A 113,612-nucleotide genomic window follows, 5' to 3' on the forward strand; every position below is an offset into this window, starting at 1 on the left:
ATTTCTCATCTTGAAAAGGGCTCCTCTCAACAGAGGCCCAATAACTTTAAAAATTCTCATTTTGAAAAGCTCCTCTAAGCAGAGGCTCAACAACTTTAAAAATCTCATATGAAAAAGCTCCTCTAAACAGAGGCTTAACAACTTTAAAAATGCTAATATTGAAAAAGCTTCTATCAGCAGAGACTCAACAACTTTTAAAATTAATCTTGAAAAAACTCCTCTCAGCAGAGGCTCAACAACTTTAAAATTTTATCTTGAAAAAAAAACTCCTCTAAGCAGAGGCTCAACAACTTTAAAGAAATTCAATATGTTATCCAAGCCAAGTTCTCATCTTTGAACAAGTAAATTTTTCTCTTTTGAAATCTTCTATTTGATTATTATCTTCATTCGAATATCAAAATCTTATTTTTCATTAGGAAATAAAAAGCCTTTACATGTACTGAGTGCTTTAAATGCAATGCATGTAATGCAATCAAAATTATTCATTGTAGTAAAAAGGTTCTCAAAATCTTTCATTTTTTGGCTTCTTTTATTATAATCCTCTACAATTGTCATGTAACCAATCTGTTCTTAACATTTGACCATTATATTCTTCCTTAACAATATTTCTCTTCTTCAACAGTCTGCAACACCAATGTCTTATCATGCTTTTCTCATCCTTTTTTATCTGTTTTTGTCAATTTTTAAAAAAGTAATGTTGAGATCTTTTGTGTTTGTGTTTCTTTTCATAATTTTAATTTCAAGACAAACAAAATGCAATCACACATTTCTTTTATTTGTAAGGTGAAGAAATATCAAATGAGAATAAATGAATGGATATGCGTTATTCCAAAAGAAAGATAGCATATTTCATTAGATGGTGAAGTGTTTGAGTCAAAACAAAGGTGCCCGAATAATAATCATAAGATAATCATGAATAAAATATTCCCAGATTCTTTTTCTAAAACTAAATCAGATGACTTTTTTGATCCTTTAGAATTTGTCAAACTACACTTGCGCCTGTGTTATGAGATGATGTTTCTCCTTCGCATCCAAGTCATCTTTTTTAGGTTTTCAGCTTAGATACATCATTCTTTTTCATTTTTTTTTTGTTTTTTTTGTTTTATTTTTATTTTTTTAAGAAAAATATTTCTTTAAAGCATTTGAATTTATTAGAGTAGGTAAATCACATCCATCCATCTCTGTTAAAATCAATGCCCCACCAGAAAATGCCTTTTTCACCATATACGAGCCTTCTCAATTTCGTGTCCATTTTTCTCGATTGTCATGTTGATTTGGAAAGATCATTTTCAGCACTGAGTCTCATTTCTTAAAGCGACGAGGACAGATTCTCTTATCATATGCTTTCATTATCCTCTTTTGATATAATTAACCATGACAAACTACTGTAAGTCTTTTTTCTTCAATGAGGTTCAATTGCTCGTAGCGATTTCGAACCCACTCTGCTTCCTCTAACTCTACCTCTATCAAGACTCTCAGCAAGGAAATTTTTACTTTGACTGGTAGCATAACTTTTATTCCATGTACTAAAAAAAATGAGGTAACCCCAGTAGATGTTCGGACTGATATTCTATAAGCATCAAAGCAAATGATAACTTTTTATGTCAATCTTTGTAAGTATCAGTTATTTTTTTAAAGATTCTTTTGATATTTTTGTTTGCAGCCTCCATTGTCCCATTCATCTTTGGATGATATGGTGTCGAATTACGATAATTCATTTTGAATTGAGTGTACACTTCATTCATTATTTTGCTATTCAAATTTTTGGTATTATCAAAAATAATTATCTCTAAAAGCCCATATCTGTATATTATTTTCTTTTTTTTGAACTTGCATATCATAGATCGGGTCTCACTAGCATATGATGCAGCTTCTATCCACTTTATGAAGTAATCAATCATCATAAATATGAATCTATGCCCATTTGAAGCTTTTGGAGTGATGAGACCGATGACATCCATGCCCCACATTGAGAATGGCCACGGAAGAGCCAAAACATGTAATGTTGTTGGAGGAACGTGGATCTTGTCAGCATAGATCTGACACTTATAGCATCTTCTAGCATAATTAATACAGTTACTCTCCATTGTCAATCAATAGTAACAGGCCCTTATAATTTTCTTTGTCATCATATGACCATTGGTATGTGCCTCACAAACTTCATCATGCACTTCTTCAATAATTCTCTTCGTTTTAGTTACATTCACACATCTTAAGAGCACTTGATCTCGACCTTTTTTATAGAAGACATCTTCATCTAAGAAAAAACTCATAGCCAATCTTCTGATAGTCTTTTTATCATTTTTTATTGCATGTTCTGGGTATTCTAGTTTTTGATATATTGCATAATATCATGATATCATGACCTCTCATCAACTTCTTCTTTGACATTTGAACAATATGTTGGTTTATCCTTCACATTCAGCTTGATGGGTTGAATTTCAGTATTTGCATCTATTTTAGTCATTGCAGCTAGAGTAGCTAATGCATCAGCAATTTGGTTTTCCTCTCTAAGCAAATGTTCAAACTGAACTTCTTCAAATTGTTTGATTAACTCAGAGATGTATTTGTGGTATCGGATCAACTTGAAATCTATTATTTCCCATTCTCTTCGTAACTGATAGATTATTAGAGCTGAATCTTCAAACACATCCAATATTTTGATCTTTTTTTCAATCATGTTTATAGACCCATAACACAAGCCTCGTATTCAGCTACATTATTTGTGCAATTGAAATTCAACCTGGCTATGATTAGATAATAATGGTCATCGAGAAATATTAAAATTACCCCAATACCATGGCCTAAAGCATTAATAGCTCCATCAAAATACATCATCCAAGATTTCCTAACATGTTCATTTTCTTCAATGGCCATCACATCTTCATTAGAAAAATCTAATTTCATTAGCTCGTAATCTTCAATTGCACGATCAGCAAGAAACTCAACTATCACACTTCTTTTAATAGCTTTTTGAGTCACATAAATAATATAATATTCTGACAGCATAACTTATCACTGCGTTATTTCTCCCATCAATAAAGGCTTCTTAAAGATATATTTAATAGGATCCAACTTTATTATAAGCTAAGTGATATGATAAAGTATGTATTATCGGAGCCTTTAAGCTGTCTAGACCAATGCACAACACAGCTTCTCTAATAGAGAATACTTGGACTCGTAATCAGTAAATTTCTTGCTCAAGTAGTAAATTTGCTCGTTCTTTCTTGTCAATTTCATCTCTTTGCCCCAGCACACATCCCATTGAATTTTCATGCACTGTTAAGTACAAAATCAAAGGTTTCCTCGAGATTGATGACACCAACACAGGTGGATTTGACAAGTATTTTTTTATCTTATCAAAAGCTTCTTGACATTCATCATTCTATTTTTTTGGATCATGTTTTCTAAGAAGCTTGAAAATAAGATTGCACTTTGTAGGTGAGTTACGAGATAAAACGAGTAATATAGTTTAATCTTCCTAGAAAACTTCGCATTTTTTTTGGGCTACGAGGAGGAAATAAGTTCTGGATGGCTTGTATCTTATCCGGTCTACTTTGATTCTTTTTTTGCTAATCACAAAACCCAATAATTTTTTTGATTTAGCATCGAATGTACATTTGGCAAGATTCAACTTCAGCTAAAATTTTCTCAACCTATCAAATAGCTTTTTGAGATTGATTACATGATCTTCTCCTTCACGATATTTTACGATCATATCATCCATATATACTTCTATTTATTTATGCATTATGTCATGAAAGAGAGTCATTATTGCTCTTTGGTAAGTGACATCAGCATTTTTCAACCTAAAAGGCATGACTTCGTAACAGAATGTCCCTCACATGGTTACAAATATGGTTTTTTCCATATCATCTCGGGCTATCTTGATCGATTGTAGCCTGATAAGCCATCTATAAAGGAAAATACAAAATGCCTAGTAGTATTATCCACTAGAGTATCGATGTGAGGTAAAGAAAAATTATCCTTAAGACTTGCCTTATTTAGATCTCGATAATCGACACACATTCTCATGTTTTCATCCTTCTTAGGAATTGGCATTATGTTGGCTACTCATTCAGGATATTTTGCCACCTCCAAAAATCCACCATCATATTGCTTCTTCACTTTTTTTTTAATTTTCAGCAGCATCTCTGGCTTCATACGCCTTAGCTTTTACTACATCGACTTGCATTCTGGTTTCAAAGGTAACTTGTGTTTTACAATATCAGTGCTGAGTCTTGGTATATCCTAGTAAGATCATGTAAACACATCTACATATTCTCAAAGTAGCTCTTCTAGCTTTTACTTTTTAGCTGGTAAAAGAGATGTACCAACTTTGATCTCTCTTTTATTTTCACCATCTCTCAAATTCACTAATTCGATAATTTTTTGATAAGGTTCAATTGGCTTATCTTCATGTTTTATTAATTTTAACAAATCAAGAGGCAGTATGTAATTATCTGAATCTTCCTCATTATTAAGTTTATCAACATAAATTAAGTTTTCAAAATCAAATTCGAGATTATTGCTATGATTATCTTCGTGTTCATTATTTAAGACCTTGCAAAGAGTAAGATAAAAAGAATATTGACACACAAAAATAGAATGGCAAGAAAATGAAAAGCAAAATGAAGATAAAAATAATAGAAGAAATATGGATGCATTTTCTAAGTCTTTTATTAAAATGACAAACATACAAACACCACAAAAGATCACCCAATGCTCATAAAAGCAATTAGGGATTTAAAGTTCCATAATACATTACTTTTTAGATGTTTTAAAAACAACAGGTAGCTCTATGACTTTTCAATTATCTAGCTCAAAATCTAGAAGATAAGGGTGCACGAACAGCTCTTTATCTTGACTCTTTTTTTCTTCGTCATCTACTATTTAAATGATCAGCTCTAAAAATTTTTTCACGAATCTTACATTTAAGGCTCCAGGCAAATCTAGGTAAATATATCCTCCCGAACGAAAAAAATCATAAAAGTATGGAATGACCATAAACTTTGACTCTGGCTCATATCCCCCAAGATTAGCCATTCTCTTATCTTTTTTCTCATTCACCATTTTCATTCTGTCCCCTTTTGTTGACTTATATCCTAAGTCAAATCTATCTTTCTCATCATATACTGTTAGTGACTTTATGATTCCTTGCAGGTTCTTTCCTAGTCCAATTTCAGGTCGTTATCCCATTTTAGTAAGTTGTTTGACAATCATTTTAGTTATCGTAAATAAGTGTGACGAATACAATTTAGATCTTTCAACCATACAAGTTACATTAGCAATATCAAAAGATCTATAAAAATATTCTAATGCTTCATCTGTTGATTTTACATAAAGAGTATTTACCGGTTGGGTGACCAGTAAATCTTCTTTTCTTACTACACATGTTAGCTTTCTTTCAACAATGAATTTTACTCTTTGATACAATGAAAATGGAACAGCACCTGCTATATGAATCCACGGCCTGTCTAATAAGCAACTGTACGATGGAAAGATATCCATAACTTGAAATTTCATATTGAAAGTGCATGAACCAATCTGTAATGATATTTTTATATCTCTCAGCACCTCTCTTCAGGTCTTATCGAAGGCTCGAACTATTATATGACTAGGCTTCATATAAGATCCATCAACAAAGAGTTTTACCAAAGTAGTCATAGGCATAACATTGATCGTTGAGCCATTATTGATCAAAACTTTAGCCATTATATAACTCTTACACTTTACAGTAATGTAAAGAGCTTTGGTACTTTCTCGACCTTTAAGAAAAATCTTTTCATCACTGAAAAAGATATAATTTAAAATTGTCAGATTATCAACAAGCTGTTATACGTATTCAACAGATACATTATGAGATACATATGCTTGATTGAGCATTTTCAGTAGAGTATTACGGTATGACTTTGAGCTTAGCAATAATGATAATAATGAAATTCTAACTGGTATCTTGTTAAGCTGTTCTATCACGCTATACTCGTTATGTTTTATTAACTTTAAAAATTTATAAGCTTCATTCTCAGAGATCGACTCTTGATATTCTTTTTTTAATACTACAATAGGATTATTCTTACTTTCCTCTTCTTCTCTCACCTTTGCTTTCTCTATTTTGACTTTCTTTAAAGCTTCTGAAAGATAACATCTTTCACTTTGAGTTATACCTCCTACGCCCATTATGTTCACAATATCTAGTTGATTATGACATCATAATCATACTTTCATGATATTACTTTTTCATTCTGGTATGAAAAAGGGCTAGGAACTTTAATTGTCACTATTGGTCGAGAGATAGGTTTTTTGGCCTCGGTGTTGACTTCTCATCATAATAAATTATTATTAGTCTATGCATAAACTTATTCTTTAAATCAATGGTAGACACTTTAGCTTTCATCGACTTTTCTCTTTCTTCATAAAACTCTATTTGACCCATATCTATCAATTTCTGCACCTCTTGACGAAATTGGTGACAACTCTCGATAGAATGTCTTAAAGCACCTTTGTGATAATTACAGCTCTCAGTGGGATTAATCACTTTAAAGTAATACTGAGGTTTTATTGATTTCAACATATCAGCCTTAACCAAGGCTTCAAACACACCTTAGCCATTAGAGTTTTAACTTTTCTATCCTTTTTTTCACATAGCTTGCTTGTCCATTAATTAAAGCATTTATTGATGGTCTGATATGGTTCGATAGAGGTTTTCATTAACATTTGGAGTTCCTCGTTGGTTGGTTTCAAAATTTAACTCCCAATTATTGATTAATCCTTGGACTTTACGCTTTAGGTCAGTACAATTCTTTGTAATGACCTGAGTTTTCATAATGATAATCATAATGTGCATTAAAGTCATACCATTTGGGAGATGGAGGTTTCAAAGGCTCAACAATAACAAGGGCTAGTAAATATTTCTCAACAAATTAAGGGTATAGATCTATGTACATCATGGGTATGGGATCGAAAGTCATTTTTTCTTGGGTAATTCTCGAGGCTCTTAGACCATTATTAGGTTTTCATTCTGGTCTGATAGATGTAGCAAGACGGTTGTAGAAATAGGTGGGTGTCCAAAAAGATGGCTAAAATTGATATGGATAAGTTGGTTATGGTAATGGCTGGTATGGCTGATATGAATAAGGAGTGGATGTACTATTATTTATGAAAGAGTAATGGGCTTAATAGACTGGTGCAAGGTAGAGCGTGAAACCTCTAAACTGTTACCCTACGTAGTTCACCGTTGGAGCTTCATTCTTTTTTTTTTTTGGAAACTCTACCTTTTTTTACTCCACTCGTCTCTCATGTATCGAGCTTGTCATTTTTTATGGCATTTTCAATGATCTCATCATATCTATAAAGTTTGCCTATTAGTTTTTCATAGTATGGTGCTTTCAAGGTGTTCACAAATAAAATGATTATTTCTTTCTCAGTGAATGGAGGTTGTACTTGTACGATCATATCTCTCCATCTTTATGCATATTCTTTGAAGCTCTCAGTTGTTTTCTTTTTCATACCTTGTAGATATACGATCTAGAGCTAGATCTCTGACATGTTGATATTGTGTAAGAAATGCCATTGTGAACTCTTACCAGAAATGAATACGAGTCATGTCTAGTTAAACATACCATCTGACTGCAGATCTTATAAGGTTATCTTGAAATACGTGTATCAACTTCTTGTCACGAGCATGTGCTGTCATCTTATGATAATACATGGTGATATAAGTCATTGGTTATTTCATGTCATCATATTTTTTAAATTTAAATACCTTAAATTTTGGTGGAATAACCATATCTAGGATTAAATAAAGGTCAGCTGCATCTGTGGATCATAAAAATTCATTCTCTTTACAGCCCTAAGCCTTTTTTCCAATAACTTTATCTTTTCTCGAGCATTGGTATCTTTCACTTTTTCAGGTGTCTTTATCCCTAGCTTTTTTCTCTCCTTGGGATCATCCAAATCAGGAACTAAGATTGGCTCACGTAGTTTTTCTATCATAACAGGATTAACAAAATTTTAAAATTATCTTGGAGCAGGTGTGGATGTCATTCCTGGATAAAGATTGAGATATCCACCAGGAGTAAGAATTGATACTCTAGTTTTTTGAGAAGGTTGGGTCGATCGTGGCTCAAATCCTAAAGAGTAAATAGGATCTATCATATCTGACAATTACTCTTGAAAGCTCAAATTTTCTTCTATTACTTTTCCCTTGTCAAGTTTCTCGAGCATATCCATTATTGTACTGAGATCCCTTCTTCGTTCTTCTTGAACTTTCTTGATTTTTTCAAATCAACTAGCCTGTTTTTACTCTATGATTCTTGTTTGAGTCATAGTATTATATGAATGATGAGTAGGTTGGGTTAAAATTTTTTATGGGTGAGCTATTCTTGAACCATTATTACTACAAAAAAAAATTTTAAAAGAAAAAAATTAGAATGTTATGTGTTAAAAATTTTATTTTTGAAAATGATGCACATGATTCATGAATACAAGTGGGAGATATTTGCTCTTGAATGAATTTCAACACTAGAAATTTTTATTGATTCCATACAACTTTTATTACATGAGATTTATCATCCTAAAATTATATCTATAGAAGTGTTTGACTTGTTCATAATGGTTATTTGTCTCATCTAAAAAGTTCACTAGACGCTGTCCATATTCTCTTATGGGATTGACTTCTCTTCTTAAAGCTTCTACATTTTCAACCATCTCCCATGCTTTCTTCACTACCTTGCAAACTTGATTAGTCAGGTGCTTTATGTAATATTGCCTTCCTAAGCTTTCTGTTTTCCACCTCATGTAAGCATCCCTTTCTGAATCGTATGTGAAGATCCAATCTTTATTTCTTTTATGTCACTCATCTATTATTGTTGAAATATGACTCTTGTGGTCTTGCAGTTGCATGTTTAACCCATGGATCACTTGGTGAAGTGATTCTTTTTCATTCAATACTTCAAAGTGTTTTCTTCTCTCTTTTACAAGCATGACTTTCAACGTTTCTTTTTCTTTTTGGCATTCCACCAATCTTGCTGAGCTTGTAGAGTATAACCCCTTCTAATTCTAATATTCTTGAGAAATTATGGTAGTCTCCTCTTATTTTTCTTAAGCTTTGCTCTTCCATTGGTTCATTTTCTCTCGAAGCTCATACATTTCACGTTGTCGAGAAAGGTAAGATTTGGTGACTTTTTTAATTTTGAATTGGACTCGTAACTTCTTGTTTTCTTGGTGTAAATCTTTCAAATTACTATTGGCCACATCCTATTCTTTTATGAGCTTTTTTAATCTGCTCTCTTGTATCTCTTCTTCATATTTCAATTGTCATACCTTCTTGCAAAGTTTCAAATTTTCTCTTCTTATTTCTTTTTTTTCAACTTCTAATTCTTTCTTGTAAGTTCCACTTCTGATAATTGCACCTTTTTCGAAAGATTAATCGATTGATATGAGTTATCATCAAGAAGAAGAATTACGTCTCTAAATCGCTTTACCTTTCAAATTTAATAATCAGAGGTGATTTTGTCGATAAGAGGCCTAACCTCATTCTTTATGTTTTCTTCCATGCTTGGATCAACTGTTTCGATGTTCTTAATAGATTCAATTCCTCATAAATGAATTCTACTTGGATCAAGCCATGAGTGGTAGGAACAAACTGTTTTGCACCAAATTACCTAAACACCATTAATGGAGCATAACTTACAATGCCCTATAGCCTTAACAACGATATCCACGGCTCATTTCTTTCACAATACAATAAGGGCACTCGAGGCATCTAATGCTCCATCCATTCAATTTCATCCCCAGTAAGCCTCGCAAGAATAAAACTCACTCTTCTTTGGTCTTCAATGTTGGCCATTGACTTTTGCATAACTCTTCGATTGGTGTCTTATTTCGAAGATATGACTTTGAAAATGCACTCTTCTCGCACTTGAAATGACTTCTAACTCACACATATAATAGTGATGCATATCCTATGAACCGTCATTTTTCACTTCGTTAGCAAAAATTCAATGATCTGATGGTTTCAACTAGGACTGCTGGAGCGAGATTAATTGTTTGGGTTTTAATTTACTAAAAAAAGTCACCATAGTTATCTTAATATAACCCAAAGTCTTCGAAAAGATTATCACGCCATACAATGCTAGAGCAAACACAACCATACCTTGATCAGCATTTAAATGCCACTGAATGAAGCTTTAAAAAAAGTCCCAACGGACATTGAGATATTCACCTTTAGGTTTCGTAAAGGAATCAATGGTTTCTACTTTAACTCTCATAAGCTTGTCCAACTTTTTGTGATAACCTGATTTTGACTTTCGGGTAAATATTTTATCTGGACACTGTAATTTTATTCCAAGCAAAATCGAATATTTTTTAATAGTTGACACCAAATCTTTCTGATTAAAAGTGAAGCATCTATAGGATGGATCCCAAAACTGTATAGTTGCCCTAACCAGTTGTTCATCGATCACTACTGAAATAAGAGATGTAGTCTGCCCGTATTTTTTACAAAAGCTTTCTTTTCTTTTTTCACTTAATTGACCCCAGATAGCAGTTAAGTCTTTTAAATTATTCTATGTGAGATCAAAATGTACCTTCTCGGGCAACTCAGATACATGACCAGTAGGCGAACAATCTTCACTCTTTTGTTGGGCTTTTTTTTACCAAACATGTATTTTATTATATGACTCACATGAGACATTGACTGAAAATATGTAAATATGTAATTTTATGGTATCCATAAAAACTTCTTGGGAGAAATATGTCCTAGAGCAAATATCTCGATGTAAAATTGTATGATATAATTAATGCAAAAAGAAAAAAAAAACGAAACAAAATTGAGTTAGTATGAGGATGCGATTTGAAAACAACATTTTTTTTGTTTTGTTTTGTTTTGTATTACACAACTTTTATTCTTAGGTATTTCCTACAAGAAAGTGAACGAGGCTGTACTTAAGGCTGGTTTCCTAGGCTTATTACATGCTGGGTTTAGATTGACACGTGTCTAAAATTTTTCAAATTATTCCTCACTGTCGTCCACGCTGGACTAGCGAGGGATCCCGATCTTCACCCATTACAGGCTACGAACAAAAATGATTCAATTTGAGTGAAAGTATTTCGTTTGTCATTACGAAAGTTATCATTTTACGATGGCATAAGTACTTTACTTCCTCTTATAAAAGACGAAGCCCAAGTATAGAGCACATGCATGAGATGTATCATGTCATTGTGTGTGTATATATTTTTTAATTTATCAAAATATATACAAGAAAAATAAAGCATAAGAAACATAGTAAAAGAAACGTGTGTGAATTTTTTTTTATGAAAAGTGAAAAATAAAAATCTAAGGAACCGATTAAGAATGTTTAAATCAAAATTTAAAGATAACACGTAGTTAATTTTGACCCGACTCTCGAAAACAAATGGCTTCTTCAGTGAAGTCGTCAAGCTGTCGTAACGATTTTGGAGCCACTCGACGAATTTGGAAACAAAAATAAAAGAACGAAAAATGGAGTTACCACCAATCTTTTTTGACTATGTGCAATTGACCACCTATTAAAACATATCATTTTAATGAAATCTTAAAATTAATTAAAATTTATTAAAAAGATAATTTTAGAGTCTGCGTAACAGTTTGGGTTCAGGAGTCGGTTACGCGTGGGGAAGGATTAGCACCCCCACAGCATCTGTTTAAAACGATACCAATTAACTACGTGTTATCCTTTGATTTTGATAAAAAATAGTCTCATTTTCAGTGTTTGAAAAATAATTTTCTTAATTTTTTTATTTATTAAAAATTATTATTTTTTATTTATTGTTTCATTTTTATTCAAGAAAAATAAATTAGAACATTTTTATTGAAATAATTATTAAAATGTTCAAGTACGTTGATAACATTAGAAGAACTTTTTTTCACTTAGAGATTTCTTAGGCATCATTTCTCGAAATACCTTAAAATCCCGTCCTTGAAAGCTCAAATTTATTTTTTGTAAAAAAATTATGTCATGCATGTAATGCAGAATATTACCATGTTGATGCACACATTTTATTCTCTTTTTTAGATATTTTATTAACTGTTTTATTAATTTTTTTATTCTTAATTTAAATTTTTGAAGAAAATTTTTTTTTATTATATTGAAAATTTATTATAAATATTTCAATACACTAATAATATTTTAAAAAAATCTTTTCACCCAAGAATTTCGTAAAGCATCACTACTCAAAATACTTTTAAAATCTCATCATTAGATAAAATTTTCTTTTTCCTTATTTATAATATTTTTGTATTATTTTATAAGATTTATTTTAAAAATAACAAAATTATCACAAATTTTTACTATATATTTCATTATTTATTTTGACCCTTTAATGAAACAACGTCGTTTTGACTTTCAGCTTTCTATAAAAGTAAAAAAAAAAAAATTCTCTCATTTTCTCTTCCCCTTCTCTCTCTCTACACTCTTAGATCGTTTCTCTCTAGAACGGTCGACTGGTCATCGTCCGTTACCTCGACCGTCGATTGCCAATCGTCGACACCATCGTTGATTGTCGAAAAATCTCAAAAACTCTAAAAAAATTTCCTTTTACCCCCTAAACACAGATCTGAGCTTGGTTTCACCTGAAATTGTCCCGAATGACCTAGATCGACTTTCAAAGTTTCGGCCAAAGCTTTTTTTTTATATTATTTTTTACTTTCGATTTTTTTTAACTGACTTTTTCTCTTTTTTGGTTCACAAAAAGCTCTTGGAGCTAGATTCCTCTCTGCGAAAAGAACTATGTTGATTTTTTTTTTGTTTTTTTTACAGAAAGCTTTTCCCTTTCTTTTTGGCAAGGTATCCTTCTCTTGCCTTTTCTGAGTTCGACGAAAAGCTCTATTTATAGAGCTCTGATTGTGCCTTGTGCCTCAGTAAGTGGCACAGAGCTCGGCATAAAAATGCAAACACGAGCCCTCATACCCCTTTTATTTCTTTTATCTTATCCGATAATTATAAGGCATGATGACTAAGATAAGATTTACAAGGTATTGATAACCAAAGGGATGGGTGATCAAAAAAATTGATGGCCAATGATGTCGTGCACAGCACCATTGCCATTAACCTCTCTTTTTCTTTATTTTTTTTTATTTTTTTATTTTTTTATTTTTTTGTATTTTGTATTTTATATTTTTGTTTAATTAATAAATTAATAAAATAAAAGTTAAATAGGCTTTGGGCGTAAAAATGAAATTGAACTTCGAGCCCAATCAAAATCACTTTTGACGTAATTAAATTAAAATCGAGCTTAAAATCCAGTTGAATTAAAATTGACCTTGAAGCTCAATTGAATTGCAATCGGACCTCAGCCTGAAAACCCAATATATCCGATAATTTTTAAACCCAGACTTAATTAAAATCTGAACAAATTTGGTGTCTACAATTTGTTTGTACAAACAGTATCAGGGTGAGTTTCCTTGAGATCCTCCCATTGATTCTCTATCTAAGAGCTCAACAGAATTCCTGCAAGTTGTCATAAATTTTTTTCAAGTTCTGAACCATCTGTATATATCTTCTGCAATCAAGCTTCAGTCTCTCCACATCCATTTCAGCTGCAGCAGAAGAGCCTTGTTGTTGCAGACAAGGGGTGAACAAGAGTTTAGTCAAAGGTGTTGAGTTCATGGAATATAAATAAAACATATTTAGCAAATGATTAAAAGTCAGTAATTCTGAGAATATTATGAAAATGGCCTGTGGTGCCTGGAACTAAGCACTAACGAGTGATTTGAATCCACAATAAGTAAACGTCCATAAGCATGCAACAAGCAGTCAAGAAAACCTGGAGCTCTTTAATTTGATCATTGATTAGCTGAGAACTGAGGTATGAAGGGAGGTCCCTACTATCCGGGAGTGAAATGATAGCCTTATTACCCATGTCTTCATCAGTTGAATTTGCATATTTTTCTAATAGAGAAGGGAGAGATAATTCATTACTTCTTGAGGAAGCTTGCTCCTTTGATTCTGCCATACGAGGGAGGAGTGGACTTCTAACAATGAGAATATTGTTCACAGGGCCTGAATTTAATTGAACATCAGTTCAATGATTTGGATGTGACAATAAAGAATATCAAGCGAAGGAGAAGCCACACCAAATTGAAGAATTAAGCATGATACGCAAAATTTTATAAAACAAATCATAAGCTTAAATAGGATGATATACCCATGTGCTAAAAACTAGATATAGCAAATTAAAGTACAAATTTACCAATGGTTTGTTGATGATAAGCATGAATCTGTAAGCAAAGCACTCTTTTTAAGTGTTAGAGATTTAACTTTTTAGTATCAAATTCAATTTGGATAAAAGAAGACAGTTTTATTATGATGCAACATTAATACATCATTCTCGGTACCTTTGCAAAATCTTAGCCAATAGCCCAAAGTTCAAGGGGCTCATAACGAGTAATCCTTCAGGGTTTACAATGGATTTTATTATAACTTGACAGACTACTTAGTCCACTTCTACATTTCTATTTCATGGTAATGTTTCACTGCTTGCTCAATAGATTGCGTTTCATATTCACTCCTTTTCCCTCCTTTTTCTGCCTTTAATGATAGTGGTAACATATTTATGCATGCAGCATGGATAACAAGTACAACACAGAATGTGAAGAAACAGAATCTATGCATTTTCATATCAGATTTGTTTTAAAGAAGAAGATGCAAAAATGAATAGTAAGTGCGCATAGAAGTTAAAGCCCAAATTAAAAGTATGCATTCTAATCAGAGCCTTTTGTAGAAACCAAGAAACATTTCTAGTTGTTTGAAAGAAACCTTTGCCATGTCTGAACATGCGAATGATGCATTGGGTTTTCACATCCCAAACTTGAACCATGCCATCCTCTGACCCAAATAGTAGCAAATTTCCTTCTGCACTATTCACCAAGCGAGTAACAGGCTTACTGCCCAAAAAGAAGATATTAAAACTGTTAGTAAAAAGGGTAAGAGGGATATATCAAGAAACATTTTAAAATTTTAACGAGGGACGACCAATATTAACTATCAATCACCAATATTATTAGTTAGTCTATGATTATGACATACAAGCAACTTAATGTTGGTGTGCATTGCAACTTTTCATTTTTTTTAACTTTTTCTTCTTTTTTGATGCATAACAATCAGAAGTGTATATAAACTCCATCTCCACCTACAATCTAGGGGATGGATTATTGAATTAGAAGCCGGGCCATGAAATGGTCGGTTGATTTCAACAACTTAAGAGTACAATCATAGCACCTCTTTAAGGACGAAAATAAAGTATAAAGTGATACCAACAAACCATCATAGACTACCCTTCCAGAATTACTTAAGAAAATATTGTAAAGATGGGTAAAACAAAAATAAATAACAAAATAATGTCTGAACATAACAAATTAATACCAGTTATCAGATAGTGAACTGGTGATGTGCAACCCATAACTGTTGCTAAGAGAACTTGCAGCATTAAGTGCAGAAATATAGATTTTACCATCTCGACTGCCAGCATAGAAGACATGTTCACCAGGGTCTAGAGCAATTGCATCAATGATGGAAGGAAATACAATGTTTCTTAATAATCTTCCCCTGGATAAGCTCCAGACCTATTATCAATGCACGCTAAATCAGGAACCCTTTACAAATAAGTAGAACAAAAGGTTAACGCCATATATTAGCACAAAAGACTGAATCACAAACACATCAGGTAATCACAAAATGAAGTCGAAAGATATTCCCCAAAATAAGGTTCTATTATCAGCATGATAGATTAGTCACGAAAACAACAACTACAATTAATCTTCAATTCACTGCTAAGCAAATGTTTTGATGTATTCCTAACCATCGATCTCACAATCAGAAAATATCACTTTGAACACCGAACATTTCTTAGCTTTACAATTACGAGTTCAAAAGCATAACTTACTGATAAAAATACTGTAGAGGTTCGATGATGGTGCCAGTAACTAGCCACCTAAAGTTTCCATCTTTCCATTCTATTGCATGGTCCAGAAGAAGACCCTAAATACCAATCTCTCCCTCCACCATATAACAATATCAGTTACACGCAGAGTATGTTCTGTAAAACTATACTCATAAAGATGACTTGCCTGCCGCCTTCTAACATCATCAAATATCCTAATTTACAATAAAGGAATTGAATTTTACCTCCCAAAGGTAAATAGCGCCAGATGAACCTCCAGTCCACCAACAATGTAACTACCTTCGCTATTAGCAGCGAGCGGTTTAATAGGTTCCGCGGGAAAGCTTTTAACTTGTGCTTGAGGCAAAGAGTCGAAGAGTTACGATAGTTGAGAGTAAACCTTGGACCAAGACCAATAAAGGATGTGGCCGGAGGTGCGGAGGGATCGCGGAGTTGAGAGCAGGCCAGGAAACGGGAACCTAAGGAAGAGAGGCCGTGTGGAGGAGAGGCGCAAGTCTTGTAACGGAGTTGCTCCGCCTCTGTTTGTAGGTCCCAGCAACCGATTCCGCCGTCAGTTGAAGATGATGCTATTATTACATTCATTATTACTGGATTTTTTTTTTTTTTACTTCGGAATTTGGTTTGTTTTTTGCTAAAATTGGATTCGGACAACGACTAATGCTGGGGGTTTTGTTAGGGTTTTAGCTACAGGGGAGAATGGCAGGAGGAAAGTGACTCGGATTTGAAACGACATCGTTTCATGTATTTCTCTTGGGGCCTAAATAAGGTGTCTTCCCAAAATGGGCCTAAAAGCTCACTCTCCATCCTATCCCTAGGTGGGATTGGCGCACCCCAATTTGTGCCATCCCTGTTCTATGGGTTTTTTTTTTTTTTTTACTGAATTTTTAATCATTCAGGTTTTAATCTGTTCTTACATAGTAAATTATTCATTAATTCTCATTGAAAATAAGGGCTACAGCTAAAACAAATCACAACCACATTTTCACCATCTTGATTTCACCTATGGCTTCAAAATCAGATTTATTTCAATGAGTTCATTGTGTCCCAAGTCACACCACTACTATTTAAGTTTAAATGATTTTTATGGAAAGTTTCAAGAGATGGACAAGATGAGATTAATAAGATAAAATTTTAATTTTTATTATATAATTTAATATCACATATACAATAAAAAATGAATTCGACACAATCCGTAATTTACTAATTTTATCAAAATTAAATTTGTTAATTTTTTCTGCATCATAGTTCATTGATATATTTTAATAGTTCACCACACATAAACTCACTGATTTGGTGCCAAGAAAATCTATATGTATAAGAAAGATATTTTGCATGCTTTTTTTTTTTTTTTGTTAAATAGTAGTTTGCATACCATGGGTGAATGTATATTAATTGGTCAACAAATTGGATGGAGAAGAAAAGTAGTGAAACAAATGGGACACATGTATCTTTGCAGCCTTACAGTTCTTGAATCCCCTCTATACGCACACTTTTGATGTATTTTATAGTCTTTTGAGTAAATTGTCAATAAAGTGTTGGATCAGAAGAAATTATGCAAAGGAAGATGTCAAAAAAAGTGGATTTCAAAAGGGCAAACAAGAAGAGAAGAAAAAGAAACTAAAGTCTTTTTATAAATCCAATATCTCTTCCCCTTTTCCTTTTTGAAACTCTCAAAAAAAACCAAAAGAGAATGAAGAATTGCTTGGTCCAATACGGCTGTTAAGCAACATGAAAAACAAAATTTGAAAACCCCTCTCTTCCTCTTAAAGCATCTTTCCCGGATGATCCATATCCACTTTTAAGATGCATCATCCCTAAGTTATAGTGGTGCTTTTCCGGTAGTTTTATGCTTCTACATCAACCTTGCAACTTTCTAGGTCACGTGCCATACCCCAACAACTCCAGAAAGGGTAAGAGCCAAAGACACATATAGTCTCAGACTAGGTTTATTAGGGTTAGGATGTTTTATTTATTTATTTATTTGTTTGTTTGTGTTGTGTATCAGACGAAAAAGAAATCATGGGAACGACAAAGATATTGTAAGAATTATATATTGATACTTTCATGGCTCACATGGGGGACTTAAAATAGATGTTTCTTAACTTACTTTCATCACTGTCTCACATAGTTTTCTCTGTCTTAGGTAATTAATAACTGCATGAAAATAAACAGAAGAACCGGATTCAAGAAAAAAGCAAAGAACCTGTTGAAATGCCTAGTCAAAGTTTAAGTGAAACTTTACTTATATTGGGATTTTGGACAAAGGGGCAAGTAAAAGCAATAAAAGAGGAAATGGGGTTTTTGGGAAGGGGAGGAGGCATTGTTCTAGCTACCAGTCAAAGGGCCTGTATTAAGTTCTATCTACCTCATTTTTTTATGGGTTTTTTTTGTCTGGAAGAAAAGAAAAGAGAGATTGGAATTAGTGAAAAGAGGGAGGGATCCAAAGATGGGGTTTGGAAGACGTTGATCAGATATTTAAAGTAGGAAAAGGCAATGGTTTCTGTTCCTAGAAGAAGCATAGAAGCCTTTGATGGAAACATTTCAAACAACATTTTTAGTCAGTATATTTCACTTTCATCGAATAACTCATTCTTTTAGATTTTGTTTCTTTTATCTAGTTCTTTAATTTCAAATTCAGGATTCATTTTTTTCTCTGTTTGCTTGACTGACAGTTCATAAGAACAAGAAATGATAATGGAGATTATAACCTTCATCAAAAGATAGGTAACCTTCTTTTTTGACAATAATAGTGATGATAATAATCATAATTACACTAATAATTAGATTATGAGAAACGAATGTCAGCTGCCTTTTCCCCCCAATTTTTACAGTAAATCCTTTTGCATCGGATTTTGAATTCAGATGCTGAGGGGTATCAAAGCGCGTATGGTTGTACGTATCATCCATTAATGGACTAATCAGAGAAATCCCTAGAGAAATTGTCAATGAGGCAGCTATAGCCAGAAACTTCATCAGCTTTTTTTCTCAATTGAAACTGTAAGGAAAGTCATCAGGACACCCTCTCCTGCATTAATGCAAGTATATATGTAACAGGAACGTACATGCAGACATCAGAATCATGAATAAAGGGTAAAGGAAGAGTATGAGCATTAAATTGCACCAATGGAAAACTGAAGAAGCATCAACGAAAAAGATTGGTGTTGAGATTTTGAATTTGCTTTGCATCTTTACTGTAACCAAAACCCACCTGCAATCATGTTGGATAGGGGGAACAAAATATTACCGGCACTAAAATTATATCCACAGTCACGAACACCCACGCAGACAACTTCCGTCAACAATATCATCAGACTCTAAGAGATAAACAAAGACAAACAAAAACTAAAAAAAGAAGAAAGGAAAAAGAAGTTCAAAAAGGAAGCTAGAATATTCTTGAATGGATATGGGAAACTAACATGTAGAAGGAGGCATAAGATTCAACCCTAAATCATCTTTTTCCAAGACCAAACGTGCCTTGTTAGTCTCCCAGTTAGCTGCACTATACTCCGGGTGCAACCTCTTCTTTGATTGTAAAGGCACACCAAAGAGCTTTGTTTTGCAACTATTGCTGCTTGGTTCTTCAAGAATCGTCCAGGAGCTCTGTGATGTCGCGCTTGGATAGTTCAAAACCTGAACTTGGGGCTTTGGACTATTTGGATAAAACCCAAGAAGCTGGTTCAAAGGCTTTTGCAGCAATGAACTATTGGTATTAACAACGGAAGGAGCAGCAGACGAAGGAGGGCCACAAAGAATCAAGGGAGAGAAAGAATTACTAGGAGTGACAGGCTTAACATGGTTTTGAACAAAAAAGATAATATCATTGTAAAGCTTTCTCATATGGGCAAGTTCAGACATAAGCAAATAATTGCTTCTTCTCAGCCTCTCATTGTCCTCTGATAAAGCTGTGACCGAGCTGTTATAGCCTCCAGCGCCACCATCAACAACTGAGACTCCAGTGCCTCCTCTTGGTGAAGAAAGTGGAGGTGAGTCACACCAGTTGGGTTGTTCATCTGAGTCAGCTGGAGAGATGCTGACTCGGCTTGGAAATTGAAAGAAACTCGGTGCATTAACCAAAGGAGAATGTGGGTGGTGATGGTTATGATGGTTTATAGCCACTTGTGGCTGCGCAGTTTTTCTTCTATGGATCTCACAAAGCAAGTGTTTTTCTCCTTTCTTGAAGAACTCGTTCGCAAACTCCCATCTGTCTGGTACAATCTTCCTAAAACCCTAGTTTCATTAAGAAAAGCAAAAGCAAAACCCAGATCAGTACAATAACAAAAAAGGCAAAATATATTTTAGCAAGAGAAGATTTCTTATAAGAGATAAAGGTTGAGTTTTTGTACATAAGTATTGAGCTGTCTGACAAAGCTAGAGAAATTGTTGTGCTTGAAGTAGTTTGGAAGGAGATCACGAGCAAACTCAGGAGGTCTCCAAACTACGAAAGTATTGTCGTCTTCACCCCATGAAACTATGTGGTCTGTGGCGGGATCATCTACTAGTTGGTAGGTTTTAGTGAGGAATGGTGCTGGCACTGATTTGTGGGAGTCGAGTGATAGTAATATCCCATCACAATTGTCAATCATCAGAGCCATTGAAAGATCAAAAGCAGGAACTGCTGGACTTGTGCCTTAATGAAAGAGAGTGAAAGAGATCAGGGAGAGAAAGGAAAGAGAAGAAAATAGAGGGGTTTGGAACAAAAGATCAGGACAGATAGTTGAGGGGTGATGCTTGGGTGGGATAAAAATGTTGGGAAGGGGGGTGTTCCAGTGAACAGCGTTTTTTTTTTTTTTTGGCTTTATTGTTTTTGCAGTTTTGATATGTTCTTTTGTGGTGTTATTAGTATATTTTCGTTTCCCTTCCTCGGTTATATTGTAGTGAGAGAGAATATGTGTCTGTCTGTCTCTCTGTCTGTCTAGGACTGTGAAATAAGGGCATTTCAAGACAAACCCGTGACTCTCTTCTCCTTTCTCTCTATCTCTCTCTTCTCAGACAATTGATCTCGCGCGCACCTACTTAAAATCAGGCACAGGCGCAGGGGGATGGGTGCAGTCTGTCCTTGGGAATTGACAATGAAACCCCTCCCCCTTCCTTTTCCTGTAAGTTCCCTAAAGTAAACGCAATAATAGTAGTTCATTACAACTGCTAGCTATTCTAACCATATATCCATGCATATAACAATTTCCCCTTTTGCATCTTTTGCTTCACGGCTTCTCTCGTATAAAAAGGCCAAAGTGTATCAGATTGCATCTGTTTTGATTCCTGATTTCGAAAACCAAAATTAAAAGTTCAATATTGACCAAATTGGTAGTTAATGTAGGAAAATTCTATGTTTATCCTTGTAATAATCAACGTAGTTTGGGGAATTTGGCGATGGGAAAATATGGTCAGAGTGGGATACTTTTTTTTTTCCGATGCATGAATAAAGAAAAAAAGGTGGTTTCACTTCACGTCAAACGAGTGTCCCTTTTTTTTTGTTTGTTTTGTAGCTTTTCGTTTGTTGTTTAATATCACCAACCCAACATGTACACCCTTCCATTTCGAATCCCCATCATTTTTCTATACTACTCTCTAACACATATAAGGTAAAGGATACATCGAACTACGTGATGGGATTTAAAGCCTGTTCTTGGTGACGACATTTCTTCTTCTTCTTCTTCTTCTTCTTCTCTTTCGCCTTCTCCTTCTTGGCATTACTTTTTTTTTCTTTGCTTTGCTTTCGTAATATTCCAAACTCCAATATCAGAAAATAAACATGCCTTCTGCCTACTGGCTATTACGACCTTTACTGACTAACTTACAGTTGTATAAACTATAGCTCTATGCAATATTGTAATGTAGCCCTTTGCCCCTGGAGCCTCCAGCTTTGGCTCTTCTTTTGGCTGGGCTTTTTCTTAGCTGACGTGTCTCTCAGGTGATTGAATTATTGGCCCTAAAAGTTTCCACGAAAAACTGAAAATATCACAGCTTTTCCTTTCTTTTTTGTAATCTTCCAATTAATATATTTGTTTTATATATGTCTTTTCTCTCTTACTTTTTTTTCGATGGGGGGCATGGGAATTTTTTCTTACCTTTGTGAGTAAAAATGACATTTGGAAGCAGCAAGCTGGAAGCATATTCAATCTTGGAATATTTGTTGATTCTCTAATAAAATATGGTGCTACTTTCTACTACAAAAGCGAAAAATGGAAAGAAAAAAATAAAGGAAGAAATGGGTCATCTGGGATTTTACTGCAACAAATGTCAAATTTTAAACAAGATTGCATGAAAACCATATGGCAATGAGTGGACAGTGAGGGATCCTATAAAAGTGAGAAATGGATTCATTCTGTGATGAGTGACGACAGCAGACAGTGGGGGACACCAAGGGGAGGTCCAAAGCGAAAAAATAGAGAAGTGATGACTAGTTATTTTACAGAGATACTCAACTGATATGGTTTTGATCGTGCCCATGATTCTTTTTATTGGAAAAACAAGTTAAATCTGTCCCAAGTTCCCCCACCCATGATAATTCCTCTCTTTACAAAAATTTTTTTTTTGGGGGAGGGGGTGTGGGGGGGACTCCATTCTGATTAAAAAGCTTTTCAAAAGTTAATCCTATCTTATTAAGCAACCCAACCCAATCCCTTTCCAATTTTCCCCAAAAAAAAGGAACAAGGGAAAACTAACAATGTTGGCTCAGAAATCCCCAGAATGGCAATTGAGAGTTACTGATACTTTACTTCTATTATATATTATATCTCAATTTGGTACTTTTAACTTGATGCTTCATGTATCTATGTGTGTGTATATATATATATAGTTAGTTAGTTAGTTAGAATTTAAGTTCAATTAATTTATATAATTATTTTTTAAAAATTATATCTAATAAATTTATGAAATAATTTTTCGTTACTCTAAAACGGTAATTTTTTTATAAAAAAATCCAAATTTTGATTTTATATATATTTTTGACTCTACATGTGTGTACACATGTATGCACATTCAAATTTATTACTTAGTAGAATTAAATAAGATCCAAGAAATGCAAAGTAGAGAAGGTGGTTAGGGGTATGTCTAACTATTGAAAGGTACATCCACCATCTCATTACATTTTCTCTTATTGACTTCTTTATCAAATAAATTTAATTTGATTATTATTTTTAAAAATTATAAAATTAAAATATAAAAAAATTAAAAATTTTATTTAATAGAATATTTTAAAGATAATAGTTAAAGTTGACTTTGACATCAAAATATGGGACATAGAGAATATTACCTTTTTCCTTTAAGTAAAAAAAAAAAAAAAAAAAACCAATTGAATGAAGAATATACTGCACAAATCTTCACTTGGTAAAGACCATAATTATTCGGTGCAAAGTAAAGTCCGTACTCAAGACTAGATTTTGATACCTTTCATTTCATCCCTGTTTCTTCTTTTTTGGGATGGCCGAGGACCAAAAACATAACCCTTTGATCATCTTTTGACTGTCTTATATTATCATATACTATATAAGTTACTGCTTCCGAATGCAATTTCAAATAAATAGTGAATAAATCAAAATATAACAAAAAAAATGTTTGCATGTGACCATGGAAATATATATGCATTTTGCCAAAACAATGGCAATAAGCCAATGTCAGTCAGCTTCAAGTCCCGATATTCAATTATAATGGGAAATGGTTCCATCAAGTCTGAGAAAACACCTTCTAAAACGTGCTATTGCAGTAGTATTGCTTGCTCCATGTCTTTCTCTTTTCTTTTTCTCTTCTCTAGACTTTCTTAATTCTTCCCTCAATCGTTCACACCTTCCCCAAGGGGCCTTCTGCAACTGCAAACCTGTACATTTTTTTTCTGCAGCGGCTGACATGGAGACAGTCTTTTTTGTTTATTTTTGTAGGTTGCCATTCTCGTGATTCCTGTTTTGTTCTTTCCTTGATAACATACTATTTATTGCCACCATGACTCTTCTCCTCCTTCAGGTTACATACTCATTTCTGGGAATAATTTCCTTTGAAACTATTCCTAACTCATCATAATCACTAGATTATTTCACTTTCAAGTTTCAACCCACAAGAATAATAATAATAATAATAATAAAATAATAGTAGCAGTACTTTGGTCCCTGGTACTCCTAATCCTTTTTTACTATGATCAAAGGATCAAATTTACAGGCCATAATTAGTCTGGTTAATTACCTTCCTTTGATTAACCTAATCATGCATGTAATTAATCCATGGAGGGTGAAATTGAAACATGAGATATTGTGGGTCCATTAAAAAAAAAAAAAAAAGTGGGTTCGATGAAAATGGGAAATCAATTTTTGTTTGCATCAAGACATTCATCATATGAGTACTGTGATAGGGTCCCATGATAGTATGGAAATCTAGAGAACAAAGGCTGATCTTTCTCTCAACAAGTTATCAGCAACTTAGACACAGATCTTCCCGAGCCCACCACCATGGATCACAACCAAAATCTCTCTCTTCGCTTCCCCTACTTCCACTCTACACTTTGAGTAGCCATGCAAGAAGATTCTATTCTAATTTCTAAAATGCAGTGAAAGTAACCCCACAGTGCCCTTCTCTCACATGACCACCGCTGATTCCCTTTCCAAAATACTATAATATATATTTTTTCTTATATAAATGACTGTAACAAACAACACAAATACAACAAGAAAAAAGCTTACCAGTATTTAAATTTCTTTGGATATGGGAATTTCAAGGAGAGACAACTTAAAACACAAAGCGAATACGGATAAATAAAACCCTACTACTTCTAATTATTTTAAGGAAAAAGAAGAAGGTTGGTGACTAATTATTTTATTTCATGTAGTTTATTATATATATAGCATTGTAGCAATTAACAATGACCTTCTTCCAATTCTCCTTTTTCTATTTCTAAAGTCAATAAAGAAAAGAAAAGAAAGAATCAAAATCTGTATTCTATACGATGACGACAAGCTACAAGGTTCTTTCTTCTGTCTTTTCTTGCATTCTCTGTCCGTTTCACTCTCTTTTCCTCATCAGAAGCGAGGGAGAGAGAGATGGAAGACATTCAAGACAACCCCATTTGCCATTTTGCATTTGTATATATTAATATATACTCGAATATAAAAAAAAATAGTAGCACCACGTTATTGATATGTTCATTTATTTATACATGCAGAAAAGCATCAAATCTGTGAATTGCAGATAATGCGTGGCCAAACAAGGTTGAACTTAAAACATGTGCAAAGGCCTGGATGGATTTCAAGTGAAAAAAGTATTAATAAAATTGGGGGAAGGGAAAGGAAAGGGAAAAAAATGGGATTGAAATGCAGGTTAAGAAGGGAGAGTCACGAGGGGATATGGGATCCCACGGGGAACTGGCAGAGTGATATAAATGGAGAGGACAAAGATAGGTAAATTGTCTTGCTAGTGCAGAGATGTAGGCAGGGTTTATCCATAGCGTTTATTTGCGTGAATGACATCCCCGTACTTCTAAATGACACCCCTCTTCCAAATTTGCACCAGACGATGAGGATTACCCTGCTGCCTGTTGCTCTAATTAATAAATAATAACGCATGCAAATATGTAGAACGCGCTTTTCTTTTTGCCTGAATTACCCTTCCCTCCTTAACCATGATTAATAGTATATAATCTTATACAGTACCATTAGAAACCGATTAACATTTATCTTTGCTCATCAAACTTTTTTTTTATAGTATATATTAAATTAAGAAGGGAGTCAATGCCTCACGTATCAATAGGCATGAATTTAATCATTAATATGGATGAGAAAACAATTCTTTCAATAACTTAGCTACGTATGAAGTATCATATATAATACATGATTATGTTTGTTCAACTGAATACCCTTCCAATTTTTTAAATATTGCTTGTAGCTTTTACATTTTCAATGCTTGTGGTCCAACATGGTCTCCAATTTCCCACAAAAGAAGAACTTGCTTAACAATCCTAGCCATTTTTTCTGTTCTTTGCACAATAAAGTTTCAAGATATATTTATATTTGGAAGCTTTATATTAATTTTATCATGTTATTAGATGTGCTTCAAAGCTTGGGATATATTTACAGGATTCAAAATGGAGTGAGACAATGACCGAGATGAAGAAAAACAGAAAAAAGGTTGTTTTTATCAGATTGATGATTAGATATAAAGGAATCTGTTTATGAAACGTATATATCCAAATAATGGAGGATTAGATTCCCATGCAAAAGTTCTGTTTTCCCTCTTAAAAAAAAGATGTTAAAAGCAGCTTCTTTCTCACGACTAATATCGCTTCAGCAATGGGTCCAAAAGGGGGTTTCCATATCGAAATTTTAGACTTTGCATGGCATGGCCTGTTGTTTCTTATCAAGAAAAGAAAAGCTCATTTCAACAAAAAACTTTAGAGAGGCTTACATTAAAAGGAGAGAACAACAAGAGATGTCTTTCCTTTCTTTGCTTTCCTTTTAGCTTCCCTTCTTTTTTTTTTTTTCTTTCTCTTTTCTTTTTCCTCCTTTTTTGCCCTTCTTTTTCTTTATTCCTTTGTTAAAGTCATGAAAATTCAACCTCTTCTACGTGAAAAAGCGATCCCCTACTATAAAACGTGTGAAGCTTTATCATATGTACAAAGGACCTGTAAGTATATTCTACATATGATCATGAAGAATATCAGAATTAGTTCAGAAAGTACTTCGCCCACACAACATACAATTTGAAGATATCAGCTATAGCTTGATGTGAAATGGTGGTGTGGTCTTTAAATTCCACTAGTGAAAAAAAAATTGCTTTTAATCAGTGACATGACGAAAACATGGCCGACCTTGCATGTGTAAATCTGGGCCCAATTAATTTAAGTTTTTAGAACAAAAAAACATCAACACATATTGTTGTACTTGTTATGATCCAATTAATCAAGTGCTGTGAGAAATCAGAGTTAGGTAGGGAAATGTTTATAGGGTAGAAGTTGGATATTGTTGTACTTTTTACTTGGTAGCAGCGATCATTGCTTCTTAGATAATGAATACATTAAGACATATATGTTAATGTTATGACTTAAACATGATTAACCGGAAAAGCATTAGTAACCGAATGTCAAAAAAGAGATGAAAAGAATGGTGGTTTTTGTGCATATATATATATATATATATATATATATATGGATATGGAAGAGGGGAACATAAAGGCTGTTGGATCACATGCACATCACATTCTTTTTCGTCTTCCTCTTCTCTTCTTTTTATATACTGTGGCTGATGAACGTTAAAGAAAAGAGATCATAAAAAAAAAAAGGAAAAGGACCCACGACAAGGCTGCTGCTCCTCCTCTTCCTCCTCCTCAATCCAAGGGATTCTTTGTGTTGATCAGCTCAAATTCTGGGTCCCCCCATCATCTTCACCATCATTTCATGCATATATATGAAGTCCCACCTCTCACGTTCTATTCACTGATCTTTCAAAGCAATTGCTTAAAAGTGCCCATTTTTAATTTCTGTTCACTGCCAATAATTTAGAATATAAAAATTAGCAAAATTTCTGGATTCTCTTGCTTCATCGAAATTCGACTTGAATTATTGTAATTTGATCGGATGATGATCGATCGGTTCTGGGAAAATGCAGTGATACTTATAGCCTCGAATCATTTGCCTTGTTGTGTTGATCCAGCTGGCATTCAGCCCAGCCCTGTTCCCTCAGCTTCTTTCCATATTTACTATATATTTTCATCATAATCATACAAATATTATTGCCACCTAATTATCCACCATGCCTGTCAATCATGTCGACCAAAAAGCTTGCAAGTCACCCTGCTCTTGATCACAAATTCCTAACTAGAAATTGAAACGTTACAATAATAAAATTTACTCACTTGCTAACTTAGATTAATCTGGGCATACTTGAAGAGTACTGGACAAGGACGTGAATTTACGGTGGGTTTCAGTCCTTAGGACCACTGTTGCCAAAAGTGAAGCCAACAAGCAATAGAGAGGGGATAACACCTTTTCTTTTTCTTGGTTTCATCTACGGAGCCAAGAACCACATTTCCCTTCTATACGTACAATTTATAAAGTAGGATAATAAGACAATCTTTATAATCTTAAGGGAAGTAGGATTTTGAATGGTGGATCAAAGCAAAGAAGTAAAGTTGATATTTGGATGACTGAAGCAGATGCTTCTGTTAACTAAACCTCAAATTTTGGCTGTATACAGTTTTCATTAGTTGTTATATAATAGATGAGGAAATGATCTACTAATAAGCTAAACTGATGTAGTAATGAGATTATAATATGGGGATGGTGTAAGAGTGCACATGGTAGAAAAACAATGCATTTTTTCAGGGAAACGAGGAAAGACAACACTTGAAACTATGCAAATACAAATATTCCATTTACATATGGGGACCCCTTTGGAACTGAGCCGAGAGCAATTGCAAGGTAGCCTCGTACCCGAGGCAGAGGCTGTGGGTATCACAAGATATATGTTCAGTTTAAAAATGGAATAACTTTGACAGTGCATTGGAGTCCCCAAAAGAATAGTAACTCACGAAAAAAAAAAAAGAAAGGCAAGAGAGAAAAACAAAGCGGAGCTGGAAATGGAATAATTTCAAGAGAAAGAAGCAAAAAATTTAAAAAAAAAGGGGAAAAAAACCAGCTTTATAGGGAATAAGGGAGGAGGTTGGATGATTGAACTGGAGCAAAGTCACTCTTTGGATAAATTTTCAATTTTTTTCTAAATTTTTTATCTTAGTTTTTGTAGTAATGGGATAAAGAGAATGGAAAGTAATAAAAAGGCAAAGGGGGGGGGGGGACAATGACAGGACTGAATCGGCTGGGGTTTGCGGTGGGAGGTGGAAGTGGAGCTGGAGCTGGAAATGGAAATGGAAATGGAATAATAATAATCATAATAATAACAATAATGGATAGCATATAGTTGTAATCACGGGGGAAGCATATTCACTTTCCTCTTTGTCATCACTTTCTAAGGCATGATTAGAAATAAGTTCATCAATCTTCTACACCACCTCCCCTAAAGAAAAGCATTTCTCTTCCTTTACCCTCCACTTTGGTCCAAATCTACAACAAGTAATAAGAACTTGTTTCCCAAGACTTCTACATCTACTAATTAGAATATTAGTGGAAAAAAAGTTTGGGGTTTTGGGATCATTACTATTATTTTTTTATGTTTAATTACTTTGTGCATTGACCTTGCAATAGATTTGTCAGCTCAACTCTTGAATTTTGAAATGGGCTCAGCTTCAAATGTTTTGTCTCTCTCTCTCGCTCTCTCTCTCTCTCTATCTCTCTGAATGGGATTAGTAAAGGTGACAATGGCTGTTCAACTACTGGAGTTCTTGATAATAAACTTGTTCCCAACTGCTGATTTGAACACCAATCATAAAACTGATTAGTTGGTTCGGGTACTAACAGGTTTCAGTCAGAAACAACAATGTTCCATAATGTCTTGCATTGCATTACGTGCAAGATGACTGAATTTTATGTACCTAATGTCGATGGCCAAATCGTTTTTGCAATTTGCTATACCATAGCTATTTATCATTTACACATGGTTGCATGATAAGTTCATTTTGGGCCTTGGGGCTGACTAAAATGGACAGAAACAAGAAAAGATGCATGGGATTGGTAGCAAATTGGCAATGAAGAAGGCTGGATCTATCCATTCTTAAAGGTTTCGAACTTCACCCAAATGCGGGCTACTTATCCAAGCCTCGAAAAAGGGCTCTTCCATGGGTTTAGCCCAGTCAGGGAAATGAAGAACTCAAGGCCACCTATCTAAAACCATCATATAAAGGAGTGCATTCCTGGCTCAGGGTAAACCCAAGAAGTACCAAGGTAAAAGAATAGATGCCCCAAAATCTTGACCGTGAAAGCTAAAACAATCAGGGCTACAATTCGCAACTCTCATACGAATGTGAAGTGACTCAACATTTATTAGTTCGAGTTATTCCTATCAGCTCACCGCTTTCTTCTTTTGGGTGAGGATGGAGAGATCAAATTCAAGAAGACACGTTTACAAAGAAAGAAGAGATGCAACTTTTTTAAGAGTCTTGCAAGCCAGGTCATAATAAAACGCGTGTTTCAATGAAGAAATGAAGATTAAACTCAAAGCCTTTAGATATGACATGTTATTAGATGTGTAACCAATCGAATCGATATAATATTAAGTTTAAGAGTTTAAATTTGATTTAAAATTTAAAACTCGAAATTAAATTTGAATTCAATTAAATTTTATTTTTTTAATTTGATTTTGATTTAAAATAAAATCAAACTATTCGGATTCGTTTAATTAAATTCGATTAATTTATAAAAATAAATTTGATTTTTATATTTAATAAAAATTTAATTATTTATGTTCAAATTCGAATTTAAATTTAAAATATTCTATTAATTAAAATAATAAAAATATATTTTAATATAAAAATCCGATTACACTCATAAGTCACTCAAATCAAATATAAAAATACTCGAACTTAACTTTATTGATGAATCGAGCTACTTAAACTCAATTTAATAATAATCGAATCAAATTTAAATTTTATTCTAATCGAATCCAAATAACTTATGAATATTAATGTATTATTTATATCATTTCACTTCACAATTCGGATGTGCATGTGTTAAACACTAACAGTACTGCGACAATAAACAACATGACAGGCTTTCGCCTTTCTGTAGTCTTATGAACAACTTCAAAGACCATGGATCCGTCGCTTAATTACCTTTCTCCCTGTCGTACTACAATATTAACTTTTCGTGCCTGCAACCTGATCGACAGTTGCTTTAGACAATATCACAGTTTTTCTGCTCCAAGTAAGATGAGTTTCTACCTTATCTCGTGTGTGTTTTGGGTGGGGTATTTCTCAAGAAATAACAAAACACTGGTGCGTCAAACAAATAGAGCAATGAAAATGAAATAGTCATAAAGGAAAAAGATACTGGATTTCTTCATCATTTATAAACCGCCAGCCACCTGAGAATCTTTGTAGTTACGTAAAATTCCACCCAACTATAAGCAAGTGTAATCAGTTTATCTCAAAAAAGCATCACAAGTGACTGATAATATACTATGAGCTATCCTTTCGTGTAATAGAGAACCTCAAATATTCTATATAACCAAGCGATATACTCAGTATACTCGATGAGAAACCTTGCCCAACCATTCTTGAAGCATTTCATACAAAACCTGGGATTAGACTCTGACCTACACTCACTTTCTAAATCCCCACAGTATATGTTTCTGCTTCTATATAACCACCTACACAACATAGACTCCATGAACCTCAAATATGTATTGATCTTGTTGTGTTCTAAAACTTATCCAATCATTTAACAATATCTCACATTTCAAGAAACTTCTCATAAATCACATAATATGGTGTCCCTAACAAATTGCTACATAAACTACATTAAACCAGACACAACTGAGCACGGAAAACATGAAAACTACTAGAACAGAATGGAGAACAAGAGAATAACACTGACCACTAATTCAACAACTTAATAAGGTGATGTTGCAGAATTCTCAACATGCAAGACATTTCTTTCAAAGAAAGAATGAGCCTTGGAATGAAAAACCAGCAAACAACAAGCAACCATCAGTATCACAACAATACTAAATATAACTTTAGTATATTAAAGCTTTGATATGTATATCATTACATAAAGACCTCCATGCCAATAACCTTAGATGACTGACACAGGGGGCAAAAACTAAGCTTACTTTCACAACCTTTACACAGGCAGAGATGCTTACAAGGAAACAAGAGCATGCAGGCTTCATTCACTCTGCAAACTTTACAAGTCATCAACTCTTTCATGTCACTATTCTCCTTGCTGAGCAGGTGGAAATCAATGGCTCGGCCATTGCAGCATGAAGCTGTATCATCAACCTCACTATCACCACATCCTTCCTTACTATCTCTACTTTGAGCATAAACTTGCTGAAGACTAAACTTGAGGGCAGTAATCATGTTCTCATTGTATCTGGCACGCTGCTGCCAGGCACCCGCTTCCATGGTCAATTGCTCCATTCGCTCTTCAAGTTCCATATTCTTCTTGTTAATATTCTCCACTTCTGCTTCTTTCTCATGAAGTTTCTGAAAAACTTTCTCTTCCACAAATGAAATTGTCCGAATCTGGTTAGCCTGAACCTTCTCCAACACAGATTGCCGTAATCGGTCACCCTATTTAAAGAAGAGTGGATTAGAAGTACTTTCACTAAAAGTCATTCAAGACTTCTTGTTGACCAATATATATTGTGCAATAAGGATAGAAATTTAATGCTAAAGCAAACAACAAAAAATAGATTTCACCGCCATGAACTCTACAATTACACTATCTCCCATCACTTACAAACATTTGAGTAATTGGTAAATACACACACAACTACCACCAGAACCATTGAAAAAGGGAATAAAAAACAAAAGGATAAACCACATAATCTTAATTCTAAGTGTTGAGAACAGAAACATTATCAGATTACGGCATGACCCAGCACCATAGATTCTTCAAAATTGATGAATTGAAGTTAGCATTACTTACATGGAGGAAAAAGAATAGTTAATTTAATTTAGTTCCGCATTATTTTCTTTAATTTCTAGCATAGATATATTAGCCCTCATTTCTGTAAAGCACACAGTACTAATTTCAGAAAATAACTGCAAAACTAAGCACTTGATGAAGAAACTCATAATTAGCAATAGGGTGAAAAATGCAGATGGTTATAGATATTCAATTGCCATTACTTCTACAAAATAATGAAAATAGAATGGGAAATAGCAGTCCTGTCAGAAAAAAGTTCAAAAGTTTAAGACTTTAAGTTAAAGTTGAAAGAAAACACAATGAACAAATGCAGGACTAGCAAACGCTTGACCCACTCTCATTAGCACATTGCAGCCAGATAATGACAATAACCAAATCAAGACCGGATAAGACAGAATAAGAAATGTGTTAAGTGCTAGGAACTGCCTTATTCGGAGTTAACAGAATTATTAACCAAAACAAGAAACCATACCAAAGAAACAATCCGAAACAAACATTAACAGCAAAAATTTAGCATAAGAGCATGATAAACGCATATGCATTCAATGACCATAAAATCCATTATCATCCATATATGGCACAAATGACATCCTAAAATAATAAATTGATCCTTACAACAATCATGGAAGCTAATGAAACATGTTTTATTTCCATTTAACTATATTCAAACAAGAAGCTAAAAGCCACAAAGCCAGACCTGAACTTTAAGGAATCTATCAATTTCCACATCCTGTCGCTGCAACTCAAGATCAATGTCCTCGCCAATGAGTGACAACAAGGCTGAATCACCCGAAGAAGCCATCCGATTATTATTATTATTATTACTATTATTATCTAGTGACAAACCTAACCCTGTTGAGACTGACTGTGCTTGAAAAAAATCGACAGAAGATATCTGCGAATTGTTCTCCAAAAAATCCTGTTCCTTTAATTTCTTCCGTTTAGGATCAACCCCGTTATTCCATTGCAACTCAGCTCCTCCATCACTTCCATCTGTCACCGGAACTGGACCCGGTGCAAACCCAACAACATGAACTAAACCAATAAAACAACAAACAAATAAACAAATAAAAATACAACATACCCAGTAGTTATAAGGATTTTCTTCATGAATGAAACTAAAATCCCAGAAATATAATAAAACAAAGTTCCAATTTTGATGCTTAAAAAAAACGAAGTGAGAGAGATACATGGCGGGATATAAGGAGGATGCTGAGACGAATCCTGTAAATTAGCCGTATTGTAACAAGCAAGTGGCGGCGAAATCTGACCGTCGATTGCGTATAAATTCCTGAGATCAAACATAGAAAGAAACATATTATAAAAAAAAAAAACTAGGGCTTTATTTTTCTTTAGCAGAAAATGAAATTGATTCTAATAGTAATTAAAGGTTTAAATCTATTTTGAGGGGTTTACCTGAAACTTTTAGATTGTTGTTGAGGCTGGTAGTGTTGTTGAAAATGGTGCTGAGGGGACGCCATTTTTTTTTGGAGCGATGAGTTTTTTTAGAGAGTGAAATGGGATATGAGTTGTTTCTGTCGTATAGAGAAAGAGGAGATGCGCGAGGTGGCCGATGGAGAATATTCCTTTTATTCCTAGTTTGGCCTCGATATTTGTTTTATTTTATGATTCGCTTCCGTAATTCCTTTAATTAAGCAAAAAGACCCCTTCTTGATTTGTTTCTTACGAAGTTGGCTAATTTGGAGTGGGAAAATTAAAGATTAATCATCCCGTTATTCATTTTTTAGGTCTAATAAAGTTTAAATTCTTTCATTTTATGATTTTTTTAAATATATAAAAAATAATTTATACTTCAAAAGCAAATACAATTATTTGTATTTATAGGAATATAATAATTTTAGTAGTAGTAGCATTTTTTTTTTATATGGTTGTATTTCATATTTTGATTTTTGCCAGTGTAATTCTGGGTTAAGAATAAAAAGATATTGAAATATTAAAATTTAAAGTTCAAGTCTAAAGCGTTTGATTTAATTTTATATTATATTTATTTAATTATATGTTAATTTATCAATATTATTTAATTCATCAAATTTTTATATTAAAAATAATACTTTTATAATCCTAACTTTTTATATTATTAATTTCATACAAAAATATGACTTTTGAAATGCTATTAAAAACTAATTAGTTTTTTAAAAAATCTAATTTAATAGTGCAATTCAAGTAGTAGATATTCTTTGTGTCAAGTAGAGAGATCAAATAGTTACCACTTACAACATTCAAATTTTTAATTATTTTTGTGACAGTATGGCTGGCTAAGGAGGTTTTCAAGGACATTGAAATTTTAGTTTCATACCAAAACATCTTTTGATTTTTTTTTTTTATCGATTATGTCCATCCATCGGAAAAAATAAATATTTTCTAAGTTGTTAATGTCATGTTGTGACCATTAATTAACATATTTTTCTCAAATTTTTATTAATTTATATTTAATATATTATCAATATATAAATTTTATATACTGTCAATAAGTCAAATAATATCATTTCATTAATAAATAAATATCAATCTTTAAAATAAATATACAAAAATTAATATTTTTTAAAAATTTTATTTATTAATAAAATGATATAATCTGACTCACTTCATTAATGAGATACCATAATCTTATTCAGTGTCAATATATAAAATTTATACACTAATTATATATCAAAAAACTAAATCCAAAATTTATTGTCTCTAATTCTTCGTATTGAAATATCTCATGAAAAAATCAATATTAGTGAAATATATTTTGGTATTCTATCATGTATATGTACATATATTTATATAGAGCAAAGCAATAATGGTTGGAATTCCTTTTCATGCTAGGAGAACTTGGGGTGCAACCACATGGTGAAATTCATGACAATAAAAAAACTATATTGTCAAGTTAAGCACAATAATATCATGTTGGGAATTGAAGAAGGGAAATTTAAAAGTGTTACGATCCATCTCCGGGTTTTGTCGGAATCTATTTCATAATTGTCTTTACAAACATCTAATCTAAGTTTACTATAACTTATAAAAGAATAGATAAGACAATATTTACCTAACACACTATTTATGTTTAAGTTTAACATTCATATCGAGATGTTTTAAAAATGTTTTAAAACATTTATTGGTCCATGTTTTAAACATGTTAAAGTTTCACGACTTGGAGGGTTTGGTCTAATGCTAAATAGTTCTAATTTTATTAATTCTCCAGCTGCCCAATTCGACTTTAGTCAGAGCAACAGGTTTTGGTCTAAACACGAGTACTCGAGCACGTGGATTCGTCCTAGTTGTAATGTTTTCAGTCAGAAATTGGTCTCATTGGTGGAGATCAACAACGAGTTAACCCCCAATTATACTGTCTCATGTTGTTAGGCCATGATTAATCTAACCCATTAACGGATTACTTAATCAGATGCCATTCAGAAAAAATCTGAAGGATGTGAAACAAATCAAAATGAAGAAATCAAGAGGCACACCAAAATCCAAATTGGAGGCAGCGTTAATGGATCAGGCTGGCAAACAGGGCAGGGGCAGCGATGATGTCCTCAGCTTTTCAGTAGTTATCAGGGTCTTTAATGGAAGCGGCAAGTACCATCAATTTACATGTGACTTCTGTCTCCCCCATAACAAATTATTCAACCTTCTATAATTCTCCCTCTCTTTGACGCAGGCAACTGATCAGTTTCCAAATCTAAAGTCTCGTCCATATTGGCCAAGCTCATCAAGAATCACATCAATGGCATCCACATTTCTCAAAGTGCTTCTTCTCGTCTCAATGCTACTCACTGTCAGCGCTCAGGTTGATCTTACAGCTTCGAGTTCCTGCTCATGACTGAGGTGATTGAATGCCCCTGGATGATGTTAGTGTACGATGAGTTGGGTACCATAGAAGAGGAAGAGGGCCCTACGAACCAAAGATCTCTTAATATTTTAACAATCAAAGAAATTTTGGTCATTGAATAAATCATATAGCCATCTATAATACAATTGAACTAATCAGAATTGCCATTTTCTTTTCTAGTTAATGTCGGGGATATTTTTAGGTTCAAAAGGCACTCCGATTATTTTTTTTATTATAAATTATTAATAAATAATTATAAATATTTTAAAATTTTGAATTGACTTAAATATATCAAGTAGATTGATACGTTCAATATCACATTATCATTATATTTCATAAATTTTTCGTTTCGCAAAATAAAGATATTTAAATACTGTCATTTTATTTATATTTTATTAATAAATTTTTTTATTTTTTTCTCATTTCGATTTTTTTTATACCGATATTTAATTTATCATTAAAATGCAAACATAAAAAATTCTTTTTACTCTTACTTCTAACTGCTATTTTCTCTCTCTTATAATTCTACAATTACCAACAGTTAGATTTCATGGCTGAATGAAGGGTACCTCAAACCCCATCCAAAAATTCGTTACTGTAGATTGTTTGATTTTGTTCAATCTTTTGGAACCAAAAACTAACCTGTTGTTCGACAAAGGGCAGTTAAGGACCTTTTCTTTTCTTGGGAAAGTAGGTTTTAACCTCACCAATATTGGTCAGATTAAACTTTCCAGGACTTGTTGACAAGCATACAAGGCCTCATCTGGTGTGTGCATTAAGTATTTTGCAAGTTGCAGTTCTTTTGAAACAACTTGAATAAATCAAAATTTCTGTCCAAATATTTTTAGCTTTCCAGGTCTTGCCTATCCTGTTGGAGTTTAAGCAGATACTAAATGTAAAAAAGAATAAAAAAGTGATCATACTTTTTTCCTCTTATAATGTTAAGAAATCCTACCAAACGTTGTTTAAGAAGACAGATTGGCATTATTGATTCCAGTCACTGATTTTGAGATCATTCTGTAATTGATCATGGATCCCTGATTCCTGATAATGATCATGTCTCATTTTTTGATAAACTGAATCATGTTCCTGAGAGTAAACATGTGCACGAAAGAAAAGGAGATCCACATGCCTGAAAATGGCTTCAATTTTGTCTTTCATAATATAATATTCACGAAAAATAATGAATGTCTTCATTTCGTGCTTATCAGGGACATTCCTTGCAAATCACATGGCCAACGAGTTTTGCTGCAACAAATCAGTGGTTTCAGCTCCATTCTGCATTTCTGTCAAGATTTTTACTCTTTCTAGAATAAAATTGAACAGAAGCAAGTTTAAGCTTCTACCAATTGTGCAATTGCAAATTTTTTAATCTCAGTTATTACCTCCAATTATGTTAGACAATTCTTTAAATAGAAAATATTGATCATAAATGGCCTGGGAAAAGCTTTAATCTATTTGTTGCAACAGAAAAGAAAAATTAAAGCTGCTCCAGCATCCAGCTAACCAAATTATATCAGCAACAAAAAAAAAATTAAGTTGATTCCTTCAAACTTAAACTTACTCAACCGACAGCTGAAATTTTCCCTAAAATATTTAAAATTAAAGGTGTAAACAAACATAACATGTAATAAATAGTGGTGAACAAATTCAGTGTCCGATTGTTTATATTTATTGAATTTAATAAATAATAATAAATAAAATTTTAATATTTATTAATTAAATGAATAAATTATCATTATAATAAAGTTCATTTATGTTTTTTTTTTTTTTTTATACCCGACGATATAAACTTTATTAGGGTACGATGAACTTATGTATCGGTACATTACTAAAAGAATTAATTACATTTAAGTAAATATAATTTTAAAAAATAAATTATTTCTTACTTTAACATTTAAACAAGGAAAAAAGAAAGGAAAAAGTTATCACTCACAGGTCTCCAACGAATCCGTTTACTCACTTTTGGGCACACGGGCAGCCACAATAAGTCCACAACCGCCTTCCTCACTCCCTGCCCGGCATCTCCAAACGTGCCCGTTTAGCTGTCTCTCGTTCATTTCCCACTTCTCTCCAACAAACGAAGAATAACAAATTAAGAAAAAAAAAATAAAAAATAAGACAGATAAAAAGGCTATTCGAGTTCGACGTGTTTTCCATGTGATTCGATCTGTCAATCGTAAGTGCAAGATTTCTTGAGAGAAATGGGAACGTTGAGTTTGTTGAAATCGAAAGTTATGTCACATTCGATATTCTTGTAGAACTTTGGCTTAACCAATTTGCCCAAGACATAAGCTTTTGAACGGACAACCAAGTTCAGTTTGAGTGAAACTGGAAGAGATGTTGTGCCAGTTGAACTGCTCAAACTTGCTCCACTTCCGTACAAAGGGACCTTGTTTCCCATCACTGTTACAGTTACAGAGCTTTGGCTCTTCCTTGATTGATAAAATTTCTTCATCTGAAATACCCGAGTTCAACAAATCTAAGACGATAGAGCTAAGATTTTGATTCAATGGAACTGGTAAGTACTCTTTTGTTTGAAAGTGGACTTACGGTTCCTGAAGCAATGTTGATTTGAGAATATGACAGATCTAGAGGAGTTGATGTGACATGGACGCCAAAAAATGTTCCAGCGTTGCGATAAATCATTTTCACTGTGGAATTCACGGTGATCATATCAGTTGCCACCCCTGTGAAATCTGAACCAGCTTGGATCTTGAATTGCTCAAATTTTATACTCTACAGGACAAAATTAAACAATCAATCATAATCCATTTCGTAATGCAACCCAAAAATAGCTCAAAAGAATGATGAAAAAAAAAAGAAAATAATGAGAGAGATTACCATCATTGTGATCTTGGGTTTCTGGGGTCTGCTAGCTCCCCAGAGAATCAAAGAAAACATAGAGAACAAAATAAAGAAGCCAAGAACAAAAGCTACGAAATAGCATCTTCGAGGGAGTCCCTTCTCACGCTCTTCATCTTCAAGGAGCCCTTCTTCTTCAATCACATCACATTCTTGCCACTGCTTATGTCCCTTCCCATGTGCTCCCCTGGACGACGCGTCGTTAGGCGAGATCTTGCGAGATCCGGATTTAAGAGACCCAGAAAACCGACTCGATGAGGACTCACGCGAGTGGCGACCCACGGAGGAATGGGAGTGTGGTGGTGACCCCATGGGGCTGAGCACCGGCGTGGAATGGAACGACGTCGTAACTTTTTCTCCATCGTGAGAATCATGTGAAGGGCTCTGCACATAGTAAACTGGACGCCGCGGGGACCTCGTTGGCGATGATGGGGCGAGGCTTGTGACCTCTGAGTCTGTCTTAGCGTGCATTTTCGGCGGCCTTTCCTTCAGTTCTCACCCAACACTAACCAAAAACCTGTCTTTTGCGTCAGTTTATGTTTTATTATATGGATTTGCGTGAGTGTTTGATGATGTATTTATGAAGGAGTTTGTCTGTCAAAGAGAGTCAAATTGAAGAACAAGTATAGACTTTTGCTGTAACGCTTCGAATATAATTTTAATTTGCCTTATCAAAGTGAATATATATATATATATATGTGTATGTATGTATGGCTGTAGGACAACCAAAAGAGAAAGTGGTTTTTATTTGAGTGCGTTTTGAGTTAGGGATAGGTTTGGATTTAGGGGGTTACAGAGAAGAAGCAGCCAGGAACTTCATTACCCAACAGCCATGTTACAGTTGGCAGCTCTTGCTTGACACCGCACCACCTAACATTATTGTTCTTTCCTTTATCACTTCTACTCTATTTGCCTTTTTTCCTTCCGCCACTATTGCTTGTTATCAAGAATCAGACAATCGTAGGAGTATGATGAGGGGGGAAAGAGATTTGGGCTTAATCTTGTTTGTCTGCAAATCATGCCTAACAGTTGTACTTGATTCAAGCAAGATTTATTCTCACAATTGGATCTCTTTGAGCTTGTTTAGTATAGCTTTAAAACGGTTTTTTAGATCCTATAACAATTACCATTAGAATTTCATTTGAAAATATATCCTCCCACTTAAAAAAAGACTAATTTGTGAAAAAAAAAAAGCCTTTAGCTATACAAAAAAAAAAAAAAAAAAAAGTTTGTTCCAGCAATTCTTATTAAGTTGTACTCAAGTTAAGCACAGACAAATTCATTGTTAGCTTCAGAGTTCAGCTTATTGGGCATTGGACAGGCAAATGAGAGGTGTTCTTCTTTCCGACTGGTTGATGGACAATAGACAACACTGAACATAGCATCTGGCCAGAGACTGACCATTCATAAAAAACATAAACATGTCGCTTGTGGTTTGACGATTTGTTTTATTTCAGGATTAGAAGAGAAAGAGATGCCGAACCAAATGCGGATTTGTGGGTCATCCTCGCAATCTTTTCATCAACGGCGGGGATCTAAAGTTTGTCAATGAGGGCTCTACAATAAACCATGTGAGCCCATGTGGAAGGACACCTGCTCACGAATTTCTCTTACACGGGGATAGTTCTGTCTGATTACAAAGAGAAGGTTTGGGAAAACAAATACGCAAGAAAATATAACATAAAGGAGCCAAAGACTAACACCCCTGTAAGCTTTAAAATGCTACTGCTACATCTTTTCACAAACATTTTTTTTCCGGGTTGGTTCACAAATTAAGAGGTGCTTGAATGTTTTCCTGGAACATTCTCCATGATGAATTTTTAGCATTCAAGTATTTCAAGCTGATTTAATTTGATTTAATTCTACTCCTTCCAAAAAAAAAAAAAATGACAGATGAGAGCTGGTTAATAGAACTTCAGCGATGCAGATGACGATTAGACTCCTGAATCCTAACAAATTCACGAAATATATAGATTGCAATATCTCATCTCCACTACCTTTATTCATCGAGTTCCATAAGAATGATTAGCTTCCCTTTTTGGATTCATAATGATTAGCTTATTATTATCCAAGAAAACTTGTCACGGTTCCTCTTGAGAAAGTGCTTGGCGATTGAGAGCAAAGGATAACTATGGCCCTGTGGGATACGACTCGGGAGAACCTTGGGGAGGCTTGAAATCCTGAAATTTCCAGTAGCTAATGCGCTTGAAGTAATTTTAATATTGGCCTGCTAATTACTATGGTCCATGGGGACCTTGTGAAATCTCATCCTTTTTGGCCCAAATGTATTTCGGCTGAAAGGATCGTTGACTCATTTTCATTAAAAGATGGGGCCTCGAATAGCTTTCAACATTGGATTTTTAATATTTGACTGGGCCAAACACCCTACATCACTGTAACAAACCTAGGGCAGTCCAATTCTTTTCAGGCTCAAATTGAAGGATAGATCATCCATAATATTCATATTATAATGGCAACTATAAGTCCATCATATACTTTTATCTAAAATTCGCCTTTCCCCAGTCAGGCACGAGTCATGACAAATTGACGATCGATCAGCAGACATATCATGTATGTAGGATTATCCGGTTGACTAGATCAGATAAAATTAAAAGAAAACAAAAACAAAAAGCTTGGAAGAAAGAAATTTCTACGTTTCATCTCACAATCTTAACTGGCATGTTGATGAAATAAAGTCGCAGCGTTTGCAGCATCTACCCTATCAAACTACAATCTCTAACGCTTTCCCTTTCCAACTCCTGAACGTGAAAGCACGAGTTCCAAATTATCAACAGAAAATGGTGGACCCAAAAATGTGGAAAAAAAATTTCCTGCCCATATATGAGATTTTAGCGTTTTCGATTGCAGAATGCAACACGAGTAATATACGCTTCCCTTTCCGTTTTCTAATTCCTTTTTCTGTTCAAGATAGAGGTGCGGAATCGGGTTTGATGGCATGTTGTTTGTTTGCAAGCTAAGAGGAGAATAATGTACTCCATAGTAATTGCTAAAAAATAATTCTATTATATCCAAAATAGGAAAAAAAATAATTTCCTCCATAATGATTGATAAGAATAATGATTCAAAATAAGCTAAAGCCTAATGAATTAGGGAGCATTGACTGGCCTAAATGTCTTCCACGAATCTGAAAGTATAGATAAATGAAATATCATACTAATAGAAAGGAAGGCAGTCAGGAAATTGTTGCCTCAATCGCCCTGGATGTGACCAATTATAAAAGCCGATTAAAATTGTGTGCTACAACTTGATCATTAATGATTAATGCGTTTATGATAGAAGTTGTTATGATATCGTAATCGCTTGCAGTTGTATGCAAGCCTTCATTATTCCATTTTATAAAGCAGAGTAGCAACATTTTCACATCCATATATCCATCCTACTGAAAGAAAAAGATGAAAGAGTCCTTTCCGCAACATTGTCTCCCCTTTCGTGTATTTTGCATGGATAATTTTTTGTAGGTCATGTCATTTAGACACATTGGAAAAGGTTTCTCTGATTTTAAATGCTTTGGGTCAAAAATTATGTCTGAAATGTTGTTAAATTATTACTAGCTGAAAGAAGGGAAGAAAGAAAACAACTTCATGGAAAGTACCAGCAATTTGTTTTGTAGACTTGTATAGACGTAGGACCCAAAGCATTGTAAGGAAAAGAATATGTCTTTAATTCGAGTGATTAAAATTTAATTTTGATGACCTCAATTACCAAAAAGTGCTCTTTCCTTTGGTGGATGGTGGATGACTAGACTTTATGTAAAGTAAATTTTATCAGTTATCACTTTTGTGTGACTTCTAAGAAGATTCTGAAATTCATCTAATAATCATGCATTCAACAGGATATGATCAAATATTGACCTGTTGAGACACCGTCAGACAAGCAACAACAACCAGTTGATCAATGCTATTAATTATTGTCCATAAAGTATTGATTTTAAATTCACCTTTTTTTTTTTTATGTCAAAAGTTTCAACTTTCAAGTACTGCAGGGGTTTTTTCCTCATTTACTTAGAACATACCAATAATTAAAGCTAGAGTCTAAAAATTTGTTTCAATTTCTTTAATTAAATATGTTTTGACAGTGAAAGTTACAGAAATGGAACCGTACAAAAACCTTAAAAATCCCACAGCTGCAGCCTGGAAACCTGAAACTGGATAGTTTAATCACAATTCACAGGATACCATGTGCATTACTTAACAACATTGTAAATTCTTTATTTAACATAGAAACTTGAAGATTAAATGTTTAGAAATCAAGTTTGGTCATTTTTCCGTGCTGTAGCTTGTGGCGACTATGGGACTTCTGACAACATGTTTTCGTCCGCTATCTTCCCAAGTGAGAAAACCGAAAGACACTGCCTCATCAAGCTGTCTTGGACCTTCTATACTCAACTTGAAGTTTTTCTTCTCGTTTTTTGCATTAAAGACCAACGTCGCTGGTTCGACAGTTACCTTAACTCCCTTGATTGGTGTAACTGTTGCTTTGTAGGCGGAGCTTCCTTCTACAACATTAGTCACCGTTCTTTGAAATTCCTTCACAGTTTTCGAATTTGATTGTGCATTCCTGTCATTAAAATACGCAATAAAAGAAGGGTAATTCAGATCCAGAGACGGGTTGGAACAGTTATTTGAAGATGATTTTGTGATGGTTTTAATTTGTTGTGCTGTAAAGTTTAGCCCGCAAAGAAGATTAACGTAATCTTCAACGGTAGCATCGTATACCAGTCCGGGGTCTAGCGCTTTGTTGGGATTGATATGGCCAGATCCCATGGCTAGCGGAGTGGCAGGTCGGAGATTGCTGCCTATATCCTTGATAGGACTGCCCGTGTTATCAATGGGATCAGATGTAGTCATCAAGGCAGATCTGATGGCTGCTGGGCTCCAACCAGGATGTGCCGCTTTTAACAGTGCTGCTACTCCTGACGCATGGGGGCATGCCATGGATGTTCCCGATAGTAAATTGAAGTTGCTAAACAAAGAGTCCTCATTTACACGGGCCACTGCTATGTTTGAAGGCCATGCAGCTAGGACTGAGTCACCAGGGGCCATAATGTCAGGCTTCAAAACCGATGGACAACTGTAGGATGGCCCTCTAGAGGTATAGCTAGTTACAGTCGGTGAAGGTTTAGTACCCTGGAATGTCATTTTAAATTCAATGCTGGCTTTTGGGTCTGTGTTGCTCTTAATGTAGTTCACGACCGTATCACCATCTTTTTGTTCCAAGAAGATGGCTGGAAAAGGGCTCTGGGTGAATATATCCACATTACTGTTATTCGTTATGAAGACACCAGCAACATTTCCTGCAACTTGAATGTTGTTAAATTGGTCATTGAGGGAATCTTCCTTGCCTGGATCTTGGCACACTATAATCTTTTGCACAAGTTTCCTCAATTCACTCGTTTTGTCACATGCGTCCATGAAAACAATTGGGAATTGGCTTGACGAGAAATTCCCTGGATAGAGAGCCAAACCATTGACCAAAACTTTGCTTCCGAGACTTAAAGTTGCGCCTAAGTCTCGATCCATGGTACCAGCAGCGACAGTTAAAACCCAAGGGGTTCCATTGTGTAGGGTCTTTAATTCTGGTCCTGCATTCCCTGCTGATGTAGAAACAAAAATATTCTTCTCTATCGCAGCAAATGTGGCTATTGCAATAGGGTCTTCATACAATTCAAGCTCATCCAAGCCCAATGACATGGAAAGAACATCAACCCCGTCAGTAATTGCTTGATCAATTGCAGCAATTATATCTGTCAAGTAAGCTCCTTCGTCCCACAGGGCTTTGTACATGGCGACCCGAGCCGCTGGGGCCATTCCTCTGGCAGTTCCCTTGGCATAGCCAAAGTATGATGCATCTTGCACATAAGTTCCAGCAGCAGTTGTTGAAGTGTGGGTCCCGTGACCGTCTGTGTCGCGTGGAGAATTAATTGAGATGGTGATATTGGGATCGTGGGCAATCAGACCTTTATTGAAATACCGCGCACCAATGAGCTTTTTGTTGCACATTGAGGAGTTGAATTGGGTTCCATTTTCGCATTCTCCTTTCCATTTTGATGGAACATCACTCATTCCTTTATCATTAAAGCTTTCGCTTTCTGGCCAAACCCCTGAATCAATCAAGCCGATAATAACATCTTTGCCAAAATTTGACACCGGCCACGCACCTGTGTCCGAATTCAGGCCAAGAAATTTGAAAGAATAAGTGGTATCAACCTTGACAGTTCTGTCTCTGACGGAAGAAACATACCCTGGAGCGTTTTTCAAGGCCTCAAGCTCTGCCGGCGTGAGACTTGCACTAAAACCTTGAATAACATGGTTATAACTATAGATAAGTCTAGAAGAGGGGATTGTTGCATTGGTGTTAGCTTTCAAGTTGGTTGATAAAGATGCAAGGGTGGCCGAGTACCAGCCTTGCTGGCCGGAGAAGGCTTTTGGCATGGCTGATATGTCCATGTGGACAATATAATTGTCAGCTTGTACTAGCTTGGTAAAGATAAATGAGATACTAAAGGAAAGCCACACGTACAAGAGTTTGGTATGATCAGCTGCCATGGTAGAGAATTGGAATTGGCAACCGATGTTTTTTTGTGTGAAACTATTGTGAATTTGGTAAGCTTATATAGGGAATTGGGAGGCGTGGGAACTTGAAGTTTTTCTTTCATTATAAATGTCTAACTAACTTGTCCGAATGATATCCAAATAAGAGACCTCTAAAGTCTTAACTACATATTTTTCTTTTGTGAACCTACTATACCTAGGCTCTGCCGATTCGATCAGGGCCATTCAATTAGGACCTTAATTTTAAACCTTCCCCGATTAATTAAATCAAATGCACCTTTATTAAAGGTCAGAAATGGAGACAAAGTGGAAGACGTTGGTGTGAAATTGTTCGTTTATTCATAAGCTCCTGTCCATTACACAATCACATACTCAAAAGATTATTCGACTTTTGGAGTATCTCTCCCTGTTAACATCTTCCTTCCAAATTGGTTTGTATAACACGGTAGTAGCTGGCTTGAAAGAGTCAGTTTTTGATGATATCCGCGAAGGGTGGAGCAAATTCGCTATCTACGATCACAGACAAAAAACCATCAATGATGATTGGAGCTCCTAGAGACCCCACAATGTGCGAGCTCACAATGGAACAAGTCCTATATCACTCCATATAATCTTGACTTGTTATGGTCAAGTGAATTAATTTGTCCTTTGTCTGAGAAATTAAAACAGCTAGCTATTTGTAAAGCTGGCCATTTATTTATCTCTGCAGTCTTTTACACGGGTTTATCTGTCATGGGCAGTCATCTACCTTTTTTGTAAACATTTGGGCTAAAATAGTGCTAAATATTCTCGGAGACCTGAAGATAATTTTTTGTTGGAGGGTCGCTTCAATCCTGTATTTGTTCAATGTAAAATGGTTATTCCAGAAGTAATTTTAAAGCAGAAGTAAACGGCTTCATAATAACTTGACTAAGACTAAATTATCATGACTTTTCCTTTACTATTGGATGAAGAAAAGAAAAAGATTGACATCAATATCATATTTAATTTGCCCAAAGTGGAAGTTAAACGCGTAAACTTTAGATGCATGCTGGGTGGTAAACAAGGGGCAAGCACCGAGCTTATTGTGGCATTTTCCATCGCTTTGATTTGGTCAAATTAAACCGAGTGTAACGAAAGCATCCGATTTTTGAGTTGTTTTTTATTTTTATTTGAAGGTCTTATAATTTTATTTATAAAATTATTTTCAAAAATACAAATTTAAATCTTTATATATATATATATATATTATAATAAATATATTCCAAGATAAAATTGAATCGTTGCACTAAAAGATGCTTGTGGTAATTAAGAATTTGTTTTATTGACATGAGGGTGACTATTTACATTTTTAACATACTGTAAAATTCTATTTTATAGATCTTTTTTATCTTGCATGTTAATTGTAAAATAATTTTTGTATACTTAATTTTGTAGAAAAGGGAAAAAGAAAAGGGTGTCCAAGTGGCACCCTTCCTTTCCTTTAAAATCTACCATTTTTGCCTTATTTTTTTATTAATTTTATTAAGTTTTAATTTTTTTTTTTTTATAAATTTTATGAAAAAAAATAATTGAAGTATGAATGATAAAATAATTTGTATTCGATTTATTTTAATTTGTATTGATCTAACATATGTGTTTTTTTTATAAAAAAATCCAAGAGTAGGTTAAGATTTTTTTTAAAAAAAATTGAGTGAGATCAAAGATGAATTTAAAATATTTTATCTCATTTTGGATGTCCATATAACAACTCTTTTTTTTATATTTTTGGTTTTTTATTAGATATATTTTATAATAAAAATCAATTGAGATAGAAACAACAAATGAATTTATTCGATGGGTTTGGATTTACAATGATCCAATTGATTTTTTTTAATTTAAAATAATTAAATTAAGTTTTTTAAATCAAATTAGAGTAAAAATAAAGTTTTAGGTGTTACGTTTTAATCATAATATCTTACCATATGCCTTTTATATATATATATATATATATTTTTTTTTTTTTCTCATACTTGCTTCTCTATATTTTTTCTCTACATGTAACTCTCATTTTTTTAACTTTATTTTCCTTCATCTCTCTTTCTAAAGTTCCTTATTCTTTCACAACTACTTATATTTACCTTTAAGCATTTGTTAAATATTTTTATTTTTAATTTCTAAAGAAATATATATTTTTTTGTTTATATGTTATCATCTATTAAAATTTGATATAAAAACTTTGCTCCTTCCACATTTAAAACATGAGTTTAATTCTAATATATAATAATTTTTCTTTTAATTTCTATCTATAATTTAATGGGTATAAGAGGTATTTTATCTTGTGTGGTCTTTCTTTTAATAAATTAAGAGGAAAGCAATTAAAGCTATACATTTGTTATATGAAATTTGTAACGCTTGCCTGCAATAATGTAGGAGTGTAATCTTCTTCAGACAAAATAGGCGGCTGAGCTCAGTATCCGTACACATAGCTTTATAACTCTTGTTAGGTGACTGGAAATTGTGGGAACATTAGAATTATAGCACATGATTTGGCCTTAAAAAAAAATATAGGCTGATATGCTGAATATAAATCCTTCTTTTCGGCTTTAGTCAATTCTTTTCATCCCTTTTGTATGCTTCAGAAAGCAAACAGATCATTGGGGATAGATTTCTCCAGGACTGTTTTTCTTGAGGAAAAAGATCTTCAAAAATATTTCAGTTGAAACTGGTGAAGCTCTTGTTGCTGATAAATGTCTCAGGACATGACTTAGCGTAAGTGAACTCTGGAAAGAGATTTTAACCAAGGAATTAAAAAAAAATGAATCTAACACGCGTGGACATGTCTCTTTTCCTAGGAGAAACTTCCTCACAAGGAATCGTTTCTCGTGGACTAAGCAAGATGGAAGTTCTATACTATTTTTCAATCCATGATCGTTACAACTTACAACATGGGCCCAAACCAATTAAAAACAAAGGGGAAAACAGGTTGTCGAGCTTTGACAATAGCTCAATTAACCCACAATTTAGAGGCAAATTGCTTCCACGTTTGATGGCAGCAGCCGGTCAAATTTCTTGAATCATTGTCCATATGGGTCCTTCCACAGCAAAACTTGCAAGAAATCACCGTCACTAAAGGCATAGAAGATTGATGATGTCGTAAAAGAAATGGCTTGTACACAAATTGAATCCTTGGAATGGTTGGCCTTAATCTAATTCGATCATAAGAAACGAAGTTTGGGATGGGAGATGAAGAAAACAATTGTTACCTGCATGTTGGATCTTTTGATTCCAGCACAGAAAGCAAAGAGCAATGCTAACTATATGAATATAGACGGTTAAAAGCATATTATTCAGTACTCGTATTTGCGAAAATTAGTTCAATACTTAACACAGATCTTAACCTTAAAGCCCATAATAAATAATCTCAGGAACACAGATCTTAACCTTAAAGCCCCTAATAAACCATCTCAGGAACTCACAAGAGGTGACACCACGAGAGGGCTTCTAACTTTGTGTTTTCCATTTACTTCAACCCAAACAAGTTCACCGAATGAAACTTTCCCCTTCTTGTTACTGCTGTAACTTATAGTCACACAGAAGCTTTGCTTCTCATATGTATTTGCAAAGACCAATGTCTCTGGCGAAACAGCAATAGTTGAACCAGCAGGCTGCACTATCTTAACCTTGTAAGTTACAGCCCCTTCTCCGACGTTTGTCACAGTCCTACGGAATATTTTGCCTATAGTTTCCGTCACATTAGGATTGTATAAGGCAATAAAAGATGGGTAATTAAGATCAGAAGATGGATTCGAGCAGTTGTAGCTCTTTGATCTTGTGATGGTCAAGATTTGTTTCTCTGTGAAATTCATTGTGCACAAAAGATTCACGTAGTCCTGTGGGGTTGCATCGTAGATCAGACCTGGATCAAGTGCTCTATTTGGATCAATTTGGCCTGCTCCCATGGCTAAAGGTGAAGCAGAAGACAAATTGTCATCACCATTATCCCTGATTGGTTTCATAGTGTTATCTAATGGATTCGCAGTAGTCACCAAGGCAGACCTTATAGCAGCTGCACTCCACTGAGGATGAGCACCTTTTAAGAGTGCGGCTATACCCGAAGCATGCGGACAAGCCATAGATGTTCCAGAGAGCAGAGCAAAGTTACTGGATAAGAATATAGAATTCCCAATTATAGATGCAGCATTGTTTGGAGTATAAGCAGCCAAAACAACAGAACCGGGTGCCATTATATCTGGCTTTAAGATGCCAGGATAGCTTGGTGAAGGACCTCTTGAAGTGTAAGAGGCCACGGCTGGTGCAGGCTTTGTCCCTAAAATGGTCTGTTGAAACTTAATGCTAGCAGTAGCATTCTTACTACTTGTGGCATATTTGACAAGACCAGGTGCATCCTCTGGGCTAATCACAACACCAGGACAGGGCATACTGTATAATTCAGGTTCATCTGAAATAAATATTGCTCCTCGCACCCTTGACACAGTAATAAACCTTACTTGAGTAGAGAGAAAACCGGTATTGTCACATATGATGATCCCACCGGGGGCTTCAGATAACAATAGGCTTGAATTGCATGCTGATAAACTTTTATTGTAAATCAAGGCAAGGTCTTTAACTAAAGCACTAGCTGGAAACAAGGTCCATCCGATGATCGTTTTTCCATCTCCTAGAGACACAATTCCAGCAAAAGAACGGTCAATGGTGCCCGCTGCAACAGTCATGACCCATGGGATTCCATTGTGCAAGGTCCCTAAAGTTTCCCCTGCATTTCCTGCTGATGATGAGACTAGCACTCCTTTCTCCATAGCAGCAAATGAAGAAATTGCAATAGGATCCTCGTACAATGGCACTCCATCAAACCCCATGGATATTGATATCACATCGACACCATCATCAATTGCCCCGTCCAAACCAGCAAGTACGTCAGCTGAATAGCGCCCCTCATCCCATAGGACCTTGTACATGGCCACCATGGAGCGTGGGGCCAAACCTCTCGCCGTGCCTTTAGCATAACCGAAAAATGACACTCCGTCTTTGACATAGTTCCCACCTGCAGTGGAGGAAGTATGTGTTCCATGACCCATAGTGTCTCTAGCAGAATTCATGCTTATTTTGATTCCAGGATTGGCTGCAATCACACCCTTGTTGAAGTACCTAGCTCCAATTAACTTAGAGTTACACATGGTGGAGTTGAATTCCTGTCCTTCCTCGCATTTACCTTTCCACCTGGCTGGAACTGGAGTCATACCATCGTCTTTGTAACTGTCACTCTCTGGCCAAACACCAGTGTCGATAACACCAATGATGATACCGTCACCATAGTTTGAAGCAGGCCATAGCCCGGAGAAAGGGTTGAGGGACAGGAATTCAGGGGTATGGGTTGTGTCAGGAGTGACACTCCTGTCAGGATAGGCTGAGACAAATCCTGGAGACTTCTTTAGTGTTTCTAGTTCATCGGGAGATAGAACAGCGCTAAAACCATGAGCTCCACTATCATAGGAGTATACGAGAGATGGCGAGGACCGAGGGTTGTCTGATGAGGAAATATTTCTTGATTTCAGGGAATCAACTGTGGAGGAGTACCAGCTATGATGACTAGTAAAGATTTTGGGCATGAAGGACTTGTCCATATGGACGATATATGTATTTACAGACACTGAATGAACATGGAGAGTGAACAAAAGAGATGTGAGGAAGAGAGAATGCAGAAAATTAAGATAACAAAAACCCATTTTTTTCTTGGACAACCGAGATCAATGCTCTGCTTTATTTATGCATGGAAGTAAAAGTCTGAATGAGGTTGTGAATGAAAGCTACTGACTGTAAAAATTGTTGAAGAAAAAAGAACATTACTAAGCCGAATTAAGACGGATTCCATTTAATAATGTCGATTTTTTCTTTCTCTATATTAGGACTAAACGATACCCTAATGGCACTATCAATTAGATGTCGGCAAGAGAAATCAAGTCATATCATGGTAGATTAGGCTCAATTTTTGGACGTTGCTTGCTTCAAAAAATTTTATTTTTCTTCCTTCCAAGCCTGACTTTGTTTTTTCCTAGATTTTGATCCCTACCTGCGGATCACCATCCTCCAAAAAGAACCAACCAACCAAAGTTGTAAAGACCGCCCTATTCACTCCCCTTCAAACTAGTGCCATGGAATTTTTTTTCTATTATTTTTTTTCTGTGGTAAATAAATCAAGCTTAATATCCAAGTCTGTCACAGAAAAAACCCTAATCTTTACTCACTACATTTGAATGTTTCTTAATATGAGATTGGAATTCAATGTCATGAACTTGATCTATAATTTTCTTAATTCTAAGATGAACTCCCTCGACGTTGTAGGAATTGCCATATGTTCTCTTATCAATCAATTGCAGTACTTGAATAATTAAATTTCATTTGTTTAAAGAAAAGCAATCTACAAGCAGCACTGCTTGCTGCTATAGCCAGCAGGGAAAAAAAAAAAAAAAAGAATGGAAGGAGTTAGCTGTAAGCACCCAATTCTGACAGCTTTATTCCCCTCAACTTTGTAACATCTTTGATCAGGATAAATCCATAGACTTGGTCCTCAGCTGTTTACGTTTTGAACAGTGAGACTTCTTTATTTGTTCTGTTTTGGCTTAGTTTTTTGTTCCTCTATTTCAAGTTCCGTTCCAGATATGACATTTATAGCTTTATCCAAGCAATAGAAGCCAATGAATCCAAAATTCCATTCACCCAAAGCAACAGCTCAGAAAAGGGAGAATGTATGCAGTAAATCTGTTTTCTCCTGAGTTCTCTCAGAGTTACAACTAACAATTGCTACATAACACTTGACCAGAAAATCCACATTAAGTGTTGGGATAAGTATGTAAATGGCCTTTTATTTCTTATGAGACATATCTCACAATGCCATGTTAATTTCTCCTTCATTTTCTCGTTTACAAGCAGTGAGTAATTCAGCACATGCAGCCACCATATTTAGCTGCCATCAGGTCTAGAGAAAACAAGAGGAAGTTTACATCTTGATTCCGCACTTTGACTTTAAACAGTAGATTTGTTTTCTTGTGCTGCATCTAGATTGTGACATTTATTTGTTTAGTTCGACTATTTGTACGAGTATGGTTAGACTAAAGCTTATGTTTCAGTTTTAAATTGTCACAGAAAATCCCTGGAATGATAATATTATAATCAGCAGGCCTAGGAGTTAATTCCTTTAGCCGAATTGACTATCCAATCTTTGTTTTGCTGATCAAAGAAGACTTGGAAGAGTCAAATTCTTTCTAGAAAAGTTGAGGAAATGATGTCTGATTGCATTCTGATACGTTGCCCTTATGCTTATACGGTGTTGGATCCACTGGAGCATTGTTTTTGTACTTTACATGAAATTCTATGAATACATACAAGTAGAAGATGAAGCCTAAATCCTGAAACAAACGCCTGTTCATTAATGCGGGCAAAAACGAGCTAGAAAACAAAATTGAGATGAAGACGTAATAAGAAAAACGAGTTGAAGTTAACGTTCATGAATCATGACAACCAAGAGGAGAAAGAGACAGATGGAAAAAACTCATGAGAAAGGAGACACAGGCCTAAAGTGGCAATATAGTGTCAGAACCTGGAGAATAAAAGACGCACATAATCCATATGGACCACTCTCAGAAACGTCTATCTTTATTAACCCATGATACTTCACCAATCACTTGGCAAAGTTGCATCAGTAAGTATTTCCCAACTTAACAATTTCAGATTGGGGTCAAACTGAGCTAGAACCACACGAATATTCAACGAGTTCCAAACAGATTATATTCAAATAGTAAAACTAAAAGCAAAAGAAAGAGAGGCATGAATTACGCTTACAGTGACTCAAAACGGGAGGAATCCTGACTGACTTATCTCCGAGGTTGCAGAGAAGAGCCCGGGATAATAAAAGAAAACTCGGTCACAGTTAATTCAAGCAGTTCAGACTGAAGAGGGCTTAGAGTTTGACAGATGCCATTATAAGAGTCCAGCTATACTCTTGATGTCGACCCCAACTTTCAGTTTAGGCCAACGGCAGCAAACCCATTTTTTTAAAACATATTATAAGTCATAGATAAGTATAAAAGCATTAAATTTTACAAAAAAGAAACTATAAAAAAATGAAAATGATCACATACAATAAACTTCACCAGTAAAGTTAAAAAGGATTCACGAGTGTCCTAACTCCTAATAGCATATAATAATCCATCCAAAATATTTTTAATGAAAAAAATCTCTCATTTGATGATTGCCTTTGACTTTTTTATTTTTATTATTTATTTATTTATTTAACTTTTTAGTATTGCATTGCTGTGTTAAGTAGAAATTCAATATGCGATTGAGCTTTAATGTTCTCAATGGGATTCTTGATAAGTAATTGACAAAGGCAAATCTCATAAAGTTTATGGGGCGGCAAACTAGTCAATTTTGAAGATTCAGTCAAAAAAGTTATCAGAAAAAATTAAGCTACCAAAACAGGAAATGGGGTGCCCAACATGTGTCTTATTTGTGGGGGAACCAAAAGGCCTAAACATGAAAGAAAGAAAACCCCTTCAAACTCCACAAAAGGAGAGTTCCAATTATTCCTAGCCCTCTTCTATACCTTTAGTGATCAAGGCAATCTCCTGTCACAAACAAAGCCCCCACTCCCCTTTAAAACCCGGAGGGCAATGAAATCGAGATGCATGTGAATTGTATGGCCCAAATGTTACTATTCATCACTCCCTAACTTAGTTCAAAAGAATATTTTGTCATATAATCATTTTTTATTGAGGGAATTTGTGTTCGGAGTAGAAGCATTTTGAAAACTCAAAATCATTTTTTTTTTCTGGATTATGTAGCATTGTTAGTACTGAAATCTACCTGCTCCGTTATTACCAGCTGAAACCATGTAGGAAGAAACAGTATTACAGGCATCTATTAATTTGCCAATGGCATATACTGAGCTTGGCAAAAAAAAAAAAAAAGCTATATAATCTACAAAAAGACAAATTGCATTTCAGGACGACATGAATTATGCACATACAGAGTTAGAAGTGTGTTTGCCTAAGCTGGCTCTCCATGAAAGTCATTAGTTAAACATCATGTGAATTCACCTTAACCTGAGTATGAAAGGCTATTTATTGCTCTTCAGGTTCTTGTTTTCTCCATAATGATCTATTGGTTTGGGCACCACTTTCATACCCGCTGCTATCACCTGATTCATTTACAGGTTTGTCTGTCAATCTATCCTTTACACCATCTTGTAGTGACCACATGTTCTCCCGTCTAGCTCTGTGTTCCTGAAATTCAAATGCAGAAAGAATAACCCAGATGAAACATAACAATCCCTAAAAAAAAGGTGGGTTTTGGCAGAATAACATCAACAAATTTAGGAATGATTTATATGTTCAAGAAATGTATATTGCAAAAGCATTTTCTTAACGCAGTTGGACCAAAATATCATCCAATAGATTCTAGAGGAACATGGGTAGTTTATTTCCTAGTAAATATTGTTTCATTACCCAATTAAACTCAAGCATAATCGAAAGTTGCTAATCTTGTCTTGATTTTCTCATCAATAATGAAATGATTAATGAGACAAAGTATATATGATAAATATGCATTTTCGCTAACCCAAGCAATTTTAAGATATGATTTGGTGCATTAAATTGACTAAAACACATAGCACAAGAAAAGAAACATCAAGGTAAACACATGGAAGCAAAAATTGTATGACAAAATCTACCATAAACTAGTTTGTCTAGGAAATGTTTGTGCTCCTCCATGAAGTTTTAACAACTAAAGGCATGGGGATATTAGATATCCATGGTTAAAACTCAGTACTAACAGTAAGAGATTAAAATAAGAATATTCATCTTGGAGATAATGATGTTACTATCATTAGGTATAAGCATTGATAACTATTTCAACTTACATCTCTAAACGGGAACTCATCAGCATCAAGCATATGAACCACATGCCCCATTTTTGGCCTTTTCTGAGCATTTGGGTCCACACAACGTAATGCGACTAAAAGGGCTCGCTTCAGCGCTCTGGAAGAGGGCTTTTCTGGTAACCTTGGATCCAAAACACCCTCTGCATTCCGGTTTGTAACCATTGTTTTAAGCCACTCGACCAGATTTACCTAAAAGTTGAAACAACTTACATACATTAAAAAGAAAAAAATGACCATGAAAAGCCATCTAGATTTGATCATAGGACTATTAGCAATTAACTTAGTTAAAGACTACAAACCTCCCCTTCAGGCCGGCTGTAATCCACTGGATTTCTTCCTGAAATTATTTCCATAACAAGAATGCCAAAGCTGTATACATCACTTCTCTCATTTAACATGCCAGTGCTAGCATATTCAGGAGCCACATATCTACAAAACCGAGGCAGTACTAAATGATCAGACACGATCATATGAAAATATTAGATAACCAAGAAGATTTCACAAAGAGAAGTTCAACTAACCCAAATGTTCCCATCACACGAGTTGTCACATAACTCCTCTCGGAGCCCAGGAGCTTTGCTAGGCCAAAGTCAGATACTTTCGGATTCCACTGCTTATCAAGCAAAATGTTGCTTGACTTGATATCACGATGAACAACTTTAGGCTCAAGTCCCTCGTGCAGATATGTCAACCTAAATCAATTTTCAGTTTTCGCAGACAACATTGTCAGCACACATAGGAAAGCCCAAGGACAATTCAAGCTCTGTTACCATTTTAGGTCAACCAAAAATTTACCCTTTTGCAGTTCCAAGCACTATATTCATACGGTTCTCCCATGTCAGAGGGCTGCAAGGCCCAACATCTCCATGAAGCCATTGTTCTAAATTCCCGTTGTCAACATACTCATACACAAGCATCCTATAACCACCAATTCAGTATGTTAGGAAATCCTTGAATGATGCTGAAATTTCAAAATGCCTAAAAGGTTGCAGGCATTAACATAAAGTCCAAACTTTCAATGCTGCAAATTAAGATCTAAATGCAACAAAAACAGATAGTATGTACCTATGAGGTCCTTCCGCACAATAACCAAGTAACCTCACCAAATTCTTATGCCGTACGCGCCCAATTGCTTCCACTTCAACCCTAAACTCCTTTTCAGCTTGACCCCTAAAGAAAAATACAAGAAAAACCCAAAACAAAAATTAATTTTCCCCAACAAAGACTCCATTCAACAAAGCCTCCTCTCGTTTCTGAAAAAGCTTACACTTATCCAACAAATGCATAAAAAAAACTACCAAAAAACTTCAAATTTGACCAAAAAAAAAGAAAGAAATAAAGAAAGAGATAGCATTTTTACCTATTATTTAACAGATTCTTGACAGCAACTTCAGTATTATCTTCCAAAACGCCACGATAAACAATTCCATAACCACCTTCACCAATCACATTCTCAGCCGCAAAATCATTAGTAGACTCCTCAAGCTCTCTCAAAGTATACCAATGTCCCCACCCCAAGTGGGAAACTTCCGGAACCGCCATAATCGCCATCCTTTGATCACCAGGCCGGGCCTCACCTGACCCGTGACCCGACCCGGATCCACGCTCTGGGTACGCAATCCTATGATCCTTTCCTATCTCAATGTGAATTCTGTTGCGCCCAGAGACAGGGCTGCTGTCTTCTTCTGAATGAAGAACCAATACAGGCTCGGATTCTGGATGTGGGTCCGGGTTTGAAGCTCGGTGAAGCTTAAGGTCCGGATTAGAATGACGAGATGGGTCGATCCGGATTTCCTGAATCTCCTTAGAAACTTTGGGAATAGTAGAGTTATGAGCGGGCCTAACGTTGTTGCTGCTGCTGCTTGTTGCTTTGTTTTGGCGTTTAGAAGTGAACCAAAGGGAGATAAGGAAAAGAACAATGACTATAACAGCTCCAACGCAGAGTCCAAGAACAACCCACAAACGCAAACCGAAAATTGAGGTGCGTTTCGAGAGCTGATCGTTTAAGAATGAATAACCAGACATTATCCCTGTTGTCCTTTCTTCTTCTTACAAGTTGGTTTTTGTTTCTTTTGTGCCTAAAAAAACAGTCAAATTCAAGTAATCCTTTTTGTCAAGAAACGAAGAAGAGGAAAGAGAGAACGTGATAAGGAGTGGAACTGTTGAAGGAATGATGATATTATATAAGGTCATCAAAAGAGAGAGAAAGAGTGTAGACACTGGGAGTAGAAGAGTGGGATTTTCGAAGTGAGTGAAAGAAAAAGAGGGCAGCAGCTGGCATGATGGGACCTCTAGAATTACAAGATGGAAAATTTGGGAAACCCCCTACTCAAGGCTTACTGAATGATCTGATCTTATTCTTGGCATAGCAGAAAATCTATTATAGTCAAGCATATACTCATTCATGTTATTATATTCTAATTATTATTGTGAGTGGGTTATGATATAGACATTTAATTGTTTATTAATAAAAATTTAAGTTAAAATAAATTTTCTTTTGAATTTTATTATTTTATATTTTTATTACACTTAAATAAATTATTAAACTTTAATTTTTATTCAAATAAAATTTTAATTTTAATTTATATTTAAATAAAATTTTAATTTATTTATAAATAAAATTTTAATTTATTTATAAATAAACTTTTAATATAAATTAATTTTTTATTTGAAATAAAAATCTATTTGAATATAAATTAAAAATAAAAATTAATTTAAATATAATAAAAATATAAAAATTTATTTTAAAAATAAAATAATTCAAAGACTTTTTTAATATTTTAATCCATAACTTAGTAATGGTGTAGTACAATACAAGTATACAAGTATATTTTAATTTCTATAAATATTATAATAAAAGAGAGATTTCCTTTTACACATAAGCAATCAAGATTTAAAAATTAAAAAAATTACAAGTGTTAAGATTCAATTTATAATTTTATTAAAAATTAACTCTTAAAAAAATTGAATAAATCATTTAGACTAAACTCTTACATCATTTAAATTTAAATAAATTATTTTATATAATTATTTTTAAAAGATGCAATTCATCAAATTTAAATTTTAAATAATAATATATATAATTTTTTTATTTTTAAATTAAGATTTCTTTATAAAAAAAGTTTTGGAAAAGAAAAATTATTTAGTTTAATTTTAATATTTAAACTTTAAATAAATAATAATAATAATAATAATTTTGATTGTTTGTAAGAAGGAATGTGACTACTGACTAGGTTAGCGTCTTTGACTTTGGTATGTGGATCTTCCGATTCGCGTTCAAGTATGATTTTCGAACAAAGATTCTTTGATAGTTGTCTACTTGTCTTGAGGTCGAACTACATTTGATTGTAGTATTAAGCTCTCTCACTGGAATTATTCTCTTTTTTTTTGTTTATTGCATTTTTTTTTAATTTTTATTATATTAGATGCATGCAAAAAAGTAAACAAGATTATCACAGTTTTCTTGATTTATGAAATAATTCAATAATTTTTATAATTTTATATTGATTCATTGTCAACGTATAAATATTATATTATACATTATTAATGAATCAAATAATGATATATCATAAAAATTAATTAAAAATTTTAAAAAATATATTTAGTTCTAAAAATTATATTTTTTTTATTAAGATGCCATTATGTAGTCCATATATAAATAACATTATATAATGATAATCATCAAATATAAATCTAATTTTTATTTGTCTGATTTACCAATTGCATGCTTGGCATGATTTAAAATAGGGTAAAACATCAAGTTGGGCAAACTTTTGGATCCACGGCCAGAAATGGGTCGTTAATTTTTCACCAGGCACGTATTACTGTCTCATCTTACTAGAACGTTAAGACAAAAAATAAAACTACGTTGTACTTTTTCACCAGGCACATGCAAATGTTTTTCCAAGGATGAAGCTACTTGTCTCGTGTCTGCAATGTGCATGAATGTTTGCTTTCAATATTATGAACTAAAAAACTTAAGGCGATCCTGGGTTTTCCCTTTGAGATGTTGAATGTTCGATCGAATTGTCACATGGGAGAGAAGTCACAATTTCCTTGCTCATATCATATGCCTTTGATATGCAAAGCAACAAGGCCAATATAATTAAGGTGCAAGTGAAAGGCTGATCAAAGGGTCCGCCAGGTTGCCCACCTGACAGCGAAATTTCTCGGACGATGATCACATCAACTCCATAATGGTTAAAAATATGATTTTGGGGTCATCCTCAAATATCACTGATCACATTTGCCTCATCATTTCAATGCCTCGACTATTAGGTATGGCAGTCAATGCGAAGCAAAGCCAGAGTTTTGGGCTACTTTTGTGTTACTTTGTTCCTTTTATTTCTGAAAAGATTACAGATGTTTTCTTCGAACATACACAGAAACCACCGATGTAGATTTTTAGCCATTTTTGTCTATTTACAGTAGTTCATTTTGGGGATCACATTCCTCAACCCTGGAATTCAATTAGATTTCCATTTCAATGGAAACATTATTGGCAGGATTATTCCCAAATGTAATGCAGCCTAACAAATCGATCAGCAAAATAAAGGGGTAAAAGATAAGGCGATGAAACTGTATATATTGGTAAACTGAGCTCTACATACTCTTTTCGTCTTCTACATATTTGCATTATCAAAATTTCAGTTTGGACATTTAATTATTTCTTGAAAACGATTTGTTCCCCAATAACATTGGATTTGCCTCACATGCAGACAGAAACTTTCCTCAATTTCCTGTAGGGAAGGCTAACTAGGATTCAAGCCTGTGGGGTGTAAAGCATTGACCATACTTTGTGTTGATTTGCTAGTATATATTAACATGACATGAGCCATAAGTTCATCTCTCCTGCAGCCAGCTTGAATGTCTCCTCAACCGACAGTGCCTCCGGAAATTGGTCAGACGCTGCTCCAGCCTAATCCAGGAAAAAAAAAAACCCCACATTGTCAGGGAAAGTAGTTTAATAAGGCGGACACGATTCTTATAAAGTATATAAATGCATCAGTTACATTTTTTTAAGAGCAGCTATTGAACATATACCATTGAATCTTGCACCGACTGTTTATTTAAGGCGTTTCGAATCTCAATGGTGAGCTGTCTTCTAAAATTTAAAGATACGAATAAAGAACCATTTTGGCTGACCTTTTCTGTATCTTTATTCATTGTTGCCATGGAGGCATGGACCATGGGTTTCTTTCTATTGTCCTCACTGTGCATCACATTCAATTAATTTTTACCTCTAGATTTTACCACCAATTAAAGCCTAATGAAAGAGCATGTAGGTTACTCATGATGGAAAATTTACAGGCATTATAATTAGAAGTTTTGGTTCCTTTCATGTATCCAAAAAAAAGAGCAATGTCAGCATGAATTAATCAATTATAGTAATTATCTGGTAAAATCTCCCATTAATTGGCAAAACTTTAAGTCATTCTAACAAAAAATTTCTCTTTCCGATCTAATTGAATTGAGAGAAAAAACGCCACATCTAGTTAGAATAAAAAATGAACAAAGCAAGGATATATTTCAGAAAGATTTAAGAGGCCATGTTTCTTAGGAGTATGCTTACATGGACATGGATCATGTACATGCAGCGATATTGATCCGAGGAAATGTGAGCAGACACCACCTCCAACTGATGCTTTTCTAGTATGTACAAGATGGTGGCTAATATCCCTGGCTTCCTCGGTGAACAGACACTGATTTGTGCATCATCCCCGCACATATTAATTACGACATTCGGAGAAAACCATGTTTGAAAGCAAGCTGGAGAAATTTGGGCTGCAAATGTTTGAGACACGTCTATGGTCATTGGATGGTTATTTGTAGGTCCCTGATCTGTCAAGAATGCTTCCCTTGATTCAGTAACTTGCACATGCGATGTGATTACGGATGATTGGTCATAGTCAACAATTGTTGGACTCCTTAGTCTCTCAAGCTTTTGTTTTTGAAGTGTTTGGAGAGTCTGTTGAAGGCTTTTGATGTATGTTACCGCTTCATCAACAATGGTAGACTTGTCTGCCTGTAAAAAGATTAAGGATTAAAGTATTAAACAGTTAAGTTTAATTTATGTTTGTCAACTTGTCTGCAACATGTTAGTGCCTTTTAAATATTAAAATGAAGAGATCAAGGCAAGCAGCTTCTTATGAGATACAGTAAGAATTTGCTCTTGGACTAGAATAGATTTCAATCAATTTTCTTTCAAATAAACAACTAAGATGTCTAAAATGGCGAAATTTAAACAGACACACGGAAGGAAACTAATGCAAATCCGAAAGAGATATCTTTATTCTGCCAAGCTTGCCTCCTTGCTCTTACACTACTTTCATATCAGAAATTTCTCTTTATATATCGACTTTGTCATCAACTACATTATTACAAAAACAATCCAAATGTTCTGAAATGTATGCTACTAATATTTAAGTTTATGTAAAATTGAAAAGAAATTTCATCAGAATTTCTTTTGAAAGAATCCCGTGTAATTAAAAGTTGAAACACAAACAATAACTTTCTGGAGGATCAGAAATCTGCATTAAAGGATTCCTATCAGAATTAATGATAAGACATGCAATTAATTTACTCTTTTTTTTTCCTTGGAGTAAACGTTCATGCAAGTGATGAAACTTGGATATAGATATCATGGAAAGCAAATTCTTTTCTTTTCCATCTCCCTTAGGCCATAATTTTTTTTTTTCCATCTTACATATAACTATGTATTAATTACCTTAGCAGACAGTTGAGGAAGCAAAGCGTGAAGACTAGAGAACATGTTCCTCATCTTCTTCCTCCTTTCTCTTTCTGTCCATATATGCATCTCATGCTCCGATTGATCGCCAGCATCACCACAATCACCATTAACCTGTCCCTTTTTCAAGCTTCCTTTCCTACTTCTCTTCTGACCCACCTGTGCTATGGCTACTGTATCCATCTCAACCATGTTTCAATATTTGGGCTATTAGAGCTTGAATTATATGGTTTTATGACCAAACTTTTTCTTCAAGGCATCAACCACAATTCCCCGATCAATCAACCAGGAAGAGAATTGAAAAGAACCCAAAAAAAAAGGGTTTAATCATCAATTTATCATATAATATTTCCTTGAGGAGATATAGAGGTGTGATTTGTACATTTATAAAATGGAGAGAAAGTTAAACAAGGGAAGTTTTTTTATGAAGAGAAAAAGGTGGCAGAAGTGTACAGAAGTGGAGAAGATGATGAATGAGCTTGTAAGGAAAGGACCAAAATACAATCATGAGACAATGCCGTTATTTGGCTTCCAAACAAAACCGAAAGCTAAGCTCTTTGTTCAGAGTTTATTAAAAATATTTCTAAAGTGGGGCCCTGGGTATCATATTCTTCTAGCATGTCCACCCTCTTTATCCTTTTATTTACGACACTGACATTTTACAAAATTCCTTTTTTTTTTTCAGAAGAAATTTTATGTTTACCTATTTTAGAATAAATTGTCTATGATCCTGAAGGAAACAGGTAGGAAATTAATTTATGGAAATTTTAACTGATTTGAAATAGGGAAAGAACTAATTTTGTGTGATTTACAAGTTTTGCCACCACTAAAAAATGAAAATTAAATGCCAATGAGCAATGGCAGATGTGTAAATATGAGTGAAATTGAGGCTAAAAACTAACCTCTCAGCCAGCAAGATGCTTTAGGTACCCAGACGCGTCAAAACAACAAAACTAAACAAGCATGATTAAAAAGTTCCAATTCCTGCATTCCATCTGTATCCTTGGTTCAGCTGTTTAAGTTTTTCAAGCAAATGACGATATCAGTATCAGTTTAAAGTGCAGCAGATGAAATTGATAAAACCCGGGCAATCTTTTTCTTTGTTGTATCTTTCTGTCAATCATATATAAAACGCAAAAGTTTCAGTTTCAGAAACTTTCTATTTATTTTTTATCGTTCAAAGATGATTGCCAGTCAAGTGTAACTTATCAATACTTTTTGAAGATTCCCTGAAGAGGAAGAATAATAAAGAAACAAAGTAAAGCTGAAAGTTTTGTTTTTTTATGAACGCCAATCGTCATTACGCGGCAAAACCAACTCCCTTTTGATATGAAGAATCTTTGTGTTATAATTCCTTTACGAAACACCTCCATCCTCTCCTTTTAGGACCTATTCCTGATTGTTTATTGAGATTAACAAATGAATACGAACGAATAAAAATTAAACATATTCACGAATTGTTATCTATTCACAAATTATTTGTAATCATCCCGTTCATTTACCCTAATTTCAAATGATAGAAGGCTTAACATATGTTCCACAACAATTAACATACGGTTCCTTGAGTTGATTCAGAGAGAATACGTTTCTACATTAAAATTAAGTCCTAATAAAATTTTAGATTTTCCTAACTATCTTCTTAAAAAAACCTAACATATGGTTGAACAAATTGTTACTTGTTAGCCATTCAAGGTCTCATCATTGAAATGAAATGAGGCTCATTTCTACATTTTTGATAGAATGGGGAGCGTTTTACTTGAGAAGAAGATACTGAAAAAAAAAAAAAAACAATTTTTAACTCCATAGAACTGGAAAAAGAAAGAACATGTATTTATAAATGATAGTAATTATCACTTTATGCAGAGGAAGGACGATATGAAAGGGATGCCAGTAGCATCTATCCCATAGTGTCGACCTGTTACAATTTATAACATAAATAACTGGAACAAGTATAAAGGTCACCAGTTTCAATGTCATTTGCAGCTTCTATGGTTTTTGAACCAGAGGAAGATTTAGACATGGTGATGGTGGTCTCAGGTTTTTACATTCAGTTTCTCGACAATTTCTGCTTGGCTAAGACACACCTGATGAAGAGTTATTCCCAGCACGATTCATCTCTAATTGAAGTTGTGACCTGCCTTCATTACAGATTTCCTTCACATTACAAAAAAAAAAATGCTTACGTTAATCCCAGAAATTTTCTGACAGATTCATTACATGTTCATGCTAAATTTACCTTAGAAGATGTGGAGTGGCTGAAGGGTCCATACTGTGGCTCAGCAGATGGTTCAAAACCAAATGAAGCTTTGAAATTAGATACATTAGCAGCCGAAGGTGCAATAATTGGCTGATTTGAGATGGGGCATGGGTTGGAAAGATTAAAGGTAGTGTTCGAGCTTTCTTCATTTGAAGAAAATGTGCCTGCTCCTGCGTTGGGACTGAAGAATCCATTTCCCTCCTCATAATCCATGCCTGTGGGAGGCATTTGCGTTGGCTGTAGTACTCCAGGTAAGTACATTGGGTACAAACTCAATCCATTTCTCATTGATAACATCTGCTAAAGAAATGACGACAAATCAAACTGACTTTTCATGATTCTAGCTCAGTTTGTATTGCACCATACCATCACACATATCAAACTAACGATTTTAAAATAAATCCAGTTTTTACCATTTCATCTTCACTCAGTGTTTATTGACTTCCATACCATCATGTGCAACAGCCGATATTATCATCATCACACAAAATATAAATGTATAAAAATGAAACAAATCCCTTTCTCTTCTAATCACGTCCATGACCATCATCAAAAACAAAGTGATCTAAGTATGAATAGAGTTAAAAGCATCACATCATTGCCTAACCTCTCCTTTCCTCCCACTCCTAGTCTTGATACCATAAACACTTAAAAGTTTCTCCATTGCAAGTGCAAAATCATAAGAAAATGTAGACTGATTAGTGGCACATGACTGCAGAAACTGCTTTGTCATAGAGACATTCAACAGAGAACTATGCCAAATCCTCTCTGTGAACTCTGGTAATACACATTATCAAACTTAGATGGTGCATGAGGTCATTAAATGCCAACATTGTGAGATGTTAGTATAATTCACATAAATTTTCTTCAGTGCTTCAGCAAACTAGAGAGTTACATGTGGGACCAGTTGGTGTGCTACTGCTATAGCTGCAAAGCCTATAAGCAACCTCTTTGCGACGTGAGAATCCAAAAGTGTGGCAACCAATAAGTACAACAATCTCTTAAATAGTGAATTTTCTGGATGCAAAAATCCTGATGCCATGTCATGGGTAACTCTAGAGATGTCTTTCAACCCTAGTTAGACGTGGGATAGAAGGCAAATGTTACAGTCAAGCCAAACTGTATAGAAAGGCCCACCGACCCTGTTGATGAGGTTACAGGTGGCAAGGGCAAGCATTATAGAACAGTAGACAATGCCTGTGCAGAAGAGCCCAAGAGCAGTCTTAGCACACAACGAATGAAAAACATCTTCAGGAAGGGAAAGATTGTTGTTGGCATCACACTCAGTCTTGTTGACGATATTGTAAGAGATTATGGCAGAGGCATCGCAACCATCCACCATTTAGCCATGAAGGAAGAGGCCGGGGGTGGCAGCTGCAGTGCTGGGGTGGCTCTGTATTCTCAGGAGGAAGAAAGGACTTGCATATGAAGGAGAAGACAGGATGAGTATGCAAATATAATGGGATAGAGCAAAACGGAAGGAAAAAATGTAGGAAGCTTCATGGATAGAAGTGATTTTAGGAAGGTTCCTTATTTCGTTAGAAATGAGGAAGAGTGTGTTTCTTTTTTTGTTTTTCCATGTATTTGCATAGATTTCTTAAACAGATAATAGAAATTAAGAAGAATCAATGAAGTAGTAACATAAATAACCCCAAGCATTTCTTAAATCCGGGCAGGCACAATTATAAAACGACAACGTAATACACCAAAATAAGAAACAGAAAAGAACACTTACCTGTACTTGAAGCTGAAGCTGCTTCAAGTACTCGATCGCCTCGTCAAGCATCGAAGCCTTATCCGTCTATCTCTCCAAAGAAGATAAAACTCATTTATTACAAAAAAAAAAAAAAAAAGAAGAGAGAGAAGGCTATGTTTGGTTGCGGCAGTTTTTAAGTACCTTATTGGAGTTTGGGATTAGATCCTGTAACGCTTTCATTTTCTCATTTATCCTACTTCTCCTCCTCTGCCAAACAAACAAAAACAAAAATTAATCAAATTCGTTTTGAGAAACTGGAACTGTTAAAAAATTCAAACCTTTTCCGACAAGTTATGGACTTCGGCTGCTCTGCTTCGCTTCAATGAACTCCTTGGCCGCTCCTGAATTGATGGCACCTTCGATGCTGCCGGAACCTTCTAGATTCGCAAACGTAATCTTAATCAAAGCTTTCGCTATTGGTGAAAAAGAAAATTCTAAGCTTTCATTTTTTAAAAAAAAAATTTAAGGATTGAAAATTAAAGAAAATCATTTAAATTATTTTACCTCGCTGTCATAACTGAAATCACCAGCAGAAGACAACGCATTGTCGGCGCTATCTTTAACATTGGCTCCAAAATAAGTTTCAGGATCGGAGAAATTGGCTCGAGACACTGACTCGGCTCGAACAGCCGATCCGTCGAGCCGGTTCCGATCCTCAACCGATACTGCCATCCCGGCGCCAGAATTACCCACCAACGGCGGCAATTCCGGCACTTGAGACGGAAAAGAGTGAACACACTTGGCCTTGAATTGCATGCACGAAGAAGAGGAATTGTGAATGAGTTGGTTAAGGAACATGGAGATTTCTTCGGGTTCAGGGTTTGTAGATGGAGCTGATCCGTACAGATGCGCCATTAAAATGAGTCAGAGCAGGCATAAAAGCAGAAACGTTTCTGATTGAGTTGTTTTTGCTTTTTTTCTTCTTTTTCTGTGCTGATTTTGTTCTCTTTTTTGGGTTATTTAAAAAGAGGTTAAAATAACAAATTAATGTGAAATTTTGATTACTGTAATAAACAGATATGAAGCTCTTTTTCCTAAAGTTTGCATAATCAAATTTTAATTAACTCCCGCCCTAATTAAACAGACGGTCCAAAATTTTTATTATTGTCATCTAGGCCCCCCTTTTTTTTATTTTGAATTTACCACCAAATTTTGCTTAATTTGAAAAACGGAATCGAATTTTTTTCAGCTTTTTATTGAATTAAAAATATAATTTGATGACATCCGGTGTACAAATTTTAACATTATTATTTTTTATAAAAAATTAAAAATATTAAATTAAATCTTAAAAGGTGATAGTGATTTTCTTTTTGACATTTTGAACTGTCAACCTTTAAACTTTAAATTTTTATTATTAAATTTAAAATTTTACTTCAAATATCGTTTTTGAAGTTCAATAAGATAAGGGATGGAAATGAAATTATGGAGCATTCAAGGGAAGTCGGTGTTGGATTAAAAGAAGGAAAAAAAAAAGTCAAAGAGACAAGTTTGAGCCTTGACTGTCTTATCCAACCAAACGTCAGCTGCAATACCCGAGGCCACTTTGTTAGTGTGGCGTGTTAGCAACAAGCTCTGCTCCAAATCAACCATGGGATTTTTAGGATTACAGATTGGATTACTCCTCTCAAAACTCAAAGCTAACAATGTAGAATTTGCTGACTGCTGTTCCTGCTGCTGCATTTAACAATGTAGATGATGGCTCAGGCTTGTTATGTTTTAGTTTTTGTTGTCAGATAAATGAGGGAAGATGAAGATATGGAAATTGTAGATTTGACCAAATGATGGTTACGGATACGTTACCCTCAACAAAAGTATGGGTTACACTAGTTTGCTAGCTCATGTTAATTATGGAGGTTGCTTTCAAGCCTTCAATGTCACAGCATTACTTTGTCTAGTTCAAGGTTGCTTTCAAACTATCATCTCTCTGATCACTTCCCTTATCTCAACTTGTGCAAGAAAATATTGAACTAGGCAGTACAGACGACAAAGAAATTAATGATTTTAGACATTTCAAAACTCCATAATTAAAAGTTTCTTTTAAAATTTTAGATCTTCAAAGAATCCATTAAGCACTCATTTGAAGTACGAGCAGCTGTAACAAACAAGAACGAGCAAAAAGATAAGTAACAAAAAAGAGACGAACATCAAAATGTAAAGAGAGATTCTCTATATATGTCGCCAACGGGCTGAAGATTCATACATAAAATAGTGCAATGGTTAAAACGAAAAATGTAGAAACTAGTTTTCTGATCCCAGCGCTTCAGACATCTGTGTGTCATCCACCCAGAAATTGCTTTGTTTGACAGAATTGGAATTAAAAATGCCTCTGGCTTTTGAATTAGAAATGCCATGAACCATACCGGAATGAAAACTGTGAAGGCCACATAAGGCACACTTGAGGGCATCAGGTCCAATGAATCAATGCCGGTCCTTTCTCTGACCAGGAGGAACTGATTGCCCAAAAACAAATGGTTTGTCTTATTTACTCATAGCCGTTGTTTTACAAATGGGGCACAAGTTTTTGTGCATCAACCATTGTTTAATGCAATCAGCATGGAAGTTGTGGCCACATTCCAGTGTTCCAAGGTCTTCTCCATCATTATATTCTTCCTGCATGTTTTTAAACAATTATTCAAGAGGTTCACTGAATCAATAAAGAAACCACAGGCGAGAAAAATCTTTACCTGACAAACACAACATGGCTCTGCCTCTAACTGAGCTCCTGGTGCACTAGAGTACTTTTGTCGTTTCAGATGGTTTAATATAGTTTCTTCACTCAACCCTGTGTTTACGTTACCAATGCGCTCTTCCAGAGCCAACAACTCCTATTACCCACAAAGGAATTCTACCGTGAGAACAAATTTCAAACTCAGAAAGGATAGTAGATGCCAAGAATATAGATACTACCTCATATGACATGTTATCAACATCAAGCCGCAAGTCCCTATGCCGATCATGAATATCAGCTACCCCAAAAAATACCGATTGATCAAGGATCATAACATCCTGCCATACAAGCAGAATTAGAAAGAAAAAATGTCACTAGTTTGGTCAGAAGTTCTTATCCACACCCTTTGCCCATTGTAGCTTAAATTTGAAGAATGGCTATCTATACGAACATAGCAACAAATGAATAATAATAAATAAAACAATTTTTTCATGCTTCCATGTTTCAATTGATTATGATAGAACTGCATCAAATTACACCATAAATATAAAAAACCTTACCTCAAAAGGCAAGTTCTCACCCCTACGCATGAGATCCAAGACATTGCGAATCTGCCCCATAAACACACTGTCAGATCCAGTTGACTAGTTCTTAGCTAAGACCATTTAATGTTGCAAAATACATTGGATGCAGGTAAAAACAAGAATTGACTAGATAAATGTCATTTACTTTAGTGAGATCAACATAACGACTAAAGTGCAACACATGAATGATTCATTCATAGACTAGTGCAAGCATTTTGGATAAGAATTCCCAATGGCATGTCTTTCAGACAAAAGCTACTAAGAAAAAACAGACACATGTTATTCTCCACAATTAGCATTGCACTATCATACAACAAAAAGAAGTTTCTCCTATATCTATACCAGATATGCAATAAACAGTAACAACTAGATAGGCAGCAAATCAAGTAGTAATGATGTTAAGAGAATCACAATTATTTCTTCTTATGTTTGAATTTAAAGGGAAAGGTTAAAGCTATCACAATCAGAAAAGATGCAGTTCTATGGCGAACCTCAGACACAACAAGCCTGCTTCTTCCTTCAGTAGCAGCAGCTAAAGTCCGCAATGAATGGGGCATTCCAACCAAACCAGCATCTTGTCTCTCCAACCATGAAACTGACCGAGGGTATGGTCGATGGTGTCCCTGATTAGCTATTCCAGAGGAAAGCAGCATCTCTTCGGGAGAAGTAGGAGGTCCTGAAGAAAGTGACGAATGACTGCCCTGACCTCCGGACTCAGTACCAAGGGAAGACATCAATGATCGACGAACAAGTTCTGAGAATCTCCGTGGGTATCGTGAAGAGGGGTTGGGACGAGGAACCCATGGCGAGGCAGATGATGCATTGGCACCAGAACTTGAGCCAGCACGAGATGTGGAAGAAACATTTCCAGGAGCACTTGTATTTCCACTGCTTAAACCTCGATTTGTGGGATTTCTAACTGAAGTTCTCAAATCAGGTGCAGGAACAAACATAGGATGATCTACCGGGTTCCTAGTGATGCTTCTTAACTGATTTCCCTCGCGTGGTACAGCATTTCTATCCCCAGATGCATTAGAACTTGATAAATTGCCAGTTCTTGAGCCAGAACCTCCATTCCACCTAAATGACTGCACATTTCGAGGCACATTTGGAACATGAATTACAACATTTGGGTTTTGTGGACTTGCATTATCTACCACTGGTGCTGACCTTAAGCCCAGAGAATGATCAGTTGGAAGAAGACTTGATGACTGCTGTGAAGACGAAACAACAGATTGCATGGCTGTATCAACTGTAGGAAACATTGGAGGCACGATAGGTTCTTGTATACTTGATGGATTTATTCTTATCCGGAAATTCCGGTGTGTGCTCTCTGAAATTGGCAAAACAATTGGTTCAGGAACACTGTCAGAAGCTGATCCTCTTACATCTAAACCAAGTATAGGGTGTGCCAGTCCTGAGGGGGCAGATATATTCACGCTGCTTCCTGCACTATGGCTAGCAGAAACTCCATGCCATGCACTACTTTCTGCTTGATGGAAGTAGCTAGAACCTCCACTCAAAGAAGACTGCCCAACATTTCCTTCAAGAGCCTTTCTTTTGCACGATGATCGGCGACCCTCATATGAGCAACCAGGTCTGGCTTCATCATCATCCACAACATACCCACCACTTCCAGAAGAGAGTAGAAATGCTTCAGGACCAGCACCAGATGAAATCCGTTCATTTTCAGATCCACGGGGCTTATATGGATTAGACCGTTCTGTAACTTGAAAGTTATTAACACCATGACCAACCAAGCCTGCATTTAAGTTGAGATTCTGGGGAACTGTATCAGAATTAGAACTTTGAACAAATAGAGAGTTCTGTTCATACTGCTGCTCTTCTAAGCTGGGACCAGCATTTGCAGAAGCACTCATGGAAGATGACCATCCGTGGTCTGTTTTCAGCTCATTATGGCTAACCTCAATCTGTGTGCCACTAGAACTAGGCTCTCCCAGGTTCCATCTGCCCAGCTCCTGCTCCTCTCGACCAATAGAGTTCACATATCCAATGCTCATGTCATTAGGTGACAGCAAACAATCAGGCAGTCTGTTTTCTATAGGATTTCGAATATTATTCCAGCACACCTGCTGGTCTATAGCAGCATTAGTTGACGTAGAGCCATGGTCAAAGAAGGTTTCAGGCAAGGAACCAATAGTACCCCTTTGCCCCTGCATTAGGGCTTGTATGAACTTCAGCACAAATTATTGTGAAGTCCTGAAGAATATTCCAATACAAATTGTAAGTCCTCAATCAGCACAACAAAGTGAAAGAGAAGCAGTGGCATTACAAATGATTCTAGACAAAGTACTGGTCTATAAAAATACAAAACAAACCATTATAAATATGTTTCAATCAATTGTCGGATTTCTAATAGTAAGAGAATAGTTCAAGTAGGATCAATGTTGCCTTATAGTGACCATTTTGCGCCTCTCATACATCAAGAAACCAATAGTTGCAAACAACTTTTCACCAGGGTGAGCAACGCCTTGCAAATGTTACTTGGAATTTTCAATAATGCTTGATAACATGCATGCTCTCCAACAACACAGAAGAAACAAACAACATAAACAGAGAACATCGAAGGAATAGCAACTGCATCTAAAATCTAATATCTAATAGTAATAACAGGATAACGAGGCTGCAGATATAAGACAGCGACCAGAAATTATACACAAATGCAGTAATTAGTCTGCAATGGGCAGCAAATAATTAAGCCAAGTGATCTCACTGCAACCAGTAACATAGAGTTTAGACAATGTAACTAATCAACAAAGACACTGTTTTGTCCGGTACAGCATAGCATCAACAAAAAACCACCAAATGTGCAGCTAGCAGCAAGGTCAAGTAACCCATCCTAATGTGAAGTATTCCCAAATTTAATCCACATAGGATATTCAGACATATTTATACGTCACAAAAGCTTGAAACCACTATCCTAGACTCCAGAAAAGGGCATGGAGCAACTAAATCTGGAAATTTTAAAACCTTTAAGGGGAACCAAAATCAAACGACAATGAGCATCGAGTAGCAGCAGATATCCGACTCTTCATCTATAGAACAAAAGGCAAAAATATACAAAGAAAAATACACTGAACGAATAAACAGGAGAAAAGCATTCCAGCTGTAGTTATTTCTTTTCTATATCTTCCCTCAGCACATCCCACTCCACCCTAACCCCAAAGCCACCATATAAAAGAAAAGAGGAAAGATAGAAGACAACTAAACAAAAAACAAACGTAAAATGCAATAGAGGATCTAAGGTCAAACAAGGCAACTATGAGCACCATCTCTCTAAAAATCAGCTATTACAAAAGACAGCTTCAATAATCAAACATCTAGTGAAAACACAGCAAAAAATAACAGAATTTAAACGCAAACAGGAAAAACCTCAAAATAATATGCATATTTTGAAATCCAAAATACATAAAAATCAAAACTTTGAAAAAAAAAAAGGTACCCTTTGAAAACCAAACAACCCCAAATCAAGGAAAAACCAGAGAATATCCTTCATATCCCATCTGACCATCAACCGATCAAGAAAAAAAGGCATGAAAACACACTCAAAGAACTCACCTAAAGAGCGGAAATGAAGGAACTTGATCGATCTAAGAGAATCTTAAGAAGAAAACAAAGGATTAAACCACAAAAACAGGATAAAAAAGCTGTCTTGAAGCTATTCTCCTCCCCTTTTTCACGAAAAATGGAAGAGAAAGAAGAAAACAAGATAAAAAAAAAACCCACTTCAGCAATGGGAGGATGAGAGAGGCCTTGAAAGATAAAATAAATTGAGAAATGAAAATACCATACAAGAAATAAAGAGAGAGATTAAAAGAGGACAGTAGCCTTCAATTTACCAAAAAACCCTGCTGAAAGAGAAAGCGAGATAAAAAAGAACAGAAAGAAAGATAGTAATGGTCATAAACAGCAGTTTCCTACCAAAGAATCGATCATTTGAAAAACAAAAACAATAAAAACAAATACTTCAACAAACAACAACTAGGCAAAGGTGTCCTGTTTGGCCGCTTACCAAATGGCTTTCAGGTCTCCATCTTTTTTTTCCTTGTCAAGATGTTTACCCATCTTTCCCATTCTCTCTATATGCAAAAAAGATTTTAAAGAAAAAAAAAACAACCCTTTTACCTTCACTGTCCCTCTCTATATAAGTGAAATTATATTAATATAATTAAGACCCGTCTCCCAATGCGGTTCGTAGGCAAAGCCCCACAAAACACTAGACCCCCTCTGTTTCCATCTCGTTCACGCCAAGCACTGGCCCTTCCCCGCGCCCTCCCCTTAGGCCTTTTACCCGTCCACATGCCAGCTCTTTCTCGCCCTTTCCTTACCCCTCTCATTGTATGAGTAGCCAGCCACCTTTTCTTCTTACCAAAAAACCCAAGAAATTTTAGGTTTAATATTTAAATAAATTTTCAAACTTTACTTTACAATGTAAATAAATTTTCAATCTTTTATTACATAAAATTTTGTAATATAAAATATTTAATTTTTTATTTTTATATTAGATAATTTAATTTATAAAAAATACTTATTCTATTAAGTAGACTATATTAATTCAATTTTAAGATTTGGTAAATATAATTACAATGAAATAAAAATTCATAATTTTAATTTTATGTAATGAAAGATCAAGAATTTATTTACATTTTAAAGTAAATTTTGAAGATTTATTAATCAATTTTCCAAAATACACTTAAAAATGTTAAAATACGAACGTGGCTTTGGTGTAGTTTTATAAGGATCTCAGTTGATTGACATCAAATTTTGTTCCTTTTTTTTCGCAAACATCTAAAAAATCTATTTGCTTTGTGAATTGTGAGCATATAAATGTTGACTATCACTCCTCAGATTTGGAATTTGCTTCATTCTTTTCTCCATCACATATTCTCAAAGGAAAAAAAAAAAACAAATCATGTAGGGAGCGATTTGGCAAGTGACAGCCACCCCTTACAGAAAAAAAAAATACCAACAAGAGATGGGACAATAACTTGAATTCTCTGTCGGTATAATTTTTGGTGGAAAATGTCAAACGGAGAGATGCATCGGTGGACGAATAGAAATGTCGTTGCTTTGCTTAAAGGAGGTGTGAATGCAACGACCCAAATGAGCAAAACTTTGCAGGTCGTTGCCCCCAAACTTTCGTTTAATATTTCGACTCTTGCCGTTCATATCTCAATCCTGAGGGCCTCTGTCCCCTTTGTCTTGTACTGTTTTTCTAACCCTTATTTTATTGATTTTTTTCTTCCCACAAAACCATTCAAAGGTGGCTGCTTTGCTTCACTTTTTTATCATACCATTGTGTCCATCTGCTTATACAACCACGTTGTTTAATATCTTTCATTGGGAATTGATTAATAAGATAAGCATGATGGTGATTCCCCATCTTCCTAAGCGACTATAGAAACTTGGCCTTCCTGTAAAAAAACAAAACTAAAACAAAAAAAATCTTTAAAATTTACCATTTTTAAGACAAATATTTAGTTTTTAATTCACATTTAAATAAAATTTTAATTTATATTTAATTAAATTCTTAATTTTCAATTTATATTTAAATAAATTTTTAATTTGAATTAATCTTTTGTTTAAAATAAAATTTTATTTAAATACAATAAAAATTCAAAAATTCAAAAAAATTTTAATATTAAAAAACTGTGCCACCTACATATGATCCAATGCACTTCGTATAGCTTGAATTAAAATGTAATAAAAGTTCGGACATTGACACTAATTCCAAAAAGGAAACATAGAATTAAAGAGAGAGAGAGAGAGAGAGAGAGAGAGGAGAAAATCAAATGAGGAAGGTGATTTGACTTTTATTAAAAGAGTACATGCTTGCAAGGTAGAATGATGGGCTGGGCTGGTTATAAAATTTTAAGGGAAAGGTGAGTAAATTAAGGGCAGGGGTGTCGTTGCTAGCAATTATGTCATTTAATTTAACCCCAGATACAATCTCCCTCTTTAAAAAGCCTGTTTCTGAATGGTTGGTTGTGGGAGTGATTGAATCAATTTTAATTGGGTGGAAGCAATCAAAGATTATGAATTACAACCCCTACCAGTACCTTTTAGCCTGAGAGAGGGGGTGATTATGCTCATAGCATTACCATTGCAATTTAAATCCAAATGGAGCTATATAATGGCTGTGATTACCACATAATGGATTGTGGGAACCGGAAGAGGAGCAGCTTCCTGTTTTCTATTGGTTTTGAGGACCATAAAAAAGGGGAAGACACTTGTGGGCAAGATAATGAAGGTACAACAGGAGTGCCGTCTGAAAAATATAAAGGAACTTGCCTAAGAAACAGCAGAGAGTCATAGTTGAAGAAATTTTGGTTCCTTGTGGTACTAGTTCTACATTGTGCAATGAACACGTGTCTTGATTCCAAAGCATAAAAATATAGGGAAAAGGTGAGGCCTAACGCTTGGGGGTTATTGCCCGACAGCCAGAAGAAGTTGGGTCCAGAGCATAATTTTGATGGATGAAATAATCAGCCTTACATGAAAATGCCCAAAGTTTATCCAAATTCTGTTCAACAAGGGAAGAAAAGTTATAACAAAAAAAAACAACGTAAGAAACCACTCACATTCTTTATTAATTAATTACATTCGTCTCATCCAGATTATTAGAAAAAGGAAGGGGAGAGCACTGAGTTGGGGCAACAATGCCCAATTCTTCCACTTTAAGAATCAAAGTATTATTTCGTGTTATCAAAATATGGAATCACAAATTTAAATGGTTGTGGTTAAATACATTGATGATAACATAATAAAAACAGCTGCAAGTTTTCCCTACCAACTGTCAATGCCAGTAAGGAAAGAACAGTAAACATACAATTCAAAACAGTTTCAACCTAATTAATTTAGGTCCAACAGTCTAGTTAATTTATCTACCACAGCAGTGAGTTCAAAGTATATTACAAACACGATAAAGAAAGAAAGGCTTTCCGAAGGGGAGGCCAAAAAGATTTGAAAGGGAATCTGCATTCTTTATACAGGTTTGTGCACCTCTGCAATGAGAAAGTTCAGAAACACGCTATAGAACAGCCTAGGGGAAGAAAAACGTCGCCAAGTGAACACATTTGAGAAGTGAGTGGAAAAAAATTCTCAACCCATCATCATCATCATCATCAGAGAAACCAGAGAACTTGGTAGCCAGGTGAAGCACCTGATGTTGAAATTTATCTGATCGTCCAATGTACCACATACTTTCTGAAAGAAATGTGCCAGATTCTTCACCATTCTGAAGGTAAAATTCCTGATAATTTGATTCTTCTGATGCATAGCATCTTCATAGCTTAAATTATTCTCAAGCAAAACTCCTGACATTAGGCACATAAATGCAGCCTGCATGGCGAACCAAAAGCTAAATTTACTAAATCTTTCATGAATATTTTAGGTCGGAAGACTTACCACCAAAACAGGAACAAGAAATGACCTTATGAAGGTGTGTGAGCCTGCCATTACGTTTCTCTCAATTCATATTTGAAAATTTCTTCTTTCCTATTAGGTTCTTGAATATATAAATCTTATGCTATTTCTGAGCACTTAAACCTCTGACAAGGTAACTGCTCCTATTTGATTTATGGTGTGTCATGGACACTGCTCCTATTTGATTTATGGTGTATCATGGACAATCATTGCTCGAGATCTTCCAACTCTATGAAATCTTCTTCTACAATTGACAGTAATTCAATGGTAGTTTGCCAAGAACCCACCTGCATAACAGCCATGGCACAGAAAAACTTGTTCAATTAGAGGAAAGAACACATCTAATAAAAGTTTTGACATAAAACTTAAGGAATTCAGACTTCAGATAGTGAAAGTGTCACTAGAGATGTACAACAAGCAAATATGGGCAAAACAGGGGTTATCTGGCTTAAATTTGAGAAACAGAAAAGATTGGAGTAACATCCTTCTTGTTAATTCTCAACCATGGCAAAAAAAAAAAAAAAAGGGTAACAAGCGTGTTGGCAAGAACAATTACTTCATAATACTGAATACCTATTACAGTCAGCAAGACAGCTTGAAAATGCTGACAGCATATATACGTTTTGCAATTTTTTCATAATAAAAGGAACTGAGGACTTATCTGTACATGCATGACAAAAGATTGAAGCTAAAGAATATACAATTGAGATTTGAAATACATGAATGCTTTGTTAGAAATGGAAAAAGTATTTGCAAAAGCCATGTTTGGTAGCACAAATAAAAGGACTTACAAAATGAAAAAGAAAAGGGCAGTAATATAAACTTCCAAGGCAATAAAATATAATCAAACTATGTTACCAGATCAATGGGCAGGTCTCTTGGGATGGCTGAAGGAAACTCAAAACTGGCAACAGAAATAGGTCTAGTCACTATTGGATCGTCTAGCTCTTTAGTGAAGTCATCACAATTGATTTTAGTTTCAACAGTTTCAGTTGTAAGAAATCCCTCGTGCTGAATACCAATGCGACCCACAGCTGAAACACTTTCTTCTGCACAAGAACTTAAAACATTCTCCGATACACTATTTCCAGCACGAGATTTGACAACTACTCGGCATAGGACAAAAGAAGCCTGCAGATGGTGGAAACATAAATTTCATGGAAGTAACAGTCCCATAGACCCTCCCTACCCTTGAAACCAATCTAAACATAAGTTCACATGTTTGCCATAGTATAAGTCACAAACAAGCATTACTAAATACAACAAAATTCATATTTTTGAAAGAGTAGGTACATACTGCGTAAAAGTTTGAACTTACTAAGATTTAATACAATATTTGGCCAGAAATTTTCTTTATTGAGGACTCAGAATACTTCAATCTACACGGGTAAAACTTTCTCAAATTGATAAAGTAAAAACAACAATTAAATAATTTTCATGTGGCATTCAGAAAAACAAATCATTTTGCATCTATGTACCCCAGCGACTGAACACAAAACCAGGATTATATTAATTATAATGATGAATCATCTAAATCATTTTAGTGTAATAACAATACATCGTTCAGAAAGCAAAGCAGAACCACGTACAAACAAGTGGGGGCACAATTAACCCACTGAAATTTTGGAAAACTTCATGTTAGCTTCGAAAATCCTCTCGGCCCTCAGTAAATATCTAGTGAAAAGAGTCATGTTCAATTTATCAGCATCAAAGAAGGGTAAGGGGTTTTAGAACATTAAAGAGAGAAGCATTGAAAATAAACTAAAAAAGACGGTTTTGTTGGAGACTGGAGAGGACACAATTAAATCTGCAATAGATACGAAATTTGTGAGTTCCAATTTATCACTACCTACCAAACAGCAATAACAAGAAGTAATTTCCTCAACATATTACCCCATAAAAACCTTTCTAAAAAAGGGGAATTAAAACTTCTTTTTTTACCTCGGGATGGTGAAGGAGGGCATATTCGTACATGATCCAAGGAGTCCTAACTGCTGCCTTAACTGAATTAACCTCATAAAATACAAATTTAGTTCTAGTGCCCAACACTGCATTCCCTCCATCAAACACATCCCTGACTTTTCCCATCCTCCTCCAAAACCCTCCCTTTGCCCTCCTCTTCCTCCTCCCTCCTTTGCTCTCCGTGTAGCAAAACCAGTGCCTTTTCCTCCCTCGATATCCGTGCATAAAGCACACGGCCTCCGGCAAGTCTGACGGGTCGTAATCGTACAAATTGAGCTCCCTGATTAAATCGTAGCTGTACACATCAGCGCGATCGGCGGCAACGGACCCGTTTTTCCCGGTGAGATAGTGGTTAAAAAGCTCCTCCTCGGAAGGGTAAAATCGACAACCTGGTGGAAGATGATATAACGACCTCTTCTTGGATGAATCTCCTCGTCCAATATCTATCATTGGAAGAATCGATTCTTGAATGTTGAACATTTTGGGAAATTTTTTTGGTCGAATCAGAAAAAGAAATGATTTTTTCTCTAGGGTTTTCCTTTTTCGGGGGTCGTTTCCTACATATAGAAAGGAATCGGGAGAAGGGAATTTGATTTGGTTGTCGGGGTTTTGGGTTTTTATAGGAAAAAAAGAAAAAAAATTTTGAAAGCGTGCCACTGAAGCTTCTCTGAAAGCGAGTGTCTTAGTATCCAATTCATGCGTATGTTTTCCTTATCTATGTTATTTTTTCGTTGATTTTGACGTTGTTTCGCGGTTTTGTTTGTCGGGTTGGCAACGTGGGAGAATTTTGGTGACGTGCAGATATTTCATTGGCTGTCATGCGTGCACTTGATAACGGCGGAGACAGTGAGCTGGGACTTCTATTGGTCAAAAACGGAATCTAGGGAAGAAACTGACGTGATCTTTGTTGGTTGGAAACTCAATGATTTCTAAAGTGTCAACCGTTAGATCCGAACTGTTTGCTTCGCTGGCAGATGAAGAAGATTGTGGTTCGTCAGATAGTACGAAAAAATTGGTAACACAGAGTAATATCTTAGCCAAAACCCTTGGGATTTTTCGGCTCAACTGTACTCGCCGCAAGAGCTGATAGATTCATCAAGCGAACACGTGGCTGAAATATTAAGCGAGTATTAAATGGTACGACGCACATACGAGGAAAGACAAAAGAAACTCCTGGCGCCAATGTGGGGAGCAAAGGTCTTTTTTCTTTTTTTTTTTTAAATTTAAATTCGTAGGTAATTGTCGGAGGTGGGCCGGCGCTGACAAGTCCTAGCCATATTAGCCCTTCAATTATAATCTCATTGTGAAATTCTGAAGCAAACAGCCGCCAAGCGCCAGGTAAGCTCTTTATGATCCTTGATCATTTTAATTATTTAGTTAATTTTACCTGTGCTCAAATGCGAATTTTGAAATAAAAATTTAACTCAATTAAATAATATAATTATTAAAATATGACGTTCAATAATTTTAAATTTTAAAATTTATATTTATTTTTTATTTTTTTAAAATGAAGTTTTCATGAATTTCAATTTTTTTATAATGATTTGGAACAGTGAAAAGCGTCAATCTAATGTATAATCGTTTTTTTATGATAATGAGAAGTTGCGAAACGGTGAATTTCGAAATGGAAATTTAGATGTATAGCAACCTGTCAATTGCGTTTCTAACAAAGCTCGTGCCTAGTTGAATGAAAACATCGGTGCCCGCTTTGTTTCATATGGTTAACTAATGACTAACAATTACTGCTATGTAAAACATACCTAATTCTCACTTATGGATTTTGGGCTAGGATTTGTTGCAAGGGCTGGTATAGAGATAGAGGTGTTTGGTTGGCTGGAATGTTCTTTTTCATTTTTCTGGGTGGGTGCTAGCAATGGAAATATGATAGTATTTTTAGCATAGGTGCTGCAATCCCTTGGTCAACAATCAATGAAGAAGCTCTCTTTCACTTGAATTAGAAACAATATTGTGGAAAATGTCAATGCATATTCAAAATTATATAATCCCTCTGATTTCATTGGCAAATCCACCATACTCTTCTATCTTCTACTAGAGGTAGATGAGTAGGCTTAAGAAAAACACTGGTAGTAATAGGTTAGAATTTGCCTGCATGGGAGGGGACAGCTCCGCAAATTACTTAGGGGGAAGAAACAGCAGCCATGAACTCCTCAACGGATTCAAGGGCATTCATTGAATGAGCTGGAAGGCAAATCTTCAAATCTATACTTCCTCCACCTTCTTGTCCTGGATACGAGGAGACTTTCCCATCGAATTTATGAGTATATCCACTGCGAAGTGTCAGTGGTTTGTTCAACCTTGGTGAGCTTCCCATCATTAGACTTTGTAGATCAAAAGGTTGAGCAATCTGGTAAATGAAAGGTGAACGATGCCAATGATTGACAAAACCACGCATTGATTTGTCTGTGTGGTTTACCACAGCTTGGTGCAATTGCCAAGCAGCCCATCCGAGATTCTGCTCAAGCAGTTCACCAGCTGTGGCCGCTGCTCTCACAATTTGAATTGAGTTTCCAAAGTAATCTGGGGACAAGCGTGGTTCCAGTCTTTACCTGTTGTTTATAGCCAATCTACAACTAGTAACTTGTTCACCTAGAAAACGGCGTGCCTTTGTTATGGACCTCCAGACGAATGCTGATAAAGACTGGAAGAAAGATATCTAGCTGGTGTTGTATTCTGAATTGGCCCTTGCTTCGAGTTTTACAATGAATTCTGCTGAAAAGTGGAAGATTCTCTCTAAAAGTTGGGGTGCTTCAAGTCTCCTGATAAACTCATCTTGGTGAGTGAAAGGAAGGTTAAGCAATGGATTTGATTTTTTCAAATATTATATAATATTATAAAATTTTAAAATTTAATAATCAAAATTTTATTTTATTTGAACTAAATTGAATAGAATTTTATTAATTTTGTTCAGTTTAATTTCTTAATTTTTATTTTTTAAATTTTATATATTATTTTAATATAAAATTTTAATATATTTAAATAAATTTTAATATAAAATTATTATTTGTATTTTATAAAAATTAAAAATATATAAAAACAAATATATATATATAATTCGTTTTGATTCAATTTTTTTAAATTTTTTATTTTTTATTTAAAATTTAATCTAAATTTAATATATATATTTAATATTCAAAATTAATCGAAATAACCAAATACTATAAATTCAAATCAATTTTCAATCTTTTTCTCAACCTAGCAATGGGCCATGATCCTATGGAAATCACCTCTTAAGCACAGGTCGGCGTGAGATCTTTATATTATCTCCCAATGCTAGAAATATCTCGGAAAATGTAATGAAAAAAATGCCAGAAGAAGGTTCCATCCCCAAGAGCATGATTCATAGAACACCCTATGAATTTTTTTTTTTTTAAGAAAAAAAGGGGTTGACCTGAGCAAACTGCACCGCACCGGGAAAGAAATAACCGTGTCGTTTTATAGACAGGAAAGTTTCGAAGAAACCCTACTTTGTCTCGGAAAGTTGATCTCCGCCGTACGATCGTTGATGAAATGAACTCTAGCGGTCCGATGAGTGTGGCTAAATACGTTAGAATTGGGCATGTATATGACACGTGGGAACATCAGCCGCAACGATTTCAGGCAGTTTCTTCCCCTTGGGTTTTTTTACGTCATCAATGCATTTTTGTTTTATTTTTTTATTTATACAAAAAAATAAAATTAAAATACTAACAAAATTTTAAATTTTTATCATATTATTTAAATAAATTTTTATATTTTTATTATATTTAAAAATTTTTTATTTATATTCAAATATATTTTTATTTCAAATAAAAATTTTATTTAAATATAAATTAAAAGATAAAGGTTTATTTATATACAAATTAAAGATTATAAGTAAAGATTAAAAATATATTTGAGTGTAATAAAAATAAAAATTTATTTAAATAAATTGATAAAATTTAAGAATTTTTTTATTATTTTAATTGAAAAAAAAAAAACAATTGTTTTCGAGAATTCTAATTTTTTGTCTTTTTCATTTCATTGTTGTTGACTTCCATGTTTAAGCCTACCATCAGAGGCTTGCTTGGCCCATTTAACAGGGCCCGATAAATTAACCTTAAATCTGGTTCAGTAATTTGCCTGGAGTGGGCCTCTTGGGCCAGTGGGTTTATGGTTCATTTGACTTTGCAGACTCTCACTTTTACACCCCACAAAGTGTGCCTCTTCCTACAATAATCTCTTCAACATTTGACTAATCACTCATTTGGTTTGAAATATTTAGATTCCTTTTTTCTGTCAGCAATTTTTTTTTTAATAAGCGAATTATAAATGATAAATCTAATATAAATTTTTGCTAAAACTTCTAGTGTGCTTTTAATATGGGAATGGACTTTTTGAAGAGGAGTGAGCGAGATAAGCCGAAAGACTAAAAACTAAAGAAACCTTGGGGCACTTGGAATTGGAACCTCATGTGTTTCTGGCAGTGTATTTGGCGCAGCCCTCTCCAACGGTGCGTTAATTACGTTCCTTACTTGGTGTTATGTAGTAAAGTACTCCTTTCTAGTTACCTTGACGGGTTAATTAGAGTTAGTCATGGTCATACTGGTGGTTCTGCCAGCTGGTGCTCCCGATGTTGTGCAGATTTCAAAGATAGATAGTTTAAATCTGCTTCGGTATTGTCAAGGTTCCATGGACGTTTGGTTGCATATATAATTGTTCCCAATCGCCACCGACCTGCTTAATTTGTTTTTACTTGTTGGATGTTTATGGAAAATGCTGAACAATTGTAATATTCCGGAAGACATATCTATATATGGCTTCCAACAGTTATATATGACGCTTGTGGTGACGATTTTTGGTCGAATTGATGCAGTATAAAGTTGTTTGACCCTGTTGGTGCATCAAAAACAATGACTTTTGCTTTCTGGTTTCTCCTTCCAAAAGGTTGGGATGGATGCAGGTAAACGTTGAATGGCTGATGGCTCGGTTTTGGTGAGTCCTGCATGCATCCGGAGGGTTTGTACCAGACCTAAGGGAAAAGGACAAGAATTGCTCATCCTTAATACTTAGCTAGCTAATTGGCAATGGCAAAGCCAAAAAAAACCATTTCTTTTATAGTTCACAGGCTTTTTGAATGATGTCAGTGATTCATTCTCGGTTACAGAGGTAAGGGTGAAAACCCTCCATTGCATTTGAAAACATATTCTGTGGGATAATGCTGCCATGAATTTCCCTCCCAGTTCCCAAACCTCAGTTGGGTATATATCAATATTAGGCCCACAAATCACTGTCAACTTTTGTTTTTAAATGCTTTAATAAATGTACGTCAATTAACCACCACAGACAAATCTGGCCCACAGATCACTATCAACTTTTGTTTTTAAATGCTTAAATGAATGTACGTCAATCAACTCGCCAGCAAACAAGTTGATAGATTATAGTTGCAGCTTTACAGGGGCCCTCGAAGCAATAGAATCATGTATATCATAATACTCCATTAGATAGATCATGCATTTTAATTTTTTACTATTATTTTGATTTTCGAGAACACACCTACTTTTGTTTCTCAATTTTGAAGAAACTCAAAGATCAAAGATTCAAGGGGAGTACTGAGAAGGCTTAGCTTAAGGGGATGAAAGTGTGGACTTCAGTGTCCATGGGTGACTGCTTTTAACCTGAAAGCTTCGTTTCAACTGTAGTCAAAAGGATCATACAGCTAAAAACGCAATTCTCCAGCGGAGAGAGATCGAATAAAGAGTGACGCCAACCCGCTTTGGTTTTAAGTCAGGAATAAATAAGCAGTAGAGTAAAAGCAGAAGCCTTTGCCTTTCTTCTTTCCCGAAACAAGAGAAAAGAAAAGAAAGAAAAAGGTATAGCACATCATTATCACAGCAGATCATAATGGGAACAGATTTTTCGTTTTCAAACAGTTTTTTTCCTTCTGTTTTCCTTTTCTTTCAAACCCTTTCATCTGCCTTCGGATCGCAATGGGAATAGCTCCAGAGTTCTGTTTTCCTCCTCTTTACATGATGATCTGCTTTCTTCTTCTAAGTACTCAAATGACCAGCTCCTGCACTTCCTCTTATATGGACTATCCTCCTCTCTTTCCATTATTTCCACCTAGAAAACAACGCATGATAATTTCATATAAGCTTCATGTTTATATAAGGAAAAAAAAAGTAAAACTAACCTAATATATTTAAATCGAGGGGTTTTTTTAGTAGGACGTACCCTATTATCCAAAGTTATGGTAGTAATGGGAGCTGAGTTTCTCGGACAAGGGAAAAGTCCAAGGCTTTTGCGCTTCTGCTTTTGTCTCTCGCGTGCTTTGTGGTTTTGGAACCAGTAGAAAACGTTTTTGCCTTCGATCTTCCCGTACTTTCCTAGCTGCGCAGTGATTTGTTCTATTTGTTGTGCATTTGGAGTTCGCATCCCACCTCTATACAACATCTCCAAAATCCCTATCTGCTCTTGCGTTGGATTCCACCGCGTACCTCCTGGGTGCGTTTCCACCTACATGATATAAATTTTCTGCTTCATAAAACTTCTTCCAATATTCTTTACGAATTACTTGATTAAGTTTCCATTGTCACTACTTATCAAACATATATATAAATAGCTTAAACTCATAATTACGACATAAAAAATCAAGAGATCTTAATTAAGTTCAAAATATCATCCCTTTCCTTAAGTTACGGTTGGAAAAAAATGGGGTTTACCATTTCCGTAATTGTACATATTTTTAGCTAATCGGGTGTAGGTCGATGACAGGGTTGTTTATTGCAGGGGCTGCTGAGTCATAGTAAGCCAAGTTGACAGTAATGAAAGATCGAAAGGTACATGAAATAATGTAAAAGAAAATTATGAAGTAAGACATAAGAGTGAAGGTGCAGGCCATTAATCACCTGTGGAGAGTCTCGCTTGTCATCGGATGGGCCAAGCTTTCTAGGGCCACTTTCGGGTCTAATGAAGCTCTTAAGGTCAAAAGAGGAAAACCCCTGATCAGTAGAGGTGGGCTGCAGCTTGGGAGCAAGAGGGCGTAAGCGCTTGCAGCCAAGGGAGAGGGATGGTTCGTGCTCCCAGAATCCACGTGCCAACTGATGCACCCTCATGTTTCCCATGGTGAAGGAGTGAACGATGGAGAGTTGTGAATTATATAGAAGACTGAGAGAAAGCAAGAAAGAAGAAAAACTTAAAGCCAACCAAAAGGAAAAAAGACAGTGGGATATGAGGTGGTGCTTTGAAGAACCAAGACCAAATGATGAGGTGAGGTTGACTTATGATTTCCCATATTTTAAAAACCAAAAGAAAAAGAAAAAAAAAGGAAAGAACCAAAGATAAAAAGAGGGAACAGAAGACAGAAGAGAAGGAAAAAAGGGGGGGGGGGGTTTTGGCGTATGAGCGTGTGGGTGAATGAATGAGTGCTTGAATTTGTGCTTTGTAAATGCGTGTGAGTTGGCCAGTCTAATCAGGTTGGTTCTTGCTTTTCGGTGGCCTGTTTTTTGCTTCCTTCTCAGTCACAAACCTCTTCTTTTTCCTGTAAAGCGATGGTGGGAGAGGAATGAAAAAATATTCCTCCAATCCCAAAACTTGAAAATGGAAATCTTTCTTTGCTTTCCAAGATACCGATAAGGTAAGACAGAAAGAGAGAGGGGAGATGGTGAAGGCCGTCGCTTATCTATCTTTAACAGGTAGAGAAAGTTGAAAAAACCCAACCAAAAACTCATAAACAAAACAAAAATTATTCCATTTTTTGAGTGCATGAGCATGACAAATATCCCCAAGAGCCACTCTCCTCCTCTACTTTGGGAACTGTTGCTCTCAATTTCCCAAAATTCTATATTCTAATCTTAAATATCCAACAAATCCCACTATTTTTTTTTATGTATTTTTGACAATATCTCTGGCGACTAATGAAAAAAAATAAAACAATGGGAAATTTATTTAAAATAATAATATTTAATTTTATTTGAATCAATTTTTTTTTATTTTAATATATTTTAAATATTAAATATATAAATTAAGTTTAGATTGAATTTCAATTTAGATCAAATTAATTTAAAAAATTTTGATTCGAATTCAAATTAAATTTTAAAAATTCATAATATTATATATCATTCAAAAAAAATCAAAATGAATACAATTCAATCCAACCATTATCAACTCTTACTAATTCTTACAATATGCAACCAAACATATGAACATGCAATTCTTGATATATTAAAGAAATCCAAATTCTTGTACGTATAAATTTGAGTGTGGTGAATGTCGTAATTGCATGCTCCACTTTGTGTGATGAGGTTTGAATATGGAACTGGATTTTATGACCACAATCACAGGATAGTTAAACACTTTGGAAGCAATTGAGTGGGTTCAGCACCTGTGACTGCCCATCTGACTCTAACCACACATGTGCTTCAATTATACAAACAGCTCTCTGCTTTAAGATACGATAATAAAAAATAGTTGTAATAATAGTAGTAAAATTTTCTTTCTTCTTTTTCTTGGTTTCTGAAGGTAATTTTTCTTCTTAATTTGTCTTCGATTGATCAGCTGAGTTGTTCTATCAAACCCCTTTGATTAAGGGAAGGATTCTTAGGGCACCGTACTTGTGTAGATAAAATATCTGATCTCCCTAAAAAAAAAAAAAAAACTATTAAAAAGGGTTAAATCATGAAAACACATTTTTACATTTTTTTAACGACAATAAAAATTTTCAAAATTATAGAGATATTCGTTCAGTCAGTTTGATTAATTTCAAAATGAACTATTCAAAATCAAATTAAATCGAATCATGTTATATTATTTTTATTAATCGAATCGAATTTTTTAATTTTTTAAGATTAGTTTTAAAATAAAATTAAAAAAAAAAGAAAGAAAGAAGAGTGCCATTATTAGTAAGTGGTCACTCTCATGCTTTTTACAATAAATTTTGCTTGTTATTTCGTGCTTGCTCAAGGCAAAATTTGCAATATGGTCAATAATCAAACTTACAATCCCTCATTTCCTCTTCTTTCTCTATTTTTTTTCAAAGTTACCGGTAAGACTTGAAGACCAAAACGAAAGCAGCTTCAAGAAAAACATGACTAAATTTCATGTTCTTGTAAACTTTTCATTGAAATTGTATGGATAAAGTTGATATGTACATTTCTTTGCACTGATTTTGCGGGGTTGAAAGTAGGAAGGGCTCGAACCAATAATATTGTCTCTTTAATTTGAATATATATATTTAACAATAATTTTCTAGAAGAAGTTAGAAAAAAATGTCACAAGTTAAAGTTTCACAGGAAAGAAATCAATAATTGGATTGGAAATGTCATTTTCTTATAAAATAGAAAAGAGCAAAACATCATGTATCTCAAAATTAATCTTGCTGCAATTGATTTATACAAAACTTATATCGAGCTATCTTTGTAAAAAAAAAAAAAAAAAAAAAACCCTAAATTCTAACAAAAATTGTCCTATTACAGTCATGCATATCTACTGTCATAGATACCTCTTCTATCATCAAATAAGGGATTCAACGTTAGAGATTTTGTTGCCAGGTTGATGTGACCTTTCTCCTTCCCTTCCGACCTTGAACTTGCCATGCACTGCCAGGAGGAGCCGGATATTGACAAATTTGCCTGCAACCCTGTTTGAAATGTTGCTTTTGCAAAACAGCTCATTCTAAGCTCTTCCATGTGGATTTTCCCCAGCAGGAATGACAATGGTGGAATCATTAGATCTTGTCAATTAGACTCACTCTCTTTATATATATCTAAAAGGTTTGAAAATAAAAAAAAAAAATTATAAAATTTGAGATTCGAATATTAAATTTAATAAATATTATTTTTTAAAAAATAATTATATTTTTTAAAATGTCATATAAATCAAATTGTCTCGATCTTTTTACATTAATTAGAAAACTATTAAAATTAAGAATGAATATAAATCTTAAAATTGAAACTGAAGCAAGATTTGAGCTGTGAGGATATGGCTAGTTGATGCACATGCACGAAGATAGTAAAAGAAGTTGAGATAAAAATCTACCATAATCATATTCATTGACGATTCGATACTTCAACAAAAGAGATCTGTAAGACAAAAAACAGTTAAAAAGGGTTGAAGTTTTTACTCCGATAAGCCTTTTGATAGAATAAAAAGATAACAGGAAAGCTGTCAAATGAAAAGATGCTTGGTGAAAAATCCTTCTGCCTGTTTCTTGAAAAGAGAAAGATTACTTGGAAAAGGTGATCTATTTCGAGGTTAACCACGATTGGGCAGGTGGTCATTTCTAGCTTGACGACAATGCGTGGGATAATCATATCAGTGTTGACATCTTAGATTACCGGTTGAGCCCCATACAACATCTTTTTGGCCTCGTGTAATAAGCTTGATGATCCCACAACTGATCTCCTTCAATCACGACAACACATTATAAACAATTATTTTTCCCACTTATTTTTCCCTTTCCCCACCCCTACGTACATAGGCAGCATGATTCTGTACCTAATCTTATTTTGTTTTGAAATTTGCAAAATATATCACATGTCAGGCTGGTTACCTTTTTTTTTTAATTTTCTTTTTCTCTGCTTCTTTTATGGGCAAATTAAGGTTTTTTTTTTTATTTTATATGCTATTAATATTAAAATCAATTGCAAATTTTTGTATTCTTACTAGGTTGTTTTTATTATATGTAGTGATTGAGAATGAGAGGATTTCCATTTTGTGTGCATATTATTAATCACATCATCTTAATATTTTTGCATTATGATTAAAGTTTGAATTCCAAATTTTTAATTCTAAATTTGATTTCAGTATTACTAAGCTAATAACTCATTAATAATGAAATTACCGAAATTGTTTTGTGCTTAATTAAGTAGATCAGATGTTATGCTAAATTAATGGTTGATAATGAATTGGTAAGGTACCGGAAAAATGAATGTGGGGTCTTGCAATAATTCAACAAAAGCAGCAATGGATCAAGTGTCTAGAATTCCACATTTTGGATCACAAACCACCAACAACAAAGACTAAGCAATTGCAGGCTCCAAATGAAGAAAAATTTCATTGTCTTATTCGACAATAAACGTTGGATGACCCAGTCACCAAATGACTTCCAAGCTGAGTTGTGGGGAAAAGATCCAAAATTGGAAATGCTGATCAGATTGTAGGACACTTGTTGTGAAATGAATGGACAGTCAAAATTGATGATGGGAATGCTCATAGTAACACACAATTTTCTTCCTAAGCTATGAAAAAATGGGTTTGTGTCAGGTTTTTTTGTTTTGGAAATTCGTGAAATGGAGGGATTTTGTGCTTGTGTGTCGGTCAAAGAAAAAGAGGACTTTGTGAAATAGAATTTGCATGATAGGAGTGGATCCCACACAGTGGAGGAAACGGTGGGAATCCATCATTAGAAAGACAATGCCATCATTTTCGTGTGTCTATGGACCCAATTCCTTTTCGGCTTGTAGCCCACTGATCATATGGGTTACAAAAGCCCACTTTAACCACTAAACTATAATCTTAAGGTTTTCCTTTAAATACATATAAAAGAAAATCAATGCATGGGATAGTTTTATTACCCTTGGAGCTGCTAACTCTAACAAATATCAAGAGCATATCTCATGATGATTCAAAACTTAAACCCACATATTTATCAAAAAAATCAAACATAAAGCTGAATTCTAGCATGGATAGATATCTATATATAGGAAAGAATGAGACTAGGAAACTGTTAATTTTATGCTTGGGAAGTTCATTATCGAGCTAAAGGGGCGGTCCATAGCGTACATAGTATGTCGGTAGGAGGAAAAGTCATGACATGTGATGTGGCCATCTTCTTCCACTTTTGCAAATGATTTTATATTTCTATATGTACTCTAGTTTTCGTTTTGCTTGGGAAACCTTTTCAGCTTTGAGATTGATAGAAAGGGTTGGATTGATCATGTACATTGTTTGTTTAACTGACCTATCTCCATATAAAGCCAAATGTGAGCAGCAGGAGCGCATCATTGTTTTTAGATGGGGTATGATCTGTTTAAACTTAGCTCGTGACTTTTTGGTTCTACAGTGTAATTCTCATTGCTTTTTCGTTTCTCCCTTTTGCCTTTTTTTTCTCGAGAAAGAGGGAAAGAAAAGAATAGAGAGGAGGAGCTAGCATGATCGCATGGTTAGAAATCTGTCATGTCGTGTAAGGGAAAAAGGGTGGAAATGTGCAGGGAAAGGCATTTGGTTCCAAAAGTGTAGTAAATGGATGACAGTCCAAGCTCAATCAATTTGAATTGATGGCACTGAAAGATCCTCACTATACAAACTTTCCCCTCCTCTCCTTTACTTTCCTTCTCTCTATAATCTCTTTCTTTCTTTCTTTGCTTTGCTTTTGCTTCTTCTCAAACCCCCCTTTTTTTTTTGCATAAACTCAAAAAAGAGTTAAAATCTTGACCTCCCACTCTTAAAAGTCTAAACGTCTCTTTCCCATATCTTCGTTCTTCTTTACATATACTTTTAGATTTTGCCACTGTATCATAAAGTTATTGCATTACTAGTTACTGCCCACCCTCCCACCTTTTTTTTTTTTTTTTTTTTTCTCTTTAGTGCTTTAAAATCACTCTCCCAATGGCATTGGTTCAAGTGCCAAAAATGTCCCAAGTCCATATCTTGTCTGAATTCTACCTGAATATGGCCCATAAACTTCACAGCCATTGATCCCATTTTCCCGCCAAAAGCCATGGACAGATGGGGAGAGAGTGGTTATCTTCAACCCTTTTCCCTTTTGCCCTTTATGGATAGATATTGGATTTCTTTGTCTGCTGGTGAAAGTTGGGAGTTGTAATACTTGGTTTTTTAGTTTTGTTTTTTTTCCTTTGGTCATCCCTAGACTGACTTTTCTTCTTTGGGGTAATGGAAAAAAAATGTAAACCTCTGAAGTTGAGTTGAGGGATGAAAGTCAATAGCATAAAAAGCTATCAATCAATAAATAAAGGATTGGATAAGCAGTTCCTCACAAAAAGGTTGCCACTACCTGCTTTGGTTGGCGATTAGTTAAATGATAAATTTAATTAGTAATGGCATGGTAAATGCATGCATGGTGCATCATTAGCAGAGATTTATTACCAATTATTAATATGATTAAGTAATGACACAAAATTATTGTTTCTGGTTTTAGGGATTGCAATGGATAGTAAATAAATGAATATCCATTATCCATTTATTTCGGATTTGGATAGTTATAAATGGATTATTAATGAATTCAAATTCGAATGAAAAATTTACTATTCGTTCAAAATAGATACAAATAGTATCTTCTAAATATTTAATATTTAAATTTATTTAAATTTTAATAAATAGTTATAAACATTTGAATCCGTATCCGAATCTATTATTTATTTATATACGTAAACTATATAAAATTTTGTACTTATAAAAGGTTTCAGATTTAAAAAAATAATTTTTATTTATTATTAATTAAGAGTGAATAAAATTTTAAATTTGATTATTATTTATTTTATATTGTGATAAAAATTTAAACAAATGAATATTTTAACGGATTTATATATTTAAATGAATAGTACTTATTTAAACATATTCAAATTTAGATAGTAATATTAAATTCAAATAAATATTTAAAAAAATTCAAATATTATAAATATTAAATAAATTTAAATACAAATATTTAAAAAAATAATGAATATCCGCTCTATTACAATTTCTAATTGGTTTTAGGTTTACGGTGAAGGCTAGCCCACTCCTCCCATCTTTCTCTTGCAAAAAGGGTAATGTAAGTGATTGTTGGGCCGGTGCTTAAAAGCCCCAACATAAGAGTATGCAGATTGGATCCTCTGAATTGGACTCACAAATTGGTGCAAATGAAATAAGACCCAATCACACTTGTTTGTCTACTTCCGCCTGTTTCGTTACTCTTTCCGGTCCTAGATCGCTTGTTTAGCTTCACCACCGCTCGACCGTTGCGGTTCCCGTAAGCCTCGTTTCTCCGGTTCCCTGTAACTGCAATCCTTCGCCTCAACTTTTCATTTTTCCCCTCTTAAGTCATTTCTTAATTGATCGTTGCTTGTACATGAAGGAAGAAAATGGACACATTGAATTGCTGATGAATTATTGTTTTATGGTTATCATTTTCATGTTGGTATTCTGCTAAATTATGAAACTTTTATGTATTTTTCTCTAAAAGAAACCTTTTGTTGATTGATGGTGTGGGGGTTGGGTAAGGGGTGAATTACGTTTCATTTTTGTTAAGTGAAACTTTATTCAGGTGTCTCACATTTTTGTGTTAGTCCTTTCTTTTCCTGTACTGGTTTGGTAATTATTAGTGCTGATGGCTTGTTGAAGTTTTAGGTCTAGAATGGGAGATGATTAGGACAGATAATGACTGCTGATAAATGGTGTAGTTTAATATGATAGTGAGGTCGGTGGTCCATAAGCATATACCTTGGTTGGAAAGATGAGGTTTTGAGGAAAAAAAAATAATAGTACACAATGGGTGTGACCAGCCTGTGGCCATTAGATGGCCTTGGTAGATCTTGATTGGGACTTGCTTTTGGACTGTATATATAGTCTTTCTCTTGGTCATTACAACATTGTAAAGCTAGTAGAAGATAAATTCTTTTCCTAATTTGTCAGGTTCTCATACATGTGATTTGATCTTGATCCACTTCTGAAAGATATGATGGGTTGCTACTAAGATAACTAGTCAAGAAGATTTAGGCGTCCTTCGTTACTTCACATATTTTGAGAGTAGATCTGGTGAATTAGGCTCTTGTTTTGTTTTCTAAGTTCACTGTGAACTAATTGTTTTAGCTTTTCAAACACAAATATAACCATGCGATTCCCCTCTTTTTCCTATATCAGATTGTTATTTTTGTACTACATTAGATCTTTTCAAAGTGCCAAAGTGACACTTTTATACCGATATTTGAAGAATTGAAAGACTGCAGTTTTACATTAGAACAATGATGTTTATGGCTTCTTTCCATTTGTTTAGTTTGTCCATGAGTAAATTTTACCTCCATGTTAGTGGTCTGATTTTTCCATTCTTCTAACAGGAAAACAAATAATCAAATGTTTCTTTTAATTGGTCTGATAGAGTCTCCATTCCCTTTTAACTGTGTTAGTCATTCTCCTTTTATCGGATTTCTGAGTTAACCAAGAGGAAACAGGTTACCACGTTCTCTGTCTGTAACTCTGTGCTTGTGCATGTAGAAAGGGGGGAAGGGAGAGTGGGTGGAAAGAGTCTTTTGAAGATACCACTTGTTTTCCCATTTAAAGAGTGAACAGATTTGTTTTATTCTTCTTGTTCTTTTTTTGCTAATATGAATGCTCTGTCTGCAATGTATCTACTGGCCTTTGTAGTGGAAAGAAGTAATAATTTTTTAATAAGAGTCTGGTAAGAATCAAAATTTTTCTGAGACTTTTTATATGCTAGGAAATTAAGATTTTTAACATGACTTGCATAAATTCAACCAATTTGACTATTGCTGTTCTAAGCGGCATCTCTGCTATGATTGGTGTTACATGATGCCTAAGTTGTGTGATATTTAATCATGTATCAATTACACATTTCATCTTCATAGGTCTTTTATGTAAGAATGTCATTTAACATCTGCTATATCTCTTGAAAATGGAGCTGAAAAACTTGAATTACTCATGTGAAAAGTGTCAAATTTTTAAAAACATGGACCATATACTGAATGGTTTATTCTTGTTGCATACTTGACTTGTTACTATCTCTTATTGCAAATGGTATAGTTCTTTTGATTGGACTGAAAGCTTATGAAACATGACATCTCTGTTTGATTCCATTTGCCTTTTGGTATATATGCATGCCCATGTGGACATGGTTTCTGTCATTTTCTTGAGAATGACCTCTACTGTAAATTTTCATATTTTGCTAGATTGCCATCTTGTTGCCGTCACTGAATGCCTCATTGCAACTAATCAATGCTGCAGCATTTCATATTTTCATTGCAAAGAAGAGGCAAATATACTATTATGCCTCGTGCATTTCAGGTGAAAGAAAATGTTTTGTACCTATCAATAGAACATAACAAGCTTTGATAATGAAGAGCTGTCTTACGCTGCAAGTGGGGTGGAACAATTTTAATTTTCCTCTTGTAATGTGTCTCATTAACTTGTGTCTATCAACATTGCAAATTCTGTAAAACTATTAATTTTATAGTCAATTGGTGTAATGCTATTGGACCGACATCATATTTTTTTCCCTTTTCCACACATGATACCTAACTTACAGCTGAGATTTTTCTGATGTCAATTGCAAAACTTTGTTGAAGCTAAAATCATCATATAGACTACCGGGTATTTTCTGTATATCATGATATCATACAGGAGAAGAATTGTCCATATGATGTGCACTTTTGTTGGTGGGGATGCACTACCCTGCTTTTGGTTCATTGGTGATTAATTTCAAAAGGGGTCTCCACTTCTTCGGGATTTCGGTGGTGATTGGTAGCATTTGAAGTTGGTTTTGTTCGAGGATGACAACCTGGTTCTGTTGGCTTCATGAAGGGATGTCAATTGATAGGGTAGGGTATTTTCTATCATTGGCTTGAGATTTTTATATTATATATATTTTTGTATTTATATCTAACAGATATTTTAATTTTAATTTTAATTTTATTTTTACGAATATTTAATGGGTATGAGTAATTTTCATATCTTTAATTTTTTAAAAAATAAAAATAAAAATTTATTTTTTTAATTTTTTATATATATTTATGTAATTTTTTTTATAAATATATATTATTATATAAATTTTTAAGAAAAATATATTAATTTCAATTAATCTAAAATAATAATTTATATTATTTAAAAAATAACCTATTTACTAAATATTTATAAATATATATAAGATATGGGAATGAGATGAGTAATATATTATTTATTTTCATTTTCATTTTTAATAAAAATTTAAAATTTTATTTATTTTCATATTTATAATATAATATTCATTTTCATTCTTATTCAAATAAAATATTAAATTTTCTGTTAAATATGAATAAGATCAACATCTTTTAACTTGGTACGTTTGCCTTTCCTGCCTTTAGTTTAAGAGCAATTCCTTGAGCAATATATTAGTGGGTCGATCGATCTACAGGCGCTTTTCTAACTTACAATCAAACAATTCAATCAACAACATCAGTAATTTGCCGCCCAGTGGACTGCAAAAGTTAAAAATATCGATTTCTTCCAAGTTCTTCTATGACAGGCATTGACAGACCTGTTGCTGGCTAATTGATTTTTCCTGTCTTGAGGCTCCCATATGTTATTGGATGGGAAAAGAAGCTTAAAATATTCACCTTAATCAATGTTAATAGGCAAATGGTTAACGTTTTTCATACAATTTGGCTTTATTAAACGATTTGTCCTTTTCCTTTTTCATTCTAAAGTCAAATTTCTGATTGGATAACAGTTGGAACAAAGAACAGCAGCGGCATATTTCACAACTAAAAACCAGGTAGAAAATCAACCCTCCACCGCATTTAAAGCAAAAAAAAAGGTTTTCTTCCATGTCTGGTCCTCATTAATACACACCAAAATCCAGGTCACACAAGTTAAGTGCATTGCCTCCTCTATACGCGTACGACAAACAAACAAATAAGAAAAAAAAAAAAAAAGCACAACTTACGTTAATTAAGTATATTATGTATATAGAAAAGATAAAGAAAGAAACAGAAAAACCCATTCACCGCACACCTTTCATCACATATCAACATCCACCAAACAAACCCTTTTGCAAGCTACCACCATTAATGACGGTGACAACCATCCTCTGCTCATACAAAGGACCACTCTTTTTTTTTTTTTTGGTGGGGCGCTTCTCCCTAATTTGGCTGTGTTTGGTGGTGTATACAAAGCAAAGTCATAAGTATGGATTTGGTTCTCTCAAGTGTCTCACCCTCATCTCCTTATCTACCTCGTTTGGTTCTAGCAACTAAAATATGCAGACACAAGGTGGTAGGCCATCGCCCTCGTTTTTCTTTTCCATATCTATCCTCTAATCTTAACTTTCATCGAATTTCCCTAACTTTTTTTCATCACAAATACAGATATAATTAAATAAAAGGAAATTATAGTAAAAAATAACGTAAACAAAAAACAAACCTTGTATTCCCAAAGTAAAACATAACCTTATCGAACAGAATCAATCCATTTTTTTTTATTGATTCTATTCTTTGGCAGTTGATATTTGATGAGAATCAAAAGACATAAGAAAAAAAAAAGGGCGGTGCCTATGAACAGTTGTTGATTTTTGTTTTCATTTTTTGGGTTATGATCGTCACTTTTGTATCGTTTCAATCTTCTTCGGAGCTTTCGGGATACTTGTTCAAATCAGGCTTCAGGAAAACTCGACTATGGTTTGATGATTTTGATGATGAAGCGTGATGAAGCGAGGTTTGTAAAGCGTCGACTTTAGCCCCCACCTCGGTTGCTTTCTTGCGTATGGAAGCGGGTGAGATATCCCTAATGTCATCTTCTTGTAATATGAGGTCAGGGAAGTTGAGCCTAGCGGAAGGCCCACGCAAGTAGAAAACTGCGGTGTCATAGGCACGAGCAGCTGCTATAGGAGTGGTGTAAGAGCCGAGCCAAATCCTAGATCTCTTGTTTGGTTCTCTGATTTCAGCCACCCACTTGCCCCACTTCCTCATCCTTATCCCTCTGAATGGCTTCTCTTTTTGCTGTTGCCTTTGCTTCCTCTTCTCTCCGCTTGTTGAACTTGAACTTGAACAACAATCACCTTCCATGACAGAACAAAAAAAAAAAAACCCTAAACCCTCAACAAGTATCCTAACGGAAAAAAAAACTAATCCCTTTGCTTCAAAAGCTATTCTCTATTATATATAAATAGAAGAGGATACTACATGAGAAAAGAGAGGGGGAAAGGGCATGCAGAGGAAAGAAGTATTAGTTTCCCACTTGGCTGCTAGTCGATCGTCTGGGCACGGCCGCCACGTTGATGTTCATTAAAATAAATCCAAATGTGGCCGACATAATCCATCAGCCCCATCTGATCTTTCTTTCTATTCTATATATCAGCAGCCTACAAAAATTATACACGAGCACACCCAAAACTGTTATTCTCTTGGTGAGTATGAAAGGGTATTTGGTAATTTAACCAAACCAAATATATTAAAAAAAAAAAAAAAAAACTAACGTAGCTGCTTGTTAGCATATGAGCGCCGACGTGTTTCTGCTCCCAGCACGCAAACTTCCTGGATTATTTCTAAGTATTTTTTTTGTCTTTTTCTTCTTTTTTTTTTTTTTTCCGAATATACTCTAAATCAGCAAATCATTCCCAAATTAAAATTCTTATCAAATGATTTTATATCATGAACAAGTTGGCATTGTCGTAATTAGAAGTATTGCTTACAAGTTAATTTTACCTTAATTTCACCGGTTTGAGCTATGTCATGTGTATTAATTTATTCGAGAACACATCACACATTTAAATTGACTTTTTTTTACTTCAAATGTAAATCTTAATCATCAAATTATAAGTAAAAATTTTTTTAGAAAAGAGATTATAACTTACTTGAAGACAGAGAAAGTAATCTAATTATAAGCTTTAATTTTTTTTTTTTTATAAAAAAGATTATAACTTACTTGAAAATAAAGAAAATAATTGTAAATATTAAAATTTAAATTTAAAATTTATTAAATATCATCTTTTAAAAATAATTATATAAATTAATTAAATTAAATTATGAATTTAAATTACTATTGTTACACATTTCTAAGGACTTAACCATGATTTTCCGTCACTTTGATTATTGACTATTAAAACCAAACTATGCATTAAAGGTTTATACAAATAAATCTTTTAAAGGCTTTTGGATGAAAATTCAAACCTTCTTTTGAATTATTACAAAATAATATATATAGCATAAAACTAAGGGTAGAATTTTCTGCAAGGTGAAAATGTCAGGAGTAGGCACCGTTAGCTTCTTCCACTTGGTCTTCTACTGCCCTTGTCGCCGTTGAATCTAATTACCTAATCAAAGGGTGCTGCCGCATTCTTTAATTAGATTTTCCAAAGTCAGGATTAATTTTACGATCTTTAATTATAAAACATATATTTTTTTCAATCAAAATTTTTTGGTAATAAAATGGATATGCGGCTCAACAACTAAACAACATGAATGGCTTGACCCGCCTACTTTCTTCAATTATTGGGTGGATAAAACAGTTTGATGATCTTCAGTGACCTGTTTTTTCATCATTATCTTATAATAAAACACAAGTGATCTGTTGAAAATTATTAGTATTTTGTATATCAACAACTCTAGCCCTTTCATTCATCTCATATTCCTTTTTTTTTTTTTCTTTTTTTTTCACTCTTATCTCCTTCAATCTTAACATTCTGTAAGTCATAAAATGAAAAACATCGATAAGACTGAAAATAAATCGAAAAAATATATATCTGTAATTCATTTTTTTATTTTTAAAAATATTTATGTTCCATTTGTATTCATTAAAAAAATTATTTTATTCGTTCAAATTCATTCGTTTAAATAATAAATTATTTATATTCAATTTGTATTCGTTCAATTAAATTAAACGAATTTATTCGTAAATATTAAATGAATATATCCACAAACATATATAATCAAACATATTCATGAATAATAAATAAATTATAATCAAACAAATGAATCTTAAATAAACATAAACGAATCTTAATAAATATAAATAAATCTTAAAATACGATAAAGTAAAAAATAAAAATGTAATTTTATTAGTATTATTATAAACAAACAACAAATGAATATTAAACAAACAAATTTCAAACAAATTTTAAACAAACTTGTTCACAAAAATAAACAAACAAAACAAATCTTTATTCGTGTTCAATTCATTTAATAATAAATATAAAAATGTTGATCAAAATCGTTAGTTAAACTTAACAAACAAACATAAACAAATAAAAATCGAACATATTTACAAATAGTTCGTCGAAAATTTTATTCGTTTATACCCCTAGGCATAGGTCTTTGTCACCTGCTGACCTCATACCAAAACCTGATAAACGACCTCAACCTGTCATTTGGAAATTAAAAAGGGAAAAAAAAAATAATAGTAGTAGTAACATATTCAACAAGACAGATGACCTTTTTTTCTTTAATCTAGCGAGGAGTAGGATAACCATTAAACTCAATCTTTAGGTATAGATCCAAACCTTATCCTAAAATTCTTTCTGATATTAAAAAACCAGTCTAAGAGCTGCTACTTTTTGATTCTGATATATAGTGCAGTACCCTTTATTCAGATAGGACATCCTTAATCTCTAAACATAACCAAAGATCAATGACAGAATAATTCAGCCTGACTGCCCCATGACTCATGCTCGAAGGCAAATCTTGAATGCATAGTTTTTCAATTGGTTAGTTGATCAGTGCAAATCTGAGGCCTCATCTATAGAAGATTCCATGACAATGTCCCACTATGCTATGAAATTATGCAAGCATGATTGAGCACTAGACCAATTATTAAGCATGATAACCCTTCAAAGCTGATTGATATGGAACAGTAAATCCTATTGATGCCGATAACAAAGCCATCAAATCAAGATTAAATATAAAACATTCTAATCTTTATTTATTAAAGGTCCAAATTCTTCTCAAAATTTATCATCATTATCATCTTAATCGGTTCAAGAATAGTGTCTAGACCTAATTTTGTTACTTCGACAAAATAACTACCAATTTCTTTTCAAGTTGTGGCAACATCCCTTTATCCTTGTCCTAAATCACCTATGATTGGAGGAACTTCACTGAATCATTGGACATGACCCTAATATCATCAATTAAAAGGCTGAAAGGTCATGATCCACTAAACCTGAGAAAGGACCTCTGCTGGTCAGGGGCCATGAACTCCTGCAATTAGTGCAGCAAAAGGAATTATGAGCAATCAACTCGTCCAGGATCAATACAGACAACAGCCTTTAAAGGCCACCAGATATTTCTGAAACTCCATGACATTGAACTGAGACGAGGGAGGTTATGACAATCAAAGCGACAATCAAAGCACAATAGTAAAACAATTAAATATTTCTAACTAACATGTCTGCCCATTTCCTTTGTTCTTCTATCTCCAAAATGACACAGTAAAAGCTTTTCATCCCATTAATTCCCTTCTCGTTTCCTCATTTGCTCCTTCTTGTAAATCGAATTTCAGGAGAAATTTATCACAAAACCTTCTATTTATGCAACACTCCACAACCCCTGTTTTCAGTATCGCATCTTAATGCACACTAACAGAATTGTAGTCGACAGAGACTAAGGAGAAGCAATCATTCCCCTCCAATAACAAGCAAGAGACAAATCAATCAAGAATCAGCATCCTCTTATTCTCAAATTCTCTGTTTTTTGTTTTTTACACCTTTTAGTACTGATTATTCTTCTTCTCATACCCAAACAAACTCCAAGCTATAACTTAAAGGATTTTAAATTTTTCTATTTCAACTTTGAAGTTACCACCCAAACATTTGGATTGGACAAAAAAGACCACACATGAAACCAGCAATTAGGCAACATCATTTGGGTATCACCCACGGGAATAGTTCATCAACATAGCAAGGCAACAGAAACTTGATCTGATTAACCAAGACAAACACTAATCTAAAGTGACAGCAAAAAGTATGATTTATTAGTACAAGGTAGATAGATAATTAGAAGTTTTACACATAAAAATCCAAACAATTAAAATGAAAATAAGTAAGCAACCATGTTCCACCACTGTCCACTGATCAAGTTCGAGACACACAAACACAAAGCAGCTTGTGTACCAAAATAGATGAGGCACATAGCAAATTGGTGTTGAACCAGAAAATGATTCTAAATGCATAGCAATGCTGCAGTTTCCCTCTTGTTAATACCTATATAACATTTCAATTTTCAAGCTATCACTAGTAAACTCTACACCATCAAAAGAAAATAACATAGAGACAATATGAGGCAGATATTTACCACTAGCAAATCTGAAGACAATGGAGAACCACAATCAGCAAATGCCACCATTAGGATTTTTAACTCTTATCAAACAAGCAGCAAAGTCACTGATAATATAAATTACAATCTCTTTCCCATTCTTCCCTGTATAAGTTCCAATTCCTGATTTCCATAATCATATAAGTTCCTCATATAAGTTAAAATTCCGGACTGTCATAACTAACCAAACTTTACTCATCAATAATATCCATCTTCCTCAAAAAACACCTCATCCTCACTATCATCCAAAAAGTAATTTACATCACCAACTCCCTCAATCTCCCATTCATCCTCATCTTCCTCCCCTTCCGAAAACAATGAAATCCTCACACCACCAAACTCAGTCCTTTCTACCACAAGGTCATTCACCACCCCATCCAATTCCCCCACACTCCCACCATCAAATTCTGAAACCGAAAACAACCCATCATCCTCACTCCTCTTCCTCCTCCTTTTAGGCACCAAATCTTTCTCTGTAACCTCCCCATTTTCCACCCCAATCCAAGACACCCATAAATCGGCATGTCTTCCCAAAGCCCTGTTCCAATCCCCTACAACCACAGTCCCCAAATTCGCCTCCTTTGCCCTCTTGAGCATGTCCACAAAATCCTTGTCATCCGAAACCAAAAATAACCAATCAATCCCTCTACTCATGGAATGCTGCATTTGTCTTTTCAATGCCCAATCCGCCGCTTGGGGCTTATCCTCCACTGTCTTAACATAAACCCCAGCTCTCCTTAGCTCTCTCGCCAAACCATACCCAACCTTCGGCGTAACCAAACTCCTCGCCGCTTCGTTATACTTATGATTCCCACTTATATACCTTTCCTTAAACCGCTGTCGTTTCTTTCCTTTCAATGATTTCATTCTGTTTAACTTCTTTTGTCGCTCCCTTTCATGTAACTGCTTGAAATGTTTCTTCAAGTCCAAATTTGTCTTGCATTTCCGACCGCAAACTCCACAAATGTAAAGTTCGGATGGAGTTACGATTCCTTTGCGTTCGAGGATGTCGAGGCTTTTCCTCTCGCGTCGTTCTTGTAAGACCCACGGAGGCAAATGGATGAACGCGTGACGGTTAGCGTATGCTGACATGTCAACGACTTCCCCGAAATTTTCAGCCATTTTTTTCAAGGCCAACGCCGCCTCGTATGGCGGTCCGCGCGGTGGTTTATTGTCGAGGTCCCACAAGATAACCACTTTTTCCTGTTTGGGAGCGTAAACGCCTTGCTTGTTCCTTACCAGGTCGATTTCCACGGCGTTGGCGTTGGATTTGACGGTGAGATGGCATTTGCGTGGTGGGTATTTGGTTTTGAAGGGTGTGGTGAAAGTGGGTGAGAGTGAGTGGGAAAAGAAGAGGTCTGGTTTGGAGTGGATAGGGGAGGGCTGTAGGTAAAGGGATTTTAAGGAGTTGCAGAGAGGATTCATTATCGTGCTGAAGCTAGTTATCCAAAGCTTAAGTTCTAAATATCAACAGCCGGCGAGCTATGGGCCATTTACTAGACCTGTTAAGTCGGGCTTTTTCAGAAATTGCAGATCCATAAATGATAGTTTATGGGCCTATTGCATGGTTTTTCTTTATGATGGAAACGGTAGATATGGGCCTACGTATTTGTAAAAGCGTGTTTATGTTATGCATTGGGGCCTTCGATTTTTCTATATTGAGGGGAAAAAAGAAAAAAGGAAAGAAACCAATCAAATTGGATAAACATGTAGATTTTCGAAATTCTAGCCAGAAGAATGTTGGATTTTGTGGTGGTGCAAATTTCTACGCCGGGACATGCTACTTTTGTTTTCTCAGGTCCCAGGTTTATCGCCAAGCAACTCTACAGCCAATCATTCCTAGTGTGCGTGACTGTCTGCAACAACATGGACAAATAAGATAAAAAAAAGCTCTTACTTCAATGGTTTTGCCTGGTGCCTGGTGATCCTGCCAAAGAAAATGGTTCTATTTGCAGTTGATAATCACCATGCTGGCTTTTCATTTTCTTTGTCCCTTTCTTTCCCTTTTTCTTGTCAACTTTGATAAAAAAATAAAAGCCCTTTGTCATTAACAAGGCTATGGAGGGGATAGAAAGGAAAACTGTTTGATAATTGACTTCATCAATGGTCTATTTCTTGCTTTTAGCTTCTCACTATTACTTTTCCAATGCATTTTTTTTTCTAAATAAGACATGGCACCCTCCTTTTTGTTCCGCATTTTGGAAAACAAAGTGTTTCTCAAAATCTTTATGGTTTCTCTTTAAGATCCCCCCCCCCCCCCCCCCGTCCCCCCGAATTATGGCAATTATCTTTGGAATTATGATCCATTCTTTTTGTCAACTATTACCAAACAGTATGATTATTAAACTGATGATTGCTTTTATGTTTTATTATGATACAGGGGATGACTGAGGAAGCATCAAGTAACCAAACTTTAGTGGGGCTTCTGAAGTTGAATTATTGGTTTTAATTCACTTCTGTTTTGAGTGGTCATAAGATTGTCAGCCATTGTAAAGTGTAGCAGGACTTGAATTCCAATCTCAACATGTACAACATTTTCTCTATATCAGGATGAGATCTCGTTCATAAAAAAGTGCTTAGTGCTTGAATAACATTAATGAAATTATATTTTTGTTTGATTATATTAAAATAGGATAACTATAAAAGGTCAACGTAGTTTTTTTTTTCTTTTCGTTTAAAAATAAGAAAAACAGTTGCTATTTTGATGATTTTTCAGGAATATAGAGGCCTCTCATTACTTTGCAGATGAAACATAATTTGTCTGGCAAAATGACAGGGAAAGCATACAAATCACAATCCCTTAAGACTTTATTGCCAATATTTAAATAAATACAGGGCACTAGAGTGACATCTAAGATGCCTAAAGCAAATCACTACCTTAAAAAAAAAAAAAAAAAAGGCTGAACCTCTAATAGAAATCTTATACAAAAATCTGAAGTTCCCACTATGGAAGTCAGCCAACACAACACAAGCAGTGTCCCCCCCCCCCCCCCCCCCCCAATTATATCCAGGAATATGTAGCCTTTTTCTTCCAGGGCTAGAGATCATGCCTAATGAGACAAATTTTCAATTAGGAAATGTCATGTATTTTTCTTCTCAACCAGAATGATGAAAGTCAATTAAACTATGTATTTCAGACACCCTTATTTAAATACATTGCATTCATCTGAATATGGCACATTTTTAATGAATGTTCAATGTTCTAGCAATCTTCTTGCCATGGTCTCAAGAACCCTCTACAAACACGAAACGATTGCTTTTGCATAGAATTCCAAAACAGTAGATTCTACATGGGATTAATTGTAAGTCGACCAAAACCTACCAACATGTACTACAACAAAAATCATGTTCCCTATTTTCTTGGTCACTTTTCTCAACCTTTTTCTTTCACACTTTCCCACCCCCTTTGCTGGAGCCCCAAATGCTTAATTGTCTCCTATATGCAGATATCAAACAACAGACGGTGAAAACAAATGAAAGCATAGCACCTTCAACGAGAATTTGGACTTAAGGTTTTTCTAGAAGGGCTTACTGACAAGTTACAAATTTACAACTTAAAAATTCTCTCTCTGCCCTTTGAAAACAAAAATGCAATGAATCAATAAATAAACGCGTGTTTTAATGAGGAAGGAGTGTCCGTCACACTAATTAAAGAATGGACCATAAATAAAGAAAACGTTAACGCCTAATCCCTCGAAATGGTTCCTCTCCTTCACTGCTTTACTGTTTTGCTTACACCAGAGCTTCTGCCTTTCTTGAACCAGTCTTAGTCCACGCTTGCCTTGCCCTTTTTTTTCTCTTCATAGTTTCTTTCATCTTCCTTCATTATCGTTTTCTTCACGAAATACATTTTCAGAAAAGAAAAGTGAAACTAGTGGAAATAAAAATCAAGAAGCCGTAGAGAGTTAAGCTATATAGTTTGAGAAAAGAGAGATGCTTGAATGGATATATGCGGTAGCGGCGACCATCGGAATTATTGTGATCCTTTTTATTGTGTTTATATGTAGGTGGTGTTATCATAAAGACCGTAAAGATATAGTTGATGAGAACAGGGCTGCTAGGACTGAAAATTTTCAGGAGGGGATTGTCAGACTTCAACAGGAGAGTCTACATCATCACCAGCTTGATTTAGATAACAAGAGAAGAGGAAATTACTATGTTTTTCGACGTGGGGTTTCAGCAAAACCTTTATTTAATTGGGCTGATCATCCATCTCTCATCACAGATGCAGTTGAAAATGGATGGTCTAGATTTGGCTTCACAGGCTACATGTCATCTCCGTCTACAAGATCAAGCCTGTTGGGGTTATGTGCCGCTGGTGATTTTGGAAGAGGAAATAATATAGAGATAAACTGGGAAGTAAGTCAGGGATCAGCAGATTTCATGCAAAAGATTAGGCTAAATTCTGGGTCTAAAAAGATATGGCGTCATCCTATGGCTGCAGCATCTGTTATTAGAACAGCTTTGCCTTTGCCAGGGCCTCCCTTGGGGAATTCTGCTTTCCCTCAGGAGGCCTATTTCGAGATCACCATTTTGTATTGCAGAGGAGATGATCGTGAGTCAAGTGACAAGCTGAAGGAAGGTGAGAGGACAAAATTGATCCAAGAAAATTCCAATCCAAAAGCAAATTCAGAATCTTTTGTCCATGTTACGATCAGCAGTCATGATATTAGCAAGATTGAGGAATTAAAGCTTGCAACTAAAGATGATGGAAAAGGTGAAGCAGTAATGTTATCAGTGGGACTAACTGCAGGAGGCTCTCTTCCTTCTAAGCTGCCTGGGAGCTATCCAGGATCCATCGGTTTCAATTCAGATGGTTCTGTCTATCTAGATGGTAACTAATTTTCATCATTTTTTTTTCTATAAAATCTCTAATTACCATTTCAGAAAATGAGCAACCCATTTTTTAGAAGTTAATGGAGATTAAACACACCCCATTTATAGATGAAATAGTAGTTCAGAAGTTTGTCCTGTGTTTAGCAATACAAAAATTGGCTACCCGCCATTGAATCAGTCTCTCAACTAAAAGGTCTCCAAAATTAGATCCCCAAAATTAGCCTGACCCTGAAGTTTGAAAAGAAGGCCCATTGCCACATGGTCATGAATTATGTATAGAGAAGTATTATTTATTATTTAGGCTAAGACCACTTAATCAGTTAATCGTGTCACCCTTCACTGTATCATGAATTATGTATGCTTTAACTCATGCTTTATTCTATTCCAGGAATTAAACTTGTGTTTGAATCTGGGAAAGAAGACTGGGGGAAAACAGAGAAGGTGATAGGTTGCGGGTTCAATCCTAGGCAAAAGAAAGTGTTTTTCACATTAGACTCGGAGCTGATACATGTAATAAATTGCAAGTCTGAGGAATTTGGAACTCCTCTTTATCCAACTCTTGCAGCAAACGATGATGTTTTGGTTCTAGCTAATTTTGGACAAAGCGCATTTGCATATGCTCCAGCAAATGGACAACGGACACCAAATCCATGCTTCATTGCCCCTCTTGTAAATTCCCCTACTGCTGCTCTCGGCTATGAAGACAGCAAAGAGCTATTTTCAATGGGAAGAATTGATTCCCAATGGCTTAACAGGTGCACAACCAAAGGCAGCCACAACAATGGGACTAATTATCCAACAACAGAATTTGATGAGGAGTCTGAGGCTGATTTATTTGAAATCGTCTTGGATAATAATGGAAGATCCCCCAACTCAGTTTTTTAGCTACAAGACTGACAATGTTTTTGCAATGAGTATCTCCGAGTTGTCTTGATTTTGGCATTGAATGCAGTGTTTCATTTGAGAGTGCCATGGATTGGCCGTACATGGAGGAAGCATAGAGTTTCAGTAGAAGGTTGATAGATTTTACTTGAATAGTTGAACCTCTGCAATATTTAGCAGCTTGTTCATCATCAAAATACATAGACAGAAACAGGTTTTATGAGTAATTGGGATCTGAAATACTTGAATTCATTTTAAGCTTTTACATTTGTTCACCTAACCTTCTGCCTATGTAATTTACATTGTATAGTATAGAATTCAATAGCATTTATTCATTTTTGGATCTTTTTGCCCATATTTGACCCTCAAACTCAATCGTTTAACATTTCAAGTATCAAAATCAAGACCATCTCCATAAGAAAAAGCAAAAAAGAGCACAGGAAAAAAGGAATAAGGAAAGCAGAGAAATCCCCTGGGTGGGAAGTGGTAAAAAGATGAGATGCCAAATGCCAAACCTTACTCACCGTTAAATATTTGTCAATGGATTCAGCTAACAAAACTAGTGCCGCGTCAAACTTTTGTTGGTGAAGGGATCGGATTTCAAGATCAGATGTTTCGGAATAAAATTTCTGGGATACTCCCAAGTCGTGTAATCATCAAGTTGAGAGAAAAGTCTGGACATCAAAACAGTCCACATCCAAGGTTGCTTGCTTGCTTGGAATAATGTCAGAACCCAACATTCAACCTAAGGCAGCTCCGTTGAAGAAAAATAAGAAAGAAAATGCCAGGGATACGTAGCACTTAGTCCCATTGAAAATGGACTCTAAGGCAGCCATGGGATTTAATCAACTAACAAATAAGTGCAATGGATGAGGATTTGGGGACTGTATGTGTTAATGATAACATGAGTAATCGTGTCAGATTTGGTGTTTAGCAGACCCTTAATCAGATTATGAATTGAAGTTAGGAAATTTGTAGTTGCGTTGACTTGAATATAGTGTAAACAAACACTGACGGTCCTTCGAGGGACCTGAACAATGGGGCATTCTCAAGAAACAGAGAAACTTTTTTTGACCTGTAAAAGGTGAGAAGATTTTCCACCAAGAAAAAGGAGCAATAAGAAAAACGTGCAAATTGACATCAATTGTGCTTTTTTTTTCTTCTTTATATTTTCTTTCTTTGGTCAAGCTCCAGTTTTTTCACATTATCCGGTTCTAATTACTTGTTTTGCTCAAGTTTTCGCAGGTTAGCTTCCTGCCAGCAAACTCCAATAATCAAATACAAAGCTGAAAACGTTAGAGTTTTCCACAAGGTATGGCTCAGCATCGAAGTGAAAGAGTATTAAAGGAAAGAGATTATAGCCATGTAAATATTCGATAAAGACTTTGGACAAGACTTTGCTAATAGTAAACTTAGTAATTACCACGTTTTATTGATGTTTATACTTTATAAACAAAGCAAAATACTACAACTAATACATTTCTCCCAAAAAAAAAAAATCTACTAATATACTTGTTAAAACTATCAAACATCGGATCCTGTTGCGATTTGCTGTATCCTGGCATTTATGGCCGTTGTCTCAAAAACATTCAATGCCAGTCTGGTCTGGTGCTTTAACTCCTCATCCTGCAGTGTTTCAAGTCTCAACCCGTCCAACCCCAATGGCCAAGAGTCCAAAACAAAGGCTCCTTAGGCCTTTGAACTCATGGAGGAAAACTGGAAAAGTGAGTCAATGAACTAGCGTTACCCGAGAGGAATATGGGACCGCATGGGAAATTGGCCCAACTCCAAGGCAAGTTCATGATGGGGAAAGTCTGCCAATCCAATACAGTAGGACGCCCGGGAGCCATATTTTCAATTGGAAATAGGGTGGTTTCAAAGATTTTGGCACATTGTTTTACATTCTTTCAAAAATTTAAAAGTTTAATGTATATTATTTTTATTTTTAATTATTTTAATCCCAGTCCTTATAAGGCCTTTAAGCCTGATCACCTGTAATTGTTTTGCACGCCATTATTATCCAGGCCTAACAGACAACCTATTTCTCCATCTTTATTTCTTTTCCTTCCATTGGTTTCCTTCCCAAAAAACAATAATTAATAAACCTGTACTGTATCCTTTCTAGTGGTTTATTTTTTCTTTCATAATTGGCAGAGAAAAGAAAGCAAAAAGTTTGGTGTTAATAGATAAGCATGGCCTTTTCTACTAGACATGTCAAAATCTCTCTCTCAATTAAATCATGGTACTAACATTTTTATTAGTTTTCAATGGAAAATTGTTTAGTTGAACCCAACTCATTTTCTACCAAAGGACAAAAAACTCACAGATCAATGGAAACGATAGAAACAAAATAGCATGGCCCTCAATTTGGCTGGAAAATGTGTCTATTTTGTAAAGATTCTTGGCAGAGTAGAGCCAATCATCAATGCATTTGATTGTGATTTATAACTACAAATTAACAAAGTTTTATATTTGATATTGGTGTATAATAAATTAGATAATATTATTTTATTAATGAATAAATATTTATTCTTAAAATAAATAAACAAAAATAATATTTTTTTAAAATTTACTTATTAATGAGAAAATATCATTTAATTTATTTAATTAATAAAATAATATCATTTAATTCATTGATAATATATAGAATCTATACACAAACATACATCCAATATAAACCCTATTATCAAAAGGCCTTAAGAGTTGCATTCCCTATTATTTACAAACATATGATATACCCCAAAGCACTAAAAAAAGCCACAATCTAATTGCAAAATGAAGGCATGGGCATGATGAAGGCCTACAACCCTGCACATGTTTTGTCTCCAACACATTGAAAAAGCTTTTAGTTTTATCATCAAAGGTTTTACAATCAGAGTGCACAAACATCTTTTAGCAGCATTTGTGGTGTTTTATTCAGGAAAAAACTATGATGGTGTACAAGAAAAAAAATCTACTAAAAGAAAAAACAAGTTTGATTTGTTTATTGGCTTTCTGGTTGACGCTAGAGGCTGAAGGTAATAATTATGCCCTTAGGAATCATAACTTTTCTATGAAACCTCAGATCGTGTAAATATGTACTTGAAATACAAAAGCCTAGTGCACTGATTAACAGAACTGAGTGATTAGACAGCAGGAGGATGGTCCAAATTAGGTTAATGACTGTGTTAATGATTCTGGTAAATAAAGGAGAAGACTGAAAGAGTTTGCTTGTGAGAATGATGGAATGGAAGGGGACAGAAAGATTGGTGCTTGGATAAAAAGTAAAGGGTTGAGAATAATTTTTAGTGATGTACAGGAGGTGGGAGCATGTGATGCAAAGCTCCCACATGGGGTAGAAAGCACAAGGAAAAAAAAGGTGGGTTGGAGACAGAAGAAGGTTGGAACTTGGAAGGGTGGGGATATTAAAGAATAATGCACTATCTGCACAGTTCCAGCTAAAAATTTAGTGAAAAAAAGCTACCTGTTTTGGTTTGAAAATGAGTTTAATTTCCTCCAATCATGTGGACAAATCATGGTCTTATGAGATAAATGCTCGGTTGGTTTCCAGTAATTTTAAGCAGTTGATTAAATTGCCGAAAGCTGATTCGTTTGTTGACTGATTCCAGAAAGAAGATTTTTTAGAGGAGAAAACGTGGGAGAACTTGCATACTTGAAGCAGATTGGCTAGAAAATGAGGTGGAGACTGGATAGATCAATTAAGAGTATATATGAGGAACCAGGGAGGACCAATTGATACAGATTCTATCATTTTATACATAGTTGGTGTAATCATTCATCTTATTATTTTACTGAGAGGAAAAAAAGAAAACAGGTGCAAGATTTATGTCCTTTGGCTGTAGTTGATGTTCAATTGTTGTTTGAGATTTCCTCCTACCTGCAAGATAGGGAACAACACTTTTGGTTTTGATGTTTCTCTATCAGGAGCTCACCTTTTTACAGGAGGAACTTGCAATGATCATACAAATTGCATTCCCTTGGTTCATTTCTTTTCTATAAAACCATAGGTAAAATGTTTTTAAGACAACATGAAAAGGCTGATTAATATGCAATGTAAGTCCGTTCCTGAATTACTCGAAGTTTCATACACATATGTACGCACATTCAATACAATACTCTGAGAATAAAAATGAAATTTCATGTACATTTCAGACACATATACATGTATAGCATTTGGAGCAACGAAATCAGTACTTCTTAGACGGATAATGTACCAACGTCCAATTATTCTTATATATTCACCTTGTGAGCTATGACAAGACATGTAAAGGTGCAATATAGCAACATTACAATATGTGTAGAGAAAACCAAAATCATTGGTTGGACATAAAACAAAATGTGGAAACTACTTCAACAATATTGACTGGTAGAGTGACATGAAAGTATATACAAGACAACTCAACTGTATTTCAAAGTGCTGCTTTTACAGTCAAGATGTGAAATTATTGATAACAGTGACAAAGGAATGTGTATTTTAGAACCCTTTTCAAGGTTGGTAAGATGGAATGATCATTTTAAATTGAGGAAATCTCAAAGGGTAACAAGTTTTACTCAGTGGGGCTTTCTTTAGTTGCTTGGTCTGCCTCCAATCTAACGGTCGAATTGGAAAAAATCCAATGAATGGTGAGTTAGGTTGAGGAAAAGGAAACTTGGGGTTAGGGTTTTTGCATCAGCTTTTTTTTTTTTTTCTCTTTTCCCCTGTTTCCCCTTGCTCATTCCTTGTGAATGAAGGTGTTAGACATGTGGCTGAAAGAATTGGTTCAATGACAAGTTTGCTTAACTTACAGTCTACCGCATCAACAAAAGGCAAGCAAGCCAAGCAAAGGGTCTGCAATTTTCCTTTTTGAATAATGATAAATGTCTCAATTGTTAGCTAAATAGGGTCATTTGTTATGACTTAATCCTATAAACAATAAAAGTCCAACTAAAAATAAATAAATAGGATTCTTCCGAAACCCTTGTCCATAAAAAAATCATTGTCAACCATTTTTATTACCAGTGAACTGATGTGAAATATTCCTCATATTCTGTCTTTCAAGAAACGGCACTCGTCAGTTGGTGCTATTATTCTAAGGGAAATAGATATATTGTTGACATTATTTTTCAGCTACGGCCCATTAGAGCAGGACAGATCATGCTCCCTTTGGGATGGTGGGGAAATCCTATCAGTCCCTTATCAAGGCTTTGTTTTCTATTTTTTTATGCATTTGATGAAAGCAAGTTTTTACTAAAAGAGGGCAAAGTATTGCGGCAACTCTTTCTTAGCATGATGGTAAGAGTTCTTGATTTCTAAGTAAACACCTTATACCAAAAAATGAGAGCTTAAAGTCACAAATTTCATAGTTTTGAATGGAACTAGTTTTCTTTTTAACATCAAGCATAAGCATAATTAAGCAATGATAGATATTCTTCCACTTGAGCTCAATCTTAAGCTTTTCTTTTTGATACTATTTTGATACTTTGCTAGTACTTGTTTGAGTACAAATTTGTGAAACTTATTAACGACTCAGCGATGCAACAATCACCAGCAGTTAGCTGGAATTATACCTTTGAATAAGGTGTGTTGGAGGAGTCTTAACTAAAGAGTTTAATAAAGATTTTTACAAATCAAGTTTTGACTTTGAAAGCGACTATTTGCATTTCACATTCTTCTCTTCACACTCTAACTTCTGTTTAATTTTTTTTGCAAATAAAATTACTTAATTATTATTTTTAAAAAAATTTAAAAATAAATTATAAAAAATTTTAAAAGTTTTTAAAAAGTTTTAAAAGCTTTCAAAAATAAATTTATAAAAATTCTTAAAAACTTTGGAAAATTCATTTTTAAAAACTT

The 113,612-nt window shown here is 34.7% G+C and overlaps 12 protein-coding genes and 4 pseudogenes across 26 annotated transcripts; 1 reads left to right on the forward strand and 15 right to left on the reverse strand.

Annotated features, from left to right (window-relative positions):
- Positions 1-13,226: 13,226 nt before the first annotated feature.
- Positions 13,227-16,940, reverse strand: LOC111301136 (protein ROOT INITIATION DEFECTIVE 3-like; annotated as a pseudogene). Its single transcript, XR_016335858.1, has 6 exons — positions 16,002-16,940; positions 15,925-15,964; positions 15,405-15,604; positions 14,799-14,926; positions 13,813-14,042; positions 13,227-13,607 (listed from the first exon to the last, which is right to left on the reverse strand). The product of XR_016335858.1 is annotated as a protein ROOT INITIATION DEFECTIVE 3-like (transcript).
- A 1,556-nt stretch (positions 16,941-18,496) lies between these two features.
- LOC111301143 (heat stress transcription factor B-4-like) lies at positions 18,497-21,107 on the reverse strand. 5 transcript variants are annotated; one of them, XR_016340806.1, is made up of 4 exons: positions 20,286-21,107; positions 19,359-20,169; positions 19,151-19,256; positions 18,497-18,967 (listed from the first exon to the last, which is right to left on the reverse strand). XR_016340806.1 is itself a non-coding variant. In XM_089758173.1 (3 exons), coding segments are annotated over exons 1-3 (1,062 nt in total). In that variant the 5' UTR covers positions 20,535-21,107; the 3' UTR covers positions 18,498-18,965. The 5 variants fall into 5 exon arrangements, 3 of the variants coding, with proteins under 3 accessions (XP_089614299.1, XP_089614298.1, XP_022752349.1); XM_089758173.1 differs by lacking the exon at positions 19,151-19,256 and having other exon boundaries at positions 18,498-18,967; XR_016340805.1 differs by having other exon boundaries at positions 18,500-18,967; positions 19,151-20,169; positions 20,286-21,101.
- Positions 21,108-31,536: 10,429 nt separating this feature from the next.
- LOC111317949 (putative BOI-related E3 ubiquitin-protein ligase 2) lies at positions 31,537-34,038 on the reverse strand. The gene is made up of 4 exons (XM_022920533.2): positions 33,881-34,038; positions 33,655-33,755; positions 33,162-33,499; positions 31,537-32,106 (listed from the first exon to the last, which is right to left on the reverse strand). Exons 1-4 carry the CDS (start codon positions 33,943-33,945, stop codon positions 31,579-31,581), a joined length of 1,032 nt encoding a protein of 343 aa, XP_022776268.1. The 5' UTR covers positions 33,946-34,038; the 3' UTR covers positions 31,537-31,578.
- Positions 34,039-38,049: 4,011 nt separating this feature from the next.
- On the reverse strand, positions 38,050-40,298 carry LOC111318157 (uncharacterized). Its single transcript, XM_022920882.2, has 3 exons — positions 39,147-40,298; positions 38,856-39,041; positions 38,050-38,760 (listed from the first exon to the last, which is right to left on the reverse strand). Exons 1-3 carry the CDS (start codon positions 39,636-39,638, stop codon positions 38,476-38,478), a joined length of 963 nt encoding a protein of 320 aa, XP_022776617.1. The 5' UTR covers positions 39,639-40,298; the 3' UTR covers positions 38,050-38,475.
- A 2,920-nt stretch (positions 40,299-43,218) lies between these two features.
- Positions 43,219-45,829, reverse strand: LOC111318225 (subtilisin-like protease SBT3 pseudogene; annotated as a pseudogene). The gene has a single exon (XR_016340807.1). The product of XR_016340807.1 is annotated as a subtilisin-like protease SBT3 pseudogene (transcript).
- Positions 45,830-49,025: 3,196 nt separating this feature from the next.
- Positions 49,026-51,648, reverse strand: LOC111318302 (subtilisin-like protease SBT3). Its single transcript, XM_022921108.2, has one exon. It carries the CDS (start codon positions 51,442-51,444, stop codon positions 49,165-49,167), a length of 2,280 nt encoding a protein of 759 aa, XP_022776843.1. The 5' UTR covers positions 51,445-51,648; the 3' UTR covers positions 49,026-49,164.
- A 3,049-nt stretch (positions 51,649-54,697) lies between these two features.
- Positions 54,698-57,982, reverse strand: LOC111318371 (putative serine/threonine-protein kinase At1g01540). The gene is made up of 7 exons (XM_022921239.2): positions 57,016-57,982; positions 56,721-56,825; positions 56,451-56,573; positions 56,177-56,347; positions 55,955-56,084; positions 55,635-55,844; positions 54,698-54,999 (listed from the first exon to the last, which is right to left on the reverse strand). The coding sequence occupies exons 1-7, from the start codon at positions 57,678-57,680 to the stop codon at positions 54,838-54,840; spliced, it is 1,566 nt and encodes a 521-aa protein (XP_022776974.1). The 5' UTR covers positions 57,681-57,982; the 3' UTR covers positions 54,698-54,837.
- A 2,231-nt stretch (positions 57,983-60,213) lies between these two features.
- Positions 60,214-63,961, reverse strand: LOC111299576 (transcription factor bHLH95-like). 2 transcript variants are annotated; one of them, XM_089758178.1, is made up of 4 exons: positions 63,306-63,961; positions 62,383-62,576; positions 61,228-61,680; positions 60,214-60,573 (listed from the first exon to the last, which is right to left on the reverse strand). In XM_089758178.1, exons 2-4 carry the CDS (start codon positions 62,470-62,472, stop codon positions 60,475-60,477), a joined length of 642 nt encoding a protein of 213 aa, XP_089614304.1. In that variant the 5' UTR covers positions 62,473-62,576; positions 63,306-63,961; the 3' UTR covers positions 60,214-60,474. The 2 variants fall into 2 exon arrangements, with proteins under 2 accessions (XP_089614304.1, XP_089614303.1); XM_089758177.1 differs by lacking the exon at positions 63,306-63,961 and having other exon boundaries at positions 62,383-63,267.
- A 251-nt stretch (positions 63,962-64,212) lies between these two features.
- On the reverse strand, positions 64,213-67,500 carry LOC111301150 (uncharacterized). 3 transcript variants are annotated; one of them, XM_089758176.1, is made up of 6 exons: positions 66,921-67,500; positions 66,695-66,790; positions 66,558-66,623; positions 66,396-66,461; positions 64,640-64,960; positions 64,213-64,557 (listed from the first exon to the last, which is right to left on the reverse strand). In XM_089758176.1, exons 1-6 carry the CDS (start codon positions 67,269-67,271, stop codon positions 64,477-64,479), a joined length of 981 nt encoding a protein of 326 aa, XP_089614302.1. In that variant the 5' UTR covers positions 67,272-67,500; the 3' UTR covers positions 64,213-64,476. The 3 variants fall into 3 exon arrangements, with proteins under 3 accessions (XP_089614302.1, XP_089614301.1, XP_022752355.2); XM_089758175.1 differs by having other exon boundaries at positions 66,695-66,793; XM_022896620.2 differs by having other exon boundaries at positions 64,640-64,957; positions 66,695-66,793; positions 66,921-67,483.
- A 1,060-nt stretch (positions 67,501-68,560) lies between these two features.
- LOC111318442 (putative E3 ubiquitin-protein ligase RHG1A) lies at positions 68,561-73,851 on the reverse strand. Of its 3 annotated transcripts, none has more exons than XM_022921396.2 (6): positions 73,702-73,851; positions 70,160-71,888; positions 69,645-69,695; positions 69,324-69,422; positions 69,101-69,241; positions 68,561-69,026 (listed from the first exon to the last, which is right to left on the reverse strand). In XM_022921396.2, the coding sequence occupies exons 2-6, from the start codon at positions 71,846-71,848 to the stop codon at positions 68,895-68,897; spliced, it is 2,112 nt and encodes a 703-aa protein (XP_022777131.2). In that variant the 5' UTR covers positions 71,849-71,888; positions 73,702-73,851; the 3' UTR covers positions 68,561-68,894. The 3 variants fall into 3 exon arrangements, with proteins under 3 accessions (XP_022777131.2, XP_022777083.2, XP_089614300.1); XM_022921348.2 differs by lacking the exon at positions 73,702-73,851 and adding an exon at positions 73,248-73,635; XM_089758174.1 differs by lacking the exon at positions 73,702-73,851 and adding an exon at positions 73,132-73,603.
- A 2,591-nt stretch (positions 73,852-76,442) lies between these two features.
- LOC111318655 (NAC domain-containing protein 83-like) lies at positions 76,443-79,688 on the reverse strand. Of its 2 annotated transcripts, XR_002693662.2 has the most exons (4): positions 79,056-79,688; positions 77,973-78,245; positions 77,122-77,401; positions 76,443-77,030 (listed from the first exon to the last, which is right to left on the reverse strand). XR_002693662.2 is itself a non-coding variant. In XM_022921593.2 (3 exons), exons 1-3 carry the CDS (start codon positions 79,554-79,556, stop codon positions 77,321-77,323), a joined length of 855 nt encoding a protein of 284 aa, XP_022777328.1. In that variant the 5' UTR covers positions 79,557-79,688; the 3' UTR covers positions 76,443-77,320. The 2 variants fall into 2 exon arrangements, 1 of the variants encoding a protein (XP_022777328.1); XM_022921593.2 differs by having other exon boundaries at positions 76,443-77,401.
- A 1,401-nt stretch (positions 79,689-81,089) lies between these two features.
- On the reverse strand, positions 81,090-83,526 carry LOC111299582 (BAHD acyltransferase DCR-like; annotated as a pseudogene).
- A 1,201-nt stretch (positions 83,527-84,727) lies between these two features.
- On the reverse strand, positions 84,728-86,462 carry LOC111301163 (WUSCHEL-related homeobox 4-like). Its single transcript, XM_022896637.2, has 3 exons — positions 85,961-86,462; positions 85,287-85,568; positions 84,728-85,175 (listed from the first exon to the last, which is right to left on the reverse strand). The coding sequence occupies exons 1-3, from the start codon at positions 86,174-86,176 to the stop codon at positions 85,023-85,025; spliced, it is 651 nt and encodes a 216-aa protein (XP_022752372.1). The 5' UTR covers positions 86,177-86,462; the 3' UTR covers positions 84,728-85,022.
- A 10,700-nt stretch (positions 86,463-97,162) lies between these two features.
- On the reverse strand, positions 97,163-98,007 carry LOC111301172 (ethylene-responsive transcription factor RAP2-1 pseudogene; annotated as a pseudogene). Its single transcript, XR_016340808.1, has one exon. The product of XR_016340808.1 is annotated as an ethylene-responsive transcription factor RAP2-1 pseudogene (transcript).
- Positions 98,008-100,643: 2,636 nt separating this feature from the next.
- On the reverse strand, positions 100,644-103,508 carry LOC111318786 (C2H2-like zinc finger protein). 2 transcript variants are annotated; one of them, XM_089758179.1, is made up of 2 exons: positions 102,041-103,508; positions 100,644-100,948 (listed from the first exon to the last, which is right to left on the reverse strand). In XM_089758179.1, exon 1 carries the CDS (start codon positions 103,484-103,486, stop codon positions 102,260-102,262), a length of 1,227 nt encoding a protein of 408 aa, XP_089614305.1. In that variant the 5' UTR covers positions 103,487-103,508; the 3' UTR covers positions 100,644-100,948; positions 102,041-102,259. The 2 variants fall into 2 exon arrangements, with proteins under 2 accessions (XP_089614305.1, XP_022714417.1); XM_022858682.2 differs by lacking the exon at positions 100,644-100,948 and adding an exon at positions 101,694-101,949.
- Positions 103,509-105,707: 2,199 nt separating this feature from the next.
- On the forward strand, positions 105,708-108,122 carry LOC111274092 (uncharacterized). The gene is made up of 2 exons (XM_022858769.2): positions 105,708-106,895; positions 107,286-108,122. The coding sequence occupies exons 1-2, from the start codon at positions 105,995-105,997 to the stop codon at positions 107,780-107,782; spliced, it is 1,398 nt and encodes a 465-aa protein (XP_022714504.2). The 5' UTR covers positions 105,708-105,994; the 3' UTR covers positions 107,783-108,122.
- The last annotated feature ends 5,490 nt before the right edge of the window (positions 108,123-113,612 follow it).

Source organism: Durio zibethinus, chromosome 3, assembly GCF_047325235.1.
Source record: "Durio zibethinus cultivar Kanyao isolate XHJ-2024 chromosome 3, ASM4732523v1, whole genome shotgun sequence".
NCBI classification, from domain to species: Eukaryota; Viridiplantae; Streptophyta; class Magnoliopsida; order Malvales; family Malvaceae; genus Durio; species Durio zibethinus.

What these genes read in the sequence shown, in the direction of transcription:
- LOC111301143 (XM_022896614.2), bottom strand. Translation starts at nt 20,534, where the DNA reads ATGGCTCTGATGATTGACAATTGTGATGGGATATTACTATCACTCGAC. An exon ending in TCAGACAGCTCAATACTTAT is followed by an intron (nt 20,170 to 20,285) that starts GTACAAAAACTC and finishes TAATGAAACTAG; the next exon opens with GGTTTTAGGAAGATTGTACC.
- LOC111317949 (XM_022920533.2), bottom strand. Translation starts at nt 33,945, where the DNA reads ATGGCGTCCCCTCAGCACCATTTTCAACAACACTACCAGCCTCAACAA. An exon ending in CAACAATCTAAAAGTTTCAG is followed by an intron (nt 33,756 to 33,880) that starts GTAAACCCCTCA and finishes GTTTGATCTCAG; the next exon opens with GAATTTATACGCAATCGACG. An exon ending in ATAGATTCCTTAAAGTTCAG is followed by an intron (nt 32,107 to 33,161) that starts GTCTGGCTTTGT and finishes TTCTTTAAATAG; the next exon opens with GGTGACCGATTACGGCAATC.
- LOC111318157 (XM_022920882.2), bottom strand. Translation starts at nt 39,638, where the DNA reads ATGCACGCTAAGACAGACTCAGAGGTCACAAGCCTCGCCCCATCATCG. An exon ending in AACCCAAGATCACAATGATG is followed by an intron (nt 39,042 to 39,146) that starts GTAATCTCTCTC and finishes TTTGTCCTGTAG; the next exon opens with AGTATAAAATTTGAGCAATT. An exon ending in TCAACATTGCTTCAGGAACC is followed by an intron (nt 38,761 to 38,855) that starts GTAAGTCCACTT and finishes CGGGTATTTCAG; the next exon opens with ATGAAGAAATTTTATCAATC.
- LOC111318302 (XM_022921108.2), bottom strand. Translation starts at nt 51,444, where the DNA reads ATGGGTTTTTGTTATCTTAATTTTCTGCATTCTCTCTTCCTCACATCT.
- LOC111318371 (XM_022921239.2), bottom strand. Translation starts at nt 57,680, where the DNA reads ATGTCTGGTTATTCATTCTTAAACGATCAGCTCTCGAAACGCACCTCA. An exon ending in AAGAATCTGTTAAATAATAG is followed by an intron (nt 56,826 to 57,015) that starts GTAAAAATGCTA and finishes ATTTTTCTTTAG; the next exon opens with GGGTCAAGCTGAAAAGGAGT. An exon ending in CGTGTGATGGGAACATTTGG is followed by an intron (nt 56,085 to 56,176) that starts GTTAGTTGAACT and finishes TCGGTTTTGTAG; the next exon opens with ATATGTGGCTCCTGAATATG.
- LOC111299576 (XM_089758177.1), bottom strand. Translation starts at nt 62,595, where the DNA reads ATGGTTGAGATGGATACAGTAGCCATAGCACAGGTGGGTCAGAAGAGA. An exon ending in TTCCTCAACTGTCTGCTAAG is followed by an intron (nt 61,681 to 62,382) that starts GTAATTAATACA and finishes ATCTTTTTACAG; the next exon opens with GCAGACAAGTCTACCATTGT. An exon ending in TGTACATGATCCATGTCCAT is followed by an intron (nt 60,574 to 61,227) that starts GTAAGCATACTC and finishes TTCCTGGATTAG; the next exon opens with GCTGGAGCAGCGTCTGACCA.
- LOC111301150 (XM_089758175.1), bottom strand. Translation starts at nt 67,271, where the DNA reads ATGGCGCATCTGTACGGATCAGCTCCATCTACAAACCCTGAACCCGAA. An exon ending in ATTTCAGTTATGACAGCGAG is followed by an intron (nt 66,794 to 66,920) that starts GTAAAATAATTT and finishes TTGCGAATCTAG; the next exon opens with AAGGTTCCGGCAGCATCGAA. An exon ending in TCCATAACTTGTCGGAAAAG is followed by an intron (nt 66,624 to 66,694) that starts GTTTGAATTTTT and finishes TTTGTTTGGCAG; the next exon opens with AGGAGGAGAAGTAGGATAAA.
- LOC111318442 (XM_022921396.2), bottom strand. Translation starts at nt 71,848, where the DNA reads ATGCAGGGGCAAAGGGGTACTATTGGTTCCTTGCCTGAAACCTTCTTT. An exon ending in TTGATAACATGTCATATGAG is followed by an intron (nt 69,242 to 69,323) that starts GTAGTATCTATA and finishes TGTGGGTAATAG; the next exon opens with GAGTTGTTGGCTCTGGAAGA. An exon ending in AGCCATGTTGTGTTTGTCAG is followed by an intron (nt 69,027 to 69,100) that starts GTAAAGATTTTT and finishes AAAAACATGCAG; the next exon opens with GAAGAATATAATGATGGAGA.
- LOC111318655 (XM_022921593.2), bottom strand. Translation starts at nt 79,556, where the DNA reads ATGTTCAACATTCAAGAATCGATTCTTCCAATGATAGATATTGGACGA. An exon ending in CCCTCCTTCACCATCCCGAG is followed by an intron (nt 78,246 to 79,055) that starts GTAAAAAAAGAA and finishes CACCATCTGCAG; the next exon opens with GCTTCTTTTGTCCTATGCCG. An exon ending in GAGACCTGCCCATTGATCTG is followed by an intron (nt 77,402 to 77,972) that starts GTAACATAGTTT and finishes GCTGTTATGCAG; the next exon opens with GTGGGTTCTTGGCAAACTAC.
- LOC111301163 (XM_022896637.2), bottom strand. Translation starts at nt 86,176, where the DNA reads ATGGGAAACATGAGGGTGCATCAGTTGGCACGTGGATTCTGGGAGCAC. An exon ending in ACAAGCGAGACTCTCCACAG is followed by an intron (nt 85,569 to 85,960) that starts GTGATTAATGGC and finishes TATATCATGTAG; the next exon opens with GTGGAAACGCACCCAGGAGG. An exon ending in CCATAACTTTGGATAATAGG is followed by an intron (nt 85,176 to 85,286) that starts GTACGTCCTACT and finishes GTTGTTTTCTAG; the next exon opens with GTGGAAATAATGGAAAGAGA.
- LOC111318786 (XM_089758179.1), bottom strand. Translation starts at nt 103,486, where the DNA reads ATGAATCCTCTCTGCAACTCCTTAAAATCCCTTTACCTACAGCCCTCC.
- LOC111274092 (XM_022858769.2), top strand. Translation starts at nt 105,995, where the DNA reads ATGCTTGAATGGATATATGCGGTAGCGGCGACCATCGGAATTATTGTG. An exon ending in TGGTTCTGTCTATCTAGATG is followed by an intron (nt 106,896 to 107,285) that starts GTAACTAATTTT and finishes ATTCTATTCCAG; the next exon opens with GAATTAAACTTGTGTTTGAA.